This window comes from Chaetodon trifascialis, chromosome 15 (assembly GCF_039877785.1).
Source record: "Chaetodon trifascialis isolate fChaTrf1 chromosome 15, fChaTrf1.hap1, whole genome shotgun sequence".
NCBI classification, from domain to species: Eukaryota; Metazoa; Chordata; class Actinopteri; order Chaetodontiformes; family Chaetodontidae; genus Chaetodon; species Chaetodon trifascialis.
The window spans coordinates 7,194,720-7,338,456 of NC_092070.1; the positions used below are offsets into that span (position 1 = coordinate 7,194,720).

A 143,737-nucleotide genomic window follows, 5' to 3' on the forward strand; every position below is an offset into this window, starting at 1 on the left:
AGTGCGACAGTTGCCATGGGAACGCTTGCAGACATAGCTGGAAGGGGGAAAACGTTGGGCAGGGTGGGGGTAAGGATGGGGTGCAAAAAGAGAGGGAGTGATGCAGAAAGAGAGAGAGAGTGTGTGTGTGTGCGCGTGTGTGTTTTTATGGGGGGAGGGGGATCCAAGTTCACGGCCAATGCCTCTGCTCTTTCAATGCTGTTTGTCTCCTCCAGCTATAGATGGAAACAAAGGGGTGCAAAGGAATGGTGATTCACATTTTGTACAAATTTGAGGCACCACATTCAGGGTTACCCTCTGATGATGTAGAGTCACAGGACGCAGGTGGGAAGTGGATGCTGAACATGAAAAAAAGATGGCTGCAGCAACTTCACAAATCTGGACCAACTGAACAACAACAACAACAATCTTAATTTATAGAGCACTTTGCCAAATCCATGTCACAAAGTGCTTCACAAATACAGGTCATCAAATCGCTAGATCTCAAAAGGAACAGATAAAAAAACAACTTGGTCTATAAAAAAAAAACAATATATATGGACCACTGGAAATATAGGAAACAGTAAGAATATGAAAAGAAAACATCCATATGCTTTAACAGAGTCTATAAAAGCACAACACAGAAAATCTTATCAAGAAGTAGCAAAAAGAAAAGGTCACTTGGCGTAATTGAGACAGACAGTTATTAAGTGTATTCAACAACCTGAAGCTACGTTTCAAGTAATTACTGCAGTACCAAAGGTGAGAAGTCCTCACCATCCTTCAGGGATGCAAAACAATTCAATTCTACAGAACAATCACGGCAATTAATGCAGCTGCATGCACCAAAGTTTTCTGAAGATACACTCTTACACTTACACACACCCTTTCACTCCCATGCTGAAGACCAAGATGAAAGGAGATAATAAGACATCTGCGGCAGACGTCAGCCTTCAAGGCTTTTTCCAGTTTCAGTCACTCTGTGGATAATGCACTGCACTGCACTGAGACACTGAGCAGACCTTCGCATCCCTGTGTCTGGAGCGGGGTGGAGGAGGATGGCCATCTGATCTGCACAGTTGCTGTTGTCCACATTGCAAAGCACAATTTATGTATACGCCGTTTTCCCCACTGCAACTAAATGGGAGCGGCCCAAAAAATTCTGAAACAATCAGGTCTCATCCAAATACACTCTCTGATGCAGTCCCCTGCACGCCAGCGAGACACAGACCCATTCAGCTGTTTGAGCTTATTCAAAACCAGCTCTTCAATTACTCGAAGGATGGTGTTAAATCAGAGGAGTGACATTAACAAAATAGTTCCGTTCCTCTGCTCTTTGTGTGAGTCTCCGCCACGCTTCGTGCCTGCCAGCATGACACACATTCCTGCCTGTGATCCACATGAATCAAACCACAATGTACTTCAATGACACAATATGGTTGCATTCCAGCCAGAGGAGCTTGTTCAATTAGCTTATCCGACGCTGTGTGGCAGAGGAACATTCAGCTTATTGCCACAATACAATGACAGACCATGCGAGTGCCAGCCAAGCTTCTGGAGCTATTAAACCAAAATTTTCCACTTGTATTCATGCACTTACAGCAATGACAATAGTGTCTGTGGTTTCCTCCGCAGCGTCAGTGTCACAGTAGCTGAAAACACAATAAGTCTTCCTAGGCGTGAGAATACAGAGGCCATGGGGCTGGGCTAAAAAGTATCAAACATAAAAGTACTCATGCAGAAACAGCAGCTATAACCTGGTACGGTGCATTTCTATTTGGGCTTCTCATACAGTACACAAGTGACTGTCAAGGCCTGTAACCTGTCGGACAATTATGATATTTAAGGCGCTTAAAACAATAGTTTCACCTTTGCGAAATAGGCTGACTCACTTTCTTGACAAGAGTTAGATGAGAAGATTTATAACACTCCTATACGTGTGCAGCAAACACACAGCTACAACTAGCAGCTGCTTATCTTATCTTGGCATAAAGAGCAGTAACAGGGGGAAACAGCCAGCCTAAAACCATGCTCATTTATGCTGTTTAGCCACACTAAACAGCTGCTGACTATGGATTCATGTTAACCGTACAGACACAAGAGTGGTATCGCTCTTCCTGTCTGACTCTCTAACAAAGACGGCAAATATTTCTCAAAATGTGGACCTGTTTCTGAAAATGAACTCAGAGAGCCACACGGGTCTGTTAAGTCTGGTCAGTACAGAATGTGCAAAGAATGAGAATCTGCTTTTCCCAAAACACTGGCTGTGATGGGTAAACCAGTCCTTTTTATATTTGTTTGCTCACGGCTTGTTTCTATGTGTGTTTCCACTATGCTGCTTATTGTAATGTCTAGTAACCTGATTATGGGTATCATAGGCCTTCATCTGACTGAGTCTGGCTTTGAGCCGAGTCCCTCCCCCTCCAGGCCTTTCTCCTCCCCCTGCATCTCCTCTCCTGCAACAGGATTTGAAGGCAAGGAGAGAGGGAGGAGGCAGAGCCAAGAGAGAAACAAAAAACGTGACTAGGCACCCAAAGCGTCCTGTTATGCAACAACTGACCCACTAACATACATTTAGAGACTCAGAGAGAGAAGCAGAGGGAGAGAGAGAGAGAGAGAGAGAGAGAGAGAGAGAGAGAGGAATTGGAGCAAACATGAGGAGCGCACTGAAAACAAGTCACACTGTGTTCACACTCCCGCATATACCTGCGCTAATCGGAGAGCTGGTGTTTTGAAAGTGACGGACGGTGTGTGCGAGTGTGTGTGTGTGTGAGGGCAGCAGACCGGCAGCCGATGCGCAAAGCGGATTGTCGCGCAGGAACAGGGCTGTTTGTGCCCTCCGTGGATTCTGTCATCTTTAGACAAAAAAATGTAAGTTTGTCTTCTTTTCATAACCGCATTAGTCCATCTTTAATGTTAGTGTAAATTGTTGGAGAGGATGCTCAGGCTGCTCTCGGTGCGCTGTTTTTATCTCGGCATATTATTTTATTTTTTCATTTCATTCCATTGGTGTTTGTTTTGGTGCTTGGGCGCATCTTCCCGATGTCAAGGTGAGGCTGTACCCCCTCTGAAGACTCAATGTGAGGGTCCGTGTGTGTGTGTGTGTGTGTGTGTGTGTGTGTGTGTGTGTGTGTGTGTGTGTGTGTGGCATGGGGGTGGGGGCTGGGGTTAAGGGATTCCTTCAGAAAAAGGTGCGTCTGTGGATATATTGGAGCGGTGCCCTGGTTGTAATGAGGCAGGGTCAACACATCCGCGCTGTTGTGTGATGGCGCATAACCCAGTTCACGGTCTACTGTGGTTCTTTTAGGGGCCACTTCACTCTGTTCATCCCAGTTTCGGTTTAATAGCACACCTGCTTTCAGATCATTATTTCAACAGCAATTATTAAGGTGAGGTAAGATAAGATAATGTGACCGTTTATTGATCAAACTCTGGAAAATGATTATTATTATTACAGAAGGAGATGATTCCACGTGAGTAACGCTGAGAGTTCGGTTGATATTGATACTCGCCTTCTTTTGGGTTAGTAGGCTAGTCCATGCAGACAACTGGAAAAATCCCATGTAGGCTCCGAGGACACACTTCTCCCCGTCACGTGTAGCACTTCTTTGTAAAGGTTAACGCGGCTGTGCAGCACTCCGGGTTAACCCTTTAGTAGGCGAGCAGTCTGAAGGAACACAACACAATCCAGAGCGCACAGACACGCATGATCACCCGTCCTCGATCCATGTGGACATTTCAGGTCTTTCGCTTTGTTTTACAACGTCGGCTCGGTCCGATGGGAGCCAAGAACAGAGAGGGATGAAGAATGGTGAAGTTCACGGGCTCTGATGAGTGCAGCCCCAGGCCAGGTGAGGTGTGGATCCCGAACATCTGGATCAAATGTGGGTCAGACGTGTGCATGTGTTCCTGAGCAGCTCAGGTGACAGCTTCTGTGGAAGCGAGCTATACATTTTTCATAACAGAGCGGATTTTAAATGTGTAGTTTTTATTGAGACGCGTCTATTTTTGAGACGAATTTCGTAGCATGGACGGACCCGTGCAGTCGCCTCGGATGACTGAGGATCCGATTAAATATGCATGAAGACGATTTGTCAGACAGGGCAACAAAGGAGGCATGCGGAGTGATATATTTCTCACAATGTGTTGCTATGTGGATGTTACGTGGTGGGGATTTTTGTTAGTTTTCTGCTTTGCGCTCTACCTTGTCGAAGACGCAGTTAACCGATGCATTATGGCCTTAAACTGTACCTAAGCGGCTATAAACAACTCCGTCTGGCTGCAGCCCAGCACGGGTTCAGCGGTGGAGCAGATGTTTTTAGAACTTGGAGTCACACCAGTGACAAAGACGAGGCATTTTATGTGATGTTTTACAATTTGTTCTGAGAGGAAAAACTAATTTTTATGTCATTTTCCACACCGGCTTTGTGGTTTATACACTGCACGTGGGCATGGTCACCCGCCTCTATCTATTGCCGTGTTAGGGCATCACATGCCGTTTATGACATATTATTTCACAAATAACAGCAGTGTGAACCTGCGAGTTTGTAGATGAGAAGAATGATTTCAGATTTTGTTGGGAGTGTGTTCAGGACAGGCTGTCTTTCCCTCAGTGGAGTGGAGCATTGGCAGGGAGCATTTTACGCATTGGAAGTTGTGCATGTGCCGCATCTGGAGCTGTATGAGGTCAAGGAAACACTTAAGATGTTACGCAGGTTGCATAATAAATGAATTAAATAATTAAAATGGATTAAAGAACGGGGCAGATTATGCAATCGATGGAAACCCATAGTCTGTGGCTGTGCAGCGCTGCATGCGCTTTGCTGCGGAGCGGCCGCTGCCAATTGGTTGGCGCACACACTGGGTCTCTATGCCAGCTATGAATGTAGGTCACATTAGTCCTGTGGGAGGGGGATGAGGCGCCCAACGCTGCTGACTAGAAAGGCAGAATAAAAAAACCCCACCAAAATAAATCCTCGCCCCGCCATAACAAAGAAACGAGTCAGGCATGCAGGAATACAAGTGTGGCACACTGATAAAAGTCCTGCACACTTAAAGAAATATCATTTCACTTAGCAAAACTTATGCAATCTAATAAAAAAATAAAATAAAATATGTAGTATAAGCCTAGTCCTTCACTGATCTGCACTGTTGAGGCAACTGTGTTGATTGTGATTAAAACCTGCCCCTGTCTGTCTCAATAAGTGACCTGTGAGGACAGATCACTCTCAGGAGCGTCTCCATTCTGTCCTACTTTGTGGCCTCTTGACTTTTTCGTCGTTTCCTGGCACATGTAAGATGATAAAAGATGAGGGCGTGCTTTGTTATTGTGCTGTGGTTTGGAGCCAGCACAGAGGCGAATTACAGCATTTAGTAGGCCACGGGAGCACATGTGACTGGTGCAACACATGGACTGAGTCACTCAGCTTTTTTTTTTTCCCTTTTCCAGAGAGGGGTTATATGGCAGTGTGTTCGTGGAACAAGGATCTAGCTGGGATAGGACTCCGCCTTGCTGGCATGCTGCCTTATTCCTTACCCCCCTCCCTTCCCCTCTCCTTTTTCTTGAGAAGATAAAGTCAGGCCCCAGACTTGGAATTCAAGCAGACCCCACCCATGACCCCCCAAACCTGTACCACGTGCCATACATTGCATTTTTTCCAGGGTGGGATCGGGGGGAGGGCAACAGTTTCATCATCCCCCTTTTTCTCTGAAGCGTGAGCCGCCCCCCCCCTCTTTTTTTTATTTTAGACCTGCTTCCATTTCCTGAAACACTCCACAGAAACACGTGCAGGGGTTTGAACTCAGTCCACTGTTTCCAAAGCTCATTGCCACATTTAGACTCTTGCGGCGTGGGCCCTGTGGTCGTGCGAACGAGTGCAACTTGGATTCTTTTACTGTGCTATCATTCCACAAGTGCCACAGAGACCTAGTGATGACACGTGAAGAGTATATGATAAATTAGAAAGAGTAATCTAGGGCAGGAATGTGTGCAGAGGAGCAGGGCTGTGACACGCTGTAGCCTCGCTTGTTTCAGTGGGATGTACTTGTGCATCTGAGCTGGAAAATGTGATTTATGTGTGCAAATGAAACGGCTGCAGTTTTAACTTGCTTTTTGGCAGCGGTGATTTATTCGCCGTGTTTCTGCTGTTGTGGCTTTAAGCAGCTGCGGAAACGTAAACCTGTTGTAATTTTGGTGACAAAGAGGGCGAGTGAAATGGATTTACAGGCTGAGCTGTGAAGGAGACACGTTGGAGGTCGGTATGATTCAGGCTCATTCAAATGGTTGGAAATGGAGGGGTGTTACAGAGGCAGAGGCAAACACGCAGCAAAAAGCCAGAACCACCACTGTGACTTAATTAAAGTGACTGTAGGAGAGATGTGAAATATACACACTCAGTGACGTCAATCACCCTCCTTTTGTTACAGAACGCTGTTTTCTCACCATCTGCTTTTGGCCGTGTCAAACCACTGGTTCAGAGGACGGGAGAGAAAGTCCGATATGATTGGCTGCCCTTTCTGTTTTCCCCCCTTTTGTTGCTATGGGTGACACATTCCTTCTATTGATGCAATACCAACATTGTCGCAATTGCCTCTGGTTTCCCCCCTACCCAGCTACAGTGTAATCTCATCTCCAGCCCTCTCTTTGTTTTAACTCTCCCTCATTGATTCCCTCCATTTCTTTGTCTCTGCTCCACTTGCTCTCACCTCCATCTATATTTAGACAATGCTCTAATTCTCCGTGCCTCCTTGTTCTTTTTTTGTCTTCCCATCTCTTTTCATCTTTTTTTTCGATCTGTCCCTTGTCTCTCGCCGCCTCACCTCTCCGCAGCTCGACTGACCTATATTCCAGCGAGCCGTTCAGTGGAAGCAGCTAGACTTCTGTTTACAGAGTGCGGTCGGTCGCCAGTTTCTGGGTCAGTGGGACATGCTGAGAAAAAAAGTCTCTCCCTTCATTCTTTCTCTCTCGTGCCCAACAGCCACATGTCAAAGGCTCACGAGGATAACCTTAAACCAGACCGCAAAGCAGAGGGGAAAAAATCTAGACACTTTTAAACAAATGTGGTGTGAATGTAGATTCTTAGATTAAATGTGATTCATTGGAGAAAAAAAAATAATTAAAACATGTCTGCCATTCTCTGCATTTCGGACATAAAAAAACTCCTCTTCTGAGAATCTGGGCTCAAATCCATATTCATTGCGAGGATATGCCTGTAGTTACGTAATGGTGTCAGATCCTGAGGAAGAGCAGAGTAGAACCAGTGCAAACACCTCGCCAGATTATGAGATTACAGGTTCAGACAGTGTAATAGTGTTTATGCAGTTTAACCCAGAGTACAGATGTTGAGTAACATATTAACTGCTGCGGGTAAAAATGGATGGGAACTGCTGTGACCCTATTATAATGCATACATTTAAATAGAAAACACCAATACATAAGAAAGGGTATACATTTTGATATGTTTGACCTTCAATACTCGAGTCATTTTGCCAATCTGATTATTAGGCTCATGGCAGTCCAAAGTGCAGAAAGGGCCATTTGTTTGTGTCTCACATGTCTGAAAGTCATGCAGAAACACAATAACAACACGTGTGACCTAATTATTTTCCGGGCAGAGGCTAAATGCAACATATCCTGTCTGAAGTCAGGTAATCACCAAAATCTTTAGATTCATCCTTGGGGAAACATCAATATCTGTACCAAAATTTGTTTTTTGGTTTTTTTTTTACTCTAGTTGTTGAGATATTTCTTGAGTGGTGGACCAACAGATGACCAACACTGTCACCCCTACAGCCATGCTGCTAACATGGCTAAAAGCAGAAGATCCTATTTAAGAAGATTCTTTGTCTTTTTTATTTCTTTGGTGTTATGCCCTAATAATTACTCTGGTTTTGTCTGGAGGTCCACCTGTTCAGCTCATTACAGAGGTCTCACTGCTCTATTTGTGCTCTGAGTCACCCATCTCCATAGTTATGAGACTTTCCGACCTGCCTCGTGTTTCACCCTAATGTTAACAGGCCGAGTTTTTCCTGCCTGTGTCCCGCCTCCCGCCTCCTTTCTTTCCAGGCGCCCTTGACCTATATTTATCAAAGCCCCACCTCCCAGCTGCCCCCACACCTCCAAATCTCTTGCCTCAGTCTCAGCGTCTTTATCCCTGACCTGCACTGGCTGCGTCTTTTGTCTGCCTTATCTGCTCACTCTGCATCATTGATTTGGCATTGAGTTGCTTTGGCGAAGAATGCTGCCACATTCCTGTGCGGATGAACGCGTGGGGGTAGTGGTGTTTCAGCCGTGCTTGTCGATGGGGTTTCTCAGTGGAAAAGGGGGTTGGCCGTCCCTCATAGAGGGTTTTTCCTTTTCATGAAATATTGGAAAACGGATCCTGGGAACCCCACCAGCCCCACATCTGACTCACCCTTTGCTCAGTCTGGCCCAGATACTCATCAGGCAAACAAAAAAAGCTAATCCTTAAACAGTCTAGGTTTGTGCTCTCAGGATGCATCACACTGATGCACATTCTGTGGTGTGATGCATGTGCCTCGGTTGCCATATATTCCATTTCTAATTACCAGCCTTTTATTTTTACCTTTAGCTGCCTCAAAAAATGTGAGCTCAGATAGTCGTACATGTTTAAAACATTATACAGATGCCTTTATAACTACTGGGTGACATGATGAAACAGGACCGTCAGCCTTGCAATGAACTCAGTGCCCTCATTACATCACAAAAGTCAACATCAACCCACCAGGCTAAAGGTCAGGGGTCATAGGCTGCAGACGGAGCAGATCAATAGCAAGGCCTAAAGGTCAGACAGTGAGGTCTGGTGACCATTTATTGGTTGCCAGGGGTGACACCATCATTTAAAGCCAGACATGCCAAAACAGCAAAGGAAAGCTGCCGGGATGTAGAAATGTGTCTTTCATCACTACGCCTGCTTTAAAGAATAACAAAATTAGGAGAAATGACAAAAATGCCTTAAAAGATTCATTTTAAGTCTGATATAAGAATGCATCATGGAGCACCAGCAGTCCACATGGATTAACATATCTTTTTTCTTCTGTCTTTATCTCTGCAGCCTTTCATCTTGCAGTCAACCGCAGAGAGAAGAGAGACAGACAGAGGGAGCGAGAGCGAGGCTCCCCAAGAGACTGACACGCCGAGGTAGACGGGCCGACCTACATCCTGCTGTTTGCATGGAGATCTAGGACACTTCTCTGCAAGCTTAGCTCAGTGTGCCGTTTTTATGCGAAACCTTCAACAACCAACAGCGGAAAAGCAAGAGGAAAAAAGACATCTAATTTTTCCAATCAATTTTAAGGACATTTGTGCTTTTTCAAGACTGATCTGATCCACTAAGGGTCCGTGATACTTTGAAGAGTCCGGACACTGAACCAAAAACCCTTTAAGTGGATAAATGAGGGTTGCTAATGCTGAGCTCCAGCTGTTCTTTATCTTTTTGACTCATCTGGACACTTGAGTCCCCCGCTGTCATAACTACACCGAACCTGCAATAAACAGGACACATACTTTCAAAGGCTGTTTTTGTCACACCCCCTCTTCCCCTTCACCTCTGACCTGGTTCACCCAAGAAACAATTCAAACTGGCTGCCACTAGACAAGAATGGAAAATCTGACTACAGCTCTCAAGACATTAAACAAAAACTCAGGGAATGACCTAGACTGCCTTGAGACTTTCAATGGTTATAAAGAGTCTTCTTCTGTCCAAGGAAGTCCAACTCGCATGGGGCGCCTCATCAAGCCCAAACCCAACATCACCTGCAGGCGAAAGCGCGAGTTCATTTCTGATGAGAAGAAAGATGCCTCATATTGGGAGAAACGGCGCAAAAACAATGAGGCCGCTAAGCGCTCGCGGGAGAAACGACGTCTCAATGATATGGTTTTGGAGAACCGTGTCATTGCACTCAATGATGAGAATGTGAGGCTCAAGACAGAGCTGCTCCAGCTGAAGCTGCGCTTCGGCCTCATAAGCACTGCCTCCTACATTGAAAAGAGCCAGCAGATTGGTGGAGGCAACAACACAGGAAATGGAGGCTCATCCTCCTCTTCTTCTACTCAGTACTACTCCAGTGGTTACTCGAGCAGTTCTCAGGTGATGATGAACTCTGATTCCTCAGAAACGGAGCAATCGGGACGCAGCGAGGGCCCCAGGCAGCTGGTGAAATACTCCCCACGTGGCTCCCTCTCTGACATGTCTGATGGCTCCTCCAGGGACAGCCCTGAGCCGATTCCTTTTGAGATCAAACAGGAAGGTGACAGGCTGGAGATGGACATTGCCAATGGCACCACCACTCAGATCATGTTCAACATCCACCGTGGTCTGGCCTCTGTGCCCACCCACCACCAGATCCAGCAGCATTCTCAGGAACTGAAGGCTGCATATCACAGCCAACAGCAGCAGCAGCACTGCCTTCACCAACAACAACAACCCCATCAGGAGCCTGTTACTGCTATCAACACTGTCAGCCAACCTGCCCCTCACCCACCTGCTGCCCAGAGAAGCGTCATTCTGTATGGCTCCAGCAGTGCCTCCTATCCTGTGGACACCCTGGCGAGGCCCCAAGACACTGATCTGCAAGCAGCCCAGAGGCAGAGCAGCAGCAGCAGCAGCCGACTGTCCCAGTCAATTACAGAGAGCTCCACAGAGACGCTGGCTGAGGTGACAAAACAGCTGGAGAGGAAGACATTAGACTCCCCGCCATATGAGCTTGCAGACAGCCGTAATGAGGCTGGAGAGAGACAGGTGTACAGAGTTTGCCACCTTCCACAGCAAAACCTGCAACAGGAGCAGCAGCAGCACCAGCAAGAGAGCGATTTGTCTGCAGAGCTCCTCCACAAACAAGTGGAGGGGGTCAACCACTCCCACCTATACCATCATCTCCAGCAGCCCCATCATTCATACCTTAGTGCCCAAGATGAAGAGCCGCCTGTGCTTACCTATGAGGGTGGGCCCAGGAGCGAGCCTTACTACCAAGGCCAATCAAGCTCCTCCAGCAAGGACACCTCATCCAGTGATGGAGATCCCCGCAGCTCTGACAAAGAGGCCTCCACAGATGATGATGAGTCCCCCTCCTCATCCTGCTCAGATATGGGCAGCTACCACAACCAACATCCTACTGGTGTCCACCAGCCTGCCTCACCTCTGCCCCCCTCCCAGGCCTGCTCTCAGGCCCAGGGACGGGATCCCCAGGGGGAGGTGAAGGGCACAGCATTGCCTCACAAACTCAGACTCAAACACCGGGCCATGAGCACCGGGAGCAGCGGCAACTGCTCCGGCCAGGAGTCCCCAACAACCCCTCCCTCTGCCACGCCACCTCCCCTGCCCCAGCATCCCTACTTGTCCCTCATGCCACAGCAGAACAGTAAGGCAGAGAGTCCAGGTGGAGCCTGTAAACAGACGGCCTCAGCGGAGGGAGCCAGAAAGGAAAGCGGGAAAAAGGAGACAGGTGGACGACGGAACAAGAGGCGAGATTAGGTGACTTGAGTTTTTAGAACTTGTCACAACTTAAACAAAAGACATTTCTCCTCTGAACACTACCCTGCCATCATGCCTTTGCCCTATAATCAAATCCCCTCCTCAAGCCCTTGGGACAGGAAGCTGGGCTTTTCTAAACCCCTACCCCCAATATCACCAAAAAGGCTGGACATCTTGTAGGGCTGTACCATATTTGTATATATTGTACAGATTTGTCATTTCTTACATCCTTTACATACTTAGAGAAGCACTTTTGTTTATGTAATGAGAGGAGGAATGGAACTGCCTGCTTTTCTACTTTTGCCATCCAACAATATACAGCACAGTGCATCAGCATACATCAACATTTTGATCACTTACAAACAAGAATGTAGGAAAACGAAAAGTTTTGAGCTTTATCAGTACTATGAATTTGGTACATATCTGACTGTAGACAAACATACACATGTATGGCTATCTGCCTTAATTAAAATCAAATGCAAACATACACTGGGGACATCCCCTCGACCAAAGAAGCACCAACACTATTCAGTTCCATACCTCTTCCCAGACCCTACCTCTACCAACCCATACTCTCCCCAGCCATCTCCATTATTTCACAAAAGATCGCCATCACCTTTATTTTTTAAGCACTTGGTTTGTATATTACTGTGATATATGAATATATGTATCTATTATAAATATATATTTTACAAAGAAATTTGAATACAAATTCAACAAAAATGCGACAAACCTGCAATGGTTAAAGAGGGTTTTGAAAGTGACCATCTTATTTTGAATCACAATTACTGTACAGCCACATTGTCCACTGTTGTTACAGGACCCATTCAAATTCAAACACCTCTCTCTTGATTGTTAAGCTTTAGCATTAATCATTTGTTAATGCCCTGTTTACACAGAAATGGCCGTCCAGTTTGGAGCGCCAACAGCACTGAATGGAGAACATGTTGTTTCCTGAGGCAAGGGCCTCGTTAAAATGTTTGGATTTCTTAACCTTTACCCAGCCTTTAAATATTCGGTGGAATTCACCAGCTGCAGGCTATAAGCCTTTAGTTTATTTGAGCTTTATCAAACATATATTGTTGTTGTTACCATTCACTGGCCCAGTGTATTTATTTCCCTCTTCTCCACACGTCCATCACTGTAGAAAAGCCCACAGGAACATAGACGGAGAATGTGTACAGACCTTTTTAGATACATACTTCAGCCTTGAGTTCGAACTGTAATGCAGGCATGGGATGCTTGGAGGCAAAAGCAGGAGGTCACATTCATTAAAACACACTACAATGCACTGAGTTCTGATCAAGTTCCTCTTGTGTAACCCAGGAGAACCCTCCATAGTTACTGTACATTTGTTGGACATGAAATTAGGTTTTGTAGTGTGACCAAACATGACTCTTTAGGCCCATAGATCCCACATAATTGAGTTATTGTGAAATAAAAGCTAATGCAAAACCAAATTTCTCCAACCCTCCAATTGGTGCCAATTCCCCAACAACAATCTGAGCATAAATTAATGAAGAAAAGGACGCCCCTTGTTTCCCATGTGCCTCCATTACTCATTTCAGGGGTTATTCATCCCTTTCTCATGGTAGTTCTGCAACTGGGCAGTGATGAATTGCCTGCACTGGATATTAGTTTAACAAAAGTCTATGTACCATGTTTGGCTTTTTGGTGCTTGTGTATAAATGTAAAGCTTCCCCCACCCCACCCCGAACAACACTGTAATGATGATTTCATTGGTTTTATATCCTCTTTTTTTTCTTCAAGGTGTTGTTCTGTTTCCCTCTATACTGTGTCTTTCTCCTATTGACTGTGATGACATGTATTTGCCTCATTCCTCCTCCCTCTTCCCCCCTTTTCAGTGTGTATTAATCAGTAATGTTTGTGGTTTTGCTGATGGTTTTACAAAAACGACAAGAGGACAAAAAAAAGAAACAGGCAAAGATAGTGTGGTGTTTAGAGATGGGTGGTGGTTGGTCTAGTTGGTCATTACCATCGCTTCCTTTTGACATGAATATGTATGTAAAGACACTAATGTTCATTGTGGAAGATGGGAGCATTTCAAGATCGAAAAATAAAATAAAAAGAATGTTGACCCTATCAACATATCATGAAAACAGCCTGTTTCCTCTGTTCTTTCACCAGTGTGGCACAGCACAATGAAACCTGTTTGGATGTTATACACATTTGTTACTGAATCGCCAACCTATCACGCTAAAAGCAAGGCTAACATTGAGCTGGGCAGCCATTCTCATCAGTCCAAGACTCTTTCATTTTAAGCAGCAGCGACTGTCTGAAGGCAGCACTCACAAACTGGAGGCCTGGCTCATCATCTTAACTGCTGTGACGATGTTCTATAAACATTATGCCAGAACCATCAGTTAGGTAATGTATTACTCACTGATGGACCTAACAGAATGACTCACCATCGGTGACCAAACAGAATAAATTAAGGCAATAGAGAATTTTAAACATACTTGGTATTAATCTTTTCTATCCCGAGAGCACTTTCAAAGTTTCTTGATACTGTATGCCATATTATATAAAGACATGGCCCTGTTTCCTGTAAGGTTGTCTATTTTTGAGGTTCAGAATTTTTAGACTTTTCTCAAAAACTGAAGATTGAGACAAAAGCGAACCTTGACAGGCACACCCTGTTTCCACTGCGCAGAGATATAGCCTTATATAGAGCTTACGATTCCCCATGGGCGATGCACTCTTTTTGGCATCTGAGGCTAATCTGTAATGAGAGGAGCTTCGCGGTGACACACTTTGCCTGGTGGGGCCAGCAAACTCCCCAGCAAGCTTGTCTGATGTAACACTGGCATACTTCTACTAATAGACACAAGCTCAATGCATGAAACACCATCAAATATTGTACTCACATTGGGCAGGAACCCTCACACACACTGATTATAGCCTCTTCACTTGAAACTTGTGTTTGAACCTCTGATGTCTCATTACTTTTGACACACTCCGCATGACCTTGAGTGGACATTAAAAGGACACGTAGTAGCTTTAGTAGCAACCTGAACAGGCGTACCCCCCCACCACCACCACCACCACCCCGAAATCCAGAATATTTATAGCAGAGGAGCAACACAGACTGGACCATGTTTCAAACTAAATGGCCTACATCTGAACTGAGAGAGTCAGCTCGGTTTGATGTGCAGGACAAAGCCGGGGCAGAGACAGTCTGAGCCTCTGCTATACTGCTGCTGCCAGCTCAGCTGTCCCGCCAACCTCCTGTCCAAGTCCCCCTGCATTCTTTGTATTGACACAGAACAGGCTGCTGTGTTATCAAAGTCCAAGTCCAGACTCACAGGCCACATGGTACTATATTGTCAGAGTATGTAGATTGTATATGCATGGCTAATAATCAACTCATATCTTACACAACTGGTCCCTTAGAAATTATCCAGTTAGCATATGCAGTGCTTTGCTGTGGTCCTCCTGCTCTCTTAAAAACCAAAATGGGGTGATGTTCATAACAACATAAAGGGCAAAGGGAGGAGTGGTGGAGGGGGAAGGAGGGGGGGTGAGTACAGGAGGGGAGGGAAGTTAACCCAGTGCACTAACTTGATCTAAGCCTGCAAACAAAGCACCTCTTTGAGGCTGACGCATCAATGCCCTTCACAATGCTCTCTGTCACACACACACACACACACACACACACACACACACACACACACACACACACACACACACACACACACACACACACACACGCAAGTACTGCATGCGCACACACACATGCCAATGCATATTCCCTCACACACATACAAAACGGGCGAAAAAAGCACATAGACTGCCATTCCTATGCGATTATGGCTTTTGGGAAGTCAGTAAACATGGAATTCCTTACAATAGCCACCCGCCATAGCATCCATGAGATTGTGCCAAGGTGACACTCCCTGCAGCATTTTGCTGTGTCTCCCATTTTCCTGATTTGACTTGAACGGCTGCTGCACCGGAGCTTGCATAAACAGGTCAGGAAGAAAAGTAGGTCAGTGTGCGCGGGAAGGGAGGAGAGAGAAAAAGGAGAAGTAAAGAGAGGGAGAGGGAGAGGGAGTGTGCCGGTGGATGGATCGATGGAGGTTATGGCTCCATCCATGTCACTCTTGTTTGTCTCTGGCAGCAGAGATGCTCTTGGCAAACAGAGCAGAAACAGGGCTCTCGTGTTACCTGGTTCCACTGGGGAAAGTTTAGGTTAGTGGAGCAGGAAAGGGAGAGGGAGGGGGTTGATGGAGAGTGAGAGAAGAATGAGAGAGCAGTGTGGAAGGCAGCAGGGAGGGGGGGTGGACCCCAGGACTGCAGAGATCTGGTTTGTTTCCAAGGTGGCACACTAGAAACTTCTGACACATTTCTGAGGCAGGTTCCAGGATGCCTGCAAAGCCAGGTCACATTCAAGTAACATGACCGAAGAACTCCCCTGCCAGCATACTGTGAAGCACAGCCGTGACCGCACTTGCTTTGTCTGTCATTACATACTGCAGCAGGTGTACAGTGACCTGCACTGGATGCTAATAAGGAGCACACCCAGGCGGCAGACCTGTCAAATTTTAAAATGTTTCCCCCACTGATCTCTTTCTTACCTGCACCTGTGTACATTATTCTATAGCTTCTAAGCAAACACGCCTGTGCATACAAACTTGGATTGCATGGGCAATGTGCACATGTGAACAAACACATGCACAGCATGTTAAGTGATGATGTACATAGTTACCACACTGATGTTGACATGACCTACTTCTTTATCATTCATAAGCCTTAAGGCAAAATTACCAACATTTTACTATCTGACACTAGAAGGTGTCATTACAAGGTCTCGTAGCCTTACAGTATAGTCAATATGATTACATGAACAGCACAACCATACATAATGGATTCTTAAGAAACAAAAGGTGCATTCTTGGAAATGTGTTCAGTATTTGAAGCCAGTCAGAAGAACAAGCAAATGAAAATGTTAAGATCAAAACCTGCTTACATGAGTAGCTCATAGCTTGAGGCTCAGTACACATCTCATCCCTTGTTTCGGGGAGGGTACAGGCAGCGGGAGTGATGTCTGATCAGAGGCAGCAACAATAAAGAGGTAAAAATGTGAAGGAAGAGCAATGAGAGGCAAACTTAGCAGGGGATAAATACAGTAGAATGAAGTGAGGGAGGAGAGAAGGACACAAATTAAGTTTGAAAAATAGTTAAAATAGTAGTAATAGTTAAAATAACAGTAATAGTAAAATAAAATAGTTATCAAAAATCTACAACATTTTATTCAAGTTTCTTCAATGTGCAATTTCAGTGGGAGATAAACTCTTCCGGTTAAAGTAAAAACACCTCTAGATTTAGCAAAGAGCAGCAGAGAGAGACGAGGTGGATGACACATTGAACGCTCCGTGCAGTCGTTCACCCACATTCAAACTGGTCTGAAGCGGCTGCTGGAATGAATAGAGCTGGGACAGGGAGTGGCCTTGCCTGGATTTAGTCCACCCCCCCACCCTTTCCACTGTCTTCATCATAAACTCTAGGTCATGCACGCACACATGGCCACACACACACACACACACGCACACGCACACACATTCACCAAAGAGTTGACCTGCATCCTCAACTGCACCCCCCCCACCCCTGCCATCAAGTTCAAACTGACTTCAAAGTGATGTAAGAGGTACTGGCACAGACTCTGTTTTGTGCATTTATTCCTGATAAATGGCCTATTTTCCTTTTTTATAATTTGTACAGTAGAAACAAAGCAGCCGAAACATAACAATGAAGGAACAGAAGCAAATTGTGCAGGTGAGATTTGGAAAATGTGGCATTGTATGCAAATATGAAAGTAGAATATTCCCAAAAAAAGCAAACAAGCTATCAAAAAGCAAACATAAAGTAAGCAACATACAACAAAAGCTTAAAATAAATTAAACAACATAATTAGGGTGTGTGTGCTTGAGTTCATGTGAGAGTGTGAGTGCATATGTGTGTGGGCACATGTACTGAAACACACGTGTGTTCAGTCAGCACTTTACAAAAGACACAGAAAGACAAAGGTCAACTAGAGTCAGATATGACCAGTTCAGATAGTTTAGTCCACCAGACAGTTGCTTAAGCCTATATTTAAAATTCTTGAGAGAAGTGGACTGAGATGCGATTTGAATAGAGCTGTTCCACAGCTGAGCCGCCTTTGTATCTGCTAGAGAGCTGACAGAGCCCAAGACAGAGCACTGGGAGGTGTCACCCTTTGGTATGTCTCGTGTACTAATTGTGTAAGTCACCGGCATTCCATGCATAAACAAACACAAGCTGAGAGCTCAAAAGATTTCTAACAGTGTATGTGTGCGTGTCTGTAGCACCATGTGATAAGAAATGGGAGCAGCCTGTGAAAAGAAACGAACAAAAACCTGACTCATCTAACAAGTAAGTTAATCCCCAACCTCTGATTCACTTATCGCTGTATTCATGTGACCCACATTTCAACAGCACCTCCAGTCCTCATATCTAGTGTCGGAAAACCAAACGCCTGAGTTACCACCCACACCTGCAGTGCAGCGGGATCCCCACTGCTCGTCGCCCCCCCCCATTAGCGAAGCAGAATGCAAATGCAGCCGTGGATCTGCTGCTGACTGGCACACAGCAGCTGACCTGGGCGAGGGCTGGAACTGCAATGTCAGGTTGTGCCAGCAGCCCAGAGAGAGAGATGGAGAAAGAGAAGACAGGTGTATGAGCGTGGATGTGCAATAAACAGTGTCCAGTGGGTGAGGAGGGACATAATGAGCGATGATAGAGGCCCAGAGGGAGACAGAGGGGGTGGGAAAACATTTCAGGGAGTAATAACAAAGAGTCGACTGTGTCGTTCTTCCCATGGGCTTCCTTCCTGTTACACCACAAGGCCATTGACTAACTGCAGCCAGAGGAAAAAAAAAACAGAAAAATCTGTTCAGCATATCACCTCACTGCAGCCCCACCCAAACAAACACACGCACGCACGCACGCACGCACGCACGCGCACGCACACACACACACACACACACACACACACACACACACACACACACACACACACACACACACACACACAGCATCCCCACCCGCACCTCCATGCCAAACAGAGGGTTAACTCACAGAAATGATGTAAGAGGTGGGGGGTGACACAAATACCGCAAATTCTGTTGTTTGTGCATTCATCAGAGCTCTGCTGCACCCGCACTGCAGCTCCACCCAAGCCACCTACACACTCACTGTGACTGCAACAGCGCGTGCCCCCGCCCAGTCACTTTCTCAGGTAGAAATGATCAAGAGTTAATAATATGTCTGAAAGGGGTCTGTTGAGCAATACTTGTGTTTAACAAATGTAAAACATTTAGAATCCACATACACGTCTAAACCAGCTATCACAAGCTGCCGTGTGAAAGGCCAAGACAATAAATCAGAGAATGAAAAACATGGTGTTTGCCAGTAGTGAGGTAACATGCTTTCACCAAGATTACACAACTGCAATAACACTGTGCACTGACGCTGCTGATGCTCCCTCGTATCAAATGATCTGACATCTGCTGACAATAAAGATGAAAATAAGCTGTTTTCAACTAACTGTTTCAATTTGTATTCATTACATAGACATTCAAAGAGTTGATTGTAAGTGTATACGCAGGGCTCCTCTTTAATTGCAGCTGAATCTGAGAGTATTTCTGAAGCATTTTTATTTTTACAACTTCCTGGTTGAATGGTTTGCTATAAGGACAAATCACAATTAAGCAAGTGAAGAGGAGTGTGTTTATGTAGTGTGGCAATAAGCCATAATAAAATGATTGCAAAATTCAGGGAAATAAAACACTGACATGGTGAATCCAGAGGAGAGTGCACATATAAAATAGCCAGTGTCCTGAATGAAACTGTGCTAATCTGATGTAAATATTGACTTGATGGCTATCAAAGGGCTGATGACTCACATCATAATGAACCTTTTACTGGTAATGTGTAATGAGTATTACAATACCGCGGAAGCGCAGGGAGCCACGTGCAGATAAAGTGTTCCTGTATTGTAAAGCAAACAAAAAGGTAGTGCCAAAGCCTTTCACGTGACACCTCTGAAAAACAACACTTGGGTTGTGTTAAAATCTGTTTTTAGTTATTTGGTGTTTTGTCTACTATGAAAACACAGCTTCTTTTCCCTTTTGGCTGCAAATACTATATCCACAGAGGGCATATCAAGCCATCAGTGTTGTGGTGTAGGCTGGAAAGCACTGAGGAAGGTATTACACAATGCAAGGCAACCTGCTGCCTGTAGTCAGACTTGAGTAACATAAAGCTGCGTGGTTACTGTGGGATCCAGGCAGGCGAGTGTGGAATGTTTATTTTGATATAGAGGGCTCAGTTGGGGGGGCCCATATGGTGTGTGCTTCTATCTGTGTGTGCATGAGTGAGGGGAGGGTTAACTCATGGCAAATTACCCTCACTTGCCTTGCCTCTGTTTTTGTTTTCAATTCCTCATCCATGGCTGAAAATTAGGTCAGCAGTCACATGTGATGTGTTCCAGCCAGAGGAGCGCCGAGAGACGGAAAGAAGAAGAAAACAAACAGGAGACATTCTTAACGCTTTGACAGATCATTCTGTGTGTAACTAAGCTTTACACTCTAAATCTTAATCTTAAGCTTCATCAGCTTTATGGAGACTTTCTTTAGGCAAATCTTCTTCGCCTGAAACTTTTTTTTTTTTTTTTCATCAAACGCAGTTCAGAGAAGTGGCAGTTGGCCATGTGTTATGCTTATTATTGACTTTGGACGGGCTCCAGCCTTAGTGACCTTGTGGAAATTCACAATCACAGGTGTTGGTGGTGTGTGCGCAGGCAAAATTCATGATATGAGTGTTTAGAGGCAATCTAAGTGGCAAGAACATGGAAACAAAGAAGAAAACATGAAGCGGCACAGAGATGAAATCTGAATGTGTTGTCTTCACATTCTTTAATGATGCATATTTGAGATCAGTCATCTCCTCTGAAAGGAGCTGCATGAACACAGGCAAAGAACACCACACCCGAGGCCCACATTGGTATACTGACAAAACACATGCACACACATTTGTAAAATAGTCCACCAGGAATTGTGCTTAACTCAAGGACTGTTTGCTGTGGAGGCTGAATGGATGATGTCAACAAAGTGCCAAAGGTAACAAAAAGGGACAAATGATAAATGCAGTGACGCAGCTGAATCAGAAGCTCTTGCTGACACTTGCATTCACCATAATAGCCTAGTTCCAAATATAAAACTAAATAAAATACCTTTTTTTTTTTAAGTTTATTCACATTTTTTAATGTGAGTCAGCTAACTCACGTGGAGTGGATTAGATGCAGAATAGGCACAGCATTGATCTATCTAGATTCTGACTTTGCGCTCATCAGGAAGGGAGGGAACATAGACTCAGAGCCTGCAGGTGGGGCAAAGCTGGGGTTTCTGAAACGCTATAAATAGCATTTCCGATCATTTCTGAACCTTTAGCCTTTCAGCTGCGATGTGTGCCTTCAGACACACGTGGAGTCACGGCTTCTTTTCACCTGCAACCAAGGAGCTCACCAAAAGAGTAACTGTTGTAGTGACCACACCCTGATCTCTCACCTCCCAACCTATGAACACACTTACTTAATGGAGCTTTCCTCATAATCATACCAACCTATTTTGTTTCACTTCATGCATTCAGCCTGAAATGGTGTTCATGCTGGCTGCTGTAGTCATTGCTACATAGCACTTACTGTATCTTAACATCTTCCACTTTTATCAGTAAATGTGTTGATTTAGGAATTGTAATTGTTTAAGTCAGCTTACAACAACCTCCACAGCTGTGTCCACCTCATCCTTGCTTGCAGCCATTTTTCTGCCGCTTTTTTTCATGGTACCTAGCTAGCCAGCATGCTATGTAGAAAGATGATGTGTCTATTCTTAATCCTGCCTACAAAGCTCAACTGTTTCTCCATCCACAGGAGAAAACAGCTGCCACTGGGCACAGCACCAGACCTATTTGAATCGCTAAACAAATCTGATATGTGGGCAGCGATTTCGAGGTCTGGAACCAGGCTACAGGCTGGAAGCTCCTCAGCCAGGAAGTGGTCATGCACTGTTTATAGCAGCAGAGACGAGGCTGCACTGAGGCAGCATACGCTCATAATGACAACCTGCTAATATTTAGCAGGTATATACTTACGATATTCACCATCTTACTTTATCAATTAGCATGCTAACATTTGCTAATTAGTACTGGTCACATCTAACTCTGTAAATCATTTTGTCTTGTTTCATCGATTAAAAAATAACATAAAACTGTTCATTGCTAAATTGTCATCTGGTGTAATTTTACATCTTAACGATGCCTGACAGCCATAATTTGAACCAAAAATAGGTATTAGGTATTAAATCAGCCCTTTGTGGGTATGCACACAGCGCTAAAGTCCGCACACGGGAAGCAGCTGGCAAAATGTAGGTCAGCCCCTCCCTCTTTCTTCACAGGGTCCCGCCTTGTTCTCGTCCTTCCACCAAATAAGTTTTCAAGCTGTGGAGCCTCAAGTGAACCCACACGTCACAGAGAAGCAGCTGAGGCCTGTGAGACGGCGGGGATAACAGAGGGGTAAAGGGGTGCAGTCGGGCCGGTTGATCAAGAGGACAGCATGCTTAAAATTCAGAATCGGCTCTCCTAACATGGCTGTGCCTCTTGGCAACCCCCCCTTCCATTTTTCTTCCCTGACTTCTGAGGAAACCTCCTGTCTGCTCCAGGAATCCTGACCATATACAGCAGCATACGGGATCACAAACCGACAGACTAAACTGTAGTCACATGTCTCAGCTGGCTTTGATTCCACGCCTTCAACGCCTGACTACAGGAATGTCATGTCTCTGCTGCGACCCCTCTTAGGGGAGCGGCTGTTATCTGTCAGCAGGTTCAGTTAGTTTTCCCCGGTGTTAATGCACTGCCATGACTATTTGTCTATGAGGCAGAAACACGTTTTAAGGAGACAAACACAAAGGTGGTATTTGATGTCTGGCACAGGAGTGGTGGGATGGCGTCAGGATAAAAAGGCGAGAGGGAACAGATGATGGGGTGATTCTTATTTTCTCTTCAGACTGGAATGTGAGTGGTTATGCCGTTTGGGGCCCCCTGGCAGCAGCTGACTGCGCCGGTGTGGGTGGGTGACTACAGCCTTCCGTTATGAGTGAGCTGTTCAGGGCAGTGTGTCACATACTGGGGGAAGCACACTTTCTCTCCATCACACCACTGGCAGATAGCGCTGAAGCCAAGAAGATTCACACGGCAGGGAAGTTAAATCAAAAGTTATGCATCAACATCTGAGCAGTATGAAAATTTTAAGGGGTAGGCGGAAGTCACTGAAGCCGTGTTGATGAGTCATTGCCTTTAAGATGCTGATAAAGTAGCTCGCGATTGTTGTTTCTTAGAACATTCAATGATTTCAACATGTTTGTACTGTCCCAGCCAGATTTAAAAAACAAAGCTTGCGGCTTGACCTGAGCAGCAATGAAACATATTGGAGTAGCGACAGAAGTGTTGCACGCTGCGGCAAGGCATTAAAATCACCGCAGTTCACAGTAGAAAGGAGATATGGTGGGAGGGGAGAGGAGATAAACCTGCATGAAGGGTTTCACAGAGAGATAACTAAAATATGATCCGAAAGCAGAGAAGCTAAACTGCTTTCAGTGGCCTGTTACGCAACGTGGAACAAAAAGGACCTTTTGTATTAGACTGACAGCACAGAATAGCGCGATCTAATCCACAGTGGCCTTTGCAGAGAAAAGAGAGGCTCACAAACAAATGCAGGATTGAGTTGTTTACAGTGTGCCTGTGACACATTGTACAGTGGTTATACGTCTTGGCAAACAGGCAGACTGCTTATTCAATTCAAATGCATAGATAACACCACGACCATCCAGTGAGACACACACACACACACACACACACACACACACACACACACACACACACACACACACACACACACACACACACACACACACACCGCCCTGCTGACATATATCTTTTGCTCACGTTGCCTGTCGCTCGCTCTCAAGTCGTTGTCAATCACACAGAAACACGTCCACAGCTCCAGAGTGTGTCAGAGTGTAACTGATGCTCCTTCCTACACACAAAGCCGCTGAACCTAGTTTCTCATCCAGTTCGATCCAGTTTGTCACAAAGCAGCAAACAACGGGCCTCAGGTGAGTGAGACCTGAGAGCATCGTGTGCGGACATTCCAGAGAGCCTTGTGTAAGATTATTTGTGGGAGATCAGGTGTCAGAAAAACAAAAGAAAAAGACTGGGCCATTTCCCTAACAGGGTCAGAGGTCAAAGTGACACGGGACAAAGATCAGTGGAGCCACAAAATGAGGCATACTGGCCAATTTCTTGCCTAGAACAGAAATACTCATATACATAATTTAATACAGTCCATGTACACCACCAGGACCAGCAGACACCTGAACAGTTTGCTCCCTAAGGTTATCACTCTCCTCAACAACCCATTCTGACCCCTGACCCTGACGCTAACCCTAAGGAAGGCAAGTCGATGTGATGTGATTTCAATGTCAACAGCTGTTTAAGTAGCAACAGGAGTTTAATAGCATAGGAGTCTAGCAGGGAAGTCCTCCTCTGTGTCTATCTATCACGAGATCCAAATGAACACATAATGGATTCAGGTGCAGAGAGTGTGTCCGTAGCTGACATGTTTCAGGATATGTTATCCCTCCCGACAGCGGCGATGGCTTCCTGCCACAGACAAAGGACTGGGCCATGAGCCTGGATTCCTCGTTGGCCTCCATGTGGATCTGGTTTATTGTGCCAGCCAGGCACTCAGACAATGACAGGCCTTGTATCTCAGTCCAAGTCTCTGTAGCTGACCATCGTTCACATGCTCTTCTTCTTCTTCGACCCCCTCTCTCTCAGTATCTTGCTCCCCCTGACAGGCTTCCCCTCACTCGTCCTGGTCTAAAAAAGATACATGCTGTAACAACTGGTCATTGTCCACACAGACATCTGCAAGACCTTGGAGCACAGACGCGAGTTACTGTTTTGTAAGAGGAAGAAATAAAAACAAAGCCATGATAAGGGTGCAAGTCAAATATCTTGTAATATCTTGTGTGGTCATTTTGTGTTCAGTAGGTCGTCTATGCAAAATGCCTCCACAGCTGAGGCACATAAAAGACAAATGAAATAACAACACACAAGGCTTAAGTCTGAATCCATTTGAATGGATTATTATCATAAAAGTAATCTATGACAATTAAGATCTTAGACTGCACTGGTACACTCCCATTTTAACTGCTGCTCACATAAATTAGGAGTGAAGTCATTGGCTGATGATGATGATGTTGTCCTGGTCCTTCCGCACACACACACACACACACACACACACACACACACACACACACACACACACACACACACACACACACACACACACACACACACACACACACACACACACACACAAACACACACACATAGGGCCTCTTGAGTGAACATAAAGCATTATTCCACTAACCAGAGTCTGCTACTATTATTAGCATTAAGCAATCTATAGCAATTGTGATAAAGAGTAAAAACCTTTGTAGAAAGCTTTCTTCCACATTTACGACTGTATGGTTCTTACTGTCTGACTGTCCTCTTGTCTTACAATAAAACATAAAGAGAGGGAACCACAGAAAGAGTTCCTCAATCTTCCTGCATCTATATGACAAGTGAATCTTCTACACCAAGGTCTTGCAGATATCTGTGCGAACAATGACCACCTGTATATGTATTGTCTTCGTGACTACAATTTTACAGCAAGGGAAAGTTTTCAGTGGCTTTGGTTTGCCTTTATAGGTAACGTATAAAAAAAAATTGTCTACCTGAATAAAGAAAAATGCATGTTAATGCAGGAAATGCAGAGAAAGCTGTGATCAGAAAGCAATCAGATGAGACAGACCACATATGGTGGTGGTGGTAACATATCCAGTGAAGTATCTCGACATCTGCTGGATAGATGTCATGGTTCAAAGATGAGAGATCCTTATGATTTTGGTGATCCTGTGACCTTTCCTCTGCTGCATCACGAGGTGCCACGTTTGTGGTTTTTAGAGACATTTCTCAACAGTTACTGGTCAACAATATATTTGATCTAATACTGGACCAACTATGACCAAACATCTGAAAAACTACTCCACAACTTTCTCATCAGCCTTAGCTAAACACTAGTGTGTTTAGTGCTACTTAGCAAATGTTAGCATGCTGACATGCTAAATGAAGATGGTGAACATGGTAAACAATGAATGTGGTAAACATCAGCAGGTGACCATTATCACTGTGAGCATGTTGTCTGATGTAGGCATTTAGCTCAGAGCACCACTGGGCACTGAAACTGGTGACACTTTTGCTGTTTTTGAGACATTTCTGGGTGTCACCTTTGAGCAGTGGGTGTGTTGCCCCCAGCCAATAACAGCGGGCATGGTGTGAGGGCTGCAGCTGGTACAGTTCGCTGAGTTCTGGCAACCGTGGTCAGGGGGTGTACACTCCTGGTGTGTGTTTCCAAACTGCAACAAATCCTACTCGTTTTGGCTTTAAAGTCATTCACAGTGTCCACAGGTAAGGAGCACACACATCCCACCTTCATATAGAGTCATTCCTGCCACTTATTACAATGGGCTTGCTATAGTCCTGCCTGTTTTACTCTTAGTTTCACTTCCTCACCAATGGTTACTAATAACAGGGGTATTGAGGATGGGCAACATGGATTAAATGATGTCAGGATAGTTATCACTGCATTATCTTCACGTCAACAGGTGACAACATTTACAACATTAATACATACAGTATTTTTTATGTTTTAAACTGGTTTTGAAGAAATCAGGAAAAAATAAATAAAATAAGTCTGAATTTGTATTGGTAAGATTTTCTTCCTGCTTTAGTTTCATTAATTATGAATAAATGAATCATTGCACCAATGAACACATACACACACATGCACGCATGCACATGCACACACAAACACAAATCCAAGAAGAAAGTACTTTACATGGTGTTAAACTCAACAAACTACTATACAATACTGACACCACTACTAACTCACACACTGCATCTTACGGTCCCTTAAACCTCTGGGAAAGAAACACCAAATGCGTGGGCTTGATTTCATGCCACGTGAGTTGTTGGCTAAGTAGGTCAGTCAGTAAGTCAGGAGTGGCAGGGAAGGAGTGCACAAACACAGGCTGACTCCATTACCTCATACAGTGGATTAGTGTCAACAGGCCCAACCATCTGTCTGGAGTCGTCCTGGTTCAAGTGACCGTAAGGAAAGCAGCAGGGACTCATGTTCCTGCTCCCCGGTTTGTCCCCATAAAGCCATAAACATACCTGTGAGCAATGCACACAGAGATCCAAGTGTGTACCTGTGTGTATTTGAGAATGGACACATACACACACACACACACACACACACACACACACACAGAACATGTGCTCGACAGCACACTAAGTAAGGCCAGTAAGCTTACACCTGTAGCACTCAATGCTGAATTAGTGTGAACAGCCAGTGAACAAAAGGAGTACTTCCTGTTTCTTTTATAGAGTGCCAAAGGACGAACTGAACTGAGAGACAACAGCAGAGAGGGAGGGGGGGTTCCTGGTGCAATAACCTCATAAACAACCCCTCCAGAGTGTGGTGAGTGCTGACAAGCATACACAGGAAGTGATCAATTACAACTTCTCTGGTTATGCCGGTAAAATGCTAAAAGTTGCAAAGAGGAAGTTTTTTGGTTTACATGAGTGTATTATTATTTTCAGGGGATTTTTGACCAATTGGTAGCAGCAGAAACAAGCTGTAAACACGGATGATGATGATCACCCTTTAATTTGATATGGCGAATGTGTTAGCAAGTTTATTTGTGGAGCAACATTACCGTTCATTTGGAGTCGTGTTTGTGTCGACTACGTGGTGACTGTCAAACTTTCACTCTCTTTTAGCTCTGTTTTTGGTCTCTACCACTACTTGATGGAAAGATTTGGCTGTTTAGCTACTAAATGCTCCACTCTGTTCATCAGCTAGTTCCTAACTTTGTCTTCATTTTGAGTTGGTAGAGTACAGTGGGTTCTTAGAGTTTTTTCATTTCTCACTGTAAACAGCCGCCTGCTGTGGCTGAAAACACTGATGAGAGCTGTGAGAACGAACCACAATAGTAAAGCTGAGAGCCATAAAACCAAAACAATAAACACAAAGAAGCAATAACTTCATAGTGCAGAGTCTGGGTTATTCCTCTGTGGGTTTGTCACTATGAGCGACCCCTTTCACAGCGGTGGTCCATTGTAAATTCAAAAATATCTATGATAACTGCTTTAAAAGCATGCTTGGTACACTACAGTGATGGCAAATATGGCTGAGAGGATCAAAATAAATTTTAGTAAAATTGAGAATTATGTGACTTCCATTGCTTTGTTTCCAAAGTACCTAGCATCCTTCTGCAGCCTTTCTCACCAATGCAACTGTACCAAAAGATTGTGGTGATGACATGTCTTTAGTCATATTCATCTTTTATATAATTGGTTTTGATGATGTAAGAGGGCACCTTTTATAAAGCGTTTACAAGCTTTAGCAATGTCAATAAATAAGGTTTTATGGTTCAGTTATAAGCGTTAATAAGAACAACCTTTGAATTGAAGGGTTGTGAGATATCTATTTGGCTAATTGGACCATATGAACACTCAACTAATGGAAAAGTGCTACTGAAGAGAATTTGGACCAAAATCCAGTTATTAACAACTTTTAAGAATTTCTTTAGAGCCACAACGATTAGTTGTTTAAACGATCAGCCAATCGACAGAGCATTAATCTGCAACAATTTGGGTGAGCAATTATTGCTTCAAGTTATTTTTCAAGCTTTAATGGCAAAAATTCACAGCTTCCATCTTCGACAATGTGAAAGTAACCTGGGTTTCTTAGTCTCTGAACTGAATATCTTTGGCTTTTAAACTGCTGGTTTGTTAAAACAAACCATTTGTAGATGTTACTTTGAAACCAAGAACATAATCAGTAGACTAATTGATTCTGAAAATAATGGATATTTGTAACTCCACATTTAATGGATTGCCAACAACTACCACTCCATTATCACCAAACAGAAAGGATAAACACTGATTAAAGTGATTTTTCATAACTTGTTAACCAAACATTTTTTCTTAACAATTTCTTACATTTGATATATAAAGCTTCAGTACGTTATTTATTTACTATTAATGAAGCCTTTAGATTATATATTCTGTCATCACAAACCCCTATAAGAAGGTGGAACCAATCTGTGTTCACTGTTAAGGATGTCTGTTTGAAACTGGAGTAACCCGTAGAGTCAGCTGGCAAATTCTTTCATCATCCTTAACCGAGAGCAGACCGCCTTGATATGTTGTGAAGAGAAACACACCCCAACAATTACTTAACTTGCATCAATGATTAAAGAGGTGCTTTGGCGTCATATGAGGAGGTGTTTATACCATGTTTGGGAAAAAATTGCTGTTAGCTGCCCATAAGCATCTAGCTTATGCAATGTTGCATTTAGCAGCACTGGGTCTCACTGGCTGTCAGGAAAACCTCTAGCACACTCTGTGCACCGACAGTAAAAAGCAACAAGATAACACAGGCAGAAGAAATAAAGTGACCGCAGTCTAGCAAAAAACTGCTCATAAAAGTCAGAGAGCCTTGAGACAAACTGAGACAGACTGAGAGAAAGACGGTGGTAAGGAGGCAGAAGTGGGCTGTAAGTGCACACAGTGACAGCAGAGGAGTCAGTTTACATTAAGGGCCTCCCTGCCCCTCCCCGCCACTCAGTCCTTCCTCCTCTAATCCAAACACCTGGAGGGAGGAGGGAGGGAACAGCGGGCCCCATGTGAGTGGTTGCTCACATGCAGTCGGCAAGCAACGTGTTACAGTAACACCTTTACTGAGGCCAAGGCGGGCGGTTACGTAAAGTACAAACACACACAGACACACACAAGGGCATGGGATGAGGTGGTCGGGTTAGCAGGTGGGTATGGGAGCAAATTGGAACGGAGAGGGTTTACAGTATCAGCTGTTGTTTGTGTTTCCTGTTTCACAGCCTACACGCTGTGTTTAAGTGTGCCACCGTAAGCTCCATGATTGTTAACACACCAAGTCGACTGCCAAAGCAGCATAATGTGAGAGTAGTTAACATTCAACAGGTTTACTGGAAGTGAGATGGATGAAGAGGAGGTGATAAATCCCAAAGTGTGATTACAGGCATCTAACACAAATAAAAATGCTAATTGTACAGCCCTTCCTAGTTCAAGGTTGCCCTGTGTCTTACTATGATTGACACAACTGGAGTTACGGAGCTCAGAGAGGAAGGCTAATAGAAAAGAGACTAAAGCAGACGTGAACACACAGGCTGCAGACCAGATTTCTGCAAGTGCGGACAGGGTAAGCTGGGATTTGTGGGTCACTGAAACTGTAACACCATGTTTTTCAGACCCTCTCATAACGCCAGCGATGACAATTAACAGTACAGTTCAAACACCTCGCTGCTGGAGTTACCTCCAGCCGTGGCCATGAGCAAATAAATGTTAGAAAGCTGGTCTTTGTTACAGTCTCATGAATCAGGAACTCAGTAGCTATGATACTAATGTCTAAAGATGAGCTGGGTGAGAGGCTCAAATTTGACTCTCACTCAACACGATTTTCTAAGAAGCCCACCCACTTCTAAAATAACCCACTGGAATTCATGGCCAAAGTCTTCGCAGCTCTTTAGCAACTCCTGCGCAGACCACTCCTTATTAATAGCAGCCACAGCATGAGCAGTTCAGGCATGTTTGCATTTAGCTCTCTGCCATGAGTTGCGACAGAGGTGATGAAAATGCTCCAACAGCAGGATTAACTATCTGGACAGGAAGTGGAAATAATAAAACTGCATAAAGGAAAATATGGTTAAACAATGGGTACAGATGAGTTATGTTATGAGTCCAGCTTGTTTTTCAAGAGAAACTAGGTTATGGACAGGTACTTAGAACAGGGAATAATAATGGCTGCCATTGTCTGTGAATCAACAGGCAGAGCTGACGAAAAGGGTGGATTCTTGGTAAGAGAGTGAAAAAAAGAGTGGGAGAGACAGAGAGGAAGGGTGAAGGGCAGCACGTGAAGGCAGGGAGTGTGTTGTCTGAGCGCCATGTGCTTGGGCCAAGCGTGTGAGTGACTTGAGCGGTTCACGTCACTGCATGACTCATACTGGGGGAGGCTGGCCCTCCACACATCTCCATTCACATACGCACAAACAAATCCACAAAGGTAATGTGTGCAAGTGCACCAACTGTCTAAAAATAGACAAGCACACACAGACATATACAATAAACATGAGACGCACTTGCAAAAACACTTATCACCACAAACGTGCACTCTAACCGGAGAAGCCAGGAAAGTACGGGAAAGACATTATCCTCTCCTGCAAGTGACTGAGCAAAATAACAGCAGGAAGCGCATTGAAATCTATCCTGAGTGGCCAGAATATGGAGGGCACCGGACTCTGGTGCTGACAACTGGTATAATTCAGGACAAAAGCTTGGCTGACTAAATAATCATGTACTTCTGCATGAAAATGAAATAATGATTACTAATAAGGAAGTATGGCACTGACGGAAATGTTCTCATTGACTGCAGCTTCTTTTCCCATATGTCATAACACTGACTCAAAAATCACCAACGTGGATTTTACCCAAGAGCAGCTATATACAGTTTTATGCAATATGGGAGTGAATATTACTCTTATTAGTGTCATACAGCACATCTAAAGGTGCCCAGGCCACATGGGCTCACAGTATTCCAGTAGCAGAGACTTAAAGTCACTAACACAACAAGGTTACTTGTTCCTAAACATATAATCTAAATCAAATATGGATAATAACTCTGCCTGTTCAGTTTTTTTTGCCAGAAAACTACATCTGTATAAATAAAGTTACCAACTGTCATTTTAGAAAGTCTGATCTCAATACCTGCTGGCTCAGTTTCAACCATTAAATTATTTATATAGAGTGCAAACAGTGTAGGGGAAAGCACATACCCTTGTTTCACACCAAATAGTGCTTAATTAGCACATACATTAGCACACACCCAAATGGGGTTTGATACAGAGCTCTCACAGCCAAAATTTCCCATCAACACCAGATTTCAATCACTTGAATCTAAGATCGTCATGGTTTACACTATTGAAAGCCTTCTTCTCAGTATAAGGATGGGTGAAGCTTGGCATTCAAAGGAGTCACAAAAGCAAGAGAAGCAGCAGCACATCCTCACAGTGACATAAATTTATGAATCGAGTGATTAGATTTTTCTCAAATTAGCACAATATAACTGTACCAACTCCAAATGCGAGTTTCCAGTGTGTGACAAAGAAGTAGTGGAGAACACTAGTCCTGGCAAGAAGAAGGCTGACAAACATGATCAACAGCCTACATTCATTTCAGAGGTGAAGATGGAAAGCAATGCATAACTCACATGGGTGGCAAAACATCTGTATATGAGTTTAAATATTCATGCAAATGCATAAATGTCTGCATCGGAGTGGGGAGTCATATTTAGCCCTTCATGCATATGTATGAGCGTGCGCACATATGGCACAACCAATCTGCACCCTGCCAAGAATATCTAGGGGTGCATGAGTGCAAACAGGCACTACTGTCACTCATGGTGATTCAATGTTTGTATACATGGTGTGATTTTTTTTCTGCATGTGTGTGTGGGAGGGTGGGGGTCTCCTCTTCTGAAAATGGGAAACAAGGTGTATCAACCGTGTGTAGAGCCGCACATTCAAACAGGGCTTCAGGCTGGTCCGTTGCAGTCCTGCACAGCCACTGGCACATGTGTAACATCTACATATACTACTGCTAGATGCTGCTCACTGATATGTTACACACATGTATCATCACAAACATGTGCACACATACCTCCTTTCCTCTGGTTCTGGGTTGTACAAACAGATGAATGCCTTTCTCTTCCACAGGGGCCGAGCCAAACAGGCGAGGCAGGGGTGCAGCTGTCTGTCATCAGCTGTGTGAGAAACAACTATAACAAAACAACAGGGGCGTTTAGAAAAGGTATGGACAATTCTTCTGCTTTGACATGCTCAACCTCATCTTGGCGTGAGTAAATATGGAGGATCATGAGCTAGAAATGCTACTACCAACACAACTAAAGCATCCTCACACAGCTTTGTTTGTAGTTGAAACGAAGACCTTCAGGAAATGGATGCGTTACTTTTCTTCATGCTAACATGCTTGAGTGATTTTATAGAATTTTTTAAAGTGTTCAAATTTATAATGGAAGTCTATGAGAGGAATGTTTGAAGGTTGAAATCTCAACAACTACAAAAGTGAAGTCTTCACACTTCATGGACAGACACCTCATGTGGAAATGCTCAACAACATGGTGCCACTCGCACCACTTTTTTGGCCAATAACTGTAACTCTGAGGTATAGCAAAATGATATTTGTTTGTTTCTTGGATGATGATTTGACTGGCACAGACCACACCCATCAATGTTGATGAAGTTCTTCCGCCATTTTAGATTCTTTGGCCAACAACACTTATTGACCCCAAACAAAATGTTCCGTTTTTTGGGCATTACTTACTGTTCATTGGCAACTGGTTAGGTCATAATGCTAAGTTGGATTGGAACCAAGTTTAGGGCTGAACATTTCAGTTACATTAAAACATGATACTTCTACAATTTTGTTGACTTTAACAAAATGAAACTTGTTAAGAAGTTCTGAATAAACATGTGTTTGACATATCTAAGCATGGCACAAGCATTTGATGCAATTTCACCGGTCAGTGACACTAAAAGCGTTGAAAGATGGCTGCTGTAGCAGCAGCTTGCAGCTGGCAGCAGCTGGGAGCAACAGCTGCAGCAGCGAAGAGCTTCCAGCTCTCACACGCATTTCTTCAGGAAATGCACATTCGAGTTATGTATATACTACACTTCCTCCTTACGCAATACACAGGATCTGATGTCATCACAACTTGGATGTTACAGCTGCTTGTAAAAAGTTGAGGGCAATACACTGAGCCTTTAAATTTAGACAAGGCAAACTGAGGACATTTTATGACCATATGAAGATCTTAATACTATATTTATGAAGAAAGAGAATGGCCCACAGGCCAGACTGAGTGGAATTGTGACTCAACCACAAGTTACACAGCTCATTTTAAACGAATACAAGCAGGCATGAACTGAAACATCTCTGGCTTTCTCAAAACACTCTTGGGGTCAACAAAGGTGAAGACCATCGATTTTATTGACATGCAAACTCCATGGCTCATCAATCCTCATTACAGACTTTTACACACATTTCCTGGACAAATCCAGATAAGACCTTGAATGTCTCATCTGGCCTCCAGGGCACTGCTCCAATACTAGTTTGGATCTCTCAGAGCGAAGGGCCGTATTGATACAGTGTGTACTTCCGTGGCTACATGCTGCTCACACACACAGCCAAGCTCATGGCCGGACATCACAGGCATACATAATACATGAGAAAGTATGAGATGAGGGGCAGTGTCCTGTTTCTCCTCTAGAACTGCTGACCTGTGCATCCCCCCTCTCTCACATCATGAGGCAAGTCCTTATCTAATGAATCCAAACCTGCATCCCTCTGCTGAGTGTGCGTCTACTGCAGCCAAGTGCACTGAGTGGGGAAATGGGCCGGCAACACTCAACAGAAGACAGACTCTGCTGCACTGATCATCTCATCAGGTGAGCAACTAAGCAGCTGTTGAAATCGTCCCATGGAGATGTTATTATGTTTTCATATGTAGAAGAAGTGGGGTTATACAGTCACCTCAATTCAAAGCCAATGTCACATTCAGGTTTGCAGGAAAGAGCAAATGATGCCCCAAAATACCTCACAACAACACTTTGCTGGCAGATGTATGAAGGAACCAAAGGCCAGCAGAGTAAGCTAACGTTAGCACTGTTAGGAGGCTACTGCCCCCGTGCGGCGGCTCGGTGTCAATACAGTTTGCTTGTGAAGGATCCCCTCAGTGGCTGAACATACAGCTGTCTGGTGCCATCTAGTGGCGACATTTCCATGACTTTTACTGTCGTGAGGTTTCTGAACACGAGGTGAAGTGTTGCGACCTCACCCCCTTTGTTTTAGCTTAGCTAGTTAGCAGCGGTTAGCACTTTGTGTTACCTTTGATTAGCAGTATCCTGCTCCGCCGTTTGCTCGAGGACATCGCTGGGTCGGTACTGACACGTTGTTTTTTCAATGAGGTCAAATTAATTCGACATAAATGTCGGCACTGGTGTATTTAGGTGTTTCAAACCGTGACAGAAGAAGTTTGACGCAGCAGCGAGACCGTTGGCTGTACCACGCGCGAGGGACGGTAGGGGTCAGTGACGTCATGCGAAGCAGGAAATCAAACCCGTGAAATGAATATTTCGTGCAATGTGACGGAGGCGTTTCCTCTGGGAGCAGCTTTTCTCTGTTGTTCAGTTCAAAAAGAGAAATAAAGTTGGTGGAAAAGTTAAAAGGACGTACCCTTAGGATATTTAAGAGTGTTTGGTAAATAAAAGCAGACACATAAAAGGATATATTCACTCCCAAAATAGACTCAGCCCTTCAAGGAAATGTCTTTGCAGACTAAGAAATAAAGTTTGGCTGCCTTCATACAGATGTTGGATCTAGGTTGAGAAAGTTCACTTCAACACTGCAGAATATCCTTGTAATTCTCATTTAGCAGTCTGTCACAGTCTGTGTTGCCTTGACTGTATTATTTTTGAGGTTCAATAAACAAAAGAACACATAGACTACATTTAGTGAAATATTGCACCACATGCATATTCGATTACATAATGGAAAAATAAATTGATTTGGCTGGGGTATTTTCAGGGCTGTTCCAAACACAAAAACACTCCACATGTGACAGGGAGTCAACATAAACAGGGAATGGAGAGCAAAAAAGCCTTGTCATTACCCACAGACATAATAATGCCAAGTTTAATTATTAGATTGAGTTTTTTAGCTGTGAAAAATAAGAAACTTTCTAATAATTCAGTGGAAACACTTTACTCATGACTGACCACATTTTTTTTAACTGTTTAATTTGTTTTGTTTTACAACTGTGACATTCTCTTCATAAATCACAAGAGTGAACAAAAAGCAGTTTTATTTACAGTATAAACCCAGGACTACCATCCATTTAGGTCTCAACTGCCAGGAGAGAGGATACGCAGAGTGTGAGGAGAAGTGAGCTTTAGAGAAAGTGTTTAATATCATAAAAAAGTCCAGATCTGCTGGGACAGTGCAGGCAGAGGAGGCCAATAAATTGTCTGCTCCCTCCCTCAACAGCTATCTGTGCCCTTGAGCAAGGTTCTTGACTCCCAGACACTCGGAGACATTTCTGAGTGATAAAACTTGTGATTTTACAAAGTGTGTCTGTTCATTGTGCAACTCTTCCTCTTTGCAAATCCTCTGTGGAGCTCTAACTGTAAGAAAATATGATTATTATCTCCTATCTCACCCAAATCTTGACGTCAACCAAACTCCTCATTAGGCTTTAAATCAAGCCATTTAAGCACCAGTTACATCCAGGCTTCACAAGTCTGAATCTGTTAAATACAATTCTTAAAAAAAAACTTTCATTAACATTTTAAATATTCTCAGCATTCATCAGAAAATAAGACATCTTAAAGTCACAACCTCACAAATCAAAGCTGCTTCAAAATAAACTTTGATTTGATTGTGGAAAAATTATGTTCCTACCAGTCAAGAGACAACTTAAAGCCACCGAGTGAGTCGTCACATTGTGTTAATCAAATGAAGGTGCAATCAACAGTGGGATCAAAGTAAACCACAGTAGTGAAAATAAATACAGAACATTAGAAAAAATCTAAACCTGACAAGTCAAACTTAGTCAAAGCACAAACACTGAAAGCCCACACCACAGTTCACCCATATTGTCATCTCATCTAGATACAGTGGCCATTTCCATGTGAACATCGTGTCCCGTCCATCAAAGTCTCTGCTGCTGCCATGGCTACCCAATCTCAGGAATGCCATCCTTCCAGTCCGGGCAGCCGGTCACACACGATGAGTATCACAGCAATGACGGAGGAGCCACGCTGAAACTCCCCGGGAACACTGTGATCCCTGGTGCGATCGTCCTCGCCCACTCGTCAGATGGCACTGGCACAGCAACACATAAGCACACCAGGCGATATCATCTCAAGTGGCCCCAGGAACTCATTACAGACTGCATGCCCCTCACGCTGCATCTGACCCCCATTCCCTTTTTAACACACGTTATTAATGGCACCCAGCTGTGAGGGGAAATGGCCGGTCCATTTCTCAGTGTTCACATATGAATAGGTGACTGATGCTGGCGTGCATTGCTCTCTGTGTGTCTCACCCATACAGTTATCGGAGTTGAGATGTATCCGCAGTGTCAGAGTTTAAATCAGTCAATGGCAGTTTCAAGGGCCTTTTTAATGTTTGCCCTTTTAGGACTGATACTAAGTTTATTCCAGTAGAAAATAAAAGCATGTGTGATGCCAGTGTTTTTTAAGTTCCACCGGTGTCTTCTGAGGTGATCATTCTTCTTCATAAAGTGCTTTTGCATCATCTTACCAGTTACTATAAAAACATCACATTTTTACCTGTTTGACATTCAAAAGGATGAACCATCTCAGGGGGACATACTTTTCTTACAAAACAACTATTAAAAATAAAGGGCCATTTCCAAGGAACGTCCCTTGAGCTCAGTTCACTTGCAGGAGCAGAATTCATAGATCAGAGGTGCTACTTTGTGTATCGTCCGAGACTCGACGTGGCTCTCAGTGGTTTCTTCTGGCCTTTGGGGAATTGGCGCAAAACAAAGTCAAAGTTCGCCGTTGTAGACATGGCATAGAAGACGTTGGCCTTGTCTGGTATGAGCAACTCTGAAACCAGAAAAACAACATGCATCATCAGAGAGGTTTGCGTTTTCTTTCAGCACTATTTCACCATCTGATGGTGGAGTCACTCTATTCTGACCTCTCTCCTGGGAGATGACCTGCGTCAGGGTGAAGTCCTGCCAGTTCATGTTCTCAAGGTGATGCTTCTCCAATGCCCTTTGAATCACCTGTGCAGTTTTGTCCTGGCTGGTCAGCTAGGAAAGACAAAGAATTAGAAATGCTATAAAATACACTTAAATGGAGATCTTTCTATTAAAGTTCCCTCCACTTAAAAATTAGTTTTGTATGTTGTTATTTCACATGGATATTTGAGCTTCACTGTGCAGAATGATGGATGTAGAGGAAAGTTTCTCTGTGCTCGCCACAACACCAAGAGGTGAAGCTCTGACGCTTGAGGATAAACTCACCAGGATGCTTTTGTACATGTTGCCGTTGTTGTGGCCCAGGTCCACGCTCACCCTGACGATGCAGGAGTCGGCCACCTGACGGTTGTACACCGGCAGGGAGGTCATGGACACGGAGCGTTTGTGGTGGGAGGCCAGGGTGGGCTTCAGCCGAGCCCCGCCGCAGGACGTGACCGGAGAGCAGAGATCCGTCCGGCAGTCAGAGGAGGAGCCGGAAGGAGTGGCGGAGTCTGGAGAGGAAGCGGCGGAGGAGTGTGGGGAAGATGAGGAAGAGGAGGACGAGGAGGAGGAGAAGGCCTCAGACACATTGTTGCAAGAGCTGTGAAAGGACTGCCGAGACAGAGAGAACACTGATGAGTGCCGCTGGAAATATTGTGTTTGTTCTGTCTCAGGATGGATTGTTCTGCAGAGGTCGACGAAGCTATTGAGCAGCAGCGAGAGCTACTCCAGCTCAGCTAAGGACCCACTCAGCTGAGATTCCACTCGTTGAGGGCTCGTGCTAGTTTCAATGGCCTTTCAAGAGGATCTTTTGTGAAGGGAGATTATATAAGTTTCCAAGTTTTAAAAGCAACTTGGTGTTTTTTACTGCGCATTAGAAATGCTTCAGGGGTTTGTTTGACTGCCTAAAACAGGAGGATTGCTTGTGGAGTGAAAATAGTGGATGCTGCGCTGAACACAGAGGCCCATTCAATGACGGCACAGCACGACAAAGACGCCAGTGTTAGCACAACCGAGGACAAACGATAGACAGAAAACAAGCCTATGAGACACGAGGCAGAGACACGCACACACGCAAACAGCTGTTTACCTGCAGTCTGATGGAACAGGCTGAGTTTGGGGAGGAGAGATCCTCCATCTCAGATCCACTGGATCCAGAAGATGTCACGCTGATCTGGTCAGCGGGGACTTTTTTAGATCCATCGCTCACCGTCAGGAGACTGAAGACAGACATTAAACTTGAGCTTGTGTCAAAGAAAAGCCAATTTCATGTTGATAATAACGCTGGTTTATATGAATTCATTCAACAGATACTATGAACAGATACTGTCAACACTGACTGCGTGACCTTCACTGTTCAAGTCTGTGTGCACAGCAAAATGTGCATGTATCGTGTGTGTTTGAATATTCAAATGAGACCACAGCGTGAAACTCACGAGGAGAGTTTTTTTGTGAGTGTGCGGTGGCTCCAAGGGGTTGGCGAACACAAATCCACCGGAGGCTCCAGCTGCCTCGACAGCTCATAGCTGCAGTAGAAAAGAAAAAAAGAACAGATGTGAGAACTGAAATCCTCTGAAACTGTGTTCTTGGTACTGATCTGTCAGTCTACAGTGAGGGCAGAGCAACTTCTGCCTAAAGGGAGTGTCCAAGGGTGTGGAGTGTATTGGAAATACTCCATTTTCTTGGTTTTGAATGTTCGTCAGCAGAAATAACTGTTATTTCTTATTTCTTTCACTCAGACAGTGACAGGGTTACAGCCACGTCTCAGGTGCCATTACACAGTATGGTGGAACATTTTGGTGAATTATCGTGCACACTAGTGGTCTACATGGTCTACACGGGGAATGAACTGTTTAATGACAGAAGAAGAATTACAGGGCAGATTTTACAAGGCATAGCTCAGATTATGTAACTAAACTTTTACTGAGCTCCCAGCAGACTTTCCTCTGCTTGTGAAAGGTTGTTGTGTGACATTATGTGTTTCTTTAGCTCACCTCTCCTGGTCAGTGAGCAGCTTGTGTCCCTGCAGCCACGCAGCGATTCTGGGGTGATGAGGCAGGTTGTACTGGGAGCAGGACGCCTGCAGCACACGGATCTGTGACAGAACCTCAAACTCCTGCAGGGAGAGAGAAATGTCGCTGCATGAACAGAGAGGAGATGACGTCCTGATATCTGTGTGGTTGCATAACCTGCCTGGTGCAACAGGGTACAACAAAGTGGCATTTCAAACAGTTACAAAGCTGCTGTAAAATGGTCCTTAAAGAAATGAGTAAATGCATAAAAAGGATCACTAAAGGTCTTCCAGTTTTCAGCATGTCAGGTATTAAAAAACAAGTGTCAAAACATCTGTCTCCATTTACTCTGACAATGCAAATACACCATACACACCCAACCACAAGCACGTCCTGTGCTGACAGAACGTTATGTGGACACCTTTGTATTTTATGTTTGACCACTGTGGGAAAAAAAAGAATAAATAAAGGGGACTACATAAAAATGGCACAAAGGGGAACAACTTACCCTCCTCCTCTTCTCAAAGTTTATGAGTCCACCCTGTCAAAAGAGTACACTGTTAGTACAGTACTTTTTATATATATTATGTTTATCGCATGTATCACTCATACATTAATTGGATCAAGGACTGACCAAAAATGGTAAAAATGGAAAATGAAAAAAAAAAAATGAATGTACTGTATTGGTCTACTATAAATATCAACCTTAGATAAGCAGACAAAGAGTGAAATATAGTATACTTTTAATTCCTATAAGGTGTGAAAGAACACATTTTACTGTACAGTATCTACTTAACATTGAATGTTAGCAGTGTCAGTGTCAGGTGCTACATTATGTACCTCCACAGTGTCGGGCAGAGCAGTGTCCAGCATGGTGAGGACGGTCAGATAGGTGCCCAGGTAAGGAACCACTCCACTGGAGGTACTCTGCAGAGACACATGTAAGCACACTGCCTGTCAGGGTTACAGCAGCAGTTTCTTGGGTCGCTGTGTCTCCTTATTTGTGTCTTTTAAATACAGTTATTAACGTTTTTTTGTTGCTTGAGATCAGACGACATTCACACAAGGCGAGTCCCAGTTAGCAGCACTGTGGGTTCATGTTACAGCCCAGGAGAATGTGCATATGACTCATAAAGACCCTGGTCTAGTCTATTATTACTGTCCTATAATCCTGGTGATCAGAGGCCATTTGAAACTCGCTCAGCACCGAGCGAGGCCAAACATAGGTTTGGGTATCTGCCATGACAGAAATACTCCACCCACACTGAGGTAAATCAGCTCTCTTGGGGCTTTTAGAGTTGTATAATATAGGAGAGATTTTGCATGTGTCTTTTTTGAAAAGCTGAAACTAAATCCTGCCTCAGGCAACAAGAGTCTAAGACAGTGTCACATGAAAAATGATCACATTTTGCAACATTCCTCCAGTGAAACGGCACATTTAATGCAGCAGAAAAGGAAGGCTGCACTCAACCTCTGGCACATATGGGGCACTGGGCTTCATCACACATCTTTAAAACATCTCTCATGCTGAGGTGTGACTTACCATCTGCCTGGGGATCGGACACCGCTTGGATATCTTTGGAGAGATGTCACCCACAGTTGCTTGGCCTCCGTCCTGTCAAAGTAGGTCATACAGAGCTCCATTCAGTGGGAGGTTATATGCACATACAGTGCACCGGCCCATTGTCAAATATAAGTGATTCAAATGAAAAATAACCTGCCATGATTCTTTTTTCTTCTGCATGCACGTGTGTTCACGTGTATAAATGCTCAATTGTGCACACGCACAAGCACATACAACGATGCGAGCCAGCTGTAAACTGGCTTATGAAACCAATTCTTTCATACAAGAATGAGATTTATTACACATTAACTTGGATATCCTGTTTAATAATTATCTCTTGAAAGGGAGGGAGGCCACTTCCAAGCCTTTCCTCTGATGTCTCTGTATGCAATGTCTTTGGAAAAAACAGCGATTAGGCTTTAAGTGAATGTAGGAGTAACCATGTTTACAGAGATAAAAGCTTCCTTTGAGAAAGACCACACCTGAACACTACGACAGCGAAAAGTGAAAAGGTGGAGAACAACAAGTGAGCTCAGCCAGACATTTAAAACGATTTCCCAGAGAAGAATCTCTTTGAGTGGTATTGTGAAGCAGCAAAGACAGGTTGGAGCTGCTCGGTAGTTCTGATCTGTCTATGATCTATTGACTCTGGAGTCCTTTCACTGTAACTAGACACAAGCCACCTCTGACGCACACGCCTAAAGGAGACAGCAGAGAAGAAAAAGGGAACGTAATGTGGCTGAGGCCTCTAGTTTCCCATTAAACACTCTGTTAAACATTTCTGTAAATATTAACTAAAAAAAAAAGAATTGTTTTAATGATTATAAAGAGAACTTCATGTACTTTGAGCGCTTCGAAGGACAAGCGTTCACAAACATGTTTTCAATATGCGAAAGATTGTTTGCGCTATGTTCTTATTGTACAGTCCATATCCTGTTGTGGTTATGGTCACATTTTCTGTATTAAAAGGCCAACCTGTAATTCCAGTATTCAGATCACACCCCCCCCCCCCCCCCCCCCATCTCAAACTGACTGCAGGGACTGTATGTAACAGCTGCAGTGGTTGTTTGCATTGCTAAACATTAACCCTTAGATGCACAGGTAGGTCAAAAATGAACTGTATACACTTCCTATGGGAATTTATATATTATTAGATATATTGTATATATTTAAACAGCGAGACAGTTTTACATTTAGTGCAAGTATTGTATTATCTATGCAATATTATTACATAGTTGATAGCTGTTTTCCGTATAATTTACACACATGTGATGAGTATCTGCTACAGTATTAATGCAATAACTCTACTTTATAGCTTGTGAAGTAACATTATAGATAGACTGCTGACACTAGTATGATAGCTAAGTGGTTTTAGCTTAGTAGCTAAGTGGCATAATGTAGAGAGACAGGCTCTAATATTTGCAAGTGCAAATGTGATGACAAAAATGGTAAACAGATATTACAAAAGTTAAATTGTGCTTGTGTGTACACAGATGAATATTTAACAATTAGATCAATATGGATTACTTTTGGCCCACTTCTGGAAGAGTATAGGTTCCAGTGGCCGATGCATGTCCAGGTCAACACTGTAAACACTGAAGTTAATCTAGCTGGCTTTTGTTTTCTCCTCACCTCCACCAGGAGCTCTCTGTTGGTCAGAACACAGTTCTCATCAGGAAAGGTTTCCCAGAGGTTATCAAACGTGGCCATGCTGTCCCTGCACAAAGAGCACAGACAATATGTAGTGAACACGCAGACATTTAGTCCAAAACACTTTAATCATTAACTATTTTACACAACAAATGGTGTTAATATTTCACATTTCACTACTCGATGTTCATGCCATAAAGTGAACAGCATGAAGTTATGCTTCAGTTATCCTTGACATTGTAACGACTTACCGCAGTGTTTATGACCTGACATTGAATATGGGTCATCCAAAAGCTAGACATTTGCTGATTTGCTCTGTCACTGACAGAACTGCACTCAACAAAGGTTTAACGTCCTCATTAAAGGACAATTATGTAGAGCGCAATATAAACATAAGCATAGAGACAGACAAAAGTTGTGGCCCTTGGCTGTGACCCAATTCTACCTGCTGACAGCAGCCCAGGTCTTCCTCAGCCTGTAAACTGCATTGGACTGAAGGGCCGACAGGATCGCTCTGAGAGAGGAGAAGTTCTTCAGCTGACGACAGTCCTGCAGAAGAAACAGCTTGCATTCAGCGGATTCACCTCATTCCAGTAGGCATGCCTTGTGTTGATGATGATGAAGCTCTTATGAAGTCTTCTCTAATACCAGCAGACGTACATGTGTGCTCGTTTTAACACTGGCATGCACTGACAGACCAACTTGGATGATCTTAATCCTCAATCAGTTTCTAACTGACCTGTGCTACTCTGATCCACTTTTCTATGATGCGGGCCCGTTGCGCTGGTGTAGTGGGAGGCCGGCGGGAGGAAGTGGGACTGGAGGTGGCGTCCGTCGGCAGGCACAGCAGGGACATGATGACCTGGTTGGTAATGGCGTTGAACTGTGTGATGGTGGCTCGGATGGTGGGAGACATGTTTTCCTTCTTGTCTCTTTGCGACCACACACAGCCCAGACACTGATAAGGCACCACCTTGACAAATAGAGCCTGAAAAACAACAAAAACCAATGGTCAGCCTTTAATCAGCGATGTAAAATAGAAATTTGTGAAATGAAATATGTCCTCTCACGTACAGAGTCCATTCGGGTGAGCTGCTCGGCAATGGCTGCGGCAGAGAAATCCATGATGCCACCTTGATCCAGAGAGTTATCACATCCTGAATCCTCATCACCAGAACTCTCCTCATCCTGCTCCAGGTCTGCCTGGGCAGGACTGACCTTTGCCTCAGCTTCTGAGGACGCACAGAGCAGGAATCAAGACAACGTGAGCATGGCTTTACACAGGAGGATTTTCACATTGCTGACAGCTGCCATGATGGTATGGCACACGGGAACAGGTCTTATCACTGTCTATTATGTTACGCGATGGAAGATCACCTTCTTTCTGTAACCTCTTGAGCAGCGTCTCAGCCTGTGAAGCCAACGAGCAGAAGTTGGGCTGGCTGCGCATGTCCTGGTGAACAGCAGAGCTGATCCTCAGGTGGTCCAACAGCAGCCTGAGTGCCGCGTGCAGGGGAGGATCTCTGAAGTCCTCACTGTATTCATCCAACCATGTCTGGACAAAGGTCAACAGAGGGCTGAGGAGGCAGTGGAAGAATCATTATAGTTTAACTATTTAAAAGACCCAGAGTGACACACTAGAAATGAACCACATCAGGGTTCAAGCAGACTGAAACGACACTCAAAAGTCATCCACCTACCTGCTGTAGCATTCACAGTTGTCCAGATCTGAGCCAGCGTTGTCCCTATAGGAGAGAACAGACTTAGCCATATACTTTTCAGGCTGCTTTTCAAATTATTATTTGCTCCGGCACTGCAGCTACGCTAAATGAGACCTTGATTCATGCCAACCACAGTCTAAAACTGCTCAGTGGATAATTGTTGTTGTTGAAAACCTCAAGATAATGAGCACCTGCTAGGTACTTATTATTACATCAAAGCTGGTAGGAGATGGTTGCTTTGTCAGGGAAACAATGTATAAAAAGATCGTGATGTATCAGGGTGACTTCGCATGTGCAACAACATGTTGTTTTCCCAGAATCAAGCACAAAGGGGGCGGAGGTTCATGTTTAAAAAGGAGCCTCGTGTACTTTCTGATCAGGGGAGGACAACCAAAAAAGACTAAATGCTAAAGTGTTAGCATTTGCAGTGGCTTAAAAAGAAAGAGAAACCCAAAGTAGAGAGAAACTGAAGCAGAGTGAGTGTGAGCGTCAATTTGAATGTGAATGGGGGGAAAATGAGGAGTGTCATTCAGTTCACCATTAAAGGAGTAATTCAACATTTGTGATTGACGCCTCTCAGGCCGGTATGCTAAGTATGAAGCTACCAGGAGCAGTCAGTTAGCTTAGCATGAAACCGGGAAACAGCTTCATATTTACTGTGCAGATACGAGAGTGATATCAATCTTTCACATCACTGTCAGCAAGAAAGCAAAATGTCCCAAAATCTAAAATTATTCACTTAAGAAAAAAACATAAAAGGTGACTGACCTCTGGAAGAGCAGCTCTGTGAGCTTTGAGGAGCTGGTGAAGGTTCTGTAGGTGGAGAGGAAGATCCTGCCATAGTCCTGCTCCTGGCAGCCAGGGTCAAGGAGGTGGTTCACAAGCAGGTCCAGGGTGGCGGCCTTCAGGCGGCGCACCTTGCAGGTTCGATACTGGACAAACGCACAGCATGGACTCGTCTCACTGGGGTTGGAGGAAGGGACGGGCTCCCGACGCAGAGTGACCCCATAAACTGCACCGTCCTCGAACTCCTCACCCCACTCCTGCACTGGGTTCTGGGGATGGCAGAGGTGGGAAATAATGTTTAAGGTTTACACCAACACTCACTCTGAGGGCGTGGCAACCGTCCAATGTCCTGTGTGTCGAAAATATACAGGTACGGGTCAAATACACAAATACATATCTAGTAATGTTACTGGTAACAACATTAGGGTCAGGCTGGGCAGCGAGGAGGTAAAAATAGCAGCCTCTATATGGCCAAACAGAAGCTACACACACACACACACACACACACACACACACACACACACACACACACACACACGCACACACACACACACACACACACACAAACAAGTGACACAACACCACTGAGACACACACGATCACATGTGAACCACAACAACAACATATTATTTGCTTATACTCATAACCATCGTTCCAAGCCCACAGTGAAGTGACTGTACAAACAGATTAGCGTGTAATGATGATAATTATCAGATGATCCACTTTACATGCCGGCATTAGCCAGTGCTTAGTCTTCAATTCCACAAATTTCCTGCTGCACAGCAACCTGAAATTTCCCAGAGTGTTGCAGGTTCACATGAATGTTTACGGACAAATACGGGCTTATCAAAAGGTTAGTACATCCAATAGTACATCGGAGCAAAATACCAAAACAAATGCAAAACAATGCCGAAATGTCAGCAAGCTCCCAGTTTCGATGGCCGTCACTAATCCTCTGATGACCACTAAAGAAAGAGCCCTGGACGCCTGCAGGCTGTCAGTTCAGACATACGGGTTTTTCATTACATATTCAGACAGGTCAGACTTTGTTTGACTTCAGCGAGCTCAGTGTTTGGAGTGAGACAACACTTGACACAACACACAGAGCAGAGCAGGGCTTGAATCTGAGTGGTGAGCGTCTTGTTCAGGCTTTCTGGTTTATCTGAAGTAATACAAAACAACAGTAATCGTGGTAACAAAACTGGAATGGTTTCTCCTTTTTCCCCCATTTTTGTCTCTGCTGTTCACCTTTCCATAATCCAAATATAATTCAGGGCCACATCAGCTTCGTCCTCAGATACACACTCTGTATACCCTTCATATCTACCTCTCCGCTTACTGCCAGTGCAATAGTTTTAACATCACCTGTAACTTCATCATGTAACATAACATAAAGACACCTCTTCACGTGTCCTCTTTAACCTCCATTAAAGGGACACTCAAAGTTAGAAATCTTGTGAGAGTCAAACTAAAACAAGAACAGTCAAAATCTACTGAGACTGAGACATTTCCCATAATGCAGCTGAACAGCGTCAGTCCTTACACTCTCCCTGCCTGGAAAAGCCCACATCTTTCAAACTTCACGACCCAGTTTAAAAAACTTAAAATCTTCAATCTCAAAGCCTGAACTGAGGTAACCCCGATGACATCACGGCGACATCATCAGGGTTATTTTGTCAGACTTTAGAAAGGTCCTCCAGAGGTACAGAAGACATGAGACATACGGCAGTTTTCACGGGATGAGCAGTACTGCCCTGAACAAGTGAACCAAAGATTGTGTGCAAAGTCAGCGGAGAGATCCTTTAAATGCGGTACATCATAAGACCAAACGTCAACAACATGTCGTGCATGACTTCAGTCTGATCCATCTGGTTTGTACTCAAAAGCTTCACTAATGTATACAGAGGCCCTGGGATTAAAGCAAATAGATGTTCATGTGTGTAATCACTTTTTTAATCCTTACACGTCTTCTCGAATCTTTTAAAAAAAAGTATTTGTGAGCTTCTCGAGCATCACGACACACTGCCTGTGCTCATAATACATATTTAAATTGAATTATCTACATAGGAGGACTCATTCTCTTATGTAAATGATTATTTAAATGTCTTTATGTAAAAGACAAACGTTAGCGAGTGCTGTCCAGTATCACACACAAAGCCTTTTGTCCCTCATAGAAACTGCATTGTGTCCTGCTGTTTGTGTCAGCGATGGTGGTACTAAGCACTACAAGTCAAATTTGAATCAGAAATAGAAAAATGAAGGCTTCTCCTCGATGGAGCGTTTAATATGGAGGGAATAGCAGATCATGGAGCAGCCAGAGGACACATGTGTCCTAAGGGACAGAGTTTAAGACGGGGAAATCAACACGATTATAGAATCTTTTACATCTTTTAAGATCTTTTCTCAAGCTGCCCTTTCCAAAAGACCCTGTGGCATCAACATCTCCAGGTAATTATTGCTTCAGATAAACTTGCTCTGTGAGTCAGCTGTTGATGCATGACACAGCAGGAGCAGCCTGTGGAGTCCACAGTGTGGACTGCAGGTCCCCTGAGACACGCGGGGGGACAGACTTACTGTGGGATACATGTAATGGACAGAGATTATAAAAGGAGGTATTTGCATATGAAGAGGGACCCAGAGATGACTTCTCATACTAATGAGAACAGTGCCATGACAGATCCCTGACCAGCTCTGATTGGCTCCATGGAAATAACATGCACTATAAACACAGACTGTCAAGCTGACTTCATGTATCGATCACTCTATTCTGAGATCATATCAAACGTTTCTTACCATTGTCAACTCCCATTTTCCCATCTCGTCCGGTCGCCTAAGGAGTGTTTTCCATCTTGACAGAAACTGCTGGACTGAAATTCAACTTCCACCTTGTGAGGCGGTGAGTTTAGGGCTGCATCTTCACTTGATAAAAGCGGTTTTTTAAATGAACTTGTTTGGGACTACATGCACGCGCCTGTATTACAATTAGAAAGACGGCTTTCTCTGCAAAGTACGGGCTACATTTCACGCCTGCATAGAAGAGTGGAGGGCTGATCCCATGTGACGGTCTGTGCCGGAGCGAAGCAGACCAGATCTGAACTGTTCCTCTGCAGAAAGCAGCGGGGCCCGCCGACAGGTCCCCTCCCTGAAACTCACCGGGCTTTGTAGTGGGAGGCGGCTCCCTGCTGCAGGAGTGACAGGAGGTGTGTCTGTGTGTGTCTGTATGTGGGGAGGGGGTGTCAGTACAGCATGTCAGTAACTTTTAAAGCGAGGGGAAATACAATTATTCCCTTTCATCACTGATCCAATCTGCAGGGTGCATGTAAGCTGCAGCTGGGAGCTGTTAGCATAGCTTAGCACAAAGACTGGAAGCGGGGGGAAACAGCTAGCTCCGGTTTGTGTCACTCATGTATGGGCATGCATCGGGGTAGCAGAGGTGACCATTGGTTTCTCTGAAAGATAAACAACCTGCTGTGTTTGAAAAACTACGGTGGCCCTGAGGGTCAAAACACTGAGACATATCACATATTGCATTTCAGAAGCAATGGAACACACTTCTTCTGATCTTTCCATAGTCCACAAACTCTTCTAACCATGTGGCTGGACAGAGCATGAAACACAGACAGAGACTTGATCATGTAGTCTTTGAGAATTTGTGTTTTTAAACGACCTAACACGTCAGGTTAATTATCTTTTAGACAAACTGAGGGTCGTGTCTGTGACTTGAATGAAGCGTATGCTTACACACGAGAGGCCCAAACTGGAGCTAGGAACCAGTCCAAAGTACCTCAAATGTTCACTAATTAACACGATACACCTCGTCTGTTTAATCTGTACAAAACAAGTAAACAAGTGTAAAGGATTATTTCTTAGCCAAGCACAAAGAGCAAAACCACATACAGTTAAAATGAAATGTCAGAAATTTAAGATGTACATACAAAACAATGAGTTTATAAAATATCTAATATTGTTACAGATTATACCCCAAAGTATACAAAGCAGCTAATATTTGCTCCACCTCAGAACATTAAAGGTTTGCTTAAATGTTAAGTCCACCAATAATAATGATCCAATAATATAATACTGACAGTCAATTCTTATTTTCGATGCTTTAAGTAAATACTGGAGTATTTTCCTTGTTCAGTATTGCTACTTTTACTGAAGTATATTATCTTAATACCACTTCCACCAATGTACAAGATACAAGGTGTACATACAAGGCTGCTTCACTAAAAAGCTCATTCTCAGTATTTGTGAATTGCATGCTGGACCACGATCAGCTTCCAAACTAGCTGTCACAACATTAAGCTGTAAATTCCTGCTTGCAGGTACACGTCCCAAACAGGGATTTAAGGTGAGCACGGAGAAACTTTGCCCCTTCATAGATGAATTTGAAAACAGCCTTCAAGTGTCAAATTCTTATATAGGACATGCATTTTTCTGTACGGTGAAGGAACAGTAAGCAAAACACATTTTTGAGTGAAGTGGGGCATGTTTTTCATGCTGTTGAACGGTGCACAGGGAGTGTCAATGCACCTTTCCTGCTTATTTAAAGCTGTCAAAGCTAAAAGTCTGAATGTTTTCTCCTGTTCCTGGTGTGTTGATTGCAGAGCATTTTGAAATACAAGAACAGCAGCAGACGAAATTCTGAAAGTTTAAAGCGGCAAAACAATGTGAGGATCATATGACTGTCGCCTCTCGTGATCTATGGCACTGATAAGATGACAATAGTACGTTACGGTGGAAGCTGCAGGTTTCTATCTCGTACACACTGAATGCATATGACTCCTGATGTTCTACTGCTCACACAAACTGCATGAATAAATAACATTTTGTTTATTTTGTACAGACATTGGCAGATAATTAGGAATGTTTTAGATATTTTACAAAATATGTGAAAGTATTTTGGCCTTCTAGATCTCTCCAAACCATGAAAATCAGAACTGAATAAGACCCTGACCCAGGCCGCCTATGTGTCTGTGAGTGTGTGTGTTTATGTTTCCGGCAATACCATCAGAATCTGACCTACAGCCCACGACACGGGCTTTTCCGAGACACTGAAAACATGCTTAAGTCTTCTGTGACAGACAGCTGTTCTTTCCTGACTGTGGCATTTTACCATGCGTCATCCTCACAGCTGATGTGTAGTCCACCTCTTCCTGTCCAAGTGTAACGGACAACAAACACGTCACAGACGAAACTTGTCTCATGGGGTGAATTACCAAACCACTGAGCCACATACGCAAGTCATACGACGAACGAACGGCAAATGTTTTATCTTGGGTTTCAAGCGATGTATTAAGTACTCAGGCATCACACACCACAGGGGTCATATCCAAATGGTTTGTTTTAACACAAGTGATGTTCACGTTTCCTCTTCATCTAAAATCTTGAAACAGATTTGGTTTCGGACAATTACGCTTCTGTATTGAACCGTTTGACGCCTTTGGGTGTGGTTCTTTCCCCAAGTGTCTTTGGTAGGGATGGTATCATATATTAGCCCAGGCTGCAGGCCCGAATGTGACTCCATACAGTGCACCCCAGTTCAGCTGAAGAGCATTTCTGAATGGTTGAGCAGACATTGCTCATTTTGATTCTTGGAACTATTATGGAGTTTTTGTACTTAAAAAACAGTCTATCCAGTTTTTTCCTGTAAGGATGAATATTATCCGTTGAGTTGAAGGACGAGGGCACGGTGGCGCAGCAGGTAGTGCGCGTGCCTCACAGCAAGAAGGTCGCCGTTTCGATTCCCGGGTCGGGCCTTTCTGTGTGAAGTTTGCATGTTCTTCCCGTGCATGCGTGGGTTCTCTCCAGACACTCCGGCTTCCTCCCACAGACCAAAAACATGCTCATTAGGTTGATTGGTGACTCTAAATTGCCCCTAAGTGTGAGTGTGAGTGTGAGTGTGAGTGTGAATGGTTGTGTGTATGTGCCCTGCGATTGGCTGGCGACCGGTCCAGGGTGCACCCCGCCTCCCGCCCATTCACAGCCGAGACCCCGAAAGGGATAAGCGGCATAGAAAATGGACGGATGGATGGAGTTGAAGGACGACTCAGGCATCATATGAGCAACACGACAGCCATGCAAGCTGCTCTGTAAGGCTGTATTTAGATACAGTGGAGTTTTGAGCTAAATGCTAATGTTAACAATCACAGTGCTAATATGCTGATTTTTAGCATGTACAATGGTTACCATCTTCACCATCTTTGTAAGCTAACATTTGCTAATTGGCACAAAGTACAGCTGATTAGCTCATTAGTTTTGCAGGTGTTTGTTCAGATACCAAAAATTGGACAAACTGACATTTTTAAACCATGGTGGAACTAAATGAAACATGACGATGATTCATCTTGGACAGACATGGATGTCTGTACCAAATGGTACCGACTCATCCAGTAACACCTGGTCCATGTCACTAAGAATCAAAGATGTCAGCCTCATGGTGGTGCTTGGGGAAAGTCAGTTGGAATCATTATTGTGGACCATGAATGTGAAAACTGGCTGTTGAGAAAGTTCAGTCTGGTGGACCAGCCGACTCCCAAGAGCCATGTTGCTAGTGTAGCCAAAAAAAAACAAACAGTACACATTACGTAATTTCCAGGTATTTCGCTGTTGAACACACTCCCACCTCTGCATGTCACCTATTGACAACAACAAATTGAGAAAGACTCAGCGGTCCACTGAATATTTTCACATCTGCTTTTGGCCATGTGAACACCTGTCAGGCAGCATTTAGCACTCGCAGTGTCTTAGCCAGAGAGGAGCGTTTTTGAATTTGACACACCCATTATGATCAACAGTACTGCCTGACGGACTGACATCAAACTGTCTCAGAAAATCCGTGTAATTCAGGAATTCAAAGACTTCAGCACAAGGCTGACACACAAGGGTTACAGCAGGGTGAAGGAATGCAGCCAGACAGTTCTTTATCAACACATCACAACAGACAAATACCTTTTGAAACCCTGAGCACTCCTCAGCCTCGTGAAAGCACGTCCGGCAGTGTGTTGATCACTTCAGGACATTTGGGTTTGGTCTGAATTAAAAGTTCAATTCAAGAGTTCAACAGATGCAGCCATGTTTTAAATATTACATCAGTGTTTGGGGAACCGCACATGTCAACCCTGCTCTGTGGAATGTGACAGGTGTTGCTTGTAACGACAAACCCGACGGCAGTTCCCCTCAGCTGTGTGGGGCGTTTTGGGGCATTTCAGGGCATCGTTTTAGTTTTACAGCCCCCAGCGTTATGATGTGGTTCCTCTCACTGCACTCATTGTTTCAAGCTTTAGTAATGAGCTCTTTTAAGTAAAAAAAGCTCTGATAAACCCTCTGTACACTACCGGTCCAGCAGACAGCTGACAGTCAGCAGCCACGTGATGAATATACATTTAGCAGCTAAAGAGCTAGATTGGAGTTGGTAGAGACCAAAAACAGAGTTAAGATCCACTGAAATCTGAAATGACATATCCTACTTGATCTAAACCTCTTTGGATGAAAGAAGTAAAACATGACTCACACCTCATGAACTTCATTACCAACCTTTGTTCAACATAAAAATACTTGACATTGAAACGTTTTGAGAGCTTACCAAAGGCTGCATTGCTTAGGGTTGCCAAGGCCACAGTGGCAGATATCAAGTGCATACCAGTCCCTCTCAAGAACTCCACCACTCCTGCTGATGACTCAACCACACAGGCTGTTCAGGTGTTCTCCATGGAGACCGGAATGAAAGAAACCACTCACTGACCACCAGGCCTCATGAACCACTCAGCCCCTCTGACGCAAAACTGCAAAGAAAACAGCATCTTTTGTGGATGGACTCTTGAATTATCGCTCACTGTTTGACTGCAAACAATATGAAGTCATACTCCCCCGGGAACGCTGAGGATGCTAATGACATGGCTGAACTCCTGAGTGTTTACTGTGCTGATGGAGCTTATTGTGCAAAGGTCGAAAACTGTCTCCACTGAATGAACATAACCTTTGGTGGAGGTGTGATAACACATCAACCCGTACCTCTATAAACCACAAAGAGATTGATTCCAGTCCAAAGAAACACAATAAAAGTAGGTAACGTTACACAACATTAGCCTGAGGAAAGACCAGAGGTAAGGCCAGTGGAGCTGAGCATAGCTACTGTGGCTAATGGCAAACATAGCAGACCCTGTTTGACCACTGATGCTCACTACAGGTGCATGGACCTTATTTTAAAACATTTATTTAGGAATCTATTCATTTTATTAATCGTGACTCTTTCCCTCAACATATTTGGTCATTTGTAGTAGTGACTAATCTGTTAGACCTCTTTTAGGTGAGACAACCTGCATTCCCTTCATTTCCTGCAGTATGCATGCATTTAGTCCCATTTGTGGTCACAGAAAAATAGATATATAGAAGACCGAGCAGCCGATTATATTTATGGGTAAAGTGACAGTCATGTCCACGCAGCATAAGTGATGTGCTGTTCGGTGATATGACTGTCAGATAGATGATTGTAATCTAAACAAGGTGAAACTTTCCTCAGGTGACACTTACACAACACCATAAGGAGGCCACGGTGCAGATAAGGCTTTCCTCTGCTGTGCTGACCGAGTGCAGACTGAGCACGTTACAGACAGTGGCTCACTCGCTCCACCTCATGGTCAACAATAGAACAGCAGGTACAATCATACGGCTGTTAAACGTGTTGTTGGCGAGTGTGTCATGTAGAGATAGATGAGTGTACCTGTGTATGCAACATGGACCTGTGTGTGTTAAGCAATGGGATGGAATGTACTGCAGCTAGAAGTGCTTTCATGACAAGTCGTGTAGCTTTGAGAACAGATGCAGGTTATACTGTAGAAACACTTTGCAAAAGAAGATATATGTGTAATTAAAGGGATGAAAACATGCCAGCTGTCAATAGTCGATCAATATAAGCATTATATAGCTTGTTGGAACGAGCCCCCTGTGATGATGCTGAAAATATTTGTGATCTGAAAGAAAGAATCCGGGTTTAAAACTTTAATCTTTGGGTGGTGACTTTATGTTGGAAAGGTTTTGCTGCTCAGTACATTTGTAATACAGCAGGGAATACAAATAAGTTTGAAAATTACAGCACTTAAATGATGACATATGGTCAATAAAAACACACACACACACACACACACACACACACACACACACAGGTCAGCAGTGTTTGTTACTTACTAGAGGACCCTTTCCCACTCATTAGATATGGACTTTGGGTTGGCCAGCTCTCTGTGACACATGGCTCTTAAGACCAGCACCTGAAAGCCACCTGATCACACAGATGATGGCATATACAACAACATCAATGCAAGGCTGAGAGCAGCTCCAGGAGCAGTGGAAAGTATTTGGGATGGAAATGGTTAAAGGAGAGATCATCTCACACATTTATGTAGAAAACTATGTTTTATTTCAAAAGCATTCTCAATTCAATTGCACAGACATAAAATAAGCACCGAAGGACAACTCTATACATCAATTACAATATAAATTTTGCTTTTGTTTCTATTTAGAAAGATCTGCATATACCTGCTGATGACAGTTGCACTGCAGCATCAGATGCTAATTGTCTTATTGTAGATGTAAATGTATGCACAAGTGGCATTTTAATGGCTTTGGTAACAACATGGTTTAATTTTGATCAAAATAAAACAAAAGATTACACATTTAAAAAGAAAAACAAAGGGATAAAAGAGCAAGGAGTATGACAACATTTTCATATTTAAGATTAACTTTATATAATGCTCAAATATTAAAAAAAAAAAAAAAACACACAAGATGAACATGAACTCCATCTTTGATAAAAAAAAATGTACAGCATAGTAAAACCGTGTTTGGATATGAACCGGGTTCAAAATAGAAATGAACGATCAAATGTCTTTAAGTCCACAAAGCTCTAAACTGAACCCCAGACAACATGAAAACGGTCTGATTCATAACATACAGAGACGTGTGGGAATGAAACAGCTGGCAATAACAAAACACAACGGATGACACTACGGATTGTCACCTCCGGGCTCCTGGTGACTGATGGCACAGCTTGTTCAAGCCTGTTTCTCCTGAACAAAGCCACAGTCCATTTCAGGCCACAGTCTCACCTCACTCAGGCTTGTACTCTTACAGGACTGGCTTTACTCAGCCGGCTGTGTCTTGTTCTTCTTATTCAGGACCTTACGGAGGCTCTCGGGCATCAGGTAGGGTCTCTCTGCACTGCCATCGTTCCTCTCAAGATCCTCCACTGGAAAGATATTCAAAAAAAATCACATTAAAATACCAAGTATTTTTAAAACTTCAGAATTAATATCCCTAACTAGTAAATCTGGAGCTTTGAACGCATTTAACAAAGGTATATAGCTTTAATCAACAGTTCAGACAATCACAAATAACATGTACTCATTTCAGGAGTTTAAATTCCTTTGTTTTATGCCTCAAATACTGTTTATCAAACAAAGAGGATGCAAAACTTCACAGTGGTGAAAACATAACAGAGCACAAAGCTAGCCTCAAGAAACTCACCAGGATTGACTTATACAGATATAAACCTGTTATAGCTTAGTGTTATCAGAAATTAAAGTGCCTCGATAGTGCAGCCTGCTAAAGAAGTCACACTGATGATTCTGATGGCGTGAACTGTAAACAATGAGGTAACCTGAAAATGTGCAAACAAACCAACATTAACGCTGTAAATTAGGCACATGAACGGCTTCAAGTTTCTATTGGCCAGTGGCAGTGAGAGGAACTACTGAAAGGCTAAAACACAGTTTAGAAATATCGGTTTACCTCAGAGGAACCCATCAATACAATTTCCAGACATGCAGACGAGCAGGTGTCCAAGACTGCCAAACTACAGACATTTCAAGCACCGTGTCATTGAAAATGAGGAAAGACCCGTCTGTTCAGATGTGAAACTTTCTAAACAACTTAAATCATCTCACCTCCAATGACAGATGATCAATCACCATCCTAATCATGCAACAAACTACCCATTTACAGTAAACCTGTGCACCTGTTAATGTGCTCATTCTGAGACACGCTTGATGTTCTATTGACCATTTGCTGACCCACTTTGTCCCTGCCATACCGTCCAGTTCTCACACAGATGCAGTTTGAAACAAACAGACATGTAGAAAAAAGCAGGCTTCTCATTTCTAGCTGTGACTGAAAACATTTCCGTCTGAAATGGCATCCGTCACTGGAAGACTGTTTCCAACTAATTTGTTCTAAATACAAAGATCCTGTGAAAGGACCCTAAACATATATTTAATGATTTAATGTCAGATCAGACTGTGTCTTAAACAGAACCCTGTCTGACTGCTTAGCGTACATACTTTTACAACCCAGAAGTAAGATTTATGCTTTGCTGCCAACAACAATACAAGCTTGTATGTTTAAACTGTTTTACTTTCAGTGAAGGCTTTTCGGATGATGGCTAATCAATGAGTTTGACGGACATAATGCTACCTAAATGAGTCTGGACAGGTGTGTAAACTATCCTAAATGCCACAAAGGGCCGGACCAAGTCTCTACGTTACACAGCATCGCGGACCAGCTTCCACACCATTGGTTAATACTCCAGGCTTTTTTAAACATAACCTGTAACTCCAGAAGATAATGTTGTATGAAATGCTCATGCTCGTTGAAACAATGGGTTAGTACAGTAGGTAGTTAGCCAAACATGCTAACGATTGCATCTTGTTAGAGCAGCTGAATCCGTTCCATGAACCCTTGCTTTTATGTCCCAAACTCTTTCAACCCTTACTGCAGCCACATGCACACCTCCTCTGCAGCTTGAAAGGCCAGCTGTGCCTAGTTATGGTTGCTAAGCTAGGATTGGACAACCACTGTCTGGGGGAGGGGTTTAGCAAATGGTCAATCAACAAAATAACTTAACATATTGTTCCCATGTCTCCTTGTGTTGAAGGACAGGTGAAATCGGCACCACTCAGCTGTGAATCAAGGAAACACTGAATCCCTGCACTTTAAGGCACAATCTGCCTCTGTGGGATGAGTGGTTAAGTGCAAAGAAGAATATCCAATGGGCAACAACAAAGGACCACCTCCTTACAATCACAATTTAAGACTATCTTTAACTATTACAGTCAAAAAGTGTTGCTTGGATTTTGTTATGCCCGTAATTCAGTGAAAAATCTGATGACACTCGCAAAGAGTGTTTGCCCACAAAACGCCTCTAAGTCGCGTCCTCCTCCTCAGCCTGCTGTCGTTTCAACTGGACATCTTCATCGTCCTGTTGCTGAGCAGAAGACGAAGACGGATCCTCAGCCTTGTTCTTCCACAGAATCTCATGAAGAGTTGAGGACATGTAATAAGGCCTTGCGGCTGAGCCATCATTGCGCTCCAGGTCTTCACCTTATTGAGTGTGTGTGTGTGTGTGTGTGTGTGTGTGTGTGTGTGTGTGTGTGTGTGTGTGTGTGTGTGTGTGTGTTTGTATGTGTTAATGGATGGAACAGAAAATTAGTATTGAAATAAAGGTAAAAGGTGTTATAGGGCCAGTGGGAGGGGAGGTGGTGAATTGTGGGCAGTGAGAAAAAAAAGAAGGGAGACAAAGAGAAAGAAAGTCAAATAGCAAGCAAGCAAAGGCACCCAGAGGCATTTCAGACAGTTCAACAGCATGCAGCAGCAATTTCCACAGGAACATACTGTCAGCCACAGACTGTTATGTTGAAATGGCGGTGAAATTTTCAAGTGTGGCACACCAAATTCATGCAATTCAGAATTAGTGACAGCCCGACACCAAAAGAATGTGAGACTTGATAGTTTTGAGCATTAAGCTTTGCATTTTACATCGAGTCCTGCCTTCAAGGCAACATATCTACAATGCTCATTTTTTTCATATAGAGTCCATCTGACACTTGTGTGGACAATGTCTAACTGACACATGGAAGTCAACAAGGGGCTGGAGAGGCGCTACTTACAGAAACAGAGGAAGAGAGTGTCCACACACATGGCATACACACTGAAGAATCCATGGGCAATGAGGTAGGAGCCAATCACCACGGTCTGGTGAGGACAAGAAGAAGCACACACACAATCAATCAGAAGAAAAAAAAACTGTGATGATGTGTTTCCTGGGGAAAAAAAGGACCATCGGACTCACCAGGATGGGCACCCAGTAGTAGTGGAGATTGGGAGCTGTATTCTCAAAGGCCTTCACTCTCCCAGAGAAGAAGAAGAAGGCAAAGATCCCTGTGGAGGAAAGAGCAGAGAGACCCCTCACTTGTAATGCATTATGGTCTAATGCTCAAGCTTTTATGGGCACATATATCGCATGCATTTTCTTCACGAGATGCTTCTCTAGTCTAAAACACTGTACATGCTCAATGGTATATTCAAGCATGATGAATACAGGTGATAACCAGACTCACCCACGAGCCCAACAATGAGCAGTTTGCCCAAAAACAAGAGGAAATCTGTCACTTTGTCCAAGACAGCCACCCTGAAGGAGTATAGAGAACAGTTTAACCTCTGCGAAAAACAAACTGCCGATCACATGAAATTAATTATGAAAAAACACCCAATTAGTGAAAAATTCTACTATTGCAGACACCATGAACACTCACCTGATCATATTCCTCATGAGGAGGAGGAAGGCATCTCTGGCAGAGGTGCAGAAGTTTTTGCCATAAATTGCCACCTAGAAGCCAAACACACTCATTACAGCCACACACACATCATTAATACACTTCTAGTTTAATGATAGGGTGCTGTGAAGTAAATGAACAAAGCACACACCATAATGTAGGCATTTCTGTTTAGGAACTTGATGAATTTCTCCAGACACCAGAAGCAGCACTTCAGACAGCACAACAGGAACTTGGTACACTTATTGTGGGCTCCTGTGAATGATGATTATCACATCAGTGAACATTTAACCCACACTGGAGACGAGTCCTGCAGGTCTCCAGCGTTGGAGAATACAGATTTACCTCTGACCTTTGCTATTTTTGCATGTCACTACTAAACAAACACAGACGATGGACTATGGATTGTAGCCTTGAGCGTACACTGAACTGTAGTCAGAAACAGTAGCCGACCTTTCAGCTTGTGGTCCAGATACTCCAGCAAAACCCTGATGATCTGAATGATTGAGAGGATGAGGGAGCCGAAGGCCAAAGTTCCTGTATGATACCTGAAACAAGATATACGTGACTTTCAAGCGAGGTATGAGAACAGCATGTGCTATATCAACACAAGGGAGTCAATGTGGAAGAAAATCAACAAATGTTAGGAGTGAGATGTGCACAAACTTCCTACACACACACGCACGCACGCACACACCTGAGAGATCTCCCGAGGGCAGAAAACACCGGGAAGGCAGGCATGTCATCCGGCTTGACGAAGGCCCAGTAGTATGAGGCGAAGGCCCCAGCCAGGGTCATCTGTCCCAGAGCCGTGACAAAGTTGGCACACCAGAAGAAGAGGAAAACGTTGTAGAACTGCAGGCCGATCAGGTATTTGTGGTAAAAAGTCTCTCCACCGTAGAAGGCAAAAAGGCACTCGGAGTCAGGGCACTTGGCTTTCATGGGACTGGTCGTGTAGTTCTGAGCACAGATACACGTTATATAGAAACGTTGTACACACTCACGTGTATAACTCTCATGTGATGGCACCAACTAGCTTTAAAGCGACAGATTCTGTTATGAAGTCAAAAAACTGCATTGACAAGTGAAGATTTAAGGGAAGAATTAGGGTTCAAAATGTCAATATAACTAATAAACAGTGATGCTGTCTAAAAACTGTCGTCAGATAAAAAAATAATAATAATAAAGTCATGAATAAAATGAGAAAACTTACTGCTGGGTCACAAGTTGCTCTTGAGTGTTCGCATTCTGACTCATTGAAAACTTTGTAGATGGGTTCATTTGAGGTAGACAAGAAGCTGATCAGTGCTGTCAAGGACAACGACCATACAGACTTTATAAGACTGCATATCCCAACCTCATCCAACACCCCACTTTTATGACATTATTACATTCCACTCATTTGGGCACACATTTATCCAAAGTCACTTACATGTTCCCCATGCATATGTGAGGAGCCACTGCTGTTCGTCAATGGTTGTATTTTGACATGTTGCTGACGAGTCACAAAATTTCTCATAGATCATATCTGAAGCTGTTAGTCATCCTTAATGTCTTTAACAGAACAGAGTCATTTTCTTTGAAGGCACTCACTCACTGTAGGAGATGTTGGCTCATGGACAGCTCCACAAGTGCTGCTCAGTATTTTCTCTAGCTGTTCATTTTTGACTGCAGGCAAGTCTGAATATCTCTGATTGACAGTAACGTGAAAGGATACACAGCAGTAACTGCCCAGTAGGCGATGACCATGGCCAGCAGGAGGAAGGTGAACAGTGGGTAGAAAAGGGAAGACATCACATGCCCAATTGCTCTGCAAACACAACAACAGCATCACAACAAAGCCCAAAAAAAACCCCACATCCATCATCACAATGAGTTAGATTTCAATTACTTCATCTGTACCGGTGCCATTAGTCTGACACTTTAATCCATTACCACAAAGACCAAAATGACTTTTTCAGTCAAACAATTTAACATCTTAACTTTCATTGATCTGTTTTTCCACTCCTCTCATCCTCTCCTCTTTAAGTGCCCACAGCTCTAATGTGAAGTCTGACCTGCTTGCTTCTTTGATGAGAGCAACAGCGATGAGGATCCTCTTCCTGAGGAAGATGAGCAATAGGATGATGATGACCTCCACAATGGCCAGGATAATCACTAAAGGAGGAGGGTGTCAGAGAGAGAGGTCGTATGGGTGTCCCAGTTTCACAGCAACATGTCAGAATGTATGAGGGTGTCGATGATGTGCTGTGTACTGACTGAAGGCCAGCCAGGTCTGTCTGATCTGCAGGTAGACTGTGAAGTCAGTCTGGAAGCCCAGGTCCTGCAGAGTCACATCAGCTCCTGGTTCTCCTTTCAGGGCAGCGTACTCCATGTAGCAGTGGAAGATGCCTAAAGAGCGACAATAAACACACTGCAAACTTTTAAAAGGGCAATGGTAAGCAACTGGATTCACGAAAAATGGAACCACTGTGCAACAACGCAGAAACAAACAATGTGATGGAAAAATCTTCTGATGTGTTTGCATGAAAACAACAGCACTTTTTAAAAAAAATTAAACTGGGCAGCAAACATCAGGGGTCTTTTTTAGAGAGTATCAAAGCTCATTCATCTGCAAACTTTTACATTAGAAAACATATATGCAACTGCAGTAGAAATTCTTTATTTACTGCTTATTTTATTGCCATGTTTACGTCTTTTACTTCATATATTAATTGTAGAATGTGAATTGTATCTGCGTCTCTGCTCGTGTTTCCCACGCAGGTTAGTTTGAGCTTCAGTGCGTCCTCCTCCCTATGAGAAGCTCTTATCTTTTGGCTCTCGCACGCATACATTAGAAAGCTCTGTCTGTGGAGGAAGGGAGGAACGACAAGACTCCAGGTGTAACTTCCTCATGAGTGCTCGTATTGTTTAAGCAGACAGAATGAAAGGATCACTGTTAAAATAACTTTAACTTTTTCATGCCTGCTGGGAGGAGAATGATCTCACTATGAACTTTTTTAGCTGCACTGGATTAAAATGGAGGCTCTGCTCCATATTCACCAACTGCCATGGTGAATCTTTGTATCAGAGGTCCGCTGATGACGACTTTCTTTGTGCTTTGTGCCACATGTGTCCCAATATCATACTTCAGCCTGAGCATGTAGTGTGTTCACACTGGGAAAGTGACTAAGTTAACTATAATCAAAGCAGTCTACACAGATACTAAAAAAATGCAGATGCTCTCCCAGAATGCAATGCACAAAGGATTGCAGTGGAAAAGGAGGTTGCACTTCAACAGCGGGATTCTCAGTGGAGTGCTAAACCCAAAATCCAAGAAGTAAATTCCAAAAAAGATGAAAAGGTAGCAGCTCTCAAGTCTTCAAGTCAGGGAGGACAAAATACTCACATATCACTTCTTTATTGTACTTGGCTTGGTTTTGCGATGTGAGCCAAATAAACAAGTGAAATATAAGTATTTTGTCCCCCTTGACTTGAACACCTGAGAGCTGCTACCTGTTCATGTTTTTTTAAAGAACTACTTGTGTCTGGCAGTAAAAAAGCTGCAGGAAACAAACAGTATGTGGTACGAAATTTGGACACAGCTTCAGAGTAAACACACTCTGTTCATTGAGCTAACTCTGATCGTCCATTGTGGAACGCACGCTACTGTACATTCAGTTTGTTAAACCTGCTTTCTGAAACAGGCCCCTGGAGCGCTGAACTACTGTGAGGCAACTATGACAAAGATAATGACTTTGACCCTTACCATATCCTATGACCAGTATCACTAAGACGATCATGACCCAGACCATGATTCCCGCCAGGAAGCGCAGGAGAATGATGAAGAGCAGGCTGGTGACCATAGCAATAACCAACCCACTGGAGAGAGTCGACGGTGAGAGGAGGGGAGGCAAGCAGAGAGATTGAGAGGTGAGACCAGCTGAGGTTTCATTCTGTCAGACTGACTGGATCAAAGGGGAAAAAATAGAAATGAAGGTGAGCGACTTACATAAGGATCCAGTACCAGGACTGTGTGTAATCCTCAAAGATTTTCATGACCACTTGACGAGCCTCAATAACCACAGTGGCATTCCTGTGGAGAGATTCCTGCATGTTTATCAGTTGAAGCACTATGGAATTCCTCTTCGGGTATTATTGGTAACATGTCATTGGCAGGTTGGGACAGGCTGGGCCACAGCTATTTTCAAGCAGTGACAGAATGGTGTTATTCTGTGATATACTCACTTGACTCCATCCACAAGATCTTTAGCATCTCTCATTTTTCCGCTTCCATCATCAAAGTGAGAGCTGTTTCCAACAGTTATCACTCCTCCTTTCTGGCCCAAAGCTGGGAAACACCGACGAGTGACTGTAGGGAAGCAGAGGAAATGCAGAAAAGTTAACAAGAGGCTGGTCAATTAGATTTGAGAAGGAGAAAAAAATACATTTTTATATGCCAGAACTTTCCATACGGATGGATGGATAGAGATCCAACTCACAGGGTTTGCTGGGGGTCAGCATGGCGGGACAGAGACCTAAACTGAGGATTTTTGTCACACCCTGAAACACAGTATATCCAAAAGAGATCAGCAGGTGTGTGGAGAGCTTTGGACTATCAAAACAACAGAAAGAAAGAAGCATCCAGGGAGGCTTAAATTCAGGCTTTAAACTCACCATTGCATTCGTCACACCCTCCTTGCAGAATTGCTTGTAGTAGTCAAAGTCATTTTTGTTGCTGTAGGCTTTGAGTAGTGTCATGAACTTTTCGGGGCATTTCTCCACACACATCTAAGGAGGAGGCAGCATTTACAGCAGGACGGTTACATCGAGTGCAGAAAAAGCATTCACTGGTCATAGTTTTGGATCGATAAATGCAGCACAGCAGGGAGGCTGAATGCCAACATAATTGATGATAAAGGAGAACACAGAAGCATGAGCTGTGTCCCAAATCCATTCTATACTGAGCATTTCTAAGCAGATTTTGAATGTGAAGCGTGTTCAAACTGGGAAAAGTCACAAAGGTAAGTCTACTCAAAACTAAGACTACAACACTTCTTGAGCGTGCTGTCGATGGACAATATTGTCCCACAGAGCAATGTAAACAGGAAATGGAGGAGCTGCTCACAGCTGGGAGAATTTAAATAAGTTGTGGATGATGGTTAAAAAAAGTTTGACTTGGCCAGTGAAGAACACACGATGAGAGAGGAGTGGAGTTCACACCTGTGTGGTCGGACACTGGAACTCCAGCAGGACCATGGGGCTGGCACACTTCATAATGTTGAAGTAGAACAACAGCCGCTTGTTCCTGTTAAAACAGACATACAACATGCTCAGAGGAAGAAAATGCTCACAGAAAAAGTGCATGAGACTCGACCCCGATGAGGGCACGATAGCTGAAATCATTTGGTGAATAAAGCGCAGAGTGCTGGAGTGAAACATCTGCTGCACTGAAGCTTGCAGCGGTCCACTCCTCACTGTGTGGGAATGGGGATAATTATAATCTATACTTGGAAAGCAACTCACTCGAGAGGGGTCCCAGCCTGTCCACAGAACTGGCCTCGGCTGTCCGTGGGATAGATCACTTTCCTGGGGTCACCCTGAGACCAGGCTGGAAGCACAACAATAGAAAGTAAAGGTTACAAAAGGGTTTTGTCTTGCTATAGGCTGGCATTTTTGAAAAGGTAAACCAAACTGCAGTGCTGTTTACTTACCGAGAATTCCCACTGCAATATAAGCCAGTATGGCAAGAATGAATAGGATGCAGCACACAATGTCTGTGCAGCCCCTAGAATGGAAACAGTGAAGTTTAAAGGGTTGAAAAAAACTCTTTGGAGCCACTTACACACAATAAAAAGCCAGAAGTCACAACACATCTCCATCTCACCTGTTTTGGATGGGGCCCTTGAAGGTTGGGTCATACTTCCTTGGCTCACCTACATGACAAGAAAGTGTATTTATGACTCAGTGAACTCTCAGTGGCTGCTTAAAGCTTGGCTTGGTGAGAGGTCTGCAACTGTAGTTACAAACAGAAGCACCTTGCACACAGGCCAAGTCTTTAAGGAGATCCGATTGAAGGTTAAGAAATAGCAACCCCCACCCCCCCTTCCTCCCATTCTTCTGTCAGATGACTTTTCCCTCCAGGCAGACACGCCTGGCAACCCAACAAATTCCTCCCTGGTGACTAAGCAGAAGGAAACCCATGTGAAAAACGGTGCCAACATAACTAAATAACCACTAGAGGGGGCCTACATCATTTACTGCACTACATCTAGTTTGACAAGGCAATAATGTCATGTTGATTTATGCCAAAAGATTGAGCAAGATATGCTAAATTGTAAGTAAAGGTAAGTCTCTCCTTCAAACCAAAAGACTTTTTCACTTTTGATTTTCTTTAACTGTGTTATATTTGTTGTGACAATAAGACTTCCTACAAATGGACCATTGAAAGCAAAGTTTCCCATCTGGACACACTAATTTAACAACCTCTGGTGCTTCTGTGGGATTGCAATGTTGTTACGAGGTTTGACAATCAGGATTGCCAAGCCGTATTGTCATTTAAGATTCTGAGTCATCAACTGATGTTCTATGAGTAATTACTGCAGGCTCAGGTTTATAGGTAGGTTTGCTGCAGGTTATCTGAGGTCAGCCTGTCAGGAGCAGGGGGCAGAGCGTCTGTTATCTAGGCAAATTCATCTTGCAGCTTGAGCTTAAATACATCAGCGGTTTCACTTGGCAGGTCAGTGCTCATCAGGACAGAAAGGTGCCACATTATTACTGAGGAGCAAATACAAATCATTGATCAAAAGTCACACCTTAGCAGGCTGCACACTCACTGCTCTAACACAAAAATAATGGTGTTATATCCAAAATCACCAATATTTTCTGCATCATGGCTGCTCTCATGGGAGTTATTCCTCTTAAAAATAGATTAATTGACAGAGAGCATCTATATCTCCAATTTTAAGTGCAATAATCAGAATTCACATTTGCAAATGGATCTTGAAAGCTTGTCACAGCTGTCCCTTGTTCATTCGCAGCTCTTCTCTATCTCCCTTAAGAGAGTTTCTTTCTCAGCCTCTGTCTGCTGAGAACTAAAGGCTGAAGGAAGGATCCCATACAATTTCGTCTCTCATCACACACCTGTTGGAAACCAGCAGTAACACACAAGACAGGCAACACACACAAAGTTGTGTACCAAGCTGAAAGACAGCATGATCATCAATACTACCACAGCATGTACATGTACATGCGTCGCCGTGGATCCCAACAAATTAGAGTCTAGACAGAGTATGATATTCACTGTGGCGCCTTTGCATATTAATTATGTATGTGGTCCAGAGAATAATGCTGCACCAAGCATTTACCAGACGAGCTCTTAGAGAAGCTCCAGCTTCCTGTTAGTGAGACCATGGGTGTTATGCTTCATATACACAGTATGATGTGTGTATTGAGGGGCTATTTTTGACAAGTTTCATTGTTTTCATATTTGACATCATCACTGATGAACATAGACAAGTGGAGGACTCTATTTGACTGCACACAGAGAAGGGCTAGCTTGTTAGCTTCAGCATGTGGCTAAAGGTGTCAGTGACAGCAGGTTTAATGAAGCCACTTCAGAGGAAGAGCTCGCTCCTTCAATGACTGTCTGCACACAGCACAGGAATATTTGTGCGAGAGAAAACTGAAAACTGATAAAAGATTTCCCAGCTCTCACACACCTATACAATCAGCAGAGCTACCAGCAGTGGTAGGTTCCACACAAACACACACACCCATTCTTCCCCCACAATGCTGACACGTTGATACTGCCTCTCCAGTTTCACTCAAAACAATTTACACACCTTGTGAGACTGATTCACATTTTAAGCAATAAGAAAAGTAAAGACTATAGACCAACTAATAATCCTGTGTTCGTTTGATGGTTCTTCGATGGATACACAATTAAATAAAGCTGCGAATCAAATTAAACTTAAGCAAAAGGAGCAATTACCATGCTTTCCATAATATTCTCCATTCTCAGGCATGTTGAAATTCCTCTCTGGGCCAAACCTTGAAATGTACAGAGAAGCCTTTTACTCTTCCACCTTTTATCAGGTTGACTTCTTGCTGCCGGTATAAATGAGCGAGAGTGGAGGAAACACAAGTACTGTGAAGGGAGAAACCAGTCCAACCTGTCCCTGAACAGCAGTGAGCCCGGGCAGCCAGCAATGCTCCACCTCAGACTTCCCTCTAGTGTTTACCCTGAAACAAATGCCTCTTTCCAATCTGGGCCCCACCTGGGCATCTCCCTCTTTCTCCTCCCACTTCCAAATGACCTGTTTCTGTTTTTCCGCTTTGTTCCTGCCTCAAAAACAAGAAGCCATCCAGTCAGGCAAATGAACTAATCTACAGGACGGTGCAAGTGAACATGTGAAAGACAGACTGGGGGCTGTTGTTGTATGAGGAGAGAAAACTAAAAAAGAAGTTGCTTAGATGTTATCAGAAACACGTGTTTGCAGAAAACAAGGAGAGATTCCGCCTGCGCTATCGCCTCCGGTGGTGTTATGTGTAGCTGCTGTGGAGGAGGAGTGATTAGGTTCAGGTGTGAAGGATATTTTAGCCTGTAAACACAATCACCTGCAGAGAACTGAAGGCATGCAATAATGAGCTCAAAAAACACTAATTCTGTATTCTAAAACTGCCTTTAAACTGCCTTGTGCAGCAGCATGAATCTATTACTCTCAAAGTGATCGCTCCCATCTTGTGGGGACATGGCAGCATTGCACCGAGACACAAAGAGATAAAACATCAAGCTTTTTTATGCACTAGAAATTCTGGATCACTCTCTATTCTGTATTAAACAGCCAAAGGCAGTAAGAAAAATTAATAAATAATTTTAACAAAGAGTCCACAGAAGGACTACACTAATGCTTTCTACAGATGCTGCAACAGGATATTTAACTAGAATGACTGAAAGTTTCCACCCATTCTGTTCTTGTTTTACTGCCAATGTTTCTGTGCAATGGGATTCCCATCAGGGTCTCTGGCGTCGCTGCAATTTCCATAACAAAAAGAAAAACTTTCTCAAGAAGTGGCTCTGAAACAGAGACTGGTAGTTTCTGGGGAATCTGATTTCTTGCATGATGACACCAGGCATGACACACAGCAGACAACACAGCACAACAGTAATTCTTGTTTCCATCTATTGCCCTTTGACTGCTGAACTGTTTAACAGTCGTGACCAATTAATCCTGAACTTTTTTCTTGGATTGGCAACCAGCTGGTTTGGGAACAGCGCAGTGAGTGACGTAAGGTGAAGTAAAACCCACCAGTCTGATTTTTTAACAGGCTGAATTAATTATTGAATCATTTTTTTTCCTTTGTTGGCAGTGAGCAACAGTTTTAATCTGTTAAAAGCTCTCTGGTGTCTCAAATCTAATTCCAGTGAACTACCACTGTGCAACCAGAAAACCCTTGAGCATTCACTCAAATCATTAAAAAATACTGATGCTACACATGTCAGAGCTTTGGTTTAATTATGAAATACAACAGTGTTTTCTAATGAGTCTCAACAAGGACACCCATTTACAGACAATCTGCACTTCACTATTGTGCTTTTGTGTGTTTTGATTATGAAGTAGAGTAATAATGCATCTATTCGTTGTTTTAATATTCAACAATCACTGTTAGAAAAAGATGAAAAAACTTTTGTTTTCACAGAAACAAAACCAGAAGTGAAACTTCGTGTATTGTTTCCCCTTCCTCGGGTACAGTGTTCATGACTTTCCCTCAGTTTCCGTTTCCTACCGCCTCCCTTGACGTCTTCACTACCTTATTCTATAAGACATCTGGTAGGCTTTTGTCACGGACAAACATTAACAATGGCAGCTACTGCACAGCAATGCCGCAATTAATGATGTTATGTGTTATACCTTTGGTCAACAGGTAAAAATGCCTGCTTGTGCAACACGTTTGGTCATTGCAAACTGACTTGTATAGTTGCTTTTGCCAACCATCATTTTTGCTTTGTCTAGAAGACCTTCACATATCACTGTTAAAACCGTTCAACTCCAATTTCAGTGACACCCTTTGAAAGGCCATTGGTAAACTTGCGTTGCCATGTTTTTAGTTATAGATCCTGAGAAATAAAAGAAGCTACAGTAAAGGTCAAATAAATAGCTGAAGCAAGAGAGTAAGTAAAAAAAGGGCCACAGTTCAAGAAATCCAAGGGCTGTATCTTGAAAGGAGGTGATATGAAAGCAACACAATACAGTAGGCAGACTGCAACTATAGGTTACAGCTGCTGCCCTCACTGCACATCTACTGCATGTCTTTCATTACAGCAAGAGGGTGTGGAGCATTTAGTTCAAGTTCAGATCTATTTACAGTGTTAAAAGGGAAGCAGCATCACAGGCACACACAAACCTACAGTATGTATCCACAGTAAAATGTTATATTCTTACAATACGATTTGGTCCATCTGTCTCATAATCTGTGGGAGGCGAGCAACAGAAATGCTTCCAACTAAAAAAGTCTGTCACGTCATATTTTCACACAACAGCCTCTCCTTCATAATCCTCTAACAAAGTTAATCTTTAAAATGTGTCACCTCACAACAGCGTCTGGGTGAAACTTGTGCTCCAACTTGTAATGAAGTCACAATCAAGCTCTTATCTCAGTGTGGCTATTTCTGGAACTCCAACACAGATGGAGGAAAGTGAAACAGAGTTATACTTCATACATGTGGGCTATAGGAATTGGACACAATTAGAAAGACTACTCACTGGCATAAGTGGCAAACAGGAAGCAAACACAAAGACATTTTCTGGACTAAATATTCACCCTCCTGACTACAATATAAGAGACATTTCAAGGAACATTTGAGGAAAATAATAGCAGCTGTTTAAGTTCCAAAACAAATGCTGCTTTGTATTAACAGATGCATTCCTCATCAAAAAGGGGTCAGCAAGCTCATCCAAGATCAACAGACCCAGCTACTGATCGCAGAAGAAACTGACTAACACGGCTCACTGGTGGTGGTCCTGCTCCCATGTCCAAACTGCTCTGCATTTGTATCTCTTCTGCTCCCTAAATCCTTTTCCCCCTGACCTTAATAACCAATCAGTCTCACACTGCTCTGAACATGCCTTTGTATTGCAGACTGCAGGCAAGTTGGCAGAACCACTCAACAGTGAGCGGAGTCTCATGATCCAGTTTGGGATGTTCGGGTATGATGAAGCACATTTAAGTAGAAGCAGACGGCAGCAATGGCGGAGATGTTTTTTGGCCTTATGTTAGCAGTGGTGAAGGAAAACTGTAGAGTACAGGATGTAACAGGACAAAAACTGCAAACGTAGCTCAAGCGATCTTTAACAGAGGCAAATGGGCATGAAAGCGAGGCCAGAGAAGCACGGCATCAGGTTTCAAACCTCCTCGCCTAAATATGTCTTATAATTACACCTAATCTGCACCAGGGCACAGCTGCCCGGCTGCTTTCAATCCTGTCATTGAGGTTTCTTGATTTATCTCAGCCTGAAATTACTCCAACATGTGAAACTGTGCTGGATCCTACAGCGTCCTCTGAAAGCCTCTCTCTATGGCGTGTTTAGGTTATTGTTCTTGTCTCATTTTTTTAAGCTGGTTTGCCTAAAGTCTCATGATGCACTCAGAAATCTGTGTGCTGCACTTTGCAGAGACACAAACCACAGTCATTTCTTAATTGAATTTACAGCCAAGCCACAACCATCTTTTCCAGTGGTCTAAATAACGTTCCTCCTCTGTTTCTCGCCATTTGCCATCTTACTCTGTGTCGAACTATCTGAAACTGAGAAAGTATGATGCTGCCGTCCATGCAGGGTTGGTAATGTCAGTCAATTAGCCATCATGTAGCAGGAAGAGTGGAAAAGGGTGTGTGCAGACAAGAGGGGGGAAACATTATGTAAAAAGCATATCATGAAAGCCTGCGGACAGTGGAAGTGACTCCTATTGTTTTTCATTCCTGCTTGTCAACATCCTGAATGAGGTAAACATGCGCAACATGCTGCTGCACCATAACAGAAAGAGTCCTTTTAATTCACTGTTGTGTTGCACAGATGACGTTATAGGCCGTAAAGATGCTCCCTAAACATGATTTTTCTTTTGTCTGATTTTTTCATGGCTCAGTTTTTTCCATGAAATGCACTGTCCCTGAGAGATTAGCAAAGAGCTGCATGGCACCCAGCATACAACAGGGTGTGTCATAAACACATTTAGGAGGGATACCCGGGTTAAGAAGGACATAATTACACCCACACAAGCAGCTAAAGAGACACTACTTTGCACAATATAGAGCCATTGAAATTAGACTGCAAACAAACATGTATCCTGTGCATGAAACTCAGCATGATATTTCCAATATGACACTACCATGAGACTCTGGAGGTATGCAGACCCTCCTCACATGTTTGAGGTATTTTCTAATAAGCTCTATACATAGCTGGGCGTCAGCTAAGCTGCCATACCAGTCTGAGGAATGTGGCAGCAACTGGACAAGCACAGGACAAACTGGGACATTGGACAACCCGACAGTATTCGTGTACCACCGGCTTACTTGAACACAACCTGAATTTTGAAAACGTGACAGACGACAGAAGTTTGTGTTCACGCATTGTCGCTGTTGGTAGAAAGTGACGCAATTTTAGGCACAAGGTGATATTTAGGCTGATATACTAAGTTGACATCTCACGAGAGAAAGTGGTCGAGCTAACTTGCGTCAAAAAAGCAGAAAACAATAAGCGTAATAATGTACATAGTGAAACAATTTCAGGAACAATTTGTGCTTGCGCCAAAACTTCACTAGCTAACCTCAGTTCAGAGACGTTAAAGAGTGGTAGCTGTCCCAAGACAAAATGAGTGAAACGTGCCCGTGTTGGACTTAAATAATTACCATATTTCGGTTTCTCCTCCAGTTCCATGATTCCGGACTGTTTCCTCTTGGCCAGAGGCGACCACTACAGCATATTTCCAACCCTGACGGAGGCTTTCTTGTCGCGCTTCTGTCAACTTGAACACTTCGAAGAAATCCGCTCCAAAATCTTGACTGTCCTGCTAACGTTTAAAGGGAGAACCCTGAGAGGAGAGTGCTGGCCAATGAGAAGGCAGGACACCGTGATTGACAAGGCGCTACACCAATCGCTGAGCGAAGGCGGGGTTTATAGTCATGGAGACTGGGTTAATTTCTAGTACCGTTAACTGATACAGGCACATCTGTCCAATGAGCTGTTATAACTGTCCAATAAGCAATGGCAATGCAGCAAATACAATTCATCTCAATATTTAATGAAACATAACGAGGTCTTTGTTTGCCCATCATCACTCACGCACAGTGGAAATGTGTCTTCATCAACCAAGCGTGCAGCAAATCAATGACATAGCATAACTTTTATTGGTCTGATGAAATTCGAGACAACATTAATTATAAAAGCAATATATTCATTCATAATTCAACTTACAGGCCTCACATCGCCTAATCTGACTCTGCACTATGTGAGTCACGACAGCAGCTGCTGGGCGTGGAGGAAGAGGTAAGTTTCTCAAGTAAGATAAGACAACACAGTGTGAAAATGCTCCATTGCATGTAAAGACTCTGCATGCAAACATGTATTGATGTAATGACACAGAAGAGTTAGAAGGAAACAATTTTTAGATAAAATCTTTCACTATGCAGAACAGACCCTTTCAGAGTATTCTATGAATATAACACTGAATATTACTGTAGTGCATGGATTGTACTGCATGATGGCCGCATTGAAGGAGCAATCCTCAAATATTAAACATTAAGTTGAGTTTTCTCACAGAGAGAACTATTTACCTTTTGAAAGCAGTTGTAATGTCCTCTCTGGCTCTGCATGGAGCTGTCCACAGTCTGAAAAAGCAACACAGATGACAGTTCATCTTAAAATCTGTCTCTCGTTAGTCTCCCAACTTTAAGAAATGTAAATACTAAATTGTTAAATCTTTGGAATACCCTTTGAATAAGATTCATGTTGTACTTTGTTCAAGATGGAGCTGATTTTAGCTACTTATCATAGCCAACTGTTGGATAGTGTAATGAATCATGCTGTGTGAGCTGACCATTTTAAATCACATCTGTAAAGTATTACCACTGTCAAATAAATACAGTGGAGATGAATGTATTTTATTACTTGTTATGTGGATGATGACTGTGACCTAAAGTGTGAAATGTGTCTTGTAGCTGCATTTGAATTTGTCCAAAAAACACATTGAATGAGGTGCCAATATACTACTTTGATTTCTAAAATGCAAAAGTCAGAACCTGATCAGTTGTGAGTGGCCCACAAGAAAAGTACATAACACAAGTCAGTGGTCAAAGTATTCAGATCTATAAAAGCAGCAAAAATCACAGAAATATTCCATACATGAAAAAGTCTTGAATTCAAAATCATATTAAATTAAAAGTCTGCAAATTCTATTTAAAACAAAAGTGCCCGCTATGCAGGCAAAACAGCCTTTGCCAGTTATATTGTTACACATGATAATATATTGTGTATTATTGATGCGACGCCATGTAAGTGGCCTTTTAGTGTATGTTGTAGTCTGCCATGGAGCCACTTGTAACTTCTTTATACACTGTTGGGTAGTTTATTTCACAGTATAACAACAAATCCTATTCTATATGCTTAGTATGGGTTGTCAAGTCTTAGTCAGCAAGTTAATTGTAACAGAGCCTCCAAATAAATGATGTGTAGTAAAATGTATAATATTCCATCTGAAAGGTATGGGAGTAGAAGTAGCATAATGACAATACCCAAGGAAAATATTAGCTACAATAAAATGCAGTTGCTGTTATTTTCCACTGTCGATAAAAACAAGTCATTATCTTTTTTTTCTTTTACCACCACCAACTATTTTTTTTATGTAACTCATTGTAGAGAGCCTTTTAAGGGTTTTCAGATATCACAATGACTGCAGTAAAACTAAGATATTCTCTCCACAATCAAACCCTCATGGAGCTTTATTTGACTGAACACTGCAGTCTTTTGGTGCTGTTATGTCTTGTGTGACCTCATGGAAAATAGCAGTGCAAGCAGTATGTTTGAGCAGAAAAGAAACATCTTCTCCTTGAGTAACTCAGAATGTGTAGGTCACAGCATGCAGCAAACAGGAGTACTGCTATGGGAACTATTGAAATACTTAATGTGTCTGCTATCAGGAATAAGAGGCTGTTGGGAAATTGGCAGCTATCGTCACCCCCCCTCGACGGGGCAGCTTTTATTCTGGGAACTGAAACATGAATAAAACCACAGATACCACTCCTCCGACATCCACGCCTCTGTTAATCAGCCAATCAGAGTGGCCTGCAGTGACTGAAGCGTCCTCTCAACGCAGACATCTTCAGTGATGATGTCTGGTCACAAACAAAGATTTCGAACGTATTTTTATGTCTTAGTCTCAGATTTTACATATGCTGCCTTCACATTGACAAGCTGATTGATTCTGCGCGAGAATAGTTGACCACGGTTTAACGTTTGGCACATGGTTCAATGGTGACGCCACAGTCAATATGGCACGGCCAGCTAGTGTGCTTTACGTGATGACGTCAGGTTGTGTTATTACGTTCAGAGTGACTACGTTGTCAGTCTGATAGGCAGAGTAGGGAAGCTTGTTGTCCGCCTCCACACAGGTAAATAAATTGTCTTTATACTACCGCCACCGTGATTTTTACTGCTGCTCTCTCCGTGTAGCTTCGTTACGGTACATTGTTCCTGCAGTCATTCGGATTTTTTTCTGTTAACACCTAAATTACAAGCTAGCTGTCGCGAGCTAGTGCTGTTAGCTTGTTGCTACAGTCAAGTTATTTAAGGCCACACAGGTTGGCTGAGTTGTGTCGGCTGTCTGAACTAAGGTCTGTTCCTGACACTGTGACAGGTCTCTTCGTCAGATATTACAGTGAATAGTCTGACATGAATTAGTGATGAATGAAACCGCCTCAAAAGCAGTTACTAACATACTGTACACTGGCCGTTAGCCGCTTTTATTATGTCTGGAAGCCCGACGCACATAGTAAACTCATTTTAAGCATCAAACGTTTATTGGCTGTGAAGTCAGCCAGGGTCTCTCAGTCTTTCAGGGTTAATGATCAACTTCTTCTCATGGCATCATCAGTTCAGCTCTTGCTGCTCTTAATTTTCCGTTTAGGGAGAAAGTTGTGGAAGTTTTATTTACTTTTATTACTGTCGATGTACGGTGCATGGTTGCACTTTGAGTTACCAGTTTAATGAATGTGGATCAGATGACGATAATGTGCATTTTATCTTATAGACCAGTCTTCATCATGGCATTGAGAGGCGCTCTGTGCCGTCTGCTGGTCAACCCACAGAGATGTGCCATCATCTCAGCTTGCAGAGCCCAGGGATCCGCAGCCCCTGCCAGATCAGGTAAGTGCTGTGACAACATGCACGCCACATTCAGTATAATGTGCTTTTCGGCTCAGCATCACTGCCTGACATTATGAATCCAGATTTAATGTATTCAGGGTCATATTTCCTTGCCACATGCTCTGGAGATTTTACTGCGTAGGGTAGTCTCCCACATCACATTTTCATTTAAAAACTGCCCAATTTTGTATCACTGCATCCGAGGCAACTTTAGCTGACTAACAGTGGCAGAGTGCATTTGTCTTGACCTGCTGATGTGTCTTGATTGGTGTGGTTATATTCAGACGTAACTGCTCCTTGTAATTCTGCATTTTAATTTGACATTTTTTATTGACCCCATTTACATGCTTTGTAAATTATTTAAAAAAAGAAAAGAAAATATAGGATTCACACCCACCCACAGAGAGACCCATGGTAGCGTTTCATTTGAAGCTGTGTTAGACACAAGGCAGTCTGTAATTTGTCAATTCTGTAAAAAAAAATGTAAACAAAAAGGCAGTGTACCTAAATGTACAGCAAAGTTAGCCACTAATTGAATCCTAACATAAATACACAGTATTGATCATTTTTCTCATTTGAATTTTCCACAGATGCAGACAAGACTGAGCAGAAGTCTAAAGCACGTAGGTGTTAATCACTCCTTATTTTTGAGGCGTAGTTCATGTTTTGACTCTGAAGCTCTCATCAGAGCACAGTTTTAACATTTTTTTTAACGGTTTTATATTGTTGCTCTTGTGACAGCTAAGGTCCAGTTCAACTGGCTCGATGCCCTGGACCTGGAGGGCCAGCTGACGGAGGATGAGATCATGATCAGAGACTCCTTCCGGTCCTACTGCCAAGAGAAACTCATGCCTCGCATCCTTATGGCAAACAGAAATGAAGGTGAGTCCTTCATTCATCACTTGATTTTCAGTCAGCTTCAACGGGTCCCCATGTTGCGTAATGGGTCCCCATGCATAATGTCCAGTTTAGGTGTCTGTCAGTGTTTATGCAAAGCAAAGGTTCTTACAGACATCTTGATATGCCATATATGCTGCCATATTACCACTTTGTCAGTATGTTGTGCATATATATATTTTTTTTTTTTCAGTGTTCCACAGAGAAATTGTGTCAGAGATGGGAGAGATGGGTATCCTGGGCCCAACCATTAAAGGTGAGTCTAAACTAGTCTTAGTGCTTAATTTACAGAGGCAGTCCCACATATGGTACATACCCTTTAATACTTTGTTGACCCACAGAGAATGCACCACAGATGTTCCTTGTAGCATTTTATTGTGAACTGTAAAATCACAAAAATGACTGCCTGAAATGGACTTTGGCCATGTTCATGCTGGACCTGTGTATGTTGTTTATTTTGAGAAATCTCTGAAATCTCTGAGCATCTCTGAAAGTTTTAGCCCATTAAACCCACTCATGTCTTAACTTCCACTCATTAATGCTTTGCCTTCAATATTTAATAACACTGACAATAACTCCTCTTCCTGTGTTTGATGTAAAGGTTATGGCTGTGCTGGGACAAGCTACGTCGCCTATGGTTTGATTGCCAGAGAAATAGAGAGAGTGGACAGCGGCTTTCGCTCAGCCATGAGCGTGCAGTCGTCACTGGTCATGCACCCCATTAATGCCTATGGTACAGAGGAGCAGAAACAGAAGTACCTCCCCAAGCTGGGTAAGAAGCAACAACAGCAATATTCTATCATTCAGCAACAGATGGGTGCTAATTAATCTGTTGTCAGATGTTATTCATTAATCATAGAAACCCAGCAATGAGTGACTGAGGTCTGGTTATTCCTCTCTTTCACTCGCAGCTCGTGGAGAGATTCTGGGTTGCTTTGGCTTGACAGAGCCCAACCATGGCAGTGACCCCAACGGAATGGAAACCAGAGCCAAATACAATCCATCCAGCCGCACCTACACTCTCACCGGCTCAAAGTCCTGGTGAGTAGTGGGGACGTGCAAAATAAGTCAGCCACAATAGAAGACACATTGTATCATTACAGGGTTTATACTTTGTGGTTTAACTTTAACTTGCCTTAACAACTCTGATTTGCTTTCTGAAAGAATGACAGCCACTCACTTTCTGATGTTTGGTTTTATGTTTTGATTAGTTTTTTTGTCATCATGTAATATATTCTTTTAAGTTTTTGTGTAACACTCATGTTTTCAAGATACAGGTTTTTATTTGTGGCGCAGGGCTCAGTGTCAGTAGTTGTCCACATGGTGGAGCTCTTCACAGTTGAAGTGCTTCGTCAGACTCCAGACTTGTTTTTTTCTGTGGTTTACAAAGGTCACATCTGGTGAATCAAAGGCGGTACTTATTTTATGATCATTTTAGAACTTCACCTCAGACAAATGAAAAAGTCTGTCATGCTGTTGATCTAAGACAAAAGTGATATTTGAAGAACTGTTCACAGCACTGTGTATTTCTGAAGATAACATGCAGAACAGATTCCAGTACATTTTCTGTATTTGGTAAATTAAGGTCTGACTTCGCAGACTCAAAGACATCTCCCTAACACTCCCTTTGCTTCCACCTTCAGGATCACAAACTCCCCAGCGGCAGACATTGCTGTAGTCTGGGCCAAATGTGATGATGGGAAGGTCCGAGGCTTCATCTTGGAGCGGGACATGAAGGGCTTCTCGACACCGAAGATCGAGGGAAAGTTCTCCCTGAGAGCCTCCGTCACTGGTATGATTGTCATGGACGAGGTGGAGGTTCCTGAGGAGAACCTGCTACCTAATGCCTCCGGCCTGGGGGTGAGTGGAGAGAAATGTTGTAGATACAGTGATGTGCACCGTTGCTCTGTTACCCAGGAAATAAAATTTGTGACTCACAGACATTGTTATTTTACTGTATCTAATAGTGTTGCTCAGGAAATGTCATAGGACGCACAGCAGTAACTGCTCATCACACTCCTTGTGCTGCCTCCAGGGTCCTTTTGGCTGCTTGAACAACGCTCGTTATGGTATTGCGTGGGGCGCTCTGGGTGCTGCAGAGTTCTGTTTCCATGCAGCTCGACAGTACACGCTTGACAGGTCAGATGTCCCAACTGTTTGTGTAATGTTTTCTTTTGTCAACATTACCAAATTTGTGTTGGTTTGGTGTTTTGTAATGCATCAGGTTTGAGGGGTTCAGTAGGTTATAGTGAGGATAACACAAGGTTGTTGTTGTTTCCTACACCAGAGTCCAGTTTGGCGTGCCACTGGCAAGGAATCAGCTGATGCAGAAGAAAATGGCCGACATGTTGACGGAGATCACCATTGGCCTCCAGTCCTGTCTGCGGCTGGGAAGACTCATCGATGCGAAAAAGTAAAGACGACTTTATCCTCTAACTGAAGAGCTTTCGATGGGATGTGACATGGTATTGGCACTGCTGTTTCTCTCCATCAAAGCACACGGTCACTCTGACCTCTTTCTGTCAGGATGAAAAGTCTTCTCCTGATAGAAAAAGTGATTTTAAGTCCTGACATCATTTGTAACTTAGGTAATTAGCACTAAATACAGAGTACAGCTGAGGCTGATGGGATAAGTTTTGTTGGTATTTGGTCATTAAGCAAAGTACTCGACAAATTGAAAATTAGAATTGATGATGGCGCTAGATGAAAAGCTAAGAGATCACCAAAGCTTTTCAAATTCATCCTCTGTGGACCACGACTTTCTAAACTTTCTAAGGACATTGGCATGCATAAAACTAATGCAAAACAAATGTGGTGTTTTCTTAACAGAGCAGCCCCAGAGATGATCTCCCTGCTGAAGAGAAACAACTGCGGTAAAGCCCTTGACATCGCCAGGCAGGCCAGAGACATGCTGGGAGGAAACGGCATCTCAGACGAGTACCACATCATCCGCCATGTCTTGAACCTGGAGTCTGTCAACACTTATGAAGGTGAGGAGGGAGAAAGTTTAAAATTGACTCATTCCACATGATATGCTGTATGAATGCACACACAGTAGATGAAGTTTTAACTAAATTGCGTATAAAATGACTAATGGAGTATATTAATCTGATAGTCGTCTGCGTCTCGCCCACACCTGAGTTGCACCTGCTGATTCTGTGTTGTCTCCTCCTCCAGGCACTCATGATATCCACGCTCTGATCCTGGGCAGAGCCATCACGGGGCTGCAGTCCTTCACTGTGGGCAAATAGACCCCACCTCTCACAGCTGCTCCCAGCCAACAGCAGCCAGCTGTTAGAAATGTAACCCACGTGTCAGCTTTGCAGCAGTTTTCAGATTATTAACGAATTCTCACCTGTAGAATATATATTTGAGTTCTTTATTTTGAGCGAACAAAGCAGTCTCGTTTTAAGTCTGTTGCTGAGAGTGTGGACTGTTGTGTAATTTAATCAAAAGTCGATTTTTCAACTTAAAGAGCTCTATTTTTCTACTCTCACGACACCATAGCAGAGATTTGTTTTCAGCTCCCCAATTCCAAATTGTATAGACAATGTCATATTCTTTTTATAGACTGTCATGGACACTACTGTAGTGAAGTTTTAATGACACTGAATGAGACTTGCTGATGTGTGCAATGCTAATACTGTAATTGTAAAACCACAAAGCACAAATGGCCACAGCTCATTTGCCTGTCAAGCTTTTTTGTTTTTAATTTGAGCCAGTTATGCAGACGTTATCAGTGTATAATTGGTCTAAGAGGTAATCGTGAAAGGAGGACAAGATCAGTTACTGTTGAATGCATGAAGGTGATAACCTGTAGCACTTTCCTGGCTCTGTGTCCAACATGTCACGACTTTGCATGGTTTGTCAGAGGTCGAGGATGTTGATCAGAGCTTTAATAAAGAAAAATTATTTATGTATTCCAAATGTCTGCAAGGGAATAAAGTGCACGTTTGATGAGGTAAGCCTCACTGTTCATTCTCAGTACAACGTAGTGATTCTTAATCTAAATGGAAGTGAACAAATGTGGGGTGTCATTATTCTAAAGACATAAGTCATGACGCAAAGACAGTAGCACTAATTAATGCTGTGTGAAGAAGTCACTTCAAAATAATGGCTGTGGGTTTGGACTTGGATCATATGCATAAAGTACTCCAGTATGCAAGTTAAAGTTCAATTCACATTTAACTTAATTAAAAGTGTAAAAGCTGGTACAAATACAAATACTAAAGACAAGTACAGTAATCCCTCTGCAGAAAAAATGTAAGTACATACGGTTAGTACAGTGGTTCTCAACCCAGGGGTCATCAGCACGAGATGATTAATGGAAGAGAAGAAAAAGCAACATCCTGCTTTCATTTTTTGGACTTTAATCATCTAATCACGTTGGATAATTAGACTTCTTTGGCCTTCAAATAGTTACATAAAAGATTATTTATGCGCATTTTAAATCTCTCATGTGAAATTGCTAACAACTCAGACATCTGAAATGTGACACAGAGCCTCAGTTAGACACTGCTGTTTTTGTAGGGAGTCATAAGTCAAACAGGTTGGGAACCACCTGGTTAATCTTGAACAATTCACTGTATTTGATAAGATTATCATCTGTGTATGTGTACAGTCTGAGACTGGAAAGTAACTATGTCTGTCTGATGAATATAGATTAGCACAATATTTCCCTCTGAAATGTATCAAGTAGGATTATAAAGTAGCATAAAATGGAAATACTCAAGCGCAGGTAACACTGTACAGAAGTAAATGCATGTCTTTATCAGCTGCCCTGTAGTGGTTTGGTGAGGACTTTCCTGTTAATCCCCTTCTCACTCACACTTTGACCTCTGCTGTTCATGTTAACTTATGCCATTATCGTTGGCCATTAACAGAGAAATGGTGATCAAGGCTTTATCTGAGAGGAAAACAAAAGGGACACAAATACTGAAAGGTGTTTAGAGCTGACACGTGAGCAACGAACAATGAACTGAGTGTGTGCAAAAGTCAGTCAAACAGGATAAAACACTACAAAAATGGAACTGCGGGATGTGCTGTAGATAAATGTGGCCAGAGCACATGAGCTTAATCTGAAAACTGACACATGAATGCACTTTACTTTGACATGACTCAATCCTGCACCTGTGCCGCTCAGGGCTGCCATCAGGGGTCACGAATGTCAGAGTGTCCACCCCCTGGGATCTTCAGGTTCACAGCACCCTGTCCATCAAGAGGACAACACAAAGCAGCACCACAGTCCACTGGTGTCAGAAAAATCAGCTCCAGTCTCAGGGGAGTTCTGTGAGTTCAAAGTCTGTTTCAGTCAGCTGCTTTTGCTTTTATTATTTTTAAGAAACATAGTGCAAAGTCAGGGTGAATGCATATAAAACACGAGGCACATGTTTGCATAAGTATTCATCTTAAAAGGGCACAAATCCTCACTTTTACAAATCAGTTGATAAGTTAAATGGAGATCCTCTGTGTCTACTGTGTCAATTGACTGCACTTTGAGTTGTGGACAAAACAAGACATTTGAGGACGTCATCTTCAAAGTCGTGGACAGTTTTGTAGCAGTGAACCCCACTCAGTGCTGAGCAGATAATCTGTTTTGTTTTTCCTCTTTAAATCCATCAGGGCTCGGGGGATGTGGGGGTGGACAGTAACGCTGGACAGATAAAGACATCCATCCTCTCCAGCTTCATTGCATGCCTGCCACTGCTACTTTGAAGTGGGGGGAATTAAGGAACCGGCAAATCCCTGGCCGTACATGATGCCCAGCCATGTTCTACATGGTGCTTACATAAGGAAATTGCTTTTTTTTTCTTTTTGGACCAATGGCCTTTCATCTTTTAGGCATATGTAGATGTGACTCACTGTAACTAACTGGACCCTGAATGGGCTGTGTGTGGACTGTCCTGTCCGTCGGAGGCTGGCATGATGGTCTCCTGGTGTCTCTCTCACTGTCTCCTCTTCGCTCATCCACACATTAGCAGCAGCTATGACAGTCTAATACTCTGATAATTAGGAAGCTTTTCATCTCAAATAATCATCTGGATTATAACCTCAGTGAGTTAGAAGCGCTGTCAAAATCAGACATTTCTCATGATTGGACTTTATACTCTCCGCTGACAATTTCTTAAAGCATTTAACAGGGACACACACGCTAATCCCCTGACTGCACCGAAACACAAGATTATGATTTATGATTTGGGATTTGTGGGTATGAGTGGGCCGACCTTTGCAGGATGGGTTAAGGCATGTCTTGAGTTTAAATTGAGGGCTTGAAGGATGCTGATGATTTGGACGTAAATGTAACTTTCTGGTTTGTCTTGATCCTGGATGTGGTGGCAGGATCAGCCTCACAGCAGGAAGGTTCTGGGCTCTTCCTGGTCCTCCGACTGTCCAAAGACATGCCATGTAAATGAGAGACTGAATTGTGTGAATGTAGTCGTCCGTTAGCCCTGTTAGTTTCTTCAGGATATCCACCATGCTGGGAAATGTTTGTCAAAGTAAAGCATTGGCTGGATGGGGTAGGGTTTACACCTGCTTGTGGAGTTGGTGACCAGATGTAGAATCCCAAGTGAAGCACGTCTCCAGGGATAAATGAAGACTATAAATTGAGGCGTTTGACTGATCCTCACCTCATTTTCATCCGCCCAGATGTTGTGAGGATGATCTTTAGCACAACACCTGCCATCTGTCAGTCCCCACCTGCAGATCTGACCATAGTTTTGGCAACAAAACCATCAGTAGGTCAGCCCCCAGTTGTGGTCCCAGACCTGCCAAATGTGGTGTGAGACAGGATGTAGCTGAGGGTCCGACCTGCCTCCAGTGGTGGGCCTGATCCACGGATGCAAACAATCTCCTTCAGCCCAAAAAGCAATTTCCCCACAGATCATCATTTTAAAAGTGATGCGTATCAACCTTTTGATGGGACGCCACCAACGGCAAACAAGGTCAATTATCATATTTTGTGCAAGTAATATGAATTTTAATGTGTGAAGGTGTCATGTTTGCAAAACTTTCCCAAAGACTTGAAAAGTGATTTTAATGTGTGACAGATACAGTGAGAGACGCCCATGTACATGTGCAGTGGACCATACACCACAGAAACAGGAAGTGAGGAAACTTTTTTAGCTTTATGAGCCATGCAAGCGATTTTCAGGACTCTGCAGCATGAGGCTTCCACCTCACCACCTGCGGAACCAGCAGGTCCTGCCTTCAGTGTCGGAAGCACACACTGCCCCCGCTGGTGGGCTGAGGACCTCGAAAGTGACACAGTTATGTCACTGCATCAGAGTGGAAAAACTTAAAGGTACCCTGTGGAGTTTTTGACCACTAGGAGTGCTATGAAGCAATGTTTTTACAAGTGGGTCCCCATTTATTTTGAATTGTGCACATGCACAGGTACAAAAACAGCATGATTTTACATTCTGCTACTGGTTTTATGCCGTTCCGACCATAGTTGCTGATGGTAGCACATCAGCAAACGTAGCAATATGCCAACTAGGTAAAGAAGACTGCTACACTTCTAGATTTAAACAATGTAGGATTTAAGATATGTATATAAAAGTAGGTTTCATGAGGAAGGAAATTCCTACAGCGTGTCTTTAGCCCTGAAGGATTCACACAGTTTTGGTGAGAGATACTGAATATAAATATAACTTTGGTTTGTTCACATGAAAGCTCCATCCATGACTCTATTTTTTTTACCTCTGCACCTTTAAGACCATGTTTGTGAGTCATGCCACCTTCATTGACAGATATTTTAGATATTAAGATAATTACACCTGAGGCAGGGAGGCCATCCTATAGTTTGTGCTGTGGTTATTCTGGTCTGCATTACAAGAAACTGTGCCCCTGCACACTCCAGCAGCCTTGACATCAGGGAAACTCAACAAGTAGCTCTTGATTGATTTCCTACCAGACGACTTCTCGGTAAGTTGATGGAATTAAGAGCAGGACAGCAGCGCTGTATAAGCCTGTGTTGGAGGCATGTGGACAGATCTGCGGGGGGGGGGGGCTAGATGTGGGCGGACCTGTAAGATCACAGCTGCTGGTAGAGGGTGCTCTTCATTTCAGCACCAAGGACAGAGAGGGAGGCTGCAGCCACTCCGCTCAGGACCATTGTCCACTGAAGCGTTTGGATGGGTTTGGGGCTTCAAAGTAAGGTTGAAAAGGCTGGAAGTGAAATGCAAATGACAAATGCTGCCATTCAGATTCGCTTTCCCCTCATACCATTGTGTCTTGTCTTGTTTGCAGAGTTTGAGAGTTGCTCAGTTTGCTCGGGTCTGCTTCATGTGAGCAATATCCCTCTAATGTCTGGAGGACGGTGCAGTCTTCAGTGAGAAAGGAGAGGAAGTCGCTCCCGGCTGGAATAAGAAGTATCTAATCATGAATGGCTATAATTTCACCGGCTTGAACTCCACTGGTGAAGCACAGGCGTACCCGTACTCCGAGTCTTTAGATGACCCTCTCTACAAGCAGTACAAGCCGCCAGTGAAGGACCTCATCGCCCTGCCGAAGGCTGTGGTGTATCTGCTCATGGCTGCCCTGGTAGTGGTTGGAGTCGCCTATGCCATTGTTGGACATCTCATCAAGGATCTGGCTATTGACATAACAGGTAGTGCCTTCTGAATTATACCATATGATGAAGTTACAGCTTGATTTGAGTCAACCCGCAGACAGCTCAGAGTGAACCGGATGGATCATCAATCTGACTTCTCATACAGAGCTTCAGCAGCTTCAGGTTAACTTAGTTGTCAGTGGCCTGTGAGACAAATACGGAACATCTGGCTGCGTAATAATCCAAGAGGGGACTGGCTGTACTGAAGTAGATCAGAGGTTCCCAATCTCTTCCTTTATTTATTTATTTATTTATTTTTCCATTGGTAGACCCCCTGAGCCCCATCTGATTAACTAAAGTAGACAGCCTTTCACCAGCATCATGTTCCACATGTGTCCTTTTTGATTTTACAATGGACGTTATCTAACATTGTTAACTATGTTAAAAGTTGACAACTGTCGGTGTTTGGCTTGGTTTGGTCCCCTTTTGAATTGGCACTGTTAGTGGAGAAGCCGGACGTTTCACCCATTAATCCATCACTGTTAACGACGCTAACTTACATTTAATTTAGTATTGCTGACTCATTCATGTTAGCTAATGATATTTTACCATTTATCCAACGCTTTTAGCTGTCTACAGTGTCTGAACTTTTTGTTCATTACTTTTAGGTAATTATTTCCACAATTTAATTGGAGCTATTTCACCATTTATTTAATACTTTAAGCTGTTTATCCATTTAATTTAGGTTCACTAACGAGCTAACTAGATTTGTTCACCCACGACCTTTAGCTAACATTAACATTATTTCATCATGTATGAGACGCTTGTTACTAAATATGTCAACATATGAACTATTGTCCATTTACTCATTTCTTGTAGTTAACTACGGTATTTCAAGCGTTTACTTTGAGCTATTTCAACCAATGTATTTCTTTCACAGTAGCTAACTAGTAACGCTAGTTAAGTTTTTAGACTCAATTAGCTCGCTTGCTAAGCTAATTGTTTTCAGGCACTGTCAGTGGTAACGTGGAGCTCAGGTGTCACCGCTCACCTAATATGTTAGCATATATATTTTTCCAGATTTTTAATCAAACGATTATTCTATCTATCTATCTATCTATCTATCTATCTATCTATCTATCTATCTATCTATCTATCTATCTATCTATCTATCTTTTTTATTTATTTATTTTTCAATTAGCTCTGTGGGCACATGTAACGTTAAATTACTGTGGTTGGGAATCACTGATTTAAGGCCATTATCTTGATTGTAATCAAGCATACTAAGCCTCAGCAGCCACTGACCTCATATTCTTTTATTATCAGTGGTGTTAAGTCTTCATCCCCTTTCTCCCTTGTTTAGAGTGTGTGTTGGGTCCAGCTGGTGATGAAGACAAGGACAAGGACAACAACCCACAGCGCCTGGCTTCCAGTCATCCTCCCTCAGGGCATCCATTTGCCCACAACGCCTTCCATGTGTGGGACCAGGACGATGTGGTCATCCCTCTGCCCCACGAAGAGAGCCCCCAGTCCAGCCCGCTGCTGCTGGCTGCCATCCCCTACATCCCCTCTTTCTTCCCAATCACACACAGCCCAACAAGTCACAGCTCGATGACTTTCTCCGCCAGCCCCGGACCAACCAGAGACGTCAGCATCCCGAGGGAGATCTGATTCTGTATAGTGAAACTGAACAGCCTTGATGGCTGGCAACCAGCTGTTGGAACCCCAGCACATGCAAGACACACTCAGATATGACTTCGCTGTGTTTGACGTGGCCGGTAAGAGACTGTTGTCATGTGCAATGTGTAAACACCCCGTCTCATGTTCACCTCCTTTGCCAGCAGATGTACAGTGGGAAATCGCCTGTAATGGCTACACTGTGTCCTCCTCTTTTACATTTTCAATGATTTCTCACAATTATGCAGTATGATTCAAGACTGTTGTCTCTCTCACACATCGAATCAACAACAAAAAAATGAAAGGGGAAGCCAAGGACAAAAGGTATTACTGGAGAAGATCGCAGGATATTGTCTCTGTGTGCCTGAGCTTCAGACAGAAGCTGTTGGACATGTTAGATTCATTTTGATAGATAGACGCTCCGTGTTGGTGAACGCCGTGTGGGCTTCAGTACGAAATATCTACTGTCTTATTTCTTTGTGGTTGAAATAAAGGTTTTTCTCATCAAAGCCTGGCACATGGCTGTAGGACAATTTAAATGTGGAGCTCTCAGTGTAGAGATTGTCGTGTGTGGAAGTTCATGGTGGTATCTCTGTGTTACTGCTCCTGCCTTCAGAGTCTGGGTGGAGGTTACTATGTTATCCACAGTCCTTGCATCAACAAAGCTGCTCCCAACCTGTAAACCAACCAGCTGGCTGTCTCACACACTTCAGTAAAATGTTATTTCGAGACACCGAGGGATTATCTTAAGAGGAAGACTTAACGGAGTTCCAGCAATTCAACATGTACACAACACGACTTAATCCTGCTGCCTTTATGGCAGGTGCTGCACGCATACATGGATTCCCCTGTCTTGGCAGCTTATAGCACCAAAGAATACAGTATGTTGCATGCTGGGAAAGTGAGCTAATTTCTCTTTTAATACCAGCTCACAGCAGCTTCTAGTCTGAGACGTCAACAAGGGGTGAAGAAAGTTAGAATCACAGCTTGTTTTGCTGTTTTAATAGATTTACATTTTAGATTAGATTCAAATTTGATTCTGTTTTTGAAGCTCATGATTGGCCAAAAACATATGTTAAATGCAAAACTACATAAGGAAATTAACTTAGGCAGCTGAACTTTCTCTGACCTTGAGTCTTGAGCAGTGTGTGAAGCAAACAGCACAGGGCTCTTTGATTGGATATCACTGCAAGAAAAAAAGTAATTACTGGAGATGAAGGATTACATAAGGATGAAATTCAACTGAAAAAAAAAAAAAAAATAATAAAAATCTGTAATTCAGCATTATCACCATCCCAGGATGGATTCAGAAATTCTTAGAAATATCTGTAAAGCAGATTTGAACTGTTTTTGTTTGTTTCTCATGTGGGCAGACACAGACGCACAGTCACTGAGTAAGGACATTAGGCTGTTTAAGAAGTTGTGAAAGTCAACTCTAATCCCAAATCCTTGGGATTACAAACATAGCCAAATGGTTAAATCACATCCAAACACTGGCCTTCTTTTTCATCACACACACAGCAAACCTGCTGGATGGAAATTTGTGAATTGGCATAATCAAAGATCACTCACAACGTATCGTCAAATCGTGGAATTATAAGTTTGTATCTGGATGGTTTTGAGGTGCTGAGGTTCAAAGGTTTCACATCCTAGACAGCAAAACTGACAAACAATAACATAAAACGCACCTTAAAGATATTCTAAATATATCATTTCATACTTTTAATATATCAGAACCATCTGACATGATTATAATTATTAATGCTTTGGCCTTTAGAGGACAGATGCATTACTGAAGGGATTCATCATGTATTTGTTATATAAGTGAGCAATGTGCTCTGACCTAAAACATGGTCACGTCAAAGATTGATCACTAATAATACAATTCATGTCATGTTGAGCTCTGCTTGCAGACACAAAGTTAGCAACACTAAAAGCACTAAAGTTCCTCAACTAGCAGATAGAAACAATAGTAATGCTTTTACATTCACTGCTGTCATCACTCTCAGTTACAACAGATCTTTTTCACTGCAGACGTTTTGACTTATCGGAGGAAAATGCTCAGGTGGAATCAATAACACTAGCATGGCTCCATTAGCCCGCATGCACAACACCTGGACATCCTCTTAGTGGAATGCAGCCATCATTCATATTAAATACGCCTGTGCTTCTTGAGCTGCGGCATGTCAAAGTGCCTGCTGTGAAAACATTTTTCATTGAGCTGTAACCTCTGTACGTGAGGTTGTAGAGGCAGAATTTTATTGCCCTTCGCTCTTGTCACCGATTGGCTTCACAGCTAGAACGTTACAGAACCAAGTCAGAGAGGATGTGGAGCCATTAATCGATAGAAATAAAAATAAACTTCTGAGAAATCTAAGATTACAATATGCTGTGTTTACAACAACAAACACACGAGTCAGGCTGTATCGGTATTTGGAAAAAGCTTGTTTTATTGTACCTTTGTCACATTCCAAAAGAAGAAGTTGATTCCTGTAGTGAAAGGGGCAACGTGACGTAGAAAACAACCTTGTTCATATTATGTAACACAGTCAAGACTCCCACTGATGTTCTGAATGGCAGCACAGTATTAAGTTCATAGAGGCCGCTCCTGTGTGTGAAAGCCCTTTAAATAACAGTTAACTGTGGTCTGTCTGAAGTGTTGATGGAGAAAAACAGACCCTCTTTCTGCCACAGTCACTTTCAGGCCAACTGGTTTTACTGGCCGAGGGCCTCCTCGAGGGAGATGCAGAAACAAGGTGGTAAAGGTAAGTCGGTCCGTCCAAAAGAATAACAATCATGATAAAGGCTGGGTGTTCCTCAGGACTCCAGTCGACAGATCGGGCTGTCGTAGACCATCTGTAGGTTCACCTTGTGTCCCACCAGTTCTCGGATGTTGTTGATGCCGTATTTAATCATGGTGGGCCTGCGGGTCAGAGGACAGAGGGCTGAGTGAGCAACATGCAGCCAGAGCAGAGGCCAAAGTGTTTGTGTTGTGTCTAATTCCAGGTCTGACGGGTCAGAGCAAAAACAACGGAGGGTTGAGATAAGAGGGAGGATTACTCAGCGTGGATTAACGCTTACTCGCTCGCTCCATGAGACATGACGGCTGTCCTCAGTTCAAATGCTAATATAACACCAGGAGTTTGATTAGCTGTGATAAGCCAACAGTGTCTACAGTGACATACAGTTCATAAATGAAATAAGTGCAATAAATAATGGAAATAATACATTTAAAAAGAGGAATAATCCTCTTCAGACAAAAAAAACCTAAATATGTGAAATGTGCATCACATGAGCTCAGTGGCGACAGGACTGAAGATCTGTAGACGATCTGACTGACAGTCCGAATCACAAATGAGACAGAGAGAAAATCAACAGCACAGTTTCCACAGAGCATTTTCAAAAGGGCACAGCAGTAAGATGAAGTGCAGGTCACTTCTGATCTCTCAGATTCACTGAAGCACTGAACGCTGTGTGGAACATGAGCTCCATGTGTGTTCACCTTTCCAGAGACAGCCCCCAGGCGATTACTGACACGTCCTCAGGCAGACCCATGGGCAGCAGCATCTCTGGTCTGAAGACCCCAGAGTTCCCCACTTCCACCCACTTTTTCAGTCCTGCATGTATGGAGAGAAGTTATAGACAGATGAAGAGGTGGCAATACCTTTGATTTTCTCTCTTTTGATTATACAACCCCAAATAAGTGAAATAGAACCTACAAAGTACTTTCTTTCTTCCATTTAAAATAGTTTGTTTAGTTTTCATTGTTCACAGTCCACAGCTTACAGGGATCCAATGTAGTTCTCTTCTCCTAGCCCTCTTTCTATTGGTTTATATTTAAATCAATATAACACATGCATGTTCAATTTAATCCACTCAAATATGTGATTGAAAGTCTGTAAAAAGCTAAGGTGGCAATTCACTTGATACGGATGTCAAAAAGTCAGATTCAGTTCTTCGTTCATGTACGACCAAATATGTAGTTGCTGCTTTTTGCCTTTGTAATACAGACTAATTATTATTTTTGAACCTTTCATACAACAAAGATTGAGGAGTTGCTCTCTACCTTCGTGGTAGCTGAACACTTCCATGCTGGGCTCCGTGTATGGGTTGTAGGCAGGCTTGAAGCGGAGTTTGGTAATTCCTAGAAAAGAAACAAAAGCCAGATTTCAGCAATCCCCTGAATCAGCAAAACTTGTGTTACAAGTCACTGGTAAAACAATTTACATCCCATAATATGCAGGTAAATGGTAGCTGACTGTTTAAGACTGCTGAGTTTTGTCTTAATGTATTCACAGTTACCCCTCAGGAACATCTGACCTTTTTAGGCCTATTATAAAGACCATGTACCCGGGTTCCCAACAGTTATTTATCAAGTCATATTCAGTGTCATGGAGACCTGCTGACCTAGTTTGGTGAAGAACTGGTGCAGGACGCCCATGAGGTCTCCCAGCGTGAGTCCGTAGTCGGCCACCACGCCCTCGATCTGGTGAAACTCGGCCAGGTGGGTGGCATCCAAGGTCTCGTTCCTGAACACCCGGTCGATGGAGAAATACTTGACGGGGGTGAACTTCTCCTGGTGGAAGAGCGGATGGTTTGACATGTGGGTCAGTCCCAAACTATGTGCATGCTGCTGTAAACACACAAGTCTGGAACACAGCTGCGGGATTTGCTCCTTTCAGCCTCAGGAGCATTAGTGAGGTGGCGCATATGGCCTGGCTCACAGTCTGCACTGCTGTTCATCCCAAAGGTGGGTCCAAAAACACAGTGGTGTGCTTAACCGCTAAGCCTTAAGATGCATTCAAGAACCAAATGCTGGACTTCTTGCAGAAAAACTGGGTGAAACCTTCAAACATTACTACAAAGAAAAGCAACCTTGTGAGTGTATGTGCAACTCACCTGCTGTGCAAGCTTATACAGCATGCGTGCGCTGACTGCTGTAGTGTGCGTGCGGAGGATGTTCTTCTGAGCCTCCTCTATCTTCCAGTCATACTTGTACCTGCAGGATATTACATAATAATGTCACTGGCTTCACTGAGAGTTGATTAATATTACTCATTACATGAGTGAGTGATTAAGTCTCACCCCTGTGAACCAAAGCCTCCCTCTGAGTGGACCCTCTTCACCCTCTCCAGGTAGTCCTGAGGGAACTCATGAGCCAGTGCCGGGTCTGAAAAATCACGTTTGAAATAAATGATCTGACTGGGTACAACTCAGAGCGACAGGACTCAGGGAGGGAAACGACTGCCACGCACCAGACAGGAAGAAGGTGTCGTGCTGGTCTCTGGCCGGGTGCTGCTGGGGCTGGAACAGGGAGTCAAAGTTCCAGAAAGAGCTCTCTATGAAGTTGTTGGTCGGCATCTCTGTGAAGCTACGGAGAGCAGAGAGTTGATTTTGTGTGTTTTTCGCGTGTGTGTGCGCGATGCGGCTTCTTTCACTGTGACGTTTACAGCCACTCACCCCATCTCCAGGAAGATCTGCCTGAACTGGGTTCGCACTTTCATCAGCGGGTGCAGGTGGCCACAGTCAGGGGCCACGCCCAGAGCCTCAAAGTTGTAGGGCTTAAATTTCTTCTGTTTCCAGCTGCCACTGAAACACAACACAAGCGAGAGTTAAGTCAAGCTGCAAAGAGAAGACGAGCCTGAGGAAGGAAAGGACTGATGGCAGCTTTCACTTCTGCTGTTTCACTAACCTACAGCGTCCCTGCTTCTTTGTGGTCTGAAGGTTTTCCATAATCCATAATCATATTTCTCCCAATTCATTTGATTAATCTGCAGCAGAGACGACTGAGATGGTCACATCTATGGTGGCCTGAGAGGTAAAAACAGCATCAATCTGAATTTTGAGCAGAGGAAGATGGAACGTCTGGACGCTGCTTTTAGCTAAACCCCCTCTATGATATGATTTCATGCTAACCACAGCTTTTTATACATTCTGACAGCGTTTTAATGCCTCATCCTCAGCATGAAAACAGGATAAGATGTATTTTTTATTCATTTATTCCTATTTCACTGTATCTCATACAAACAGAGGCTAATACAGCGCGCCGAAAAGTTTCATAAACATGCATCTTTGTGAGCTTTGAATAGCAATTTTAGCTTTGTCAAGGACAACTATTGGAAATTAAAAGTGACTGTTGGCTTGCATGACTTCTCATCTTGTCCAACTCCACCTCATGTGTCCAACATGTAACACTAAATGAGTCCTTCGCTTATGTCATGTCCGTTTGTTCAGTTTTTCGGTCATTTTGTCCTGCCCTGCCTTTAGGACAAAGTCCTCATCTTTGGACTCGTCCCCTTTTATGGGCAGAGCTTTCTCTGTGTCCTCTGTCTGAGTCCCTGCACTCTGTCACCAACAGACAGAGGAGGACAGACGGGACACGATTTCCCAATTGTGTTAGGCAGCTGACATGAAAACACATCTTGAATGAGGCTAAATAAGCAGCAGCTGTACTCACTTAGCAATCATCTCAGGGGTGAGCTCCGTCTCCTGTTTGGTGACGGTGGTGCTGAAGGAGTTGCCCTTAGTGATCCAGTATGACTTTACTGTCCTAAACACAGGAAACAAAGACTCTATGAGCAGCTCAAGGTCAGAGGTCATCCTCTGTACATGTGTGGAGAGGGTTTACACACTGAAAAAACATACTGTGACATGTTTGGTGGCTCAGTGAGCCTCGCTCACTCAGACATGTTTTTTATGCTCAGTGGTCAATATTTCCTGATGATATCTTCCCTCAGTCAGATCAGCTTAGCGCATCTGTAGTCTAGCCACCAGTTTATGACTGAGTAAGAGGATTTTGGAAGAATCTGCACATTGGTATCAGCCCAGAGTATATTTTAGCATGTTAACGCCAAAATCTAAAATGTCCTCATCCATGTTCGTAAGGCTCTTTGTTAACTTTTACATCAACAGAACGACCAGATTTCCCACAGAGGTACAGTCAAATTAACACAAATACAATGTGAACATCTCGATATCACCATGATAAAAGCAGCAGATTGAAACTGTTAAGTCTTCCTTTTTTGCTGCACTTCATGCATCAGCTGCTTAATCTGCGAGCAATTTACTTTCCTTTACCTCACAACCCTGACAGGGCAACAGGAGTAAATATGTATGAAACCTGCACCCATTCCTGGAGGTTTGTGGGTGACAGCAGCATGCACATGTAGCCATAACACATTCATTCTAACCTTAAATAACATCTCTCCAGTTCATCATCTTACTCTCTGCAGTGTCCCAGTTTGTCTACTTTACTGGCTGTACTGGAACAAAGCGTTTACGCAGAAAATACGACCGTGCTACAAAAATGTAAGGAGCATGTGTCAGCATGCGGGTCAACCACAGCACTCACAGGAGCCACGACACAATCCCATATTTCTGGAAAACTCAAAGATTTATGTAACAAATTCTGGCAACAGGAGATATCAAAACAATTACAATCCATTCCCACCAGACTATTCAATGAACTGCTGTTTCAAATATAATCCTAACCACATGCTGACCTGTGGAAAGCAACCACTGAGCCACAACAAAGCTTCTCCTGCCACCTACTGGCAGACAAAGGTACACAACCCCCACTTGTGTATGAAGGGTAGAGTTCTTACACTTCAGAGAGCAGTTTTCTCTTCTTCAGCTCATTCTTTTCTTTCTCCTCCAGCTGAGTCATGTTGCCTTTCTTCACCAGTAGCAGCTTCTCTCTGACCTGGTCCTCTATGCTCTCCACCTGGGGACCAACACACACACGCACGCACGCACGCACGCGCGCGCGCGCACGCACGCACACACACACACACACACACACACACACACACACACACACACACACACACACACACACACACACACACACACACACACACACACCACATTTAAATATCAGGGACAGCCAATCGCAGAGAGCCACGGTGACAGGTTGAAGCAAAACTTAACACGTACGGTTCTGAATATCCGGGGGCCGCCCTCTTGTGTCTTGTCCACTCTGATCCACTTGTTGGACATGGCCTTGCTAAAGCCGATCTTCCCAAAGGACAGTTTCTGCACAGGGACAAATGCAGAGGGACAATGGTCACTGAAGATAGCACAAATGTAGAACAGTATGTGCCTTCCACATACTTACCATATATATATATTAAGAGTTACAAAAAACCTTATGTATAATATTGATGCACGTACTTAATTTATTATTTACTATTAAACAAACAGATATTTTTCTGAAAGGCCATGAATGATCCCTTTGTTGTGGACATTAAATGGCCTTGAAAAAGGCAGGCAAAAAAGGGAAAATGCCTAATTTCCCAAGGTTTCAATGTCCAAAATCCAAAGATACTCCGTTTTCTATCATGTAGGACATTATTCCCCCTTGAGATGCACGTTTGGGAAAACTTTTTAAAGTGCAAGATTTAGAGGTAAACAGTGGAAGGCTATCCTGACAGTTTATCTTGGACCTTCACGCTGCCATCCTTCACTGGGCTTCATAACAAACCTGGTAAACACTTGGACATTTAAGAGCAACCATCTCTCCCCTCGTGTCTTTACACCTGAACCCAAACCAGGCTGCATGTTCCTGCAGGTCATATGACACAGCCACTGATGTCCACCTGGTCCACTCACCATGAGCTCACTCTGAGCCAGACCCTCCAGCGGGATGGAGCCGAAGACCCGGGCTTCGTGGCTGCCCTGCTCGGCTATCTCCGTGCCCTCCTCCGTCAGCTCCCAGTGTTTGGAGGAGCGCAGCTCGGCTGAGATTATCTGGACGGCAGGGAACAAACATGGCTGTCAGTGTAAATATTCATCCTTACTAGCTCAATGGACTGTATACTACTTAAATGGCTGTCACACGACCATGAGCTGACTAAACAGCCCGCTTAGTGTTTGTCTGTCCGCGGTTATCGTCTCTTTAAACTTGACGTCCTTATTGCATCAGTCACTCTAAACAACCAGTATTGACGGTGACAGCCTGACTTCCGCCGCCCCGCTGCCCGGGAAACTCACGTCGCCGAGAGCCTGCAGACTCTTCACGGCTCCGACGATGACCTGGTGGTCCAACCCGAGGCTGTTCGCCACTTCCACGCTGTCCACGCCATCGTCCACCTTCTCAATCCGCCGTAGGAGCGTCTCCACCACACCGGTGTCCGCCATGCTGGAGCCGTGCGAAGCCCGAAAGAGACCGGATGTGACGTCGCCTCCCGAGTGGCTGAACGTATTAGGTTAGCGTGACGTCAAAAATGGGAGTACCGTAAATACTGTTGTCAACTTTACTTTGGAAAGATGCAGTGATGGAAGCATATTCACACATTTTACTGAAGTACAGGGTAGAAATACTGTGTTACAAGTGAAAGTTCTGCATTCAAAATTTTACTTCAGTAAAAGTACAGAAGTATTAGCATAAAAAAATACTTAAGATAAACCTTTATTCATCCCTAGAGAAGAAATTCAGCTGTTACAGCAGCACAATGACAGAAATAAGTACAGATAAGTATAGAAAGTAAGAGAAATGAATAAGAGATATATAAAACTAACATAAGAATACAAAATATAAACTTTACATGAGCATTTGGTGAAAAGAAATGCAGGTAAAGTGATGTTTGTGTGATTAATAGCTGCAAAGTCAACAAATCCAGGCTAATACATACGATTAAGTAATTGAACCTAGTTTTTGTCTGTATTAATGCTGAGATGCAATAGACTACAGAATATAAATCAGGTTAATATAACAATAGCATGGTATAGTATAATATGGTACATAATGATATAGTATAGGATATGAGATTTAGTGTCACGTCATGTGTAGTCATGTAGTATGACAGTATATAGTATGGTGCAGTGATATCACACAGCATGGTATAACAGTGTATAATAAACATGATCTAAAGTATAATACAACAATGTAATACAAAAATAGATTATACTACTAAATAATTTATGTTATAGTTTGGATATAGTTTAGTGTAATATACAACAAAATGTATCAGCATATATAATACAAAGTGTATAATCATTCCAAGAGTCCAGCAGAGAGACAATGGAGAGGGAGAGTGGGGGAAGTGTGTGTGTGTGTGTGTGTGTGTGTGTGTGTGTGTGTGTGTGTGTGTGTGTGTGTGTGTGTGTGTGTGTGTGTGTGTGTGTGTGTGTGTGTGTGTGTGTGTGTGCTGCTATAGACTGTGGTCTCTGCTGCTGCTGCTGCTGCTGCTGCTGCTGCTGCTGCTGCTGCTGCTGCACAGTCTAAAGGCAGCAGGTACAAACAGGTGCCTGAAGTGGTCTGTTTTGCTCCTGGCTGGGATGATCCGGTGTCTGAATGAGCCGCCCATCTGTCACAGCTCGTTGCCGAGGGGCTGAGAGGGGGTTTTCCAGGATGGCTTTGATCTTGTCCTTCATCCTCCTCTCCATCACTGACTCCAGGTTGCCCAGTTCCAGCCCGACCTCAGAGCTGGCCTTCCTCAGCAGCCTCGATGCCACCACCCCCGCAGACCACAGCAAACAACAGAGCACTGGCCAGTAGAGACTGATCTGCAGGAGCCTGTTACACAAAAGTACCAAAGAAAGTGTCGAAAAAGTACCGAAAATCACTTGTTGTGCAAAATGGCTATTTCAGAATATTCTATAATTGGAATATGATTATTGATGCACTAATATTCAGACATCATTAGCGCTGCAGCTGCTGGATACGGGGCTAATTTTAACGACATACTGTTATATGGTATATACTGTGTAGCTGTTAGCTAAATGCAATTGAGTAAAAAGGACAAGATTTGCCTCCTACATGAAGTGGAGTGGAAATAGTACAGCGACCTCAAGTACCTTAAAATTGTACTTGAGTTCATAACTTATTACATTCATCCTCTGGAAAGCCTAATTTAATAGCCATCAAAGATCAAAGTAAATTGAACTGATTTCTGTATGAAACCAAATGCTGTAAAATGTACCTCATTTCAGAGCTCATGTCAGTCACATACTGTACCCCTTTCTAATAAATGATCTATGCTGTAATCAGTGGTTTTAATCATTGTTTAAAGTAATTTACCAAAGCTTTATAGATCAGTTGTAGGCCATTAATAAGAAAAAGTTTTGGTTTGTCAGGTTGTGAAAAATCTCTGGCTGGTGAGTTTTTACTAGTCAAGTAATTTAAAAAGTCTACCCGGTCGTTAACATTGGTACAAATACATGATACTTGAGCCAAAACTGTTATTAATACCTCTATTCAAAATAGAAATAATTTATTAATAAAAACATTTGTTTACATTAACAGGAACAAATCCCACCCAATCAAAAAGCTACATTGAGCAGAGACATGGATATAACATCAGAGGTGTATCTGCCAGTAATCTCAAAAACCATTTATTAAAATAACTATTACACTATTACAAAATAAGCCAAAATTACAAGCAATGCTCAAAAGAATAGGCTATTCTGATCAAGGGAACTGATACAAAAAATACAACAACCTTTGTAGTTTAAACTACAAGATTTTACTATTTTCACATGAGAAGAAAAAAGAAAAAAAAAACGCTGTCACCACACAACTCTTTATAAGAAAGGAAACCAAGTCAGAGCTAGTGAGAGTAATTTGTAGCATCAGCCTTCAATATTTAGTGATGGAGATGAGGACTGATAGAGATGAATAAAAAAAAAAAAAACAGAAGGAAAACCTAAAAACACAGGACCAAGCAATGAACAGACCACTGAGACTCATCACTAAATTCAGCCAAAACTCTGCTCTGACACGTACAAAGTCCAGACATCTTGTTTTGTGCCCACGTGTGCCACATAGAAACCCAAAAAGCACATTAAAAGCAAACATGGAGAAGGCAGAGAGCACAGGCAAGCCGTCTATCACTTTCTTTGGCTTGAGACAATGATGCGGGGTGCTTGGTGCCAACGACTCACAGACGGAGCGACACAGTCTATCTGTACTGGTAATTCATGCTGCCGTCTCCCCTGCCGTAACCCACTGGGCTGTGATACTGAGAGTGGTTGGTGCCAAAGCCCTGGGAGCCTCCTCCACCTCCTCCCTGTGAGTTGTAGTTGGACTGATTGTTGAAGCCTACAAGGAAAGTGTGATAATTAGTGAAACAAACTTCCAGAAAGGTATAAATCTTAATTTCTTTTTTGTGCCACTTGCAGCAGAAACAAGCTGTGAAAACAACATTGACACATAGGTTGATATTGAGAACTTGTTGGCTGAGCTTTCTTACGAGATCTTTCCCACAAACACCTCCCAGTAAGCACAAGTCATCCAAGTATTTAGTTTAGCAGCCTCTTGTTCTCATCGGCACCAAAGCACAGTCATATGCTCAGCCTATCAGCAGTGAACCTGTCTGTCCTCCCTCACCACATACTCTGCCTGTCTGAAGGTAGACAGGCCGTTTACACTGAGTGCCACATGTCAGTCAAAATGATTTCAGAAACTCCCCTTAACTCACCTTCATAACTGTAGTCTTGGCTACCTCCAGCACCCCCCGTCACCTGGCTCGGGTAGGCAGTGCTGTACGAGTATCCGCCCGCCCCCCCCTGGCTCTGGTTGAAACTCTTCTTTCCCTGCCCGTAGCCCTGGCCGTACTGGTTATAGGAGGCCTGCCCCGTGGGGCTGCTGGATTGGTACCCCCCTGCAGATCCTGTGTTTGCCCCGGGGGGACCGGGAAAGGGTGGCTTCCCTCCCTTGTGCATGGGGGGTTTCTTTTTGGGGGGTTTGGCTGCAGAAGTGGCAGTGTAGGCTCCATCATTCTGGTAGTATGAACCATAGGAGCCCTGTGCTGATCCTGGCGCCGTGCTGGCTGGAGCGCCACCTGATGGGCTGCTCGCCGCCCCGGCTCCTCCATTTGTACCACCATTGTTGTAGTAATCTGGGGAATAACAGCATGGCACAGTCTTAACATGGGCAGAACTTGATATATTTTAACAGTGGGCTCTGTGCAATACATTCTCATCGTGTACTCAGACATTAATTCAGACCCTGGAGTAACACAGTAATGAATGGTGATGTCACATTTATTAAAAAAACAAAACATATAAAAAAAACAGCCAGAGCAAGAAGTCTTCCCTTCCCAAACATACATCAGATGTTCTGCCAACAGCCTCAGTTCATCAACGCCTAATGCTGTAACACATGGAATACTGCAAGTACCGAATAAAAGTAAGACCATCATGCATTCAGTGTAGCCAAGACTTAACAGTGTTGCTGATATGACACAGAAACAGCAGCTTCACATAAACAAGGCGACCATTTTTCAAAAGCAAAACAGGAAATAAAAAAACAGCTTCATCATGATTGGAAGTGACAGAAAGGCATTAGAATGAAAGTGTTTTCTTGGTATTGCCATCTAAGTAAACAGTATGGAGACTGAGAACAAAACCAGGCTGTTGCAGTCTTGACAACAGTCCAACAGGAAGTATGCTGTCCAGGTTCCCACAGGCCTTCGCTTAACCACGATCCAAGTGAACGGAAACGAAGCCCCGTCCCCCGGTCCCACACATGGAGGCAATCTACAGTAAATCGGCCCTGCGGTTCGGGGAGGTCCGTGTGTGCAGGTACATCCACAGCAAGCAGAGAGAACAGAAGGTGACTTATGGCTACATGCATGCAGTGGCAGATCGTCTCCCCGAGGTGTCAGGACATGAAAAGTGGATTGGCAAGACAGGGCGGAGGGGTTGTTGTCACTGTATTCCCAGGGTTGTGGACTTGGTGGCGAAGGGAGTTCATGATGCTGCTGGAACACTATTGTGTATTTTGTCCACTTTTATCCTCTCTACAGGACTGTTTTTGATTTTCTAAGACTGGGGAAGATCTATGTCGCAAACTCGTGGTAGCCATAGCAGTCTGAGACAAAGTCACCTAAAGAGTGAGACAGGGCAGAGAAGGGAAAAAAATATCAAAATTAGATTTATTTGGATTGTTTGTTTTTTTTACTGCCATAAATGTGGCAGCTGAACGACTCATTTGGTCAGATTGTGGTTAAATTGAGTTGTTGGGTTTTTTTCTCTTTTTTTAGATTTCTCTGCTCCTGTCACGCTCAGGTAGGTCAGTCCTCAGAACAGGCTGCCAGAGGGAAGAGAAGGGGTTTTCATAAGAACGGGGGGGCTTGTCAAAAACAGATTGAATCCTGTGGCTTAAAGCAGAGAAATGTAAAATCGTTGAACTGGGAACATCCCAACATGTTTTATCATGAGGTCTTGTTTGTTGTTTGCTCTGGAATGAAACCGTTTTCTATAGCGGGCTGCATTTCCTGGTTATGTAGTTAAAACACAGGTAAGAAGTGTTATTCTTTCCACAGTCCTGGCTCGATGCACCTTCCTGCTCCAGGACACATCTATGCTCACACAGTTTGGTTTTCTCACATGATAAATGAAAGCTTAACTGCAGCCCAGACAAAGACTAAGACTCAAACTGGGACTATAATGGGTCAAATGAATACTCACTGTATCCGGAGTTAGCGCTGTTCCCGTAACCATATGTTCCAAATCCACCTGGGGGGGTGACACACATTGAATAAGATGCTTGGACACCCTGCCAATCATGTTAAGCATGTCTACTTTTTACCAGCACACACAGTGTGTCTGCTGCAGTCAATTCAATTCAATTTCAATTCAATTTTATTTACAGTCAAAGTGTGTGTTTACCTCCTTGGCCGTAGCCTCCACCATTATTGAAGCCCCTGCCCCTTCCTCGCCCTCGCCCTCCTCTCCCTCTGCCCCTGGGTGTAGCTGCGTCTCCGACTCCAGAGGCTCCCATCATGCCGAAGCCCGGAGTGTGCTGAAGAAGAAACAAACGTGTTATTTGTACTTCTCATCCACACTAATTTCAGCCTGTCACATCAAATAACAAACGACCATGAAGTTTTAAAATACTACAACCTTATGATTAATTTCAGTGATAACATGCAAGCCCAGAGTTGACATTTCACCAATCAACTTGTCTAATCACATCAAACATCCGAAAAAAAAAAAAAAAAAAAGAAAGACATAACGACATACCGGTAGGTAGACTATAGCAAGTATAAGGTAGGAAAACCTGCTGAATTGTGCTGTTTGGCTCTGGAGATGAAACTGTTCACAACTTCAACACGGCGTATTACATGATGACCCACCGCTATGTTATACCTGCCGCAACCGCTTTATAACTGTGGCCAGACACACAATACAACAACAATAATATAGGCCCTTTCGGTTACTGTTACTTTGTGGGAATAATAAATCTCCTAATGTGTCTCAGCCCATGGGGCATTTCAGAATGACTCAACTTGCCAATTAAGCTCATCTTAGAGAAACTTGAATTCAGACAGCAGACGGCCGCATTTTTCTGTGTAATAAAGAAAATAGGTGCAAGAATATTTCATTTTATCATTTTCTGAGTTTCTTTTGAGACAGGACAGGCTGGGTCTAGCTGGTTAGCATGCTAACGACAGTAGGTAACTGCACCACAATATATAGACGTCTTTGAAATAACGTAGGAACTGTTATTGATTCCCTTTCTGTTGATCATTTCTGCTCATTTTGGAACATTTTAAAATAAAATTCTTACATGTTACACCTTTAAATAATCTCATCAGTGTATGAATACAAAAGATTTAAAACATGAAATGAAGAATGATGATGATTTATGAATTTACAGAAAGATTACCTACTGTATCATGTTTGATACAAACCTTTCAAAATGATCAATTTAATCTCACTCTGACATTGATTTGAGCCTGGACTTTAAACAAATCCACCTTTCATTCAGTGTCAGTGGGCGCTCACCATCGGTGGTCCCTTCTTCTTTTTCGTGGCCTCGGCCACAGAGCCCTCACGGAAGAGCCATTCTAAAGCAGCCAGGGCAGCGTAGGCCTTCGCCACCTTCTTATTGGATCCCGTCCCCTGAAATTTCTGGCCGTCGATCTCCACCTCCATGACGAAGCGTTTGTCGTGGCTGCCGCCGGTCTCTGAGATGAGCTCATACTTCAGGCCGCGCCGCTTCTCATTCAGCTCCATCACGGGGTTCTTGCCATGCTTCGTCAGGATTGGTCCCTGTTGGCGAGCAGTCTGAGAGGAAGGAGAGATTGTTAGCAAACAAAAAAAAACTCAGCTTCTTGCAAATGATCGTCACACAGAGAGCAGCTTCCTACCTCTACAGCATCAGTGGCGTCTGCAGTGGCTGTTCCAGTGGCAGCAGTGGTGGTTTCAACGGGTGTGACGACTGGCTTCAATTCTTCCACGGTGGCAGCTGCTACCGCCTCTTCTGATTTTACCGGCTCGGCAGTCTTTACTTCTACTCCTGTAGGCAGGCCCATGTCCTGGAGGACCTGCACTTGTCCACAGTTTCATTGTGGTTTAGGGAAATGTCAAATAAAAATTAAATTACAGGGAAAAACTGCACAGTTGAGGTGAAATCAAAACGGATTATCTACTTGAGATGTTCCCTGTGAACGCTGTGCGCACCTTTACAGCTACATGCAGCTTGGCAGTGCGTTTGGATGGACCAGAAGCCTCGAAGGTCGTTCCGTCCACTTCTACAGCCATCGTGAAGACCGGAACATGAACTGGGCCAGTCTGAGACACCAGTTTGTACTGGAGACCTGGCTTCAGCTGATTGAGCCTCATCAGAGCGTTCATAGCCTGGGGGGGCTCAGCCTTTTCCTCTGGAGCTGGTGAACAGCACAACATGCAGTAAGAAACAGACTTCACATTTTGCGGGGCTGCAAATATCAGTTCATCTATTGATTTATTTTCTACAGGTTATTAATGGTCTACTCTTTTAAATAAGTTTCAACAAATACACACACTAAAAGAACACTTACATTTCTTCTGCAGTTTTTTCTTCTTCTTATTTGGACTCTTGTCATCCGTTCCCTCCTCTTCCTCAATGGGCCTTTTCATTGGTGGGGCGTACGCCGTACTGGGTGGGATTTGTACTGCATCACAGACACACACAACAATTTGCCACAGGAGCATACAAGACACCTTAGTGCATAACCCTAAAAAATGACCAGCAGTATTTACAGTGACAAGTGTGGACTGCTTGAATCTCACAGGTGAGCTAGCCAGGCTTACCTGTGTAATCAATAGGAGTCTCGCTACGAGGTTTCTTGGGCATCTTAGAGGGAAGGGGGTCCATCCCAAGCACTTTGTGAAGCTGTCCAAAAGCTGACAGTCTTAAGGCATGCTGCACAGAGAACAGAGGGGGTGTCAATTTCACTTTCACTAAACTATGAATACACACACACACACACACACACACACACACACACACACACACACACACACACACACACACACACACACACACACACACACACACACACACACACACACACTTATCGTACTCACCTGTGCACTTGTTGTGATGTCTTCTCTCTGCTGGTGGTCCAAATGACCAATAGCATCTGTGGCCTCCTTCTCACATGGATCAGAGATTCCAGCACCATCTACAATACAACAGTTTAAGATTCAGTTTAGAGAGCAGGAAACAAGCTGAACTCCTAAATGAAGCACAGATAACAGTTAAACAGCATTTGGAGAGGAGTCCCCACATACATACCCGCCATGAGGATTCCTGAAGCCAGACACTCTAAAACTCTGCGCAGAGCTTCTCCTGCCCCCATGGGCCGGTTCCCCGTGCCAATGGCTTTCTCACAGATCAGCTCCAGCGGCTGCAAAGCAGGAGAGAGAGGGAGACTGTCTGAGGATGCTATTTATAAGCTCAGTCGCTCGCACAGAGAGATTGTAGGTCACCGCGTTAGTATCTCTGCAATTTAACAACTGTGATGGCGGTGCCTTTCTCGTCGTTGGCATAAAAACTACTTCCTAACAGTTGTCAGGAGCCACACACATCACCAAAGCTTACAAATACTTTGGTATATCAAAGCTGTTTTGGGTAGGGATGTGCCCGATTAGTCAACTTTTTCGTTAATCGTTGCTACCCTCGTTAGTGAGCATCAGAAAAACTACTTGATCAAACCTATAATCATTGCTTTATTAATGTACACATTTAAATTACAGGACAATGTGTTCATAACGCACAGCAGGGTTCCTGTCATCTTGTGCTTGTACTGACATATTCAAATATCTTCTGTCACCATGTCTGGAGAAAATAACAACTAAGAAGAAATAATTAAGAGATTGATGAGAAAACATTCCTGCTCTACAGAACTTTTCCCGGTTCAGCACATTTGGGTATATTTTGAACAAACCCGAGTTGGTGGCAGTGGTTATAACAGCAGGAGGAAAAGATAAACCAAGGTGGTTTTGGTGAGCTTTATTTTGTGTCTGTGTGCCTTAAATAATAACATTAGCTTCTGTAAGTGGCGTCTGGTGGCTTTTGCAAGAGCAATATAGCTGCTTTTTCTATTAAGCATGAAGAACCTCACTCTTTCCATAATGTTGTTAAGCACTATAAGACACTACAGGACAATCTGAGCCTGTCAAATGCAAACGCTGTCAGTGGATGTGCTTTGACGGAGCGCAAAAGCCCGCAGGGAATACGTTGCAGCCGAGGCTCCAGCACTCACGTTGAATCGTTTGACTAGTCGACTAGTCTAAGTTTAAATCTCAGGTTAATCATCGGGGACATCCCTAGTTTCAAGGAGGCTCTCACTCACCCAGCCACGAAGAGGGGCCCACGTGGGGACCCGGGCACACAGGTCCCGTAGGATCCGGATGACGATGACACAGGAGCGCAGCCCGTTGGCTCTGGCCTGGGGACACAAGCGGGGAGGGGGGTGGGAGGGGCATGAGGAGGACAAGCAGCCTTAGTCAAAGAGGAAGACTACGTGAGGCCTAAAGCAACATAAACGTCCAAATAAATGAAAGGAAATAAAAACGAAGCCACACAGACTATAACAGCTTAGCTTTGTCATTATGGAAATGTCTGGAAATATCGGATGATAGAATAATGCTTGATCACTTTGTTGGAAGAGCCTGCGTATGATCATTCACATTCATGGTGGTAAGTCAATAGCCAACATGATTGATGGTGTTGTTATTAGACATAAAGCATTTCTGTTTGTGGGGAAAGACATGCATATGAATTAAGGTTCAGGAAGAAACATGTAAGTAAAGCTACCTTGAAGTTAATACCAGCTCTAATGTGAGAACAGTGAACTACTTCAACTATTTAAAACAGGGTGTGCATTGTCGTTGAATAGAGTAATAGTGAGTGAGAGTGAAAAAAGAACTAAAAGGTGCAATATTCCTGTTGATTTTGTGGCACACAGAGTAACAGTAACAGCCAGAGAGCAGGAAAAGTTGAGGCCACATACTCTACAAAAGCTGCAGAGATGGAGCACTGATTGCTATAGTGTGGAAGCCAAAGATGACACAGGCCACAATACTGTAATGAATTATTAACACGGTCCACTACAAAAAACATTTTCTCTTCAAAACTACAGAATGGAGCAGCAGAAAGTGCTCTGCAAGTAGCATAAATGTGAAAACAACAACAACTCACTCACACCAACACTGACATTATAGAAATATTGCACCTGGATACATGGTGTATTAGTCCCAAATTTGGTTTTGCTGATTGAGTTAAGCAGCTGTGAGGGAGAGTAAGGAATTCGGGGACTAAAAAGCAGCATTGGACTTCTTTTAAAAATGGCACTGCAGTAGAACCTGTTAAGTGAGCAAAGCAACTCTACAACAGTGTAATGACAAAGGTTTCCTAAGAAACAAACATCCAGATCATCAAGTATTACTACAGGAAGTACACTTCAAAAAGAGTAAATAAAGAAAAAACACATGGAACGCCCAAATAAAAGACGAAAGAACAAACAGCAGAACTCAAAACTACTTCTGTTTTAGAGACAAATAAAGACAAGATCCAAACCTGGAACCACTTAGCGTGGCGGAGAGACGCCAAGGCAGTTAGGCATTTCTGCCTGTCCAGAACATCCGGGGGATCGTTGACTGAAAGCGATTCTATTGGCAGGTGGAATAAGAAGACAAGGTACAGTTTGACCAAGGGGAGTTCTGTCAGCCGGCCAGGGGGAACACAGGCAGCCTTCCCAAACCACAGGCAGGAGGGGGAAGGGGAGGGGGACCCCTCCACTGCAGAACCACCACACGCTCTCAACCTCCCAGGTCATATGCCTTTGCATGGCCCGGCACACGTGATTACACTCAAAACCCGCCAGAACGACAGCATTGTGAAGTAGATTTTAACTTGATTTAGTAAAAAATAACATACATTAAAAAAAGCCCTGACATAAAAATTGGTTGAATCAAATGGGAGGTTGTCTATGCATGGTTGCCTTAATGGATGCTTCAGTGCTTAGAAAAGGTCTGCTTTTCTTTTTGTGGCCTTAACAGGAGGCAGAGCCCCTCCCCTTTGCCCCTATACTGGGTACACTGCACTTTGCCCCTTCCGAGACAGAGAGCGGCCAGTTGGTCAAAGGTCCAGCGTCCCTAAAAATTGACAAACTAGAAGGCTTGACAGAGAGAATCAGAATTGGAACCACAGGCAGAAGTTATCAGATGCACAAAAAGTGGGTATCAAAACAAGTCCACACTGCAGCAAAACTGATGGCTTTAAAAAAATTAAAATAAAGTTTAAAAAAAAAAAGAGAGAGAGAGACCCAAACTGGGCATCACTGTGAGCACGGGGCTACAGATAAGGTCAAGGTTCAACACCGGCTGAAACGGAGAGCCTCACTCCTGTCGAGCACTCTCAAAGAACGTCCACTACTGGAATTCTCACTTTGTCCTCGTATCACTACAAGTAAGCTGAATGACTACAAACACATTCAGGATGCTTTGGTCTATCGCTCCCTAACAGCTGGGGCGGGTGCCCCGGATTCTGAGCGTAGTTGGACAAACATGCAGAATCCAAGTGTCACTTGTCGTTATCTGTTGGGCCGAGCCTTCCCTGTTTAGGAACATCAGAGACAGTCAATAGCCCACTGTTGGGTCAACAAAGAGTTTCACCACATGTTTTGCTACTCATTTTTGCTGCAATGCAAACCGTTCATCATCAATGATAAAACACATGCAAACAAAGTGGTCTCTGTTTTTGTATTTGGTTAAATTCTCAGTAAGCCTTCATTTCGTTGCTGACCTTGATCATTAAGGGGGAAGAGAAAGCCATGTCTTCAGAAGTCAGAAAACTACCTGCCCTATACTGTATATTGGGCCATCAAAAATGTACAATTACATTACATGGAACTACGAGAGTGTCTAGAGAGCTATAAGCATAGCGCAGTTTCATTATGTGACAGTGCCTTCTTGTCCCCTAGCTCCATTGAAGGCCCAATAAACAATATCTCTCTAGCCTGGTTGCCTGCCTGGCCTCCCTGCTGGAGAGGAGGCGCCAGTGAAAAACATTCGAGCCCCCCGTGTAAGAGCTTACCTCCAGCAGCAGCCCTCTCCATCTCCTCACGAACCAAAGGGGATGTCAGGTGAATGGTGAGGGTGAGAGGGGGTTCCTTGGTGTTCTTGATGACAATACTGGCTTCACGGATGTGCTGGGTCACCACATACTTGTCTTCTGTCGCCTGAGGATGAGCAAGTGTTTAAGATTTGACACAGACAAGGTCACTGCTGAAGATTATTTTCTCAATGAATCAATTGTTTGGCCGACAACCTGTCGTAATAAAAACTGTGAATAACACAAGCTTTAATATCAATATCTGTATCGGCTCATAAACCAGTATCATGACAAAAATGTTCTCACATTGTTCAGTGCACTGAAATAGCTGAGCCACATTCTCACCTTGAGCTGTGTGACAAGATTTTCAGACACTTTCTTCAGCAGACTGATGGTAGGTTTGTCCTTACAGAGGAGCACCAGCTCCAGGTCGAGGTCCCCCTTCAGTAGCAGGCCCTTGGCAACCAGACCCACCCTCATTACGCCACGCAGGGAGCGGGTGGCCTGATCTTTGTGCTCACTATCACCACACACAGCACATACATGGGAGAAGTACGAGAAACACATTAAGTGAAAGTTGGTTTGAAAAAGTGACTACTTTCGTACCAGCTTGAACATGACATCGCCTCACCTGTCCTTATCAGTGTCTGTACTATCGGAGTCGGACTTGGAGGTTCCCTTCTCCTGTTTATCCAGCCAGTCGGAGACGGCCTTGAGGGCCCGCTCTGTGTGAGATACCATGTTCTGTACACTTTCCAGTTCCTCCTGAGTTGGGTAGATTACTGAGTGTTTGGCCATGACATGGCGGTCATCGTTCATGAAGACACGCATGGAGCGGTGGCGCATGGGGGGAGGCTAGGGGCGAAAATATGCAAGATTGTTAATTAAGAACAAATAGCGGGGACGTTTACGCTGAATAATTCATTGTAGGTAGGAACAAACAAGTCACACTCCAAAATATACTTTATATTGTGAGATCGCGGCCTTAGTGAATGACAGAAGCATCCAGGAGGGATGTTATGAACTCAGTTATGGGCCACAGCAAAACCTGACATCAACTTTTGACAATGCATCAACACCTCATGGTGAGTTGAGCCGGGAGAATTAAAACAACGGATCATTACTATTTATAGTACAGACGAAGGGCGCAAGAAGCAGGGTTACTGAGTTACCTCGATCACTGGACCAAACAAAACCCAGAGCGGCTCTTTGAACTTCGGTTCATGCTGCAGGTTTGAAAATGTTCCAGGTTCGATTCAGATCAGTTATTCAACTAACTTCATTAATCCTGCTTTACGGGACAGGCCTGGAACAAGCATTTATCAAGATTAAAAGATCTACTTTCTTTGTCACTCTCTAGTCTTTGATTAATTAAAAAACTGAACAACAAGGCCTCATGTCTAGGCCAAGCTTCTAACACCAGCGATTACACAAGCCGAGTGTATGCACAGGCAGCCAGAGCCAATTTAGAGGCGAGCGGTGATGTGGAAGCTGCAGCATGTGTTCCTAAAGCCCCAGGCAGACTGGAGTAACAAAAAGCTGGCACCAGTCCTGTGACTTAAATTAGATGTGACACATTTATTTGTCCTGTTAACAGTGACATTTAACAAAAAGGCCAGTGTGTTCTGTGCTTTGGCTGCCTACTGGTTGTCAGACATGAAAACACACAACGCAGAGATGCATAATTTCAAATAGAGACTGAAATTAAATCATTACCATTGTTATTCTCGAGGCCGTGGTGACTCCTATATCCAGTGAATGACAGTGTTAAAAAAGGGCTTCTCTGCAGCAACGTTGCAGTCCGTCTCTATAAGGGGGAGGACATGCACACATTGACACAACGTAACAGTAAGACAGCATTCAAACGATCCAGTTCAAACCAAGTTGTGCTTATCTGCAGACCACAGACAACTAAACTTGTTGCACAAAGGATGGATGGAAGGCACACATATCTGACTTTAAGGGATGCCTGTTGATTTGAAATACGTTGGTAAGTCTTCCTGAGGCTGATACCACTGAAGGGGGTAAAACACAGTCAGTGTCAGGGTCACCAGCTGCAGCAACAGAGGAGCATTGTTGGCACAGCAGCAAATGTCTCAGGGACTAAACACAATGCCTGCTTTCACATGCAGAAATGCTGTTCACGGTAAGGTATCTTAACTTCAAGCAAGATGCAGACATTCAGATTTCTAGTAGGCAAAAGCATGACCTTGAAATGCATTTTGTTCCATAACACACAGTTAAATGAGAGCAGCGCTTCTAGAAATGGTTGATCTTCTGAGTAGACGTCAACCCAAGTTCCTTCACGGATGACTGGCTGTTCATCCGTGGTGCTTTAAATGATTTGAGTATGACTGCTACTGTGTAACTGCATCGAAGTGATGTGATCAGGGTGAAACAGTGAGCCTGAGCGGCCAGGCAGCACATCGCATTCATGTATGGTGACACGCCCACTGTGCTCGCATACTCCAGAGCAAACTTTTCAAGATCATTCACAGCATTACAGAAGTGGTGTCGACTTCGGTTGCTGTAAAGGCAAATGATGCGAAACTATAACGAGCTGCGCTCCTTCGTCACATGTCAACAGGTTACTGAAATGAGGCACCAATCAAAGAGCTACAAACTTGCGTTGCACCTGTTAAACTTGCATTTACAAGAAGTCTAAACTTTATTTCCGGAGGACGGGCGAGTTATTAAGAAGTAGTCCAGCCGCAGCTGTGGGACCCAAACCTCGCATCTCCATCAGGGGAATTTAAAAACAGACGCCATTTTAATTCAGTGCAGTGCCTGACTGGCTAACAGTTAGCTAACCTCCACACACAAAAAACGGATCACCCATCGTTTAACGCTGCGCCGTGCCAACATGCTCACGGAGCATCAAAACACAAAAGACAACACCTACCTATCATGCTTGTCAACTGAATAACTAAACAGACTGGAAACACTTCACGGAAAATGTGTGTTTGTATTTGGATGTTGGTGTGTTGCCATCAGACACCAAAATGGTCGAGGAGACAAGACCGAGACCCCATTGAATGCTCAGCCACAGTTAGCATTTAGCGGGTTAGCTTAGCCTAACAAAGCCAAATGGACTTATTCTCAAAACACATACAAATAAACACGCTTGAATAAACCAACACGCTTTGTTATTTCTCTTAACGTCAAGAGGCCACCTAATACGTACTGCCTTTATGTTAAGGTATGAAATGATACATTTTTCTTACTCACCGTTGTATCCTCCGTGCAAGCGGACGGTACTGCACGCTAGCTCCAGGTCTCGGCGGCAGGAGTGCTAACGGAAACGCCCACGATATGAAAAACCATTATGCTCATTGGACAGAAGTTACATGTGACGGCAATTGCAGCCAATCAGAGAAAAGGGGTTCCTGAGACAGGGGCGTGGCCAATAATGGTGCCTTTGAATTGGAACTGTCTCCCATCAACAGCTGGCTGATTGATTCACTGTTCATTGTGTCTCGCCTTGAGAATAATATCGATTAAAGCACCATCATGGCACTGGTAGCTATAACCATTATACCGCATCAGGTTATTCTTATTTCCAACATGTGTCGAGAGCTACTCTGCGAATGCATTTGACCTCTCAACAATAATGATACTGCATATTTTAACCACAGTGGAGTGATCACTTGCTTCAGAAGCTCTGAAAATCTTGTATGGAGAATCACTGGCAGCTTTAAAGCTAGGTCTGTTGTGTGTTGTTAGGGAACTGCAAAGAACTAACACAGATGAATCTACATCACCGAATGAGACTTTGCATCAAGACAACAAGTCATTTTTGTGTGTGTGTTGACCCAAAATCTGCACTTTGGTTTTGTGATGGAATCAAACCAGATATAACTTTTTAATTAGTGAGATTTAGAGATGTTGATCAATGGATTTTATTACTTTAGGACAGGGCCAGGCCAGCTGTGTCCCAAAGCTGTGACAGATTAGATACAAGAGTGCCTTTCCTTTCTCAGTCAGCTGAATATCAGAAACATTATCTTGGCAAAGTTATAAAAGTATGACATCAATTACAAAACAGAGTCATATGAAACATGAACAGATAATCATTTATTAGCCTATGCAATCTCGCATTCCCTTTTGCAACACATAGCTTCACATCGGTCCCCAGGAAGATACTGTAGATACATTCACAAACGCAGGTTAAAGACACGCGTTCACATTCGTTTCACAGCGCTACATTGGACACACACAGGGTGTTTTTCACATCTTCAAGCTGAGGTAAAAGCACAGCCTTTTCGTTAGCTCTCTTATGTGAGCATTTACACAAGTCATTGACTTTTACATTATGTCAGACAACAAAAACAACACATTTGCAGACCATATTTTTGAGTTGAGATGTCTGTTTTAAGACTAGATGCAGTCTTCAAAAAAGCTTACACATCATACACCTACTGACAAAATCATTTTTTATTACATCTGCTCTCATAGAGGACAGACTCTCATGCAAACACGTTCTGTGCAAACAAGTCTAGAATGCAACATGGGCTATGTTGCATTCTGATAAACACTATGAGCAGTTTATAAGTACATACTCATACATACAACAACCCAAATGTTATCATTAGCTGGTCAGTGATATTTCAAATCCTTTTTTAGCCACTTTGGATCTCGACACATAATACTTCATACACACCAACCAGCCAAGAGAGAAAACTCTTTCACTGGGACCTTATAACACTGAATTATAATCCAGGTGACACACTGCTGGGCTCAGTCGTGATCCTGCTGGCAGGTGACTTTTGAAAAGCGACAGCAAACGTGTCCAGTTTCTAACTTTCTAAGTCCCATTAAATCTTATTAACACTGTTTTTCTCAGAGTTCTGAAAGGAGCTGACATCCCAGCGAACGGAGCGGAACGTGCTTCCCTTGAAACTGGCCTGCTTTTTGGTGATGCGGTAGATCTTCCTGAGGATGGCGCGCCGCAGCAGGATGTAGACCCACGGGTCCAGGATCTGGTTACAGGTTGCCATCCTGACACCTGTTACCATCAGGCCCCTGTAAGTGTTTCTGTCACTGCTCAGGGTGCCGCTGTAGGACCGTGAGGCTGACATCAGCCCAAAGACCTGAAAGAGGGAAACAGCATTAGGCTCATTCTGTACAATCCATTAAAACCTTACTAACAAATATACAAGTAAACTGTTGTCTTTATTATTTACTGCAATAAAGAGATAGTTCTGTTTTGGTTGTACTTTACTGCAAATTACTCACAACAAACATGTTATAATTGCATTAAAAAAGCACTACAGAGCTCGAAATATAGGAAAAATAATGGAAAAACAAATGTTGTTGTATCTATGCAATTAACTAAGAATCTTTAAAAGTCCCTTCTTTTCCTTTGTGTGCATAAAAGTTTGCTTACATGTACAAAACACAATAATAGCTACTGTTTAACCCATTAAACTTCACTGATCTAGTTAAGACAGACTCATGATGCGCAGCCTGACATGTTCAAACCCACAGAACTTTGTTTCAATTTGAGGTGGAGATCCTAAAGCTCCCAAAAGACACCAAAAATGTCAGTCTTAAATTTGAGAACATGTTTATATGACATGTAGAATATTTCAATTTGATAGAATGGGGCAGCAATAGTAATAACAGGGTTTTGGGTTTGAACATTTCACTCCATGTAAACATCATGTAGCTCCAATAACGAGCCGAAACAAGGAGATACTGAATATATGAACATGAGACAGATCATAAGATGACTTTTCTGACCTTGAAGATAGGAATCAGAAAGGGAAAACAGCATGTCTAGAGGTTTTAAGACATTGTTTGGCAGCTGCTGAACCAGCAAGGTCAAATCTTACGAAAGCAACAGACTCCTCCTAATGTTAATGTCATGGACAGAACATCCAGTCAGCACTCAGTAATGTGCATCAAAATCAGTTCATTTTCTGAAGTGACAGCATTTTAAAAATCAGCAGTGTGACTTACGTTGGCAGGAATTATTGTGAAATTCAAAGTTTCCTGTTGTGTTGAACAACTCAATGTGTTACAAAGTTGAGAGCATCTTGCCTTCGTAGCTTTTACAGTCAGACTGCATACACAGGTATGGGTGGGTGACACAGCCAGATTATATGAATCTTTAACAGTTTCTGTGTTTAAAGGTCTGTTGATTACTTCGTCCTTTGGTATATAAAGCTGATCTGTAAAAATCTACCAAAGCTCTGTTGTTATCTAAACGATGGTGGAGGTACTGTAGCTAACTAATGACTTGAGCAAGCACAGATTTCACTCAAAGGCTGTGCAGACATGAGTAAATTTTGAGTTGTTTGACAGTTTATTTGTTTCATAGCTTTGAATTTTAGAGTCCATGCAGAGAATTTTGTAATATTCTCTGAGTAGATAATATGATGTTTATGAGGGTTTATCTACATTCAAAAACACAAATATTTGTAAAGTCCAAAAAAATTGTGGCAGTATTTAAAGCGGTTTGTGATTCCCTAATATTTGAAATAATTTTCTGTGTCATCATGCAACACAGAGAAATCAGACACAATTCAAATGTCAATGTAATGACATTTTATCATATTAAACCATTTAAAAATGTGATTTAATGTCTATTGGATGATTTGCCCAACACTCACCAGCAGAGGGCTCCAGCATATGCAGGAGGTGACCATGATGCCAACAAGCTGGACCACCATCTCAGTGTCGTGGGACCTGGCAGAGCGGCGCTGGGAGCAGGACCTTTTCCTTAGCCGGGCTCTCACTAGCGTGATCCCACTGATGGTGTTGCATACAAAGGCCAGGGCCAGAGAGCTCAAAGCCAGTCCAGAGAAGAGCATCACAAAGGCCAGATCTGTCGCTTCTGTGCCCTCCATCACCCTGATAAAGCACCACGTCCCGGGGTACTGGTAAGTGTAGGCACCCAGTCTGAAGAAGGGTAGAAAGGCCACACATAAAGCCAGCAGCCAGATCAGGGCCAGTGCCGTCTTTGTCCGTGCTGTGGTCACCAGATGAGCATGCAGCAAAGGCTTGGTGACGCCCAGGCAACGCTCAGCAGCCATGGCACAGCCAAGGAATAGAGGGCACAGGCCAAAAAACACCATGCAACCTCCTAGAAACAGACAAGAGGCATCCGGATTCGCAGGGTCACCTCGAAAGCTGAAGGCATCAGACCCAGTGCTTGCTGAGTATCTCCTCAGTACAAGGGCTCCAGGGATAACATGTCCAGCCAGGTCTGTTGCCACTAGAGAGCTGGCAAAGAGCAGAAAAGTGGCTTTTGACCGCCGGCGGAAGCGGTTGTAAGCCTTGGCGAGGATAACGAGGGCCACCACGTTGAACAGGATGCCCAGAGTCATGGTGAGGCCGGCAGCTGTGGGGTTGTTCACTGGACGGGTGGCATTATGCGCCTCAACCTCAGGCTCCTGCACCATGCCGGTTTGGTTAGAGAGGGGAAAGGGGCCAATGATGCCCGAGGAGTTGTAGCGCTGCATCTCCAGCATCACCGCTGGGCTCTGGGCCTGATGTGGTTTCTCCAGTTGACAAGATACTGAAAAAGAAAAACAAGACTGGATCAGCATGCTGACTGGTGAGGGACTGTATGAAAGTGACTGGGGTGAGGAGGGGGGTTGAATCTTTTGTTTCACATTTTTTTCTTTTCTTTTCTTTTCTTTTCTTTTCTTTTCTTTTCTTTTCTTTTCTTTTCTTTTCTTTTCTTTTCTTTTCTTTTTGACCCTCTCCCAATGAAATCAGATGGCATTGTAAGTTATGTATAAGATGAGTTGTGCGTCCGATTGTCTGTCAGAGAACCGACACAATGACTACATAACCCTGACACACTATTTATCTAATTGTTAGTCAGTTAAATGGAAAAACATCAAATCAAAAAACAAAAGTACCCCAAGACTCAACCACCTCCCCTACCCCACTCTCACAGTAAAGTTAAACTACCCTGCTTTCAGACAGAGGAAAATTTATGATACCCTCCCCCTTTTATGTCCCCCCTTTCTCCACCTAATAACTTTCATTCAGTCCCAAACAACAACTTCAAATAAGAAATTGAATCACTATCGGCTCTACACGCAGGTGAAGCTGCTCAAGACAAAGTGACTCAACCTTAAAACACAACAAATTAGCCCTCTGTGAGATGGAGGCGCAAAGAGCCTCAATTTGCTCTTCACACGAGGCAACACGAGGGAAGTCTGAACAAGTTCTGACAGTTTCTGTTGACAGTGAACACTGCTGCACACATTCCTCTAAAAGCGCTGTTAACAGGCAGCAGCAGCAGCAGCAGCAGCAGTGAAAGCGGTCACAAGTCTTGCATGCAAACATGCAAACATGCAAGGCCTTGGGAAACATTTCAGCATTCATTTGCATACAGATGGTCAATATTGGCTGTGTTGATCCTCATCAGTGGAGACAAAGATCTCGGGCTTCCTCTAACAGCCAGGAACCACTGATCCGGCTGATAGAATTATGAAGACTTCTTTGTATGTATTTATTTCATTTATTGTCTTTATTTACCAAAGCATGATTTTTAGAGTTTCATTTCAATCTCTATTTTACGTGCATTTTATGTGTTGTTTAATAATGAATAAACCAATTCATATATTGTTATAAGCATGATAAAAACTTGATGAAGCCATTCTGAAAAAAACATACTGACAATAGTACATAAAGACACACACATAATGATAACAGCCAAATATTACCTCTGAAGCTCCATACAAAGAAAAGAAGCGTTTTCCCTATAACACTCACATTTTGTGGGCTCAGACATCAAATTGTTTAAATAACTCCAACTCCACATGCTGGCATAAAACATTGGAATTTTTAATTTTTAATTTTAATTTTTTTTTAACCTAAGTTAACACAGCAGTGGATTAGTATAATAGCCTCAGGCCTTACTAGTATTTACCTTTACAAGAAAGACTTTCAGCCTTACCTTTGAGATGAGAAATCCATGGAGATGATCAGGATCACTTGGATTTTGACAATTACTCATAACTGAAGCTACTTCAAATAAAGTAATCCAGGCTGCTCTTGGTGTCCTCTTGTGTTCTTCCAAAGTAAGAGCCTGTCTTCACCTGCAGTATTTCCTCATTGTGTTGCTATGTTGAAATTCTTGTTTCAGAACAAGCAGCCTCACTGTGACATTGCACAAGTATGTCCTCTGTAACTCTGGCTGCGGCTGGCTGCTTTTATATGGCGGAGCTGCACCGTGCTTGCATGTCCTCTGGGTGTCTCAGTTGGTGAAAACCAGTAATTTCCTCCCAGCAGTGACTCCCTGGAGTGGACAGAATGAATATGCCACTCAGAGAAGTCCCTGAGTGGAATATGAATATTTAAAATGCAGCTGCCTCACCCCCGACTCCGCCTCAACAAACGATTATGAGATATAGAGGCTTAAATATTAAGCCGAATTGAAAATCTTCGAGCAGATCCGCTGGAGGCAACAGCAAACAGCTCCTTTTACTTTTACAAGCAGTGATGTAGTTTTTCACTAAAATAAGCATGACTTCATATCACAGCAGCTTAAGCAGAAATTCGTTATACTATACTGATTAATACCAGATCAGACTCTTCAAAGTAAGCGCTGGCAGAATGGACTTAGTTGAACCTACACGCTTTTACTGCCTGTCCCTTGTTAATTCTGCAGAAATTAAAACACTACCCTGCTCCACTGAGCCTCATCTGAACCAGCTCAACAGCCCTGAGGTCAGCTCTCATCAATGTAAACCAGCTGTGCTCCCGCCACTACAAACATCTCTGTCACAGTCTGTAGCTGCAGCTGCGACTGCAAATGATTTTTCCAGCTCTCCAGAAGACTGGCCAGACTGCTGCCAGGGAAATTAGGATGTAATGCTCCAGGTCTCCCCTCACGGAGGAAGAGCACATTGCAAATTTCAAATAGGGAAAGTCTCAGTATTATTAGTAATCTCAGTATTATTTTGTGAGAAGCACGCTGGAGGAATATACAAAGGCTGCAGTGCCTCCTCCAGTGAGAGGTCTTCTTATTTCACTGACACCTTATGTCAAACAGTAGAAACTCAAAAAACCATGTGCTAACGTACGCAATGCACAATACACACATTGCAGCTGTGTGAAAAACTTCTTTGTCTGGCAATGAGGCAAGGACTGGAACATACGTGCCATTAAAACAATGTTGTGATAATGTGTTTCAAAGGCACATATCTAAGACTAAATTGCACATCGCCTGTGCATGTCGGCACGTACTTACAGGTACGTAAGTGTAAGGGTGCATGCCATTAAAGGCAGGTGCAGCTGCAGCAGTAGCAGCTGGGGTTAACGCATCCTTGTCTATCTTCTGTGCTATAAAACCTGGAGAGGGTTAGGATTAACACCTGTGTTGGCCAACTGGAATAACTCAGTGTTAATGACTGGAACAGAGCCCAAGAGAAGAGACAGGAATGTGATCTGCTGACAGGACAGGCCATTAGAATTAGGAGGCAGGTCTCCTCTGCAAAAGAAGCAAAACAAAGGGCATGCCGATCATGGAGCATTTTATACGAACAGAGCTGAGGCGAAAGGAGCAAAACACTACTTATTTTCTTTGGTAGAAATACAAAAAGCTGCAACAACAGATGTGCCTCCTGGAGCTTTCTGAATAACTCCCTGTATTTACAGTAGCACACAAAGAAAAATCAGTTTTATATGACCACATTTTAGGTTTAAACCATATTATACAGTATTTTTAGACAGTTTCCACAAGAGTACCAAACAAAGTTGTTTAAATCAAAGTGAAAAAGGTGAAAAAAAATTTCAGTAAAGAGTTTATAATGTCTGCCACAAAACGTCTGATTCACTTGGCTTTGAGGAACTTTTTCCACCTCGGTGTGTAGATGTAATGATGGAAAGATGATCAGCGGCTCACTCAATGGCTTCTCAGCGTGGCAGAGAAAAAAGTGTTCTTTGGAGATTTGCAGTCTTTGCTGCTGTGTCTTAATTCCACATGGATGCTTTTTACTCGCGTCGCCAAGTCGATTGCACATTTTTATTTGCACCAAAGGGGCATGCAATAAAACAGGCCAAGGCAGCTGTAAATATGTCTTATGAGTGACACTGGATGACAGAATACATCAAGGCAATAAAAAATCTAACTTTTCTGAAAACCACCCGTACCTGACTGAGAGGCCTCAAATACCAGGAGAACCAATTTGTCCAGGGTTTGCTTTGGACTCTGAATGCCTCACTTCACTACACAGGAATCTGCTGGCTGAATGGCACTGCCCAGTAAAAACATCCAGGGTTTTACAGAAACACTGACCGTGTGTTGCTGTGAGTCACCATGTTTTGCTTAATTTCGACTTTTTCTGCCAGTGCCCTCACTTTCACACTTTTCACTCGACAGTGTCCAACTGTTTGTCCAATGTAACCCCTTCATGTGATAGGCCTTCCTCTGCATCACAGTTTCAAACAACTGACAGCAGCAGAAGAACACGGCAGCCTGGGCAGATGTGATTGGCTGCAGTTAGTTTGTCACACCATTCTCTGCATTTCTGTAAAAAAAAAAAAACAGCCGCGAAAAATTCCAGGATTTATTTGTTTGAAACCTCATAATTACCATGCTTTTAGTCCAGGCATTTTTGTGTAATTATGCATGCTGTGCTCATTGTTTTTATATACAATCAATTGTTCACTGTCTCAGTGAAAGTGCAATTTAATCAGTTAGGTGCTCGTCTTGATGATGGCTTGAGGTGATTTTTATTTCCCTTTGTTGCAAAGTCTCTGGCATGTCGTCATAAATTATCTATCTTTACAGGCCCAGCTGGATCTGTATAATGATTTCATTACTCGTGTGTCTCAGAAAGATCTTGCTCTTTCATTTGGATGGAGATACTTTATGTAAAGCTGGTTTAGACACATAAAGTAATGTATTCAAATAATGCTCCCACTCCCTCTGCCTACACAGTCCTGCAAAGGCTCACCCTAATCACCCCTCATCTGACCACACGCGGTCAAAGCATGTCCATCTGTTTGTCCCGGCCGGGAGTGTGGTTGTGGGGTCTTGGGAGAGTAGAGGAGTTAGGGAATTTGATGTTTCTGAGGAACATTTTATAAGCAGAGAAAACGTGCTTTAAGTCGAGAGAACAACTGTGTGTGGCCACAGCTTGTGCAACAACTTGTGCCTTGTAGCTTTTAAAACATCCCTTCTCTTGTATTTTGGCCTTTTGTGGTATATCAGCAATGAATATCAGCCTTTGGTAGCTTACTAAAACTAACATTCAGCATCCACGTCACCCAGTAATGTTTTGGGGTCAAGCTATCTCATTAATTTCTCTGATATACTGTTTGTCTCATATGTTTTAAGGTCACTAAAACAAAACTAATGACAAATGTCTGTTGGTTAACAAGGGACTGTACAAAACTTGCTGTGGTGGGGAGGTGGGGCTGAATCTAGTAGAATCTAATAATATTAGCCACCAATACACAGATTTTGCTATTTCACTCATAAATGAAATTGGAAATTGCCAGATGAATGCAAACATAACAAACTGGTGCATATTCTACCTACTCTATTAATGGATTCAGAGTACAATGGTACAACAATAACATGTTTTCACGACCGCTGAGTCGCCTGACAGGCGTCAGCTCCAGGAGCTCTGAGCTCTAATACTTTGGATTTGATACTTCTAATAATGACTCAGATCACATTACAACTTATGCATAAAGTGAGTTGTTTTTTTCATTGTTCATCATATAACAAACATAATACCTGAGTAGCATAACCCTGATGTAACCATTTATATGATTATTACCTATACCAAAGAAGGGTTAAAACAAAATATGAATTGCTAAATTGGGTTGAAATTTAAATCAGAAAGACCCCCCGATTTATTGGTGCAACCCTGAAATCACATTTTTTTCCTAATCTGGATTCCTCCCACTTTTGTCTTGAAATTCATGAAGCTACAGAACAGCTGGCCCCTCACCCAGGGGGCGGCAGGCTTGAGAGAAAACCGCTGTGAAAATGACGATAGCCTGTTCAGGCACCCAGGGAGCTGATTTAAACACATGGGATACTCCAGAGAGTTGACAGTGAACCGCAGCTTCCTTGCTGCTGTTTCTCTCAGGAGCATGGGAACTTACCCTGCACATGATGTGTTCATATACAAGTATATACTGTATCTCATACACACATGCAGGCCTGCAGCCTGGGGTGTGTTTGTAGTTACATCCCAAACCTTGCGCTGATATTGAATAATGAATTAAAACCCAAATAAAGTTTAGGTGCTGACGTGGATTATGGGTATACAGATATACAGAATTTACGAGATTGTCATTGTGAAATATGATGAGTTTTTCAAGCTTAAAGCTGCAGTAAGCATTTTTTCCATCAACCATGTATGACAGTGTGTAATATGAAGGGTTAGCTTGTAGTGACAAGCTCACTGTAGCTTCACCCACAGAGCCTCTAGCTTTTAGCTTTTAGTATCTTTTGACTCATTTTTTTGGTTTTCCTGCTCGTAACTTTGCTGTTTTGATCCACTCACATCACAGTTACAGTCACTGTGAGCTCTAAAATTAGCTGCACTACCTGTCCAATACCAAACAGCAAATAAACAGAAGAGACAAAGCGAGCAACTAGCTCGTTAACGTAGCATTTAGCAGCTAAAGAGGCAGCTATTTTACTCAGGGGTTGGTGGAGACTGAAAACAGCTTGCTCTGCTCGCCCTAGTGGCCAAGAACTCTATTAAAACTGTTTTAGACTGTATTTTATCATATTTCTGATCATATTTACCATCATGTTAGCCACAACAGCTTCACAGTACAGGATTATGCCAGTGTTGTGTCTACAGACTGTCCAAAAGTGGACAAAAATACCTGTCAATACTGCTTTGAAGCTCTTTTTTTTTTCATGCTGTTTCTTTGAAGCAAATATACAGAATATACCTTATTGTCCAGTTTAGCACATTCATTTCTGCTCAGTCATTGGCTGATAAAGGAGTGCAGTTTTTATTTTAGGGTTAGTTTAGCATCATTGCCATGATCATTGCATTATTCACTGCATGGTGCTGCACTTACCATATAAATATATACATTGAAACACATTTATATGTCTTTTATTCCACGGTGAATGCCTGACTATGGCTTTATCATCTCCGCTGCTTGGATGAACAGTAATCACTGGGCTGCTCACATTATCATTCCTGTCTTTCACCACGCGTAGGTAATGAATGGGCACTTCCTTCAGTCGCCGAAGTGTGAAATAGCTGCAGCACAAGAGCAGAGGTCACATATCATTCATTTACTGCATAAATCAAATGAAAACTCCATTAGTGAATATGAATGTGAGAAAACAGGCTGTCTTCAGTGTGTGAGAGACTGCATCAGTCTGTAAAGGTCAGAAAAGAGAAAGAGAGAAGTCATCATTGCTGAGGACGCATGATGATGCATAACTCCTCTTAATGCATAAGCCTGTCTGATTTCAGCGCTGCCTCCTGCAGTCATGGTGGTGAGAAATAATGTTGGTTTGGGAGGCTGGTGATGTGACTTATGTCATTATGTTATTGTGAACCTGTATGTGCATCATAAAGACCCAGTTGATGTGTTTGCTGCTAGGACTCTGTCCTGCCCACACAAAGTTCAAGTTTACTGAATAAACCATCACTGTTCACTGATGGAAAACAAACGTACTCATATTCATCTGTATTTTCACTCACTTCACAGACACATCGTTCCCTCAGAGAAGGGAAACACTGAGTTTTCTCACAGCCTCTTTTCCCATTCTAAAGCGCACTGACATGTGGTGAGTCTAAGCTATTTTAAACTTGACTGCTGGTCTCAGACTTTGCTTGAGGATGTGACATTAATCTTGCTCCTACTTGTCCTTGCCAATAACTGTCTTCATATTGTTCCTAATGGTAGGCGTGGGATGGTGTTTGACTTATCACAGTGTCTCCTCTGGTATGAACGGAGGTCAACTGCAACAGAAAAACAACTTTTAATTACCAGAGCTTCTTCTATAATCAGTGAAATCACAGGACATCACAACTTGTTTGGTTGCTTACTTGGGGATTTCTGGATAGATGTGCTGGGCTGGTTTTGCAATGCATGCTGTATTTATTATACTGATTTGTTTTTGTTGTTTTACCATCTCAATCACATGGCAAGATCACAGCAAAGCTACATGAAATTCAGTTAATTCTCTAGAATCTTACAAGTTTGTTAAAGCTACATTTATTTATTTATTTGACTTTTAATTTTGATCATTTGGAGTCAGAGCAACAAGCTGATATATTATCATCTTATACTGTTAGTATGACAAACGTGACAGCATAATTGCTTGATTACACATCCAGCAGCAACCTGATGAATATAAGTCCAGTGTTCTCTCTCCTTCTAGCTCTGGTTTGGTCTCCGCCATCTCCTGAAGAAAATCTGCCTCTTCAGCTGCTAAATGTATCACTGTGTTCTCCAAGAAGTCACAAACAGATGATTTTTCAGAGCTCTCTTGCTAAACGCACCTTTTTTTTTTTTTTTTGCTGAAAACGACCCTGATGACAGTGTGTCATTGAACCAACACAGTAAAATTGAAACCTGTAAATTCAAACTAATGAGCTGAAAAGTTTTAAAACAAAGTGTATCTCTGAAGGGAGTTGCAGACAGGTGCTAATTCTCTGTGGGTTTGTTGCTACAAGACATTTCATCAAGTGACAAGAGCAGCTTTAAAGTTTTTCTTCCAAAACACAATATTTTTTTGGGGAAATTACTTTTTGCCTTCCTGATTATGTATTAGATTCCTTAAAAGTGTTGTGTCATGTAAAAAGGGGAAAACACATTATAAAACAACAAGCAATATACTGTATGTATGTCAGCTTATACATCTCCACTAATTATTCTGCCATTTCTCATTAGCCTTAGCATAACAGCTAATAAAGAGACCTTTGCGAAATGACTGGAAGACATTCACTCATGTGTGAAATCCAAATTTCCTGTCCTGTGCAATCATCATTTTTTTGTCTGCCCTCAGTTTTTCCACAGAGTCGAGTCACTTGCTGGAGTCCTGGTGTGCAGAACGCCATAGCTTGTCAATACAAGTCAAACATAACAGCAAACCATTAAGGACCGCTAACCAGAAAGACCTGGCAAAGACCTGCAGGGGAAAGTTCAGTAATCAGGTCACACTGGATCAGGTGCTACGTTATGTAAGACTCAAATATCTTCTGTGGTGCCTGTGCATGTTATAGTTATGGCCATTCAGTGCCTTTAACGTAATTTTTCATTGTGCAGTGAAATGCTTTGTTGGCCCCCTCAAGTTAGAAATATAAATGCAAAAAAGGTGCTGCTAGTCTGAATACACTTTAGTGTGCATAGGCTCACAGGTTCAGTCAGATTCCCTCTTCAACACACAGATAGTGCTTCAAAACAAAGCCTAACGTGAATCGTTCCTTTGAATCTCATCTGCCAGAAAAGAGCCTTAACAGCAGTTGGAGAATATGCAGCTGACTAAGATGACTAAACTTTGTCAGCTCCATATGAAACACAATGACAGGTCACTCCACTGCTATGGAGAGGGATAACTGTGTTTCAGGAGAGGTAGTTTGGTTGCAATACATTTTTAGTTTCTAGTGAAAAATCTCAACATCTATAATGGATTGCCGTCAGATTTGGCACCTCTGAACGCCTCTGGCTCCATTATCATTCAGTTTGTCCAGTAATTTGGTTTCTGAACAGATATCTTCAAAGCCTTTGTGATGTTAGCATTGACATTAGCATTAGCATGTGTAACCTCACAGAGCCTTATAGGCCTTAAGAAGAGATGTTCACTCATAACAGCACATTTCTTATCTGTTTTTTTGTTTTTGTTTTTTGGTTTTATGTAAACTAGAATTGGAATAAGTGATTTCATAAGGCTGAATCTGAAATCTTGTTTCAGAAAAGGTATGATGGTGAAAATGGATTTTTCTCATATTTTGGTATCTTGACATCGTGTTACTGTAAAACTGTGTAACAGGGTGAGCCCCTGTTCACAAGGTGCAGTTATGAAAACTGCACTGAACTGGACGACGTGTTCTCAGTGCTCAGCAGAGAGCAAAAGGTCCCTTTGTAGGATTTTGGCCTTAAGATCAATCTGGTCTTTCATGTTTTATGGAAACACACTTAGCTCGTCCCCTACAGTAAACCTCACCCAGCGTGGGGGCACACTGGGGCTCACACACACACACACCCTGTTAAGTGGCAGAGCTTTTGCAGTGCTCGTTCTGCAGCCCTCAACTCTTAAATAGTTTGTTTTGACTAAACTTCAGAACTGCTGGGAAGTGCAGAAATGAGATGGGCCTCCTCTTTGCACCACATTATTACACTTAATAGGCAAATTTACGAATTTATAGACTCCTTTCACAACAACACACACACGCTGTTTGTGTCATAAACTGAGTTCAAATCTTTGATTCACAAGATGATGCACTGTTTGTTTTCAGTCTGAGTTTGTTCAACAGAATGATTTCTGTCTATTTAATGGAAATTTCCAGTGTTTTTGGATGTTTATAGGTCAGTCCCCACAAATCACATATAGTTAGCAACCCTGCCAACCATTTTCCAAACATATCACTGTTTTGGATATTTGAAAAACCTTCTTGCTATGCTTCCCAGGTTGTCCTTGGTTTCTGTTCACTTCAGCATGCTATAAAAGTGAACCTTTGGATTTTCAAGTTGATTTTCATACCGCAATTGCTTCCTGGAAGTCAGGAGGAACACGGTTCAAAAATGTCCAGCATTATTTGTACAACAGTAACAGTAACATAATTTATATATGCGATTTGTAGGAAAGAAACTAAAATATTTAGAATAAATCCATCTTCCCTCCAACTTATTCCAGCTCATGTCCAGCACCATCTGAACCACATATTGGTTTAATCTGAATGAACTAGAAAACTTGAAAGAAGACAACAAGGGAACAAGAGAAGGATGTACAGGAAGGAAGATGATCCCTGTCCACCTCCAGTTTGCCTGGGCTGGCAGGGTAAAGCTCAAACATCTCACTGCAGCAAAGGACAGCTCATTTCTCCAAAACCCCCCTTTGTCGGCACCATAAATCAAGCTAATGTCAATTAGTCAATTCTGTGCAGTTGCTTACGTGACAGTTAGTCTATAAACTCCATGTTATTAGCTTGTTTTTGCTGTCCTGCCATTACATGTGGAATATCCTGTGAGTGTCAGACACACCTCAGGCAACACAGCGTACAACCCTGTGCTTTTATTTTACATGGATTTTGTGAGGTGTTGTGAGGTATCTTCATTGAAATGAGAAAGTAGTTTTTAACCATCTGAACTGTTTGTCCCGAAGGAAAACACAGTAACTCAGGCAGCAGGTTTTTACCTGAACTTTGGGTCAGTCTAAATCTAATGCATGCTGCAAACACACTAATAAAACAGGACATGCAGGCTTTCCTGGGACAAAAGCTGCTGATCAGACTTGTCAAACAAAGAGGGTGAGAGAGAATTTTCTCATTGATATGTTAGCACCACATGCCAGCTCTGCCTGGAAAAGAAAAGAAAAGATGAAATGTGTGGAATGACAAAAATGAAAATACTAATAATGAGCCACATTGTGAGAAATCATGAGACAAGTCAAAAACTTTTCAGACACAATCATGACACAATACATCAAAATGGATGAATTAGTAAATAAATCATAATGCTGACTTTAAGCCAAGCAACGACATTTCGTTGCCAAAATCTCACTGCTGTGTTTTTTTGTGCAATGACAATATAAGTCTAAATCTAAGTCTTAACTTTACTACTTTACTCTTTTTTTACTTTACTTTGCAACTTTATGGCCCAAAAATATCCAAATTAGAAATTAATACATAATTATAATTTTACAAGTATTTTTTAAACTTAAAAAGTCACATTTGATCAATTGTAACTAATTTGTCATAATCATGAACTAAAAACTCACAATTGTGAACCATTATCTCATAATTATGACTTACAATTAAATCATTTCAACCTTATAACTTAAAGTTTTGACATAATTCCCGATACCTGTGAATTACTATCCATAAGTATAGCATAATAGCATAATTCTGACCTACAAAGTCAAAATTCAGAATTACTACGTCATAACAGTGTTATAAATAAATAACTCAACTCTGTGAATTAAAGCGTTTGACTTAAGTTCTCATAATTGTAACCTAAAAAGTCAAAATTCCTATTGACTATGTCATAATTATGACATAGTGTTAAATAACTGACACCAAATAGCTCATATTTCTTTACTTAGTTTCTCATAAGTATGACCGCGGAGTCAAAAGTTTGACTTAATTTCTTGTAATTATGACCTTAAAAAAATCAGCCTTTCAAATAATTTCATAATTATGTTAGTACAACATGGTCATTTTCAATTATCTCACAGTCGTGATTTAGAAAGGGATTGTCTTTAACATAAATATTTTTGCACACACCGTCAGACAGCGAGGTTGTAGGAAAAGTTCACATTCGGCCAGCAGTCTGAGCTGAAACAGCAGGGGGTGTGAGAAGAAAACAGAAAGGCTCATACTTAAAGACTGTATAATCACGCATCGTTCAGGAGGGATTTAGTGCCCCTCTGCTCAAAAGAAACATCTTTTTATGCTACATTTTAAAGCAAAACAGTAACATCCTGGGCTGACTTTCCGTGTTTACTGGTGAGACCATTTTCATTTTACAGAGATTATCCCTGTGAGGCAAGAATGGCAGGCTCTTCACTAAATATACTGGAATGTTGTCTTGTGACCTGCACTCACTCACCTACCTAAATGTTTGTGTATGTGTGGCAGTCTGACATGCTCATGGCCAGGACCTAATTTAAATGTCAGTGTGGTTTGAACTGGCTGTTTTTGGTTCACGGAGTCGTGCCCAAACCTCTCATAAAGGCCTCATTCACAAAGTGCCAGCCAAAGCGTAATGGCCTCTCCTGCCTGTGGCCTCCTCAATTGAGACCAGATGCTACAGCACATCAGCCAAACACCTCCTGCTATCTCTCCATTTACTTCCTGTTGTAGTCACCAGGATTACACTCGGATTGCACAGCAATCACACACACTTGAAATTTTAAGTCACTTTCGAAACAACGGGTACTTGATTTCAGCTCAATATAGAAGGAGGAGGATCTTTGATTTTGTTCAAATTACAGCTTTTATCAGCTGTTGCTAGCTTGCTAATGGAGCTAATGTTAGCTCAACTGAAAACTGCATATTTCCAGCTGACTGTCTGCTTAGGTTACAAAGCTACTTGGACAAGGAAGACGGCTTTTCACTTTAAGAGTATCAGTGTGTGTTTGGTGAACAAAACACAATGTGCGATATTGTTTTACTCCATAAGTAGTATAAAAGCCTCTCGGCTTCAGAGGGCATGCTGGGTTAAGTTACTACTGGAAATGATAAGTCATTTAGCTGGACATGCTAACTTTTGCAGCTTACATCGGAGAGGACAAACACACTGTTTAATTCATTCTCTAAGCATTTGCTCTTGTGTTTTTGGTTTTGGTAAAGCTAAAAAAAACCCCACCAGCTTCCACATTAATGATATGTAACATTTTTCATGTTATGTTCAACATGCAGAAATCCAAAGCCTGACAGGCCTGTCATGCCAAGTTAATTTGAACATTCTTGACTCATATTTTCTGGTAGGGTGTGATCTGAATGGTTCAATCCAATCAACAAACTTTACCTTGCAACTGGCAATAACAGTAACAGATATATTGAAATATCCTTTTGAAGAATTCAACTTACCCTCAAACGAATCCTCAGCCTCCTGCATGAGTTGACCACAAATCTTGAACCGCAATAAGTAATGCACTGCACGGCAAATATGCCAACACAGGCCTGCGCTCATAAATCACTGACTATATAAGCTGCAGTGCATATATTTGTAGATAAGAAATTATTTATTTTAATAACTATGGCAGTAATTTCTCATATTTATTAAATGTTTGACATTGGGTGAATTATGAAGGCCAGTTTGTGCAGAAGCTGACATGACATGTAGCTGCAGTCCCCTGTAACGTGAGGTCAGTCTTTGTCCATATCTGGCACAGAGCCCCTCCAGACAGAAAAATAAAACAATAACACTACTGAAAGATACTATCGGTCCTTGTTCATCTCACCTTCCTTGAAATGTCAAACACTTTGATTTGCAATCATTCCCATTTATGTAGCATTCAACCAATCACATGCTGCATTTCCTCTTGACCTCCAACTATAATGGGCCCTGAGTGCTGTAGTACTGAAGCGCAATGGTCCACTCAACAATTTGGGACACTTCCAGGATGTCCTATGTGCATAATATTAGAAGACCAAGAACACACTTACTTGGGGACAGTAACACCATGGAGGAGCATAAATGACACGTACACACTGAAAACCCTTTTAAAATGAAGTGAAGAAGATGGACAACAAGAAGACGGACAGTGCTGCTGATGTGTTAGCATCTGTTGATAAGGCAGCAGCATGAGGAGCCCAGAGCTTAAACACTCACAGACTGAGTTCCAGTTTAGGATGCTGCTGAAAACAAGGTCGTCAGCAGCTGCAGGGGCTTGATTTGTCACCCATCATGTCTGAAGCTTTTGAACCTAGCAGCACAGATGTGAATGACAACACCGGGCAGCATGACATGTGTGGGGCCGAAAGCAAATGGTTGGACTTCAGAGAGACGATACAGTACATCATCATCTGTTACCTGGCAAATATGATGGAGTGTAATCTCGTTCCATCCACTGATAAGCTTCCCTGTTTGTTTCCCCTTTGCTCAGCTACAGGTTTGAACTTGAATTTCTTGACAATCCATCCAATCCACAGCCATTAAGACATTTCACTAAAAGCAAAATGCTGGTGGCATGACTTGATTTCTGATAATGGTCATTAAGATACATCCTATGGTGACCATGAAAGGACAAAGATCCATGGCAATCAGTAGTTGTTGAGATATCTCAGTTGGAGGCAAAGTGGTGGACTGACTAACACTGCCGTCCAAAGAGCCATGCAGCTAGCATGGCTAAAACATGAGCCCTTTAAAAATCTGACTCTTTTGAGACACTCAGATTGAGGCTTCCAGATGCCGGTGAAACTGGCTCCCTCAGTAAAAACATATTATGTCATTCATTTTCAGTTGGAAATGTGGACTTTCAGTGAACCGCGACAAACTCAATCTGAAAAACACATGCCATGGTATGAGCTGCTTCCAGTCCCAGAGGAGAAGAAGCCTTCAGATATTTGGGTGTTTACTGGCAAATGAGCACATTCACTCATTTACTAGCTGGCAGAGGCTATCGGGGTGCGAATGAGGTACTTTGCCCAATGTCTTTCAGATGAGGTAATGCTAACTGATTCAACCTGCCGCATCACCACACACCAGGAGGAATCATGATTTATCGATCAAGCAAATGGTTTTTCAGAGAGGACTGCTGCGATAGCGCTCGGCGTCAAAAGTGAGAAATTATTTTCAGTTAATGACAGCAGGATGTTTTCCAACACAGTTAGCTGTTGTCTAGAAGCCAGACAGAGAGAAGTGTGAAGGAGTGTAACCTGGAGGAAAAATAACACAAAACATATCTCTAAATCACAGTTTGACTGGAAGCATAAACATGACTCGACTTGAAAAAGACACTCCAGAGGAATCCCTCACTCTCGGGGGTTGTGGAGGGGAGATTTTTGTCCATCCTGCTCTTTACACATTGGAATCTAAACAAAGGCAAATGCTGAGCAGGATTACGCAAAGCCTGAAATATGGCTTTTTTTTTCATGTTCAGTCGTACTGATCTCATTTTTTTAGCCAGGCGTCTTGTTCTGTCATGATTTTGAGTAGAGGGCGAGTCTCGCTGCTTCAGTTGCTTCGAGCTATTCTAATTTCAATAGCTCGAAATTTTTATTCACACTACGTTTGGTCCCGTTCGCCGACTTTCCCATATTTCCATAAGTTACAGCAAGCAGAAGGAGTAAAGGTGACCAAATGAAAGGCGCTGTTATCTGGAACAAAGCTACCTTTCTGGATTTGGACACTAGCTGGAAACAGTTGGGATAATGTAAATGTGCACAATTCAACCAAATATATAACATAGGTCAGGTTGTTTTTAGATATTTAAATGTGGAAATGTTACACAGATGATGCACTGTACATTCTCAAGTGGTATAACCACATTTTATAAAGCCAGAGGAAGCAGATAACAGAGGCAGATTTATGCCTCATTATGTGAAGACAATAAACACTTCAGATCGACAGTGATCTCCGTGCTGTGCCTGCGTTGCCAGCTCACTTCATGGTTTTCTTTTTCTTTTTGCAGCACAATAGCTCATAATAACAGGACTTCTAGTGCGAGCCTCACTCCCAGATATGCACAGACATAAACAAGGGAGGGTCTGAGCTGTCACTCGACACCTATTTTCTTCGGCCACTGTGGAGCCGGTTGAGGGATGCATGCTCCACAGCCTCAGGCCAAGCATCACAGTGAGCATAGACGTGCGCAACGAGAGGAATTTGAGGGGAAAAAATTAGGCTACAATACAATGAGGATTATCTATTTAAAGCAGTGTCAGGTACTGATTATGCAGATACATGTATCTGTTCTAACATAAGCTGCAGGCATGTCCAGCTAACTAGCTTAATACCTACAGCTGTGACCAAGCATTGCTTCATCTGGCGTAATGGGGCAAATCCTGGTGGGCTGTTGCTTCAGCGGGCTCAGGGTGTGCATGAGAGCGTGTTGTACGTGTTTCGAGACTGGTCAGTTACAGCCAAGCGAGCAACAAGTTCACTACCTGAGACACTGTGACGTTTGACACACGCTTGTTGGTCCTCATCCTAAAAGCCTTTTCTCTTGTAATGCGCTACAGATACTGTTTGAAAGAAACTTCAAAAGAGCAAAAGAGAGTCTGAATTGATGCGTTTACTTTTACTAGCTGTACACTGGAATAAAACAAAGCTGTTTGTTTATTCCCGTATCTTTCACATGAATCATCCACTGGCGAGGATACTGACTTTTTGCCTGGGACATTTAGCTTAGCTTTCAGCCCACCATCCTGTACTGTATGGAGCATAAGCATACTTAAGACTCTTACATAAGAATCTCCGTTTACACGCAGTCAGCCTGAAACATAAAATAGTCAGGTGGACACAGCGTTTTCAACCAACTCAACTAATATTAGGGTCAGCAGAAGGGTCGCATTAATAAATAAAACTAAATAAAATCTGACAGGGACAGATGCCATTTCAGACAGAAGGCTACTTTTGCCAACCTCTGTCTGATCCCACTGCATCAAAAATAATTAATGTGGAGTGGAGTGGTACACCTGGCACTGTTATCATTAGAAACTCCACATGAGGGAACAGGAGCATTAGTAACCAAGGTGGTGAGGCTTGGAGGAAAATCAGTTCTCTCATTCGACTCATTGGTCAGCCCTAAACTAATGAAAAATGAAATAATCAGTTCTCTAATAGGAGAGATGTTTGATAACCCTAATGATGGCTTTTTGTGGTGAGCTGTGGATAAACATCCCCTTTCTCTTCAATGATGAGTCAAACTGAGAGCATGTGAGGAAAGACGTTCTTTGAAGTGATGCACCTGAGCCTGGTGTGAGGAGCATGTGTGAATGAAACATAAACGTGATGAGGATATGATTCCTGCAGCCCTCGTATAGTTGTGACTGGTTTTACAGATCATATGCAGCTGCAGTGTTCATTATAGAGGCCTGACTTTATTCAGCTGTGATAATCTCCCCTCTCACTCTCTTGAATTTACTGTGTGAGTCCGTGCTGTATTTTTCCTTTTGTGGTCAGGCTGCGGCCCTTGCGTTAATCCACACAGCTGTGGAGCCTCACTGACGACTGCCCCCTCTTCTCCTCCTTCTACTACATCAAAACTGTCATGGAGTGAAGGACAAAGGGTTACTCTTGCAGTTTGGAGGAACGAGGATAGAGGCCGATTACTGGATCTTGGCGTCACATATTTCCTGTTTTGCCCTTTTTTGGAGGGTATCACACAATAATAGTTTAGGTAAGATCTGGGTCAGAGATGACAGGATAATGAAAAATAATGACCATCTGAATGTAGGTCGACAAACTGAGCATTTAAAGCTGCAGTACGTAATTTGTATAAAAGCAATTTTTTTGTCATATTTGCTAAAACTGTCCCTACGCCCAGACAGCAGTACATGAAACATGTAATCTGTAATCATGTAAATTGCAAGAATGCACCACGCCTGACACAAAACAACCAATCAGAGCCAGAGGAGCTTCTGAGGAAGTGTCTGACATCTGTCAATCACTACTCACACACGCTGTGAACCGGCCCCTCCCTCCGCTCATGCTGCCGCTCAAACAGCTCCGTGAGCAGCGTCAGGAGGCTAGTGAAAGCTATGGTGGAGCAACAGCCACCCGCAAAGGAGAAACTGCCCATACCGCCAACAACAGCATATATGGCTAAGACAACAAATAACCAGAAAGCTAATATGGTGATTGTTACAGTAACACACCGCAGCATGTACGGTACGTTAGCGACTGTAATGTCACGGCTGGACAGAGTTAGCTTGTTTCCGATGCTAAGGCTAACGTTACTGGTTGTCACGGCAGCCGTGCAGACGCCGCAGGGAGGAGGGGCTTGGAGGCAGGGCATGAGTGCAGCGGAGCAGGAGGGGGAGTGACGTGGAAGTCTGCTCTCTTCTCCATCTTACCTACTGCAGCTTTAAGTCTTTTTGTTAAGTTACAGAAGTACACACCTGTGTATGTGTGCAAGACAAGACGATGCCAAATGACCCCTGACTATCTCTGCATCTTGTGTAATACAAATAATGAATCATGAGTGCAACATGTGGAGGAAATGATAAAGATAAGGAGTACAGGTAAGCAACTGATGTAGGCTAACAATAGCTGCATAAGTTTGACGCAAGAGCAGACACTGGTTCACACACAATATTATAATAATAAGTCCTTGTGTGTCCAAGGCCCCTCTCGGCTCTGGATTATTCTCATTTTTCATCACCCCCAGGAATGGACCAACCTTTAAATGTAGAGTAATTTAATTATTCCAAAGGGAAAATGTGAATGTGACGTGTGCTAAATTTAACTTTTACGACTGGCACGTGTGTTACCATTACCCGAGCACTTTGTGTGGAAACAACAATGGGTACATATACAGTGGTATTCTGTTTGCTCATGTTGTTGTAGCCTTCTGTCCTATGGTTGCCAAATATAGAGACCCATATACTACTGACTACCTTTAAATTTTCACCTAGAGAGCATCTTGTGTTGACATCACAAAGCTGCAACACCCGTCAACGTATTGACGTTCCAATCTCAGTAAATTATGAAAGTAAATGAATGTTGGCAGCTGGGAAACTCAACCCTCTTTTTCTAGGTTGGCTTTCACGTCAGCAAACACCTCATCAACAGAACGAGAGGCGTCTGCAGTGCGCACCTTCCCATGTTTCTCATACTGTTCAACAACTGGTCGTGTAGACTGCAAGTAGGTTTGGTTTAGTACTCAGTACTCACTACGTTATCACATGACCACTCAGTAGCTGTTACTACATTATTCCATGAGTACTCAGTAACCATTACTGCATTATCACATGAGTACTCAGTAGTCATGGGTCGGGCACCACCCATCTTCAAACTGCTGCATCTTGCTGTGGTATTTGCTGCTAAAATAGGTGGTTCCAGGACCACATTTTACCATGATGACACACACACACACACACACACACACACACACACACGCACACACAAGGTGAAAACCAAACCAGTCATGACTAATCACTGTCCACAAATTCAGTGAACTATTCATTATCATACAGCTTCTGTAAATTACCAGCAAATGGACAATATCTGTCTTTCAGATCTCATCAGTCAGAATAAAAAGCCTGGACAATAAACTGCACAATAATCTCTACAGTGGTTCTCTGTGTGATGCCTTTTTGCTACATTATTTCAGCCCTATTGCATTGCTGTTGGTCATGAACGTTTGATGAGCCCCTTGATTTACCATTTAGAAAGGTCTGATTCCCTGATGTTAAGCAACAGTTTCAAAGAATAGAGAGTGGGTGTGATAGAGGTTTGTGGCATTTTACAGCTGCAAAAAATATAAACAACCCCAAAATATACTCTGACACTTGCAGCATCTCCACTTCAGCTGCTGTTATTTTTACTCTTTACCTCCCTTGATATTTAAAAGTGAACAGTCCTGTTCAAAATCACATCTATGGCATCCGCTATGTCTCTCACTGCAACGTAGAAAGGACCCATTACGGAGCCATTAGTTTATGTAATTTGTTATTCCCAGCAATCTTCAGAATCTTGCCTCTGTTCATCCCTTCCGCTCTGAGAGGAAAGAAGTGCAGGTCAAGCAAGGATAGCAGGCAGGCTAAACGCAGTGCATTCTGAAAATACTGGCTTTAAACTCGTCATTAAATTCTTAAAAAAGTTAATTCTAATTCTGAGTCTGCCATATGAGGATAGGATGTTTAATTTTCTTCACATCTCAGGACATTTTGTCACCATACCGTGTATCAAAATTGCCCCAGACTTCAATTGTGATAAAAATTAAACATCCTTTTGTTTAAGGAAGGACTGGTTATATCCTCCCTTCCTACTGAAAGGTTAGCGGAGGTGTAAGGAGTGCCTAAAAAACGACTTCCTAAAGAGGCCTAACAGCTCGCCAATCTTTGAAGGGGTCTGGAGGGAGCTGCAGTGCGGGAAGGGGAGTTCAGAAACCCTGAGAGCATGACTCACTACTCTCACTGACAAAACACACAAACATCTGGAGGCTGGAATCGCATCTAAATAAAGTTAGAAAAAAATAGCCTTCAATCAGACATGATGTCAACCGTCTGATAACGTCTTGATGAGGATGATGATGGCGTTCTCATAATTTACGGCGTGGAATGTGGAAAAGAAAATGAGGAGAAAGAAAACGATTGCGCACACAATCACAAATGATTCCAGTGTGATGACTCAGCAGCCCAGCACACTCCGGCATCACTCCCCTCAGTGCTTTTATTGATCAGAGATGTGTTGGCCGAGTGAAAAACATGTTGTGCTGCTTGTTGCTCCAGCAGATTTGACTGTGCTGTGATCAAACAATTAAAGATCACAGTGACGGACAGACGTGGGCTGAGAAGTTACAGCATTAAACAGGACACATACCAGCACAACACATACCAGAAACCTCAGACGATGACAGAAACATAACGTCAGTATATAATTCCTTTCGAACAATGTTTAACCAAGCTGGATGGCAAACCAGCCGCCATATTATTTACCGACACCTGTGCTTTCACGTGGCACACAGACGTTTTTTCCTGTAACCAGCCATTGACGACTTCAAAAAAAAAAAAAGAAGTTAACATGTGAAAATCAATAGGCAGTAAAAGAAATGGAGCCTGTGAGTGAGAGGCGAGGAACGCAGGAGGGAATTTATTAGAATCATATTTCCTTACACTTCCTACACTGAGTGCTGCTGCTTTCAAACAGAGGATGACACATTTTAGCAAGCACAGTCACTGGACATTGTGTTGAATTGCACTTAAAAGTAACTATAGTAACAATTCAGGGAAGAATATATACAAAATAAATCACAGAGACAGCAGTGACTCTGCAACCTTATAGCTGCTAGAATTTGGCACAATTAAAACAGAATAAAGTCAATAAACCTCAGTTACATTTGAGTGAGAGTCTACAGATTGACGCCTAATCACAGAAAAAATGGGTTCTCATGAGCTGAAGTACAATAAACAGGAAAGCAGTGGACGGCACACAACTGGGCAAGAAATCAAAGTCAGTCTGTCCAAGACTTTCCCTGAGTGAGACGCCAGCAGGGCATTTTTTGGGAGGGATAAATCAGGCCATGTTTGGTGGTGGAAAGATCTCCCTGGTCTATTGCTTTATTGCTCCATAACGTTACTTTACTGAGATAAACAGGTTGGTTTGTGTACAAATACAGGGTAGATTTTAATTTCAAACTCCCATGTATCTCCCATTCAGCCTTTTGATGAAAAACCACGAGCTTTCGACTTTCAGACAATCAGTCGGCGGATGCGGCAGAGATGCTCGGATTGAAGCGGAGCATTTCTGCTGCATCTCTGATGCCCCCTTTGTTACCACTGATACTGTTAATGTAATTGCTATGTACATGATATAAGACTGAGGCTAAAGCTGCATGTCCCAGGTCAATATCCTCACCAGCTGATCATCCATGTAGAAGACATGGGCATGAACGACATATTGCTGTGTAGAGCTTGCTAGTCCTCCCGTTATAATCAAGAAAAACCTTACCAAACTGTCATTGCACTCTAACATATCCCTGTTTAGCTTACACACTTTGACAAACAAGGCAGCTAAGCCTGACGCCACTGGCCTAGGCTAAATATACTAACTTTATAGGTATAGGATAGATAGCTGAGGCTGCTAACATCTGCAGCTTCCATTAGAGAAGCACGTGGTTTAATCCATTACGCACTTTTGCTCCTGTGTTTGTGGTTTCATATATTAAGTATCTCTCGTACTACAGCCCCGTGCACACTGCTTCAGCAAACTGAGACGTCTGCAGCAGGCCTGCCGTTGGGAGGGGTTTAGCAATATGGTCCCAAAATGTCTGCCGCAAACATCCATCAGTTTACAGACCAACTTCCTGGTTCAACTTTGGCCCACTGTACTGACAGTAACTGTAGCATACAGTGTTCCTGTGCACTGAGGGATTAGTATTTACATTTTTACCTTCAAGTCAGATCACCTAGATAATGTTAATTATCTAGGTGATCTTTCTAATCTTGTTGGTCCCATGATGTTACTCATAAAATGTAGTTGTGCAATAACCATTTAAATATTAATCACGCATTTGTCTTAGTAGTTAGAGGCCCATCCAAGCATGTGAGGAACTGCAGGAACAGGACAATTCACACCACAAACTGCATCCCTGAACCTAAATGAGTGTTTCAGTATCACTTACAGTATATCATTATGCACTCTAACCATCAGAAACTGATGTGCTGATGATCTTGTTTCTTCCTCACATCCTTCTGGTGCCTAATTAACATTTCACTGTGTTTGCTTTTCATCAGCGCAGTGGCTCTGGGACCACTCCTCTTCTTAATGCATCCCCAGACTTGCATCTACACCAATCAATATCGCCAACAGAGCTGAAAGCTTGTTGTTAGATACAGGTCTGTAAAAACCACGGAAATAGCTTTCATCTCCCTCATTTTGCCCACGCTGTTGAAACTGGATGGGCTCCAGTTTGTCAGTGTAAAATGGCTCTCAGCCTTGGCTCTAATAATGTCCTGTAAAGCTTCTGCTCCACACAATATTTTTTCAGAAAATAATGGCCTGTGTCCAACTGACTATCAGTGAGGTATGAAGAATAACAGACGAGATGTTCGGGAAGCTTCTAAAGGATTTCTCTTTTTGTTGGAGGATGGAATTTATAATGACACTGGTGTGCTGACATCATAGTACCCTTTATTGAGATTTACACTGTCACATTTGGAAATATACTGATTGATGAGCAGTGTCATCACCTGGTGATGGGTAATATGGCTCCGTTTGTGTGCTTCAAAATAATAATGGAGGCACACCTCAGTAACAAGATCCACCACATCTCTAAGTTTCATCATTATTGAACCAGTGCTACAGCAGCATGACATTTTGACCTTTAATTACAGCATCCGTGAGTCCAATAAGCAACATTTGCAAATGTCAGAACACAGTGCTAAAATGCACGATCCCCACAGATTGTATGAAGCATTGAATTTGAGAATTCTGCCCTTTTAGTTAGAACAGATCTTCAATTAAATACAACATTAATCAGCAAACACAGAGTGACAGATAAAATCATCAAACTTAACAACAACCTAAGCACTGCAAGTGAAAACCAGCTGGGCAAAAAGACAGCCAAGGACTTAAAATTTCCGATCCCACATCCAGAATGTGGCCTGGTGCTTGGAATAGAGCTGACATTAACGGGACATCTCCAGCTGAAAATCTACATGGGAGCAGGGGCCACATGGTGACTCAGAGTTACAGGAAAGCCATGCAACCCTTGATGCTCTTTGTGGAACAAGTGACATTAACAGAGCCATTAAAAAGCAGGCGATGGGAAGCTAATGTGTTTTTTCATCATCCTGCTCCAGGGATCATCAACTTTGCATCTTTATGGGCTGTGGTCAATCAGCATTCACCTCTCCAGGTGGCGGTTATTACCTCAGCAACCTGGCAGAGACCCTTTGAGATTAACTAAAGAGGAACATAATTTCTCTATGTGGGGGCTTTAGACTAAGCGGGCTCCCAGACATGATGTGACAATGTTGCAGTGATGGCGAATTTACAATCCAAGAGGGACTAAAACTCCTGTCAGGGTGAAGTTGTGCATGAAGTTATTTTAGATCAGAGCAATTAGGGCAACGTCTGCAACCCCAACTCCTGTGTAAAACATAAATAAATGTGATAATTTGCTGATACTCAATTGAAACCGTTACATTCCGGCAGAGAAACTTTGCTGCTCAGCCTGATGTTAAATGATTCTTTAAATAAAAGTTCTAACTCTCCTGAGACTGGCAGACCCTGCCACTGATGATGGAAACTACAATAAAGAGAGATAATCACAGATTGTAAATTCATTGCATGGTTGGTGCATGAGAGAACGCTGACCTTAACTGAAGTGTAAAGAATTGTAACTTCAAGGTACCCATACTGTGTGAGAAGTGTAAAATTATGCATTGTGCAACAAAAGCGAGTAACATTATTAAGTCTCTCAGTGTTGACTTCAACTGACAAACGATGAAAATCGCTTGCTAGGTGGTCTCAGCAGGAGGAAATCCAAGTAAATATGATCGCTTGACAACACTGATGGCACATTTGGCTCCATGGTTTGCATGTGTGCCCATTTCGGACCCTGGAGCCCCATGCACTTTGCTGTCCTGCCCATACCAGCAGCTGGCCCTGCTGTAGTAAGAGATGAAGAAAATATCAGATACTCTGCACTCAAGCCTCATTCATCGGAAGGTCACCCTCAAATGTTTTGACAATTTCTCAAATACAGAAGTTTTTCTAGAAGAAAATTAATTTCCGCAATACATCTCTTGGGAGCCTACAGCGAAATCAAGGCACCTGCACCCGGAGGTTCGCCTGTGGCAGCTGAACGCGTTGCACTCTGCTCTGTTTACATGACAATCTGGACAAAGTGAGGAAGCTGTCTGCGTAAATTTGGGACTGTTTTCTCAGTCAAGTCTGTTTAAGACTCCAAAATATCCACTATAAACATATCTGCTCCCAAGGGACATAAAAGACAAACATTTCACAGTAGTGTGTTTCTCTGTGAACAAAAGTGGTGTTTTCAGCAGCGGTCACAGATGCAGCATGGAGCCAGAATAAACAATGCCCCCAACACCAAGCACAGACAGACTCAGAAGAGACTGCGATATACATCTGTAGATAAGCCTGGTTATGACTGAGGTATTCTCTCTATACTCTCGTGGTTTTAGAAGATTCACTTGTTTTCTGTACACCTCCACAGGAGTATTGCCAGAAGTGAGAGCTGATCTAAATGGGGCTGTGAATGAGGGAGCACTGCAAGTGACAGAAGCAGGTTTTTCTCGCCCTCAGCTATCAGTCTTCAGCTGATACCCTGACAGACAGAGAAGCTGTGGGTTACATCTCGATGTGTGCTGGCACGCCCACTCACATAGCCCTTGATGATAAATGATATCCTGGAGGCGTCACGAGGAGGAACGCTGCCAGACTGGAAAGCCTTTTCTGCTCAGTGTCTCACTATCCGTCTGTAAAATTAAGAGGTGACAGGTCAGTTTCATAGCGAGGGGAATAGACTAAAATAGCTATCCTGTCTCTTCCCGAATTACAGTTTATCTGAAATAAATTTACACAATGTGAGTCAGTGTGCTGGAGAACACTTTGAAACGCCTTGACCTGCCAGCAGCATCTTCTTCATTCCTTCTTGCCAGTTTATACACAAATGAAATTACTGGGAAATTATGGGAGCTGTTATTTCTTATGTGCTTTCTTGCCAAAGTGCAAAAAAACACATTGTAAGAAAGACGTGTACAGCCATGCTAGCAGCTCTGTGAGGCTATAGCATGCGTAGCACTGCTTATTAGCATGCTAACATGCTCACAGTGACAGTGCTAACCTGCTGATGATTAGCAACTTATGCTAACATTTGCTAATTCGCACTAAACTCAAAGCTCAGCTGAGGCTGATAAGAATGTCATTACTTTGCAGGTTTTTAAACCACAGTAAAGGACACACTTAACCTTTGACACGACTTACCTGTTTGTACAGTTCATCCTGCAGGGAACATGTCCGAACACTGGCAATGTCTGAAGCTAATTTCATGGTAATCCATCAGTTGTTGTCAAGCCATTTCAATCCACACCACAAATGTCAACCTCTTGATGAAATGGCTCATAGAGAGAACTTAATGTTGATCCGTTCAATAGTTGTTGATATTTGACTTGACATTCATACAGCCATGCCATTAGTAAGACTAAAGCTTATTTTTGAGCATAAATTTGGTTTCCACAGTTTAATTCTAGATATGGTACACACACTTCAATGTTGGTGTGAGTCATTCCAGAGAAAGATTGTTGAGACTGTCATTTCTACTTCTTCAGAATGTGATCCCATATTAGCATGCCAGATTTACCACAAGTATCAACAGTCTTTCTCCAGAAGGGCTCAGCCCACCTTTAACCTGAACTTAACCTTGGATTCACCCTGTCACATTCCACATTCCCACACATGCACACGCACTAACCAGCAGGCCTGCAAATCGTCGCCTGGTAGGACGTGGCCTCTCAAACAATAATACAAACAAAAATAAGTGAATTTCCTTTCAGCTCAGTCCAAATACAGCTCACAGAGATAGAAATATCTGTTTCTTTTCCTCCATCAAGCCCACAGTATCTTCCATATAGACCAAAGTGCCAGACATATGGCGAGCAAATGTTGAGACATGATAAAACAAGTTTCCTGGCACACAGTCATACCAGACATACAACTCAGCTCAAACACTGTTTTAACATGAGGATTAAATAAGTCATGAAAGGGGCACAACCAAAATGTTTTTCTCCATCATCGTTTCCAAACTGTTTTGCATCACCAGTGCAAAATGTGTGAGTATACTACAGGAATGAACCCCATAAAACAAGTATGCTCTGTGGGAAGAAATGCACTCTGACATGCATCTGCATGTCATACATAAAACCAATAAATCAGGGCATCACAGAGTCTCTCCTTCCAGTGGCTCTGGATGGTGGAGCACCCTGTGTTATAAAATAGGGAGTTTTGGTGCCATGTAATAGTCTACAGGCTGTTTTATAGGCTTTTTTTTCCACTCATGGATAAAATGGGTGACGCAATGAATTTGCTCAAGTTTGGGCAATGAAAATAAAACGTAGTAAAAATAAAGGTAGTAACTGTGCTTCAACAAGAGAGTCAAAATCATTCTCTCCTTCTCTCCTTCCTACGGTATATCACGTATGCTGAGTGGTTGCTCAATAATGAGAAGGAAATTTCGAGTTTAGTGTCATCATCTTGCATCATGACCACAAGCCATAGCATAGCACTGGGATAGTGAGCAGAGTGTACATGCCATGAACACTACTTCTTCTGTTTCATTCTGGGGATTTTTGAGGGCATAATGCATTAATTTGACAGCCAGACTTCAGAAATCCAGATAAAATGGTGGATGGTAAATATAGTGTATTATAAAGAGGGAGCTGGACAAAGCTTCAGAATCATGCTAGCAGCTCTGTGAGGCTCAGCGCTAATTTGAGAAAAAAGCTAATATCAGCATGCTAACATGCTCACAGTGACAATGCTTACATGAACATGATTTTAGGGTCAGGTACAATTTTAAGCAAGTTCGCCATCTTAGTTTAGCCTGTTAGCAGGTTTGCTAATTAACACTAATTACAGATGAGCCTGATGCGAAGGTCAGTGGTTTTGTAGGTATTTGGTGTTAAATGTTTTGCGTAAAGTGAAGTGGTTGCCACCACAGTGTTACAATTCATCCTGTGGGGGAGACAAATGTTTGTTGTAACAAAGTATCCCGTAGTCGTCGAGATATTTCAGCCCAAAAGTAGACAACATGCTGCTAGCATTGCTAAAGACCCACATCAGTTGAACCCTAGACCATGAGTTATGTCTCATAAAACAGACCAATGGTGGGTTTTGCAGGGAGAGGAGATTCCAGGGTCTGCCCTAACGTGACTCTAAGCTTAGGAGAGTCTCAGGGTGGTCTGAGCAGCTCTGAAACAGCACTTTTCTTCCACCATTATCCATCATATTCATCTGTCAACAAGCCCCTCATTGCTTTGTGAATGAGGCTTCAACCGACATGTCAGACTGAAGGATTTTCAACAAGTTGGACATATCATGTCAAACAAGTCCAAATTTATGTCTTCTGTATTTTCCAAAGAAAGAGGAAACTGCTGACAGGTCCTAGGTAAAGGCGACTGAAGGAGATTGTCTGACCAGTAAAGAATCGCTGTGCTATTTTCAGTCTGGTTCCTTTGAAACTGTTTGGCAAACCATCAGAAATACTGATGTTGCCTGGCCTTTGCTCGACTCCGGGTGTCTTGGGTTGTTTGTGTGTTAACTGTGTGGGCAAACAATAGATCCAGCTGGGACATTCATGTGGCACCTCAGGGGACCGAGGATCTAATCTCCATGGAAAGATCAGAATCTTTCCTGTTTTTGCTCTCAGTTCCTCTCTGCATTAGCTTCTTGGATTCGAAACAAATGTCAAGGAGATGTGGAAATGTGGAAGTATCAAGATGAAGGAGGCCCAGAAGGGACCAGAGTGTATCCTGATGCAGATTAATTTATTAAAATATTTGGATCCATCAGTCCAGACGCTTAATCGCCTGGACATGGGTCATCTGTTGCGTGCGAACAGAAAACGTGTTTAAAGGTGCGATTATCTCTCACTCTCACACCAAAAATGGATGTGAAATGAAAAGAGATTAATCACGGTGGACTGACCTTCGAACGAC

The 143,737-nt window shown here is 43.0% G+C and overlaps 7 protein-coding genes across 14 annotated transcripts; 2 read left to right on the forward strand and 5 right to left on the reverse strand.

The window, feature by feature from the left end:
- Positions 1–2,522: 2,522 nt before the first annotated feature.
- nfil3-2 (nuclear factor, interleukin 3 regulated, member 2) lies at positions 2,523–13,591 on the forward strand. 2 transcript variants are annotated; one of them, XM_070981246.1, is made up of 2 exons: positions 2,523–2,850; positions 9,054–13,591. In XM_070981246.1, the coding sequence occupies exon 2, from the start codon at positions 9,600–9,602 to the stop codon at positions 11,469–11,471; it is 1,872 nt and encodes a 623-aa protein (XP_070837347.1). In that variant the 5' UTR covers positions 2,523–2,850; positions 9,054–9,599; the 3' UTR covers positions 11,472–13,591. The 2 variants fall into 2 exon arrangements, with proteins under 2 accessions (XP_070837347.1, XP_070837346.1); XM_070981245.1 differs by lacking the exon at positions 2,523–2,850 and adding an exon at positions 3,217–3,830.
- A 22,019-nt stretch (positions 13,592–35,610) lies between these two features.
- On the reverse strand, positions 35,611–48,438 carry LOC139343908 (ral guanine nucleotide dissociation stimulator-like 1). The gene is made up of 17 exons (XM_070981752.1): positions 48,096–48,438; positions 45,285–45,571; positions 44,496–44,540; positions 44,173–44,372; positions 43,870–44,027; positions 43,535–43,783; positions 43,241–43,344; positions 42,778–42,862; positions 41,125–41,196; positions 40,422–40,508; positions 40,090–40,122; positions 39,564–39,685; positions 39,006–39,095; positions 38,660–38,789; positions 37,855–38,181; positions 37,527–37,641; positions 35,611–37,432 (listed from the first exon to the last, which is right to left on the reverse strand). The coding sequence occupies exons 1-17, from the start codon at positions 48,117–48,119 to the stop codon at positions 37,293–37,295; spliced, it is 2,268 nt and encodes a 755-aa protein (XP_070837853.1). The 5' UTR covers positions 48,120–48,438; the 3' UTR covers positions 35,611–37,292.
- A 6,259-nt stretch (positions 48,439–54,697) lies between these two features.
- Positions 54,698–71,974, reverse strand: LOC139343722 (choline transporter-like protein 2). 4 transcript variants are annotated; one of them, XM_070981499.1, is made up of 22 exons: positions 71,793–71,974; positions 64,773–64,821; positions 64,600–64,673; positions 64,412–64,496; positions 64,109–64,193; positions 63,563–63,676; positions 63,388–63,448; positions 63,134–63,257; positions 62,898–62,981; positions 62,655–62,767; positions 61,166–61,297; positions 60,964–61,063; positions 60,624–60,716; positions 60,120–60,204; positions 59,604–59,866; positions 59,360–59,454; positions 59,058–59,161; positions 58,886–58,959; positions 58,691–58,761; positions 58,423–58,511; positions 58,241–58,325; positions 54,698–57,674 (listed from the first exon to the last, which is right to left on the reverse strand). In XM_070981499.1, the coding sequence occupies exons 1-22, from the start codon at positions 71,818–71,820 to the stop codon at positions 57,496–57,498; spliced, it is 2,187 nt and encodes a 728-aa protein (XP_070837600.1). In that variant the 5' UTR covers positions 71,821–71,974; the 3' UTR covers positions 54,698–57,495. The 4 variants fall into 4 exon arrangements, with proteins under 4 accessions (XP_070837600.1, XP_070837602.1, XP_070837601.1 ...); XM_070981501.1 differs by having other exon boundaries at positions 54,698–55,545; positions 71,793–71,928; XM_070981500.1 differs by lacking the exon at positions 71,793–71,974 and adding an exon at positions 66,879–67,005 and having other exon boundaries at positions 54,698–55,545.
- Positions 71,975–74,481: 2,507 nt separating this feature from the next.
- gcdhb (glutaryl-CoA dehydrogenase b) lies at positions 74,482–80,120 on the forward strand. The gene is made up of 12 exons (XM_070980174.1): positions 74,482–74,549; positions 75,188–75,303; positions 75,894–75,926; positions 76,045–76,185; positions 76,394–76,456; positions 76,802–76,972; positions 77,112–77,241; positions 77,844–78,060; positions 78,236–78,339; positions 78,488–78,613; positions 79,030–79,190; positions 79,378–80,120. Exons 2-12 carry the CDS (start codon positions 75,201–75,203, stop codon positions 79,449–79,451), a joined length of 1,323 nt encoding a protein of 440 aa, XP_070836275.1. The 5' UTR covers positions 74,482–74,549; positions 75,188–75,200; the 3' UTR covers positions 79,452–80,120.
- An 8,739-nt stretch (positions 80,121–88,859) lies between these two features.
- Positions 88,860–95,590, reverse strand: farsa (phenylalanyl-tRNA synthetase subunit alpha). Its single transcript, XM_070982030.1, has 13 exons — positions 95,423–95,590; positions 95,042–95,179; positions 94,367–94,465; positions 94,036–94,154; positions 92,889–92,981; positions 91,892–92,020; positions 91,687–91,802; positions 91,517–91,601; positions 91,331–91,430; positions 90,839–91,007; positions 90,498–90,575; positions 89,934–90,048; positions 88,860–89,354 (listed from the first exon to the last, which is right to left on the reverse strand). Exons 1-13 carry the CDS (start codon positions 95,567–95,569, stop codon positions 89,249–89,251), a joined length of 1,494 nt encoding a protein of 497 aa, XP_070838131.1. The 5' UTR covers positions 95,570–95,590; the 3' UTR covers positions 88,860–89,248.
- A 2,019-nt stretch (positions 95,591–97,609) lies between these two features.
- On the reverse strand, positions 97,610–111,056 carry ilf3b (interleukin enhancer binding factor 3b). 4 transcript variants are annotated; one of them, XM_070980274.1, is made up of 18 exons: positions 110,991–111,056; positions 109,479–109,569; positions 108,394–108,617; positions 108,108–108,282; positions 107,745–107,889; positions 106,227–106,318; positions 105,001–105,096; positions 103,941–104,052; positions 103,730–103,827; positions 103,454–103,565; positions 103,201–103,314; positions 102,842–103,047; positions 102,529–102,705; positions 102,164–102,445; positions 101,045–101,177; positions 100,844–100,891; positions 98,851–99,270; positions 97,610–98,471 (listed from the first exon to the last, which is right to left on the reverse strand). In XM_070980274.1, the coding sequence occupies exons 2-18, from the start codon at positions 109,479–109,481 to the stop codon at positions 98,332–98,334; spliced, it is 2,577 nt and encodes an 858-aa protein (XP_070836375.1). In that variant the 5' UTR covers positions 109,482–109,569; positions 110,991–111,056; the 3' UTR covers positions 97,610–98,331. The 4 variants fall into 4 exon arrangements, with proteins under 4 accessions (XP_070836375.1, XP_070836377.1, XP_070836378.1 ...); XM_070980276.1 differs by lacking the exon at positions 106,227–106,318 and having other exon boundaries at positions 110,991–111,047; XM_070980275.1 differs by lacking the exons at positions 97,610–98,471; positions 98,851–99,270 and adding an exon at positions 99,299–100,259.
- Positions 111,057–111,815: 759 nt separating this feature from the next.
- On the reverse strand, positions 111,816–116,955 carry LOC139343675 (prostaglandin E2 receptor EP1 subtype-like). Its single transcript, XM_070981430.1, has 3 exons — positions 116,680–116,955; positions 114,377–115,284; positions 111,816–112,852 (listed from the first exon to the last, which is right to left on the reverse strand). The coding sequence occupies exons 2-3, from the start codon at positions 115,235–115,237 to the stop codon at positions 112,577–112,579; spliced, it is 1,137 nt and encodes a 378-aa protein (XP_070837531.1). The 5' UTR covers positions 115,238–115,284; positions 116,680–116,955; the 3' UTR covers positions 111,816–112,576.
- Positions 116,956–143,737: the final 26,782 nt, after the last annotated feature.

Excerpts from the sequence above, each read along its gene's own strand:
- nfil3-2 (XM_070981246.1), top strand. The coding sequence starts at position 9,600 with ATGGAAAATCTGACTACAGCTCTCAAGACATTAAACAAAAACTCAGGG.
- LOC139343908 (XM_070981752.1), bottom strand. The coding sequence starts at position 48,119 with ATGGGAAAATGGGAGTTGACAATG. Across the intron at positions 39,096-39,563 it reads CTGCTCACTGACCAGGAGAG|CTATGAGCTGTCGAGGCAGC; the intron begins GTGAGCTAAAGA and ends TTTCTACTGCAG. Across the intron at positions 37,433-37,526 it reads GGTCATCTCCCAGGAGAGAG|AGTTGCTCATACCAGACAAG; the intron begins GTCAGAATAGAG and ends TTCTGGTTTCAG.
- LOC139343722 (XM_070981498.1), bottom strand. The coding sequence starts at position 66,912 with ATGCCTGAGAATGGAGAATATTATGGAAAGCATG. Across the intron at positions 63,258-63,387 it reads GCTGACCCCCAGCAAACCCT|TCACTCGTCGGTGTTTCCCA; the intron begins GTGAGTTGGATC and ends GCTTCCCTACAG. Across the intron at positions 59,867-60,119 it reads GAGCAACTTGTGACCCAGCA|AACTACACGACCAGTCCCAT; the intron begins GTAAGTTTTCTC and ends ATCTGTGCTCAG.
- gcdhb (XM_070980174.1), top strand. The coding sequence starts at position 75,201 with ATGGCATTGAGAGGCGCTCTGTGCCGTCTGCTGGTCAACCCACAGAGA. Across the intron at positions 75,927-76,044 it reads TGAGCAGAAGTCTAAAGCAC|CTAAGGTCCAGTTCAACTGG; the intron begins GTAGGTGTTAAT and ends CTCTTGTGACAG. Across the intron at positions 78,614-79,029 it reads AGACTCATCGATGCGAAAAA|AGCAGCCCCAGAGATGATCT; the intron begins GTAAAGACGACT and ends TTTTCTTAACAG.
- farsa (XM_070982030.1), bottom strand. The coding sequence starts at position 95,569 with ATGGCGGACACCGGTGTGGTGGAGACGCTCCTACGGCGGATTGAGAAG. Across the intron at positions 94,466-95,041 it reads TGGCTCAGAGTGAGCTCATG|AAACTGTCCTTTGGGAAGAT; the intron begins GTGAGTGGACCA and ends GTCCCTGTGCAG. Across the intron at positions 92,021-92,888 it reads ACCCCTGAGATGATTGCTAA|TGGCAGCTGGAAACAGAAGA; the intron begins GTGAGTACAGCT and ends GTTGTGTTTCAG.
- ilf3b (XM_070980274.1), bottom strand. Across the intron at positions 103,315-103,453 it reads GACTCCTATTGATTACACAG|TACAAATCCCACCCAGTACG; the intron begins GTAAGCCTGGCT and ends TCTGTGATGCAG. Across the intron at positions 98,472-98,850 it reads CCAAGACTACAGTTATGAAG|GCTTCAACAATCAGTCCAAC; the intron begins GTGAGTTAAGGG and ends CTTTCCTTGTAG.
- LOC139343675 (XM_070981430.1), bottom strand. The coding sequence starts at position 115,237 with ATGCTGGAGATGCAGCGCTACAACTCCTCGGGCATCATTGGCCCCTTT. Across the intron at positions 112,853-114,376 it reads TATGCTGGAGCCCTCTGCTG|GTCTTTGGGCTGATGTCAGC; the intron begins GTGAGTGTTGGG and ends TCCCTCTTTCAG.